Source organism: Corvus moneduloides, chromosome 5 (assembly GCF_009650955.1).
Source record: "Corvus moneduloides isolate bCorMon1 chromosome 5, bCorMon1.pri, whole genome shotgun sequence".
NCBI classification, from domain to species: domain Eukaryota; kingdom Metazoa; phylum Chordata; class Aves; order Passeriformes; family Corvidae; genus Corvus; species Corvus moneduloides.
In genome coordinates, this window is record NC_045480.1 from 7,775,077 (window position 1) to 7,910,577 (window position 135,501).

A 135,501-nucleotide genomic window follows, 5' to 3' on the forward strand; every position below is an offset into this window, starting at 1 on the left:
CGAGTACACTTTGCCACTCTTCACCAGGTTTGTGCTCTCAGGAATTCACATTTCCTATCTTGTCTCCCAGGACAGAGACAGCACCTATTTCCTGCTGAGGGGTCCCTGCTGGACCTTGGGGAAATGAATTGCAAAGCCCCAGTTTAATTCTACATGTATCAGCACAGTGTCTGATTCTCTCATGTGCAGTGGTAGACTTGTAATTCCCTCTGCAGCATTCACTAGTGAGGGAAGCAAAGCACAGGGATGCTACAATGCTGTTTTCCCAAAGAGGACTGTGATTCCAGAGTGGTCTAAAAAGGTACACTGAAAGAAAGAAAAAAAAATTAGCAAGGCTGCTTTTAAAAATCTAGCAGTTTGCCTAGGGTTATGGAATGAGTTGGGATTGCAAGAGTGAAACCTTGCCTTTCCTCATTTGCTATGTCTGAGAACTGTCTCTGTTCTAATTTATTATTATTGTATTGCATTATTGTGTAATTTTATTGCATTAAAAATCATGTGAATAGCACCATGGTGCTCTGCAAACAGAGAGCAACACAGAGCCACTGCTCCAAGGAGCCTTGTTAAACTGCTTCCAGATTTGACTCGAGAGACCTACACTCTATTACCTTATGCAGAAAACATCTACATTGTTTTATTGTTGTTTATTTACTGATCACCGAGGGTAAGCACTGTGCTGGGAGAACTTGCACAGTCTGGACAGTTCTATCAAACTTGAGCTCTTCTGCAATAGGATGTGCTCATGTGGCCTCTTCCTCCTTCCCTCTGTTGTGGTACCCTAGCTCAGCCCAACCCCACAGCCTCTCTTCCTCTCCAAAAGGAGCTGACAAGACTCAGTTTCCCCCCAGGCCTTGGAGGGGTGTTTAGACCCTGTAGACCATCTCTGCCTGTAGACCACCCTTCTCCTGCCCATGTTGGTCACACTGAGAAGCCCCAGGTACCTTGGAGCAGCCCTGGGGTCGGTCTCAATGCCACCTTCCCCCCACAAGAGCGTCTGTCTCTTCAGAGTCTGTGTAGCACCCACACACCAGACCAGCATTAGGACGAGCTTCAACAGCTGCTGGCTGCCACAGCAGCTCAAAGCAGCCAGGGTGCTGCCGTGCTGGTGTCCGCAATGACGCTGGACACACCCAAATGAGCCGGGCTTGGGTCTGGAGACAGGGAAGGCTTCGGGCAAGAGGGAGCCCAGCACACCCTGCTCATGCTGCCCCGACCCCAGGCACCAGATGGGAAAAGGCTCAGTCCACAGGGTGTTATTTCTTTCCTTTCAATGGAGAAGACCCTCTCATGGGATGAAATGTGCTCCTAGTAGGGAGGGGAGGGAAGGAAATGCCCCACCATCCCTTCTCAGCGCGCAATCTGCTTTTGTGCTCTCGATCCCTGGGCAGATCCCAGCATCCCAGCGCTGGTTACACACAAGGTGCTGCCCTGAGAAAAAGCTCACACAATTACCAGCCATCCATCCCGCCGGCTGAGGGGACTCTGAAAGGTCCGTGGCGGCGGTGCCTCAGCTCCGGCGGGAGGTCAGGGGCAGCAGGAGGGCAGCGGGAGGGCAGGCTTTGTGCACCGGCCACCGCTGCCCGCTGCAGACCCCGGCCATTCACACGGGGCCCGACTATGGGCCCCTTGAAGTTAATGAAAAGACTCTCCGGGATGTCAGGGGGTTTGGGCTGAGCCTTCGGTGTGCGAAATTAGATCCACGTCCTCTTTAACTCAGCAGCGCTGTGAGCTCCAGGAGCACCCAGAGACGCCCAGGCTGAGCGCTCTCGGATAGGTGCAGGAAGCATCTTCCCATGGCAGCTGTTAAAGAACCTCAGGTTTTTTTCCCTTTTTTTTTAGCCGAGAAAAATAATTAACCTTCACCTCAGGTCCCAACTCGCATAACCACAGATGAGATTCTACTAATAATTTGCTTGCTTAAGTGACTCATAATAAACACTGTGAGTTTGCTTTTGCTTTGAGAGCAGCTGATCTTTGGAACAAACCACCCACAGGCGCAAAATCATGTCACCCATTTGCTGGTTTAACCCCCTGAGTGCTCACACATCTGCAGGCCCGGCTAAACTGCTGCTTGCAGGAAAGCCTGGAGCCTGGCAAATTTTGTCATCGAATGTAAAATAATATCCAGGGAGGATAAGATCTTTTATTTACCTGTTTCAGACTGGGATGCCTTTGCTGAGGTCAGTGGCCCCCACATATGGATCCAGGGATGAGGGTGGAGAGAGAGACTTCCTGCCCCATCCAAAACTGCTGACCAGCTATTTATTTGCATTTTCTGAGGTGGCATATTTTCCATATGACAAGTTCTCCTGAGGATCCTTTTCCATTAATTATAGATGAGCATGCTCAGCCTTGATTCCCCCTCAGGGCAGCCTGAATCTTAGCAGGGCTGATAGGGGGCTTGGAAGGCACCAAGGCTCACTGTGACCTCACGCTGAGCACAGGATCCTAATGGGACACCACAGAACTCATGGGCTAATGCTAGTCTCAGGAGGATACATTGCTGCTGTAAATAAAAAGAGGCAGAGTCTGTTTTCATAGAGCTAACCTCTTTTGCCTCCAAAGCACAGGATGGGGTGCCCACCCTCACTGCCTGCACAGAGAGCCCTGGCTTTGAGGTACACAGACCATGTTTAGGAGGAGCCCAGTGGAAATATCATGACCCCTTGTGCAATGCAGAGATGACAAGTACGCACTGGCCTGGGTGTGCAGCTGCTTGTGCCAACAGCGAAACACCCTCCCATCTGCACACTGTGACCTGGGCACACCTGGTGTCACGGCCGTGGTGCAGGAGGGACTGTGCCCTGTTCTGCAGGTGGAGATAACTGAGTCTGAACCAACAGAAGGGCTTCCCCAAGGTCATAAAGAAAGCCCTGCCAGAGCATGCCCTGTAATGTAATTTAAACATCAAAACCCAGTTCGTGGAGCAGCAATTGCTCCTATGCTGTGCACATGTTCCTTTGCCCTCTGCTTGGCGCTCGATGCAAGGAAGGTTTGCAAGAGAAGCAAATTGGCCTCAGGCTGCTGAACAGCAGTTTTTCGTGGAGCTCTCAGACTAATACATCTTTTGGAAGAGAATTTTATTTCTCTTCATCCCCAGCTTATGATTTCAGCTAAGCAAAAACCTGCTTGACCTAATTTCTCCACCTTGAGATCAAAGGTCGTGTTTACCAGGATTATTTCAGTCTTCATTGTAGGCACAGCTGGTAAACAACATGGAGATTTTACAGTATTTAACTTTCTGATAGATTTATGGAGGCTCCCTGCTTGACTTCCTTTGCTTCTTTCAAAGCTATTGCACTCACCCTTCAGATGATACCATGCACTGTGTACCTTCAGGCCCAAAACCCAAGCTGAGCAAGAGAAAAGAGCAGTGTGTCAGCAATTATTCACCCTCCCTCCCCAAAGCCTGCCTCAAACCTCCACTCTGGATCATCTGTCTCCCAAAGAGTGCTCATGTTAGGTCAGGAACAGCCCAGCCGTGCTCAGGTGCAGCGATGGGCATTGCCAGGCTGCCAGCTGCAACCAAAGCAGAGGCAAGGCCTACCACCTTCCCTGGGCTGGAAGCTGCATAACCTCCACAAGCCAGTGTGAAAAAGCTCTTCCTCCATAGGGAAAATGTTGAGGGCTGGGGCTGGCTCACCAGCCCTCACTGCCTTTTGGCTTCAATCTGAGGGGAAAAGAAAAGAAACAAAAAAAAGAGGTCTGCTGGTCCAGCAGTTGCCTGAAGAGTTTTGCACCCTTGGGAGCCATAGCATGCTGCTGGGAGAACACAGGAATGTATCTCCATCCAACACTTGTCCTTCTTGCAGTGCAGTGGTGGTTGGAAGGGCTCAGGCTGGATTTTCCAAGTTGCAAAGCCTCCCACTCTTTGGATTTGAGAGACAATTTCTTCTGTCCCGCAGTTAAACAGCTCCAGTAGTGACAGCAGAGAGCAACTGTCCAGATCCAGAACTCCAGGCCTGCATGTGCCTGGTAACACCTGGTGGCAGAAGGAGCAGAGGATGTCCCTGTGGGCACCAGGTGTGCTCTGGAGTTGCTTAGCAGAGGACAGGGACCATCCAGCTTCCCAGATAAGGATGCTTTCCCCATCCTTCCCCAAATAAAACTCTGGCTTCTGCAGCACCTTCCTCAAAGCAGTGTTTGCATCACCAGTTACTCAGCGAGGGCAGTTTGGGAGCTTCTGCTTTTGCCAGAGCATTCATGCCAGCAAAGAGATTATTCAAATCCTCTGCTGAGGAGTCATCTGGGGGAAACCTGTGCTACGTGCAGTTATTGCCTCTGTATCGCAGAATTGATCCTCAAGCAAAGTCAGTGACTCACAAGGAAATATTATTGCACCTACCAAACAATGGCCTAAATATATAGTATTCAGTATATTTTATCTTCTTTCCATCAGCATCCACAGGGTAACGTATCTTATTCAAACACCATGAAGTCATACTTCCCTGGTACAACCATTTTCAATTATTTATTGAACAATGGAGGTTGGAATGGACTGAGTCCTGCTATGGTCAATCCTTTCTTCTTTTTCTGGTTGGGTCAGCAAAAGGTGGTTTAGATGTATAGAGGCAACAACTTGTTAGTTACTGCTTTGGAACGGGTTTGGACCAGGCTCCCAAAAAAAGGGCATTGCTCCCTCTTCAGAGGTACCACCCTCACTAAAAGCAGTCAATGCAAGGCTTTACTTGCCCTCTTGCCCTGGGGAAAAGATGCAGGCCTGTAGTTTTTTATATGTTTTAAGTCTGAGCTGTTTTATTTCATTTATATCATGAGGTAGTCAAAGAATATGCAGAAAAGCTCTGGAAATATCAGCCTGTCTGCTTGAGTTTTCCAGGAACCTCAAAGCAAGCTCTAACCAGAGCATAAAGCAAAGCCCAAACCCACCTGTGAGTCTCTTAACTCTAGACTTCCTAAAAGTGCCACAGCAAATAAGCTGGGTAAGAAGTTACTCTGCACTACCTGAGACAATCTTGTCACCCTCCCATGCCTTCATGCATCCCCCAGCAGCCGCGGAATAGCTGCTCTGGCAGCTCAGGTGGTAGATATTTGCAAGGACCAGATCTCCAGCTTCAGAGAGAAAGCTTAAATGAGACATGAAAAAATGTTTGTCTTTTTTAAAAAAAAAAAAATCCCCTCAGAAAATTCTGGCCACTGATTAAAAAAAACAGGCTTTTTTATTAGAAAATTCTGAAGCTTTCTGAACAGCATAGCAGTCAAAAAGCATTGCCATTACTACAAGATAGGAGGAAAGCCTTTTAAAGCAAAAATATTTATTAGTGTGAGTTAAATTCTTGGCTTTCAATAATCTACTGATTGCAATGGTACCACACGAGATGGGGCCTATTTGCTTCAGGGGACTGCCCCGGCTTTTACATGGAAATGGTGTAAATGAAGTTAAGCTGTAATTTGTGGATAATTGAGTGATCAGTGACAAATGTCCCTGTGACACACAACAAGCTGTCACGGAAAAAGTATGCTGCTACAGCAACATGTCACATGTGGTCTTAAACTGATTATTCTAAATCATCCAGTGTCTCTGCTCAGTGTTTGCTTAAATAAAAAAAAATCCCCCAATTTGACCTTTACAAAGTTTAATTTAAAATAAAAAAATAAATAAAGGACATCCAGAGATAAGTCAGAGAAGATTTTTCTGCCAATTTTTCTAGCCAGGCTGGTGAATGGACCACTAACACGGGTAAAGTGAGATGCTCGCCCTCTTTGCTTGCAGAAATGTCATGCAAACAAACATTTTCAGGCCAAAAACCCAGAGGTGTAAAATAATAACCTGGTGTGGAGAGCTGGTTTCGCAGCTCCAATTTGCACAGATAGGCTGAGGGTAGCCTATAATCACAAACCTGAGCCTCCCCAAATATGCTCTTTCTGGAACATTGTTCCACAGAAAATTAATTGCATTCCAGCTCCAGGGAGCATTAGCACTTCTCTGAATTCAGGGCCAGCCTAAGGAGCAGCCGTGCCCTAGGCAAAGAATCCAGCCCCCTCCTGGCCTTTGCCCCTTCCTCTGCAGGACTGAAAAGGAAAAATTATAATAAATCACAGCCTTTAGAGACACCTACTAAACACTGACTGGAATATAAATGTATAAATAAAATAGGAACTGAACACACTCATTTCAGCCCTTGATTGTGGCTTTTCTTCCCTTCTCACTTTCATTGCTTCTTCCTTTTCTTTCACCTTTGTTTCACACATTCTCCTCTCCCTACCCCCTCCCCCTCGCCTCCCTCAGTTTTTCCCCTCCTTTGTTGTCTTTTACTTTCTAGCCCCTTTCCAAGACTGTCCTTTCTCACCCTTTCTGTTCATCATACCCTATTGGTAGTTAGATCTCTTTCCTTCTTCCTCAGCACTTTTTTTTGACTCTTTTCTCTTCCTCAAGAATGTCCTGAAGATAAGAAAACAGCCCTCTGCAGAACAATCTGTATCTCCCAGAGATTTCATCCTTATCATTATTTTCCTTACAAAGAGCAGTTCCCATTTAAGATACCTTATAAGTTTTCTCAGGGCTGGCATTTAGGTATAAAAGAATCCAGAATCATTGGTTTCCTTTGGAAAGTTTGGCATATATGTGGTGCTTTCTTTAGATAATATGTTACTTAGGAGCAAACCTGTTACCCTTGCACAAGATTTCTGTGTCTGTGGAAGGTTCAACCATGCAGGTAGTTAAAAACTGATCTGTCTTGGTAAAGGGGCTTAGATCTGGCCAATTTACACACTGTTATTCTTACAAGTTTGAGTTACTGTGAGTCATGTAGAGTGCAAGGAGTAAAAAAACTAATTCATGATCCTACCAGCTTCTCTATTCACAAGTTTTATCACATTAACCATCTAAATCTCTCTAACATGATATAACACCCCCACTGGGGATGACTTATGTCGATATAAAGTTGCTTATGCTGCTCCAGTTACTCTGTCAGGGGAAGGGAAGGAAATACGTACAGAAGGTCCCTTTATGTTGAGGTGCTTGATTCTGCCTGAGCAGCTGCAGCTATGAAAAGTATCACACTGCTGGTCAGTGGAGCTCTGGCAGTACAGAAACTATCTGTAACAACCTGCATATAGTGAAGAAAAACTATTTTTGTGAATGAACAGTTCTGCAGCAGAGAAGCTGTGTGGTTTTTCTGGGATCCTGTGGTATCCTGTTGACATCTGAAGCATTTTATCTTTAACATCACCTTTCCAAGGGATCTCTGTTACAACACCTTTCCAAGGGAAGCATTTTTCTTACTGTGTTTCCCATGAACTCCCTCCTCCCCAGTATATCCTTTTCTCATCTGCTGACTCCAGCTTGCTCCATATGTCCTCAGGATTTGTGTTGTAGAGGCACTGCTGGAAATGAAGAGGCAATTTCTACTGCAGTTGGTGTTTGGGTTAGCCCATCTCAGCTGGGCTGCCATGCTCAGCTCCTGCATCCCTGTCTGTGTTGAGAGGGGTCTCCATGGAGGGGTATATGGAGTTCTGGGAAGTGTGACATTGGTGTTTCCCCTTGCTCTATAACCAGATACACAAAACACTGACATTGTTGATTTTTCTGCACCAACTCTCCCTCAAACTTCCCAGGATGATGACTTGGACATGGGGAAGTATGATCCTGTAGCTGTAAATTCCACAGCTGTGTGTACCATAGCTGTGACCCTCAAATGCTGGCTCAGGGGTCTGGCCAGTGTCCACCAGGGCTCCTTCCAGCCCATGGAGAGCCCACAGTGGTGAGTACTGATGCATGGCCACACTTCATCCCAACAGGCAATAAGGCAAGTGTGGGCACTCCTGGTCATGGAAGCTGAGAAACATTCCAGGAGCTGCTGTGGGAATATATCAGAGGTCTCAAAAAGAGAAATAAAGGCTTCAGACTTAAATATTGATCAAGGTTTGCCCTGGTAGTATGAGGCATGATAAGCATCTGAGCTCAATGTCATGGAGCTCAGTGCAAACTGATCCTGCCAGGAATGGGGCTGTGACTGAGCTTCAGACATATTTCTGCACCTTCTGTTAGCTGTGGTCAGCTGCACTTGAAGAACTGATGGAGATCCATTCCCTCATTTACTAATTTTTATGGATGGTGTATCAGATGTATGTTCCTGACAGGTTGCAGGCACATGGACAAAGATCCAGCGTGATATGCTGTGCCTCTCTAACTCCCAGCATGACTGACCATACATCCCTGCTTCCTTAAACTGCTCCACAGAACCTTTTCTCTGGCTCCAAATGAACTTCTTGAGGGTGGTGGTGGTGGTGCACCTCCAAAAATTTGCCACAGATTAGTAGTGCGTTCAGACAAACCAGTGCAACACCACCTGGCCCATACACATACTGGATGTCTCAGATGTATCAGGGATAAAAAGTATGATCTTATCAACTTCACAGCATCACAAAGTTGGAAGGGATTTCTAAAGGTCATCCAATCCAACTCTCCTGGCATGAGCAGGGACATCTTCATCTCAGTTAGTTTCATCTTCCAGGGTTGCCCTGCTGTCTCTGATCCCTGTTCCATTCAAGTCAACTGGACATTTTGCTATCACTCTCAATGAGCAGAGCTGAGAGTGCTCTTCTCACCAGAGTTAAATCCAAATACAGCATTGCTATTGAAAACAGGGAGACTTGTTTAAAGTATTGAAAGCATCTTAATTCCTGATCTCTGTTCCTCAAATGGAATTTAATGTTCTGAGAAAATGTGCATATTTTCTCACCAGAAGAATAAACTTAATTGATCCTTTCATTTTTAACTCTCTGCCCGGTGGCAATCGGTCACCTCTTTGCAATAATAGCTGCAAAGAAAATAATCTTTGCTGGATCAGATGAAAAGGTGGAGAAAAAGTCACAGAATTAACTGGCAGAGCAATCTGGTTGTTGCCCTAACATATGGAAATAATAAGTGCCAGCCAGATAGAGCCTGAACACTGAGCTTTCATTTTGTTATTCTAAGCACAAAAATAAATATTTTTATGACTACATGTAAAGAGTAAAAGCAAATAGAGTTAATATGTAAAAATATACATTTTGCTTCATTATGTGTAATGATACATATTGATTTCATTACAATATTTTTGTTAAGATCAGTTTGCCTGGGAATAGTGGTCTATTCCTAAAGCACAGCCTGCCTTTTTCAACCCATCTTTCTGAGGTGTCGTGCTAGTATAAAATGAAAGGGAAATATTAACTAGGCTGTATTATAAAGAGTTATACACTGGTTTGGGGGGGAGGGGGGAAAGGCATTTGGAAAAATGTGAACTAAAAACATTTTTATTTTTGTAGTTGAACGTGTCTGTCTGATTTTCAGTCATGGACTGCTATGGGCATGAAAGAAGAAATAGAGAGGGAAATGGCAGCAGTGCTCCAACTGTGAAACGTTCCAAGCAGTAACACACCAGGCTGCTTTGTGGCATCTCTGCAGCCCCTGTAAGATGAGGGCAAGGGCACTGCTACAAACCTGGAGCTCAGACCCAGCAGAAACTTGGAGCCAGGACAACCACAGAAAAGTACAACATTTTGCAGCACTGCCCAGGCACAAGCAGAAGTGGAGTCACTCTTCCCCAGCATTGGCATTGTAGGGATTCTGCCAGTCCGGCCCAGCACCTCCACTCACCCAAACACTGGGTGTCCTACCCTTGCCCTGTGTATCTCTTGTGATGCCTGAGGACCACAAAGATCTGAATTTTGGCAAACAGGTGCCTTCTGGAGCCCAGCACTGGAGGATGATCTCACATGCAGCTGTGTCATTGGGAGTCCCATTTTATGTCATCTCTGCCCACCTACCCTCTGAGTTAATCCAGCTTATCACTGCCCCATCCCAGTCTGTGAGGCTGACAGCTGAGCAGCTGACAGGCTCCAAATGTCCAACCACATTTCATACACGGGGGGGAAGCTGTGAAAAAAACAGTCACAATCCCTTAGCATAAGGACATGGAATTTTACAGGCATCGTGGCGGGTAACTGCTGTTTGCTTTTATTATTCATGGCCTGGTTTAGCCCAAGAGAGAAAGTGACATTTATGTGTATCTTGGGGGAATTCATACAATAAAAAGATAGAAAACAGCAAAGCCCAAAACCAGGCAGCCTTCTCACCCTTCCTCAAGGTGCAAAGACTGCAGTACCTGCAGTGGTTTTGCTGACACTGAAGCTGAACTCAGCTCCTTCTGCATCCACTTTCTGAGAGCTTTATTTCTCACTCCAGAAAAAGAAAACCCCCCTTGACCAACTCCAAGTTTCTTTGGCCCCATGCTCGTATAACAGACCATCTGTCTGTTTGAACTTCTATGGGCAAATGGTCCCGCCAGTGTCATATCCCTCTATTGATTTTGGTCTGGGTGATGACACAGAGGTTAAAGATCAGCCTATATGTACATTATGCGGACTCTGAGGAATGCTGACATGAGGTGCTTGCAGCAGCAAGAAAGTCAAATCAGAGAGCACATTCAGAACGTTAAACAGCAAATCTTGGCTTTGCAAACATTAGTGCTGGCTGTATATGGGAAACTTAAGCTTTTATATCCAGCAAGTCTATTCTATCAAGTATCACTTAGGCGTGGGCTGATTTACCACACTTCTGTACAAGTGATTTAGCAGATATGGATTCTTTTTAAGAAATGTGCTTATTTGTTTAAAAGCCTGTTATCATGTTGTGGATTTGGACTGAAGTGAACTTTTTTTTTTAATCTAGTGAGTGGGTGAGTTTGGTGAATTTTTTAAAAATCTAATGAGTAGGTGTATGTATTGCAAAATATTTCTGAAAGTGGGCAAAAAAAATGGTTACAGCAGATTTCGGTGTTCCAAACTCTGGATAAATGAAGTGATATGTCAGCATTTGTTTTCTTAAGGGAGCAAATAAATTGTGCCTCCTAAAAGGGTAAAACAACATGTAGCTTTCCATTTGTTACAGTCATACAGCCAGTGAAAAATCTCTCCATAAGCAATGGACGTCCCTGAAAAAAAGTGTGATATTCCCAGAGAAGGTTGAAGTGCTTAAATGGAGAGCCAGAATGGGAATGGGTTGACTCTGAGACGGGAGGAATTAGGGTTGACCCAAAGAAGAGAAACTCAGAGCTGTAGTGCTGGGCCCATGAGGTTGGGAAGAAATTAAATACTGATTTCATTGCAGCTTTAGTTGCATCTTAGATTTTTTTTCCAGAGTTCTATCAGAATGCCTTGAATCTGCCAAATTGGTTGAAAATCATGAACGGGGCAGTCTACTCCATGTGTTTTTGTCTCAACTAGAATTCCACTTGCATTGCACTGATTTTAATTCCAATTTGAGAGTAAACTAAGCACAACCAAGCATCTAAAGAATTTCCAAAATGGCTCATTCAAACATGATTTTAAGAATGGGTAAGGATGTGAATGGGTAAGGATGTGATATGGTTATTTTGGGAAAAGGATACTCTCTGAAGAGCTGATGACCTCAAGGAGACTTTGTTTATCAGTTGGATGCCAGAATGTGCAACTTTGGCCTTCATTTTTTTGGTGATTGTTGGTGGAATTGGATTTTAATTCAACAGGTGAGGACAGCTGCTTACTAAATGCATTGTCAAAAAGTACTTTTTTTGAATTTACCCCTGAGAACACAGCAGAAGCTTTCTGACTACCCCTATTGCTAAGGAGAGGTCGCATAAAAGGACCAAGAAGAGGACAGTGGCATTACAGATCTCTGCTGGGTTCCACCACCCTTCCTTCTGCCTAAAAGGTACTCTTTTTTTTGTTTTAGTTTTCCTTTGTTTGGAAGTTCTGTGGCTTTTTGCTCTTTCTTGCCTTCCTTTTGCAGTTTCTTCCTGACCTCTCTGCTGTGACTAGCTCTTCTCTGGGCCACATGCAAATACTCCATATTCTCATGCCCTGGCTCGTTTCATGATGATGTTTCATGTTGTTCTCAAAGGTCTGCCCTGGAGTCAAGTCATTGTGCAAGATGCAGGTTTTGCTTAAGAGCAGGCTAAAGACAAACAACAGAAAATACCTTCTGAGAAAGACGAAGAACCTCAGCTATTTTTAATTTCATCACCTTCAAACGACATCACGTCCAAATGTCTGCTTGAAATAATGAGACTGAATCAACACAGAATTTTGGCTCTTCTTTCTTATTCCACTCTAGTTTTATATCTCCTTTCAAACAGTCTTATACCATGTCTCCCCACAAAGATACCTCTTTTGGAATCATTCAGCTCCATGGCCTCGTGCCATGCTTTGTTTGCTCTGTATTATACTACTCTTGTGCAAACTTTCTTTGGTGCAGGGATGTGCAGGGATTTTCTGGGCTTTGGCAAAGCTCTGTTTCTGCACGGCTTCCATGATTGGGAAGCTCTGTAAATAAATAGTCATGAACACCTTTGCAAATTGTGAGATGGATAATGTCCTCCTATGCATTTGATGTAAGGGCCCCAGTTCTTTGCCAGAGACTTAGGGATTGGACTTGATGAACTTAAAGGTCTTTTCCAGCCTAAATGAGTCTATGACTCTATGACAACTGAAGTTAGTGGAGATGCATCCATTAACATCACTTAAAGATTGGTGGTTTAGTTACTAAGTCTTCTCTTGGGTGGTCAGAAGGTGGCCAGCTAAAGGCAATTTCCCTTGGTGTGTGTTTTTCTAAAGTTGCCTAATAAACCATATAGTTTATTGGTTTCTATGAGTCTTGTTTGAGGAGGCTTTAAGTCCAGTACCCTTGAGTTTTGCTGGTGCACACACACGTTTTTGACAAGGAAGATGGTGTCCAGCAGACCCTATTCTCAACTGGAATGAAATCACTGAAGCCTAGTAAATGTGGGAATGCTTTTACATCAGCTGAGTCATCGTCCCACAGTTGTAGAAGAGGGATGCATCAATGGACAAGATGGGCTATGTGGAAGCCAACAGCAAATCTCCTAATGGTTTCCTCAGAGCCAAGACTTCACCCAAATGGGTGTATGACCTCCTTCTAGGGCCACATGTACCCTGCAGCATTTAGCAGATTAATGAAACCCCATCCCCGGGCTGCCATAAAACACATCTGTGGTCACGCATGCAGCTCTTGGGACAGGCTTTATCTCCTCTCATTGTTTGCTCTGTGTGTTTTAACATAGAGCCTCAGGATACAGCTTGGCTGTGGTACAGCATTTTGAATAAAGCCATCCCCTAAGCCAACCACAGCTAAGACACTGTAATTCTCATAGAGACACCATGTACTTTTTATGCTCCTTAGCTCAACTGTAGTCACAAATCCCTGTTTGTACTGGCAGATCCTGTGAAAATAAGCTTTAGGAGCTACTTGAAAAAACTGTACCTCTGTGATGTTTAGCTGCGTTGCCTGGTCTTGCCTGCCTGCTAAGAGTAGCCCTACATACCTTGCCTAAAACAACCCCACAAACCGTTCAGAACTTGCAATTCACATTATGTAGCATTCTGTGGAGGCTGTAATTAAAATCAAAAAGACATCAACCTATTAAAAACCAGTTCTGCAATGATTTTCTGAGTACAACCTGCCTATATACCAGTAGCTGGTCATTCTTGCCAGTTGCACATCTCTTTTAGCACATGACATTAGAATCATGGAATGGTTTAGGTTGGAAGGGACCTTCAAGATTATCTCATTCCAGCCCCCCTGCCATGGGCAGGGACACCTTCCACTAGACCAGGTTACTCAGAGTCCCATCCAGCCTGGCCTTGAACACCTCCATGGATGAGGAGTCCACAACCTCTCTGGGCAATAACATTACTAACCACCATGTAAAAAAGAGCTCTTTAAAGCTGCTTGCTGAGACTCACAATGGGGCTAAACACAATTCAACCTGCATTAAATTTCAGTAAAATTGATTGTTTTCATGAAAGCCCCAAACCCTGAGCTAGGACGCTCCAAGCTACTTCAAAGACATGATCTCTGCCCAAAGGAGCTTTCAACCAGACAGAAGCCCTGGAGGTGGGGCATTGGGGCAGCAGGGAGACAAAGGGCAGCTGAACAGCATCAAGAGCTCCCAACAGTACAGGACAGGTCTTTATGCATGCGGTTCTTGTAGCTCACTGAATAGATTTATAGTCCTGCTTGGGTAATTTATTGTTGGCTAATTAGATATAAGATTAATTAAGTAGCTTGCTGGCCCTTAATTACAAATTTGGTACCTTAATTTATTGTAATTTCTTCTAAATAATGACTATGCTCAAATAATGCTGATTTATATTATGGTAGGATGCAAATACAATGAGCCCGACTCTGTGTTGTGCAAAAGCCTCTTTCACACTGCTCCCAGGGCATAACAAGGTCTTAAAGTGAGCACAAACATAATTCCTGCCCTCCAAGGCGCCTGTATAGTACCAGTGAGCCGTGATTCACCATGAGTCAGCAGCAAGCCACTGTAAAGGCCATGACTTGCACAGCTGCTGAGAAATTGGGATCAAAGGAGCCGGTCTTGGACTCCCATGAGCCTGCCCTTAGACAGGGGAGCCCCGAGGGCAGGCAGTTGGTGTTTGTGTAGCACAACCAATTTGAGCAAGTGGGGGTTGCTCCAGCCTTCATTATTGACCTGATTTTGCCTGCCAGCTCCCTCTCCCAGTTATTGCTCTGTTTCGTGTTGCCCTCTGCAAGCCTGGAACAGAGCAACCAGAGTGTAAACCAAAGCTGGGGCAGGGGCTCAGAAAAAAGGATATGAAACGTTGGCGGGAGTAGGATGGCTCTGGACAGGGGGAGGGTTGGATGCTGAAGTGTGCAGGAGGGGTGGCAGCCTGGACCAAGGTGAAGAAAGGGCATCTGAAACACCTGACCCACAACTCCCGGGGGGCATCCTGACAGCAGTTTGGGGTAAAACATTGTTGGTTGCAGCTGCAGCAATCAGGGTTGAAGTAAAAGACTTTGCTTATGGGTGTGTTGATTTTCTTCCACTCTTCTCTTTCCTCTGCTTAAAACTAGATCCCTAATGAAAGGAGGAATCAGTAAAAAATCTCTGTACTCTGTTGAAAATGCCACTTTGCATGAAAACTCTTGATTCATTCAAAAATGAGTAATATGTCTTGAGTATTGTGCAGTGCCCAATTTGAAAAGCACTTCCCCGTATGATTTTAAAAAGCTTAAAAGTGTTCCCAGTTCCACTTTATTTGCTCAGTTACATCCTGAAGAAGTGAAAAGCACCAAGTTCACTTTCCCAGATGGTACATAAATTAAGCTGCTGACCAGTCTCCCAGCAGCCCCTTCATGGATTTAACTTTCTCAGTGCAACAGCATGCGGTGATTACAGCAACTCTAACAAAAAATCTCAGTCATTACTCTACAACAGGTCCTATAAGTCTTGCAGCCTGCTCTACCATTTCTCACGAGATTTGTATTTTTTCTTCCAAAATACCTTTTACCCTTGGCCCTGGAGAGGTGAAGGAAGTGTGCAAACATCATCACCTACAGATCTGGAAATCTGGTTCAGGTATTTTTTATTTCTTTTCACCTGTTAAGCTCACCACTCAGAAGCAAAGAACTATGGGTGAGTCATCTGAATCCTTGCCCATAATCTTGGCCACAGAAGGAATGACAAAAATCATCATTTTGATTCCTTGGTCTCTGAAATACTCACCCACTGTGTTATTGACGGGTGTGTTTGGACCTAGCCTGTGCACATCCATAACTACCTAATAAGAGGGATTCAGCAGAGATTGTCTCCACTAGACACCCTGCAGAACCCTTTCCCTCTGCTTGACAATGCCTTGGAAGTGAGTTTGGGTCTGAATTTATGACACAGATTAATACCCATATATCAGGCCCAGTGAAAGCAATGCTGCATAAGGATATGATCTAACCCTGGAGTTCCCTGTTTGGATTAATATTTATGGCACCTGTAACCCCAGCTTAAGCTTTGGGCTCTGGGACAGGAATCATGTTTTCCAGAAGCACAGCAGAGCCACATAAATGTCAGAGGGATGAAGATAAGGCTTTAGCAATGTCCCTGGTGCTGGGATGCAAGTTTTTGTACTGGAGTAGAGCAGGGAGCACCCACTGCCAGGTTTGGTCTGGGGAAAGAGCCGTTCCCTGCAGCCCCAGCCACAAGAGCAGGAGCCACAACAAGGTGAGAGGCTGTTAATTCCAACAGGACTACCTTCAGAAAGGATCCTGCTGAGAAATCTGTCTCTAAAATTATCTTGACCCTCTGCCATACGCACACACACACTTTTTAAAGGGATAAGAAATGCATCTTCTCTTTATCCATCCCCTTGTGAAATATAAACAATTCTTGATGGATTTTCAGCTTATGCTAGTAACTGACAGCCTGCTAGCTGCTGGCATGATTACTTACAGTCTGGCAAGCATGAGATGACTGCAATGCCTGCAATGTGCAACCCTTGAAACATGGTATTTTTCAATGTTGCTGAGGATCAGATCTTCAGATCTGCTCAATTCTTATCTAAGCAGCAAAACAGCTGGCCAGAGAGCCAGCAAGCTCTGTTTTGAGACTGATCTCTGCTGAAAACTTGAACGGGTGTATTAAAAGGGACAGATCTCCTCTGAAATGTTAGTCTAAGCTGTGAGTGCTGAGCACTTGGAAACCAAGCCCTGAATGTGCACTTGTGCGAGCTGGGATTTTCTATATGAACAGTTAAGCAGACCCTGCCTATGTCCCATTCCAGGGAGTTGGATGCCTTGATGGGATTCTTTCTGAGTGAGAGTCTAGATCACAAATAGATGGAGCACTGGCTAGGCACAGCAAATAAAATTCCTTATTTGCTCACATAAAAGCTGCATTCAAAAAGTAGGGCACCACCATTGCATACATCTGCTCTCAGCCAGCTAGCAAGCTGGAGCTCACCTCCATGCCAGACAGAACTTGGAAACTTGCTCAATATTAAAGCAAATCCTGTCTAGACCAGTAAAAAGCTTTTCTGGGTATAAAGGCACCCATTAGCACCAACCATGTGGGGAATAGCCCTACTTCGAGGAACTTTTTGCAAAGGTGATTTGAGCGTTCAGGTGCCCGCTCTGAGCATTCTGCCCACCCATCTGGCAGAGATGAGGCTGCATCAAACCTTTGCTGAGACAGCAGATATCTCTGTGAGACCACGCAGCACAAATTCACCAGTGACACAGGGAAGAATGAGAGAATAGGACTTCTCTATCAAACATGTGCTGAAGGTTGGGAGTTGGCTGTATGTAGCCATGTACATCACATCTGCCACTGGAAGATGCCAGGCAGGCAAGAGGACCACTGCCTTGAGACATGCAATGAGTTCTTGCCCTTACAAAGGCGAGGTGATGTGCTCTCCTAGCAGCTGGACACTGAAGTGATGACCAGGCTTTCTGTCACCACCACCTCTGGGAATAGTTTGTTTCATTATTTAGGAAAGAAATACACACAAAATATATTCTCAGGGGGCAAAAAAACCAAAACAGGCCACATATATTTATGTCATGAAGCAGAGCAGACCTTCTGCTCCCACCTGGCCTACAAAAGGTTACAGGCTCGAAACCAGCTTAGCACCTGAGTTTATAACAAAGTGAAGCTTTCAAAGAAAATCATGAGCAGCTGCAGCAAGAGAAAATGAGAGTGGTGTCTGTGGGGGGAAAAAAATGTTTTGTTCTGTCTGATGAGAAAAGGTGGGAAAGGGAACTTGTCCTTAGAATGTGTGTAACTCGAATTGAAAAGAGGAACGAAATTCAAGATCAAGGACAGCAACTGGCATTTTTGCTTTGACCCAGAGGTGTCTGTTCTTAAGGTCTGTCTGTTACAGAAGAAAACCTTCTGGAGGCAGAGCTGGCAAAGTCTGCAAGTACCAGAAATGTGCTGGAGAGGCTGGTCCATGACAGGTGGTCCTTGAGCTGCTCTGAAAACATTGTTAAAGAAATATAGCTCTCTCAGAGGACACCATAAGTGCAGCACTTCCATAATCATCCCATGCAAAGCCCCAGCTGCCCCTTGCCTGTGCCATCTCACTCATGAGCAAAATAACTTATTTTCTCTGTGTTCTGTGTTTTGGGGTGCTTATTTGCTGGCACATTGTGTCTGTTATCTATAGGAACAAACGTGAGTTGCAATACTTTTTAAAATGATTTGTGAGTGACCTGAACCCTTTCTGTGTGCCCACATCATCTCCACACACCGAGAGTCCTTTGGGCACCATGGTAGAAGCACACCACAGGTGCCCTGTTGTGCCAGCCCTGAAAGAAAGGAAAAGAAACACTGGACAGTTTAGGAGCAGTTAATAAATGGGAGAATTTTCTTTCCTACACTGCTGGTTGGCACTTGATGTACAGCCCGAGGCACGGGTGCTTTGACTCCACTGTCAGAGGATCCAGCTCAGCACTGGTGCTGTGACCACGCATCAGGGCAGGCTCTGGCCCAAGTTGGAATTTGGGTATGAGTACAAGCCACTTAAGGCTGGCTGGGAGCACATGGCTCTTTGGTAAGGACTCAGTGCCATGGTTCCATGCCAAGCCCTGATGATGCAATTCTCTCCTAGCCCTCAGTCTTTTTGTAATCATAAGTGATTTTTGTATTGGAAACTTTCAAAACAGTTGCCTAGTTCAGTCAACATTACAAAACTCCAATAACTACTGAAATCACAGGATCCTGGAGACTGAGGGAAGAACAAACCACTGTGAAATTTCCCTGTATCTCTCACATGCAACCTGTTCCAGAAAAGGAGACGTCACAAGTCTGTTTCTTCTAATTTTAAATATATTTTAACTTTTCCTGATATCTGCCCAAAAGGCCTAGGGAGAAATTACTATGTCCCATTACAACTCTCTGGTGCTCCAGATAAAATTGGTTTTTCTTACTAAGCAGGACAAACAAAAGCAGGTTTGTGCTCATGCAGGGAGCAAGCAAATGTGAGTCCCTTCAGTATCTATCTGCAAGATACTTGCACTCTATTCCCATGTTCCCAGAGAGTCATGTCCATGGACTGTGCCATGCTTTACAAAAGGCAGTTGTTTTCTGCTCTTTCCTTCCCATGTTTTCTGAAATTGGGCATTGCCATTTCTTAGCAGCATGATTTATGAACAAAGTACGTGAACCTGGGTAATGGCCTTTTTTATATTCTTTTCTCTTTGAGTTGAGTGCTTTTTATCAGATATATGTGACATCCCAACATCACTTTGTCTAGCAAACTGTCAATTTGCAGCAATTGAGAACACCTTTCTACCCTGTAACTCATAACAGTTCAACCGACGTGTGCTGCAGAATTTCATCCTGTTTGCAAAAACTGCGTTTGCATCCCATAATCTCAATCTCTCCAGTTACAAATGTAATTTTCAACAAAAGAATTCCTGCAAACACCTCCACTTGCCTTCCAGGACTACTGAGCCATGGCTGAGAAGCCAATCACTGGATTGTTCCCATCTAAGAGCAGTTTAACACAGCAGTGCCTGAGTCCTCTCCACAGCTTCCAAAACACGTAAAGTTGTAAAAAAATGGTGCATGAAACATTTGGCTGTAATGTTGCCAGGGAGTATTTTTGCAGGGCCTCTGTGAGTCCATCTTTGTTTGTGGTTTCTTAAATTCAACATGACCCTAAAAACTGGAGGGCAACTTGACACCTCTGAAATATTGCAAAATGCCAGCGAGATCTGGGTATGCCAGAGCCCAGGAACTCTGTGAGTAATGGCTGTCAAGCTCTGACCATTGTTCTCAGAGAAGTATTGTCCTTCGTTTGTGGGGGTTTTTTTAAGTGTAATGATCAAAATTGTTTTGGCATCACTTGCTGCTCAGGCTGCCAGGCCCATGCACAGAAACATTGCTGGCACAAGCCAGGAAAACAGTGTGAATTTTTTGAGCCTGGGAGAAATCTCCTTCCCATAGGAGAGAAATAGAGAAGCTTTTATTGTCTTGGCATTCAAAATACACCTGGGCTGAGAGGTCAGGGAAGAAGGAATAAGTACCTCTGAGCTTAGCTCAACAGGGTTTGCAAAAGAGAACATCTGTGACAGGGATGTGGCATTTGGGGACATGGTTTAGTGGTGAACATGGTGGTGCTGGGTTAATGGTTGGACCCAATGATCTTAGAGGTCTTCCGCAACCTTAGTGATTCCTTTATTCTGTGAATGCATCCTCAGGACCAAACTTCCCACACGTAATTTAAGGGTCAATGCACACTGTTTCCTGAGCCTAGCTTGCCCATCTAAAACTGGAGCCAGAGATCTGCCTTTTCCCTGCTGTCTCTTGGAAAAACTAGGAGCAGCCAGATTAATATGAAGCTGCAGTGGCTGCCAAAAATGTGGAGTATTGTTATTTAAACCTTAATTCAGTTACAATCCTCATCACCTCCTCAAACACCTGTCTTCCTCTATGTGTGTCTGCACCCATAAGTGTGTCCATGCCAATAAGGCTTGAAGCCAAACAGACCCTGGTGGTTTTTGTGGCTAGATTGTCTCCTAGAAGCCATAAGCAGGCCGATGCAATTAGATGTCAGCACCCACTGCCTTAACGTGTAGGAGCTGTGCTTCACACCTTTACAGAAAATTTGCACCCAATTTGCATTCTGACCCCTTGCAGTCCTGTTATCTAAGGGTGTCTTTTTCTCATGATAAATGTGTAAGTAACTGCATGCTGAGGAGGCTGGTTGTACCGGCAGCTTGGTGGGGCTTTGGGCTATGCTTATCAGATTTTTTTGTGTCTTTTTCAACGGAAAGACATAAAAAGTGAAACATGAGCTGATGTGACTGGTTTTATATGCTGTGAAGCAGGGGCCTTGAACAGTTTAATATTTACCACCATCAATCAGTCCTTTCTCCCCAGCTGAGGATACATTTGGACTCGACTGAAACTGCTGTTTTTGCCAAATCAAAAAAAATCAAACCCAACGAACAGAAAATATTTTATCCTGTTTCCCGAGACCTGTTAGCTGGTAAATACATTTTATTCTAAAATGCATTTTCCTTTGTTAGCAGCACAAACTATTCTGCATAGAAGAGTTTGCAGAAAAGACACAATGAGTATTTTTGTATGTGATGGACCCTTAAGTCATGAAGAAATATCATGCACATCACTGGATTTTAACTGGAGGGTTTAAAATATTCTTAAAGAAATGCAAGTCTTTTGACTGGTGTTACTTGCTTTATCAGCCCAGCGAACTCAGTGGGTTAGTAACATCCAGGTTGTAGGCTGGATCCTCATAAGGGCCATTCATTTAAGAGTTGGACTCGATGATTTTTGTGGGTCCCTTCTAACTTCCATATTCTATGAAATCTATGTATGTCTGTGTGACCAGAAACATTAAGGTTCTAAAGCCTGAAGAAAAGGAGGAAAATCATGGATGCAGGTAAGAACAGTGTCTCTGCAGTGGTGTAACCTGGCCCGGGACTGCGCGGTGCCTGCGCCCGGGCAGAGCCCCAGCTCCGGATCGGACCCGCAGAGCAGACCCGGTCCGGGGATCGTGTGACCCGGTCTGACCCGATCGGTAGCTGTGACAGACGCAAAAAGAGCAGCGCAGCAACGCCCCCTTCCCCGTTCGCCACGCCCCGATATGAGAAGTGAAGAAAGCAGTAACCAAAAAGATGCCATTCCAGCAGAAGAAGCTACGAAAACAACTGCTATGTGAGAACTCAGCCAGTACCGATCCCCAAAGACAACAACCAGCTGCATCATCAATTTTGATTTAATTATTTTGCATTTTGATTTAATTATTTTGCATTATTTTACCATTTTTCTATTGTATAAAAATGAAACCCTTCCCTTTTCATTTTAAATTGAAAAGGGTGAGATGTGGTGGCCTGTTCAACCCCTAGCCTTGGCCACTCCCTCGGTTTCTCCCTATTTCCTCCTGTACCCCAACCCCACCCAGGGACCGGCCCTGGGCCCCTGACAAAACCACCCCACACCCAGACCACGCTGTCTCTCTACCTCTGAACTTTGTGGGGACAGGATGTGATTAAAGCCATCTCAAACCCTCATGAGAGACCCTTCTCCACCTCCTTTGGCACCCACTGCATTGTAACGCTGCTGGCTGCCGGAGCCAGGTCGCAGGGCTGTCCGAAATGGACTCCGGGATGCGGCTGATCACACGGCCCTAGGAAACCCTCGCTGAGCTCTCCGGGAGCAGCAGCCTGCTAGGCAGAGTCCAGTGGTTACAACACTGCAGTTATATTTTCCAACAACATTTGTTATCTCACATAAGAGAAATGCCTCATTTTTTCCCAAAAAAACCACACTGGACTTCAAACAGGAAAAAGTTGCTTTATACAATGGGGTTAGGCGGCAAAATGAAATTGAATCATTTCCAAGTGTGACCAGTTAGAAACAGAATACACCATGTGGCATACATCAGCAACATGGGGGTTTGTTGTACTGTGAAGTTTTTATTGCTGTGGGTTTTGGTTGTCTGCATGACACAAGAAATGACAGAAAGACAGAAGCTCCATAGGCTCTGACCAGCAAGAACCATTCAGACTTCGTAGCCACGCTCAGAGCCGCAGACCAAGAACAAAAATGAACGTGTGGGAAGAAGAGCGTTTCTCAACACAAAAAAACAACAACAACCAAAAAAGCACAATTTGGAAAGGTTTCAGAAGTCTTACAATGGAAAGAGTGTATTCTATGTAACTGCTTAACTTTCCCATCGAGCTATTATTGCTTACTTCAGTAGTCAGTTTTATGCACAAAAAGGCCATTCCTGCTCTCCAGAGATCCTTGCCAAAATATATGCGATGAGATAAATGGGGTGGAAAAGCCTCGTTTTATGGAGTGTTGAGGCAGCGGGAGAGACTGAAACCTAGATCAGAGAACTTATTTGTGTGACTAAATATCCTTCTAGAAATAGGCTTTAAAGATTTGGCTGCTCTTGCACAGAGATCTGCAGATTCTCCATCCACAAGAAGAAAGTGGAAGTCTCCTGGTATTCCCTGTCTTTGCAAAGCATCTCTGTTTTGGACATCCTTCTACGTCTTGCAACAGCTTCAAGTCATCACCTCCTTGCAACCTATGAAATCTGCTGTCTAAGCAATCTGGGGAAGTATATTCTCCTAATTGTTCCTAATTAGGGGATTGATGAGGAAGGTCAAGCCACAAAGGAAATTCTGCAACTCCTTGCTCATATCTCCCACCTCATGTTGTCCACAGCCTTGTTCCTGGTCGTGTGCTCTCATATCATCTGAAGCAGCATTAATTAATTAATAAGTAGTCTTTATGTCTAAGATCAGTTAGATGGTACAGACAAAGCTTTTCCTTTGCAACTCTCCCTAGCTCCTGAGAAGAGCATCTCTTGCCCTTCTCAGAGAACATCTTTTTTAAATTAAGTTTTTTATTGAGCTGTTCAGAAAAACCAGAATTACAGAGCTTCAAAAATACGATTAGCATAATGTAACAGTAACATCACTAATGAGGGCTGGCACGCATTCACCCAACGGAGCATGACTTCACAGAGCACAATAGCAGCTTCTTTCTGCAAAACCAAAAAGACCCAACCCAGGCAGCCATCGCCTTTGTGTTGCACAAGCTGAGAACTGCCTCCACATCCTGGTCTCTGCTCCACACAGGGATGCTAGAGCTCTTGCAAATGTATTAATAGCCTGCAAACAACCTGACACACCATCAAAGGGAAGTAGTAGAGAACAAATTTTAGACATGACAGTGAAGTAAATGACTTTAAAATGTAACCACTCCCTCTGGCTGTTTCAAAAGCTGATGAAGAACTGTGCCCAAAATCCAGCCAACAGACCACAGAATGAGTGCAGATTTCATGTGATATAGGAGGGTTACATCAGGCATAGCTCAAGTGACATGTATTCATAAGCATAGCAAATTTCTGCCAGAAGGTAGGGATTGCCAGTCAAAAAAAACTGTAAACGGTGCCACGTGCTCACTTGCAGACCTGCCTTAATGAAGTGGATTAATTTAGCCATGAAGACCACCATATTTCATGTGGACAAGCTCCAGTATTGTTGGCTGGAAATCCTCTCATTATTTGTTTTCCAACATTGTTTAGGGGTTTCTTTGAGATGGTAAGTGTTTTACAACTAGAGTACCATCATATGTATAATGCCTCAATGCATGTTCTCCAACATTTTAAGGGGTTTCCTTGTGAGAAATCCTGCTTCTGATACAGATATTTCTGCACGGAGAACCAGAACTGTGAATTTTTACACAGAGTATTACAGCACAAGAACATAAGCCCCTATTCAGATCTTGTGTTTAGCTTGGAGTACTCGCACTCAACCAACATTTGACCGTGTGGGCTGAAGAAGGTTAGAGAGTTTCCTACCCAAGCAGTGCTGTGTAACTGTTCATGCAGGGATATTCAATAGGAGATCAGATTTATGCAAGCTCTGCACACATTTTAGTACAGATCTTGTAGTCAGCAAACTTTCCAAACTGACCTCTGCAATTCCCCCTGCTTAACTTTATCCCATTCTTCCAGAGTTTTCCTGGGGCATCAAGAATATTGTTTATCCTGAGTGAATCCACTGAAAGCTTACCAGTGTGTCTTTAGCTGGAATTTGGCAACGAAATATGTGAGTTTTTTCTTAACTTCTCCTTACATACAGTACCGTGCCTGTGCTTCCGTCACAGAGCTGTTGGTCACATCAGTGCTGCCTGATGATGACAGCCTGACTAGTGCTGGCCACTAAACATTGTATTGGTCCATCAGCTTCATTGGACAAATAAACCATAGCACTAAGTGCCATGTCCAGTTGTTTCTTGAATGCTTCCACTCCACCACTTCCTTGGGCAGCCCATTCCAACGCTTAACAGCACCTTCAGTGAAGAAATTCTTCCTGATGTCCAGCCTGAATCTCCCCTGGCACAGCTTGAGGCTGTTTCCTCTTGTCCTGTCACCGCCCCCCACCTGGCTACAACCTTCTTTCAGGTAATTGTAGGAAGAGATAAGGTCTTCCCTGAGCCTCTTTTTCTTCAGAGTAAACAACCCCATTTAACACTGGAAAAGGCAAACTGTGCTCTTAGTTCCTCCCAGCCTGGGTTAATATTTTGTGAGACTGGCTTCTGCCACAAAATTTTGGTTGCCACCAATCTTTGTTTAAAATGAGTCCAACTAGATTATTGGGAGCTCAGAAATAAATTCTGTGAGGACCAGACTCAGAATTACAGTCCTCAGCCTTTGCAGGGTCACAAACTCCTGCTGGGAGAAAGTATGACAAGGACTATTACAGAAAATAGCATAAAAATTGCCTGATACCTCCCTGGTTTTCCTTATGACTAAGGTCAGACTATTATCCAACCTGCTGGAACTGCTGAGCTGATAGCTGTTGATGCCTTTCACATGTTTTGGCTGCATAGCTTTCACTGGCTCATCTTTTGAGGTTCACTCAGTGTTGCACCCACAACAACTGATTGAGAGATTGTGCAAGCATTGTGAAAGCTGCTCTGGAGCAGGATACGTGCTCACCGTGCTAAAGTGAAAAAGTGCAGGGGTTGGAAGTTGCAAACAGAGCTGTGTATACAAAATTCATTTTCTGGCTACTCCCTTGAACTGAGAACAGCTAATCTTAACAAAACAAAAGCAGACAGGCAAGAGACATGGTCCAGAAAGGCACAGTCAACCTGACTTATCAAACAACCATGTTTACCTTTTGACACTGTTTTATTCCATTAACAATTACTGATCTAAGACAGTTTTGCTAGAGTATTGGAAATCTTTACAGCTCCAGGGGAAAAAGTGTATTCTCTTAACAGTTTTGTTAGCTCAACAATTTATTCTTTATTTATATTGGCTTTGTTGTGAGAGAAGAAAGTGAAAAAGAATGTAGAAAGTGGGCAGTTTCATAATACAAGTATATTTATCAAGTGGAGGAGGCTTAGGAAAAACTGTAATGCGAAACACTGCAAAAACACAATTAGGAACATAAGTATGAAATTATGCAGTCTAACCTGATTTCAACCTTTTCTTGCCTGGTATGAAGGTAAAGATTTTTAATGGCATTTCCAAAAAAATAAATACCTACTTTTATGGTCTAAAACTCAACCAGGAAACTGCACCAGCAATTGGCATCATTGCTAGGAGGAAGTCATAGAGTGCAGGAGACATGATGGCTCAACACTTTTATAGCTGCTGAAATGCACCTGAGATCAGCAGAGTCTCCAAAAGGGTGCTGGGATTAAATTTATCTGAGGAGGAAGAAGAAGGGGAAGGGCAAGGATGAAGATATTTTACAGATATTTCTATAGTCCAATCACCAGTCTCTGGATTTGGTACCATCATTAGTGCCCTGAAGAACTGGTAGGCTCAGAGCAAAGCTGATATCTCTGTCCCATTCTCATCTCAGAGCCATGATGTCTCAGTATATATAATTTTTACATCAGTCTTATATTTATTTCTGCTTGGTGTGCTAAAGCAGCCCAACTGGCCTCACCTTAAGAAAGAGATGGGTAACACGTATCCAGAGGCTTCTCTACAGGGGGAAGTTGCACAGGGTGACAAACCTCCCTTATGAGCACACTTCCCTTCTCTCTCAAAAAACATTCCTTTTCTTCCAGCTTGGCTCAAGCCAAGATGAAAAATGTTCTGTTGCACTGGAACAAACATTTGTGGACAGCTGTTTGACACCAACAATTGCGTGGTGAGGCTGTTGCAGAGAGGAGAAGCCCAGGTGTCCCTCAGAGGGATGTCAGGCAGCCCATGACAGGGGAGGACACACAGCCTGTGTCTTCCAGATCCTCTGAGGCTCCTCCCTGGACCCTTCTGGCCTCTCTCTCATTTCTCTGCACAGATGTGGAAACGTTTGCACAGAGCATCGAGGGACCTGGATCTTCCTAGCTAACAAAGCTTGCTTGATCTCCTCTCTAATAGGAAATATAAGTCATCCTAAGCATTTGGCTTGGTTTGAACTCAGTCTGGCTTTTCCCCTCCTTTCTCAGAAAAATCCTCCTTGTCTAAATGTGTACAGAGTTGCAGATGGTCATTCACAAGCTTTGCATGCTTGGGAAAGAAATAATGGGTTGCACCTATGATGGTAAAAGGTTTTATTGCTTGAAAAGCTCCACAGTTGTGTAAATGGGAAGTGGAGGATAAGAGAAGCCCTCAGTGGTTTCCTGTCCAGAGTCCAGCTCCTTTCCAGAGAACAGATGTAGTAATGAGAAAATTATGGAAAGGTCTTGCCTGGGTCATTTCTTGGGTTTACCTGACATGGGGTAGTTCCTGGGATTCCCTCAAATGACCCTTTCCTTTTCCTGGTCCCTGTCAGGGATCACAAACTGGAACATCCCACCTGGAATGCTGGTGGTGGTGATGGGTTGTGCACAGCCCTAACACTAACCCTAACCCTTCAGACACTGCTACTTGCTGGCTGAGCCAGGACATTGCCCACACCTGTAAAATGGATGAAGTAAGGACCACGTTTTCCACACACAGCCTTAGATGAGCCATCTAGAGACATTGATCAGGCAGGAATTTGCACGCACAAACTGGACAAGTGTATGTTTGGCCATCTGATTTGACTATCCCTAGGTGTGTTTTCTACGTGCATGTGGGAAAATGCAGGTTTTCCCTGTTTCAGAGGTTGGTCTGAAAAAAAGAAAACCTACTTTTTTTAGAATCTAGCAGAAAATCTTTTAATTTAAAGAGGTGCTGAGAAAGATTGCAACAGAATATCTCCTAGCTGACTCAGTCTAGAGGGGAGAACAAATCAAGATACTGTTTTCCCCTGTTCCTTTTTCTTTTTCATGAGAGACACCTCTCTGGCAGCAGGATATAAAATATCCTATGTGGCAGACAAAGAATTCTGTTTCACCTCTAAGTTTCTTACCCAGTTGTTTTCAATGGGAGAGTTTGTTTTTCCTGTATGATTGGAATAATTACCCTGATGAGGCAAAGAACTGGGACAGATGTTCTCCCTAACTAATAATAAAAAGTGTCCTTCAGCTTTTTCTTGTTGTGAAATCCACTACTGTCCCATGATATCCCACAATGGGATGCAGGTAGTGAATATTTTAGGAAGTGGAGTGTTGTTGCTGATATTCCTTCTTATTTCAGGAGAGGACAGGACAAAGTGTGCAGTGATAAATTAAACTGTATGCTCACTCTCTCCAAGGAGGAGAACAACTATTTAAAAAGCTCCTAATTGTTTCAGGTTACCTACCCTTTACAAGAGAGAATTATTATAGTTTCGATATTTCACCATGAAATGGTGCTGCCAGCTGTCAACAGCTCAGGGAACAGTTAATTATATTTTTGTACAGCTGTTCATAAAACTGTAAAAAGCTGTTCTCCTCCTCCTCCTAAAAAGAAAAAAATTAAATTCTTGGCACCAGTCCTTTGGGGAGAATAGTTAACAAGTGTCCAAAATACTTGCAACTGGAGAGCCAATTCCTTATCTTCCTTTCGTGAAGTAAAAATGTATTTCCTCTGGTGTATGGAACCGTATAAGAAACTCCCTGGTTAAAATAAAACTGGAGCGGGCTGGAAAATAATCTTGTGTCAAAGTATTCACAGGCTTGAAAACAAGAAGGATTTGGCCACGTTGCTGCTCTCTGTGAACCCGTCAGTGTCCATCATGCTCTTCCTTAAGTGGGCAGTCAGTGCCATGGTCCACTCACCTTGCAGGTGCTCAGAACATCTGGGACTGTCAGCTGGAAACAGCACTGAAATGGACATGGCAGGATCCACATCCTGCAGGCTTCCCCAGAAATTGGACCTTTGCCTGCCGTGGGCTCCAGGGCAGTGTTGGTGCTAAACGAACATGGAGAGAGACTTTTCCAGTAGCCTGATGTCTTCTGCAAGATCTACTAGAACAAAGCCCATGCTGAGGTTAGTTAAGCAGTTGGTGACAGCACATGGCTGCAAGGGAGGATGGCAAGAGCACTGGAAAATGCAGCCCAGAGACATGAGTAAGTGCTTGGCAAGATGCAGTGTGCTGCTCTATACCTCGAGAGAGGAGTCAGACACTGCTGCTAGAGACTCCTCGAGCATCCCCCTGCCCAGCACCCTTGCATGTAATAAGAGGCACAAACACATTGGCTAAAATCTGCTCCCTTGATAGCTTGATTGAAAAGCTTAATAATAATAATAATAATAATAATAATAACTTAGCTCCTGAACATCTCTTTTGCAGATAACTCTATACTAGAGCTGAGTTAGCCAAGTAATGAGCCATGCCCTGCTCTCCACTGTACTTCAGCATTTTCAGAATATAAAGAAGCAGAGATGGTGAGAAATGGAGCAAGCAATATGAAAATGGAAAATAAGGCAGAAAATTGCAATTTAACTTCATCAGTGCAATTGTATGGAATTGAAAAGCAATTTCAGCAACCCCAAGACATGTTAACAGCCTTAGAGAGTCCAGACATAAAAGCAAGATATTTTCCAAACTTCAAATGGATCCAAAGTTTCCTAGCAGGAGGGAATTGTTTCAGCATGTAGCTTTCTAATGAGATGTTGGAAAAGCTTAGTGGTGGAGTAGATCCCACCCTAACTTACACTGAAGAAACTTCACTTTAAAGTACAAAAATAACTCTGGGTGGAGATGGCCTAACCAGAGGACAGAGTTTAGCCCAGCATCTTTAAAGTTCATGCACCTACATGGTCAGAAACTCTCCTGCCCTGAACGGGAAATGGTGGGTAAAATTCCTCAGAACTGGAGTCAATTAAGGTTAATTTAGTTCAGTCTTTCTTGCAATAAATGGATGTAAATGAGGCATCCCCAGTGGAGACAGATTTACAGCAGGCAAAACAGCTATAAAATTAAGAAAAACAGGAAAACTAAGCCAGTCTCTGATAAGAAGGTGTGAGCTAATTATGAGCTTCCAGCTAGCACATGAAAGTAACACATTTAACCCCGACAGATAGTAAATGTCTAATCTGGCAATTTATGGTGATTGACAGGTGAGCCTTGCTGTGTGAAGAAGAAAAGAGACATGATGTAGGGGTTCTTTGCATTAGTCTGTGTGTTACACAGGACAAGGTTCAGACACAGCTCAGCTATGCAAACTGATGTAATTTAATCCTGTTTCTTATCAAACTTTCCCTAGTGGCTCCTTCTATCCCATCACAAGGTTTCTCTCCCACTTATGAGCCAGTTGCTTGATCCACTTAATCTTCCTCATTTTCCAAGTTCAGGCTTTGCTGAGCCTCCTTAGGCTTGGATTGTGGAGACACAATTCAGATGGGATGGAAGAGAGGAAACTAAAAAAGAAATCATATAGCTACTGAAAATCACATGGCCTGAGGTGTTCTCTTCTCCATCTCTCTGAGAAATCCTGGGTTTGCAGCTTACATTGGCTTTCAATAGGAAGATGAATGTCATCAGTGGCATTTAGTCCAAGGACACGTTTCACACTTGAGGGGCACCAACAAAGTTAGTAGAACATAAGGGCCAGCAAAGGTCCATGTGGCCCTGCAGCCACATGGGACAGACATAAAGAGAAAGAAGTGGGAGAGAGATAAGCCTATAGTGATGTCTGCTTTCTCTCCCAGGTCCTAGTCTCTGTTTAGGATGGCTTGATATTTTCTTGCTTCTTACATGTCCATAGTTGTCACTTACTCAGACTTGGGTGCACTAGTTGTTTCCCCAAACCACAATCCCTTTTTTGTCCACAGCATTTAGATTACAAGGGAATGGCCTCTGAGCCCATCTGTTCTTGCCAAATAGTCAGTGATGGGAATGTATTATGCAGAGAGAAGAGGACAAACCTGCCCAGCTCTGATCATCTGCAAACACTTAAAAGTTATTCTGGTAGCGTCTGAATCAAATGAGACAGGTCCATTATCAGTTTTATAGTAAGAGTCCCAAGGGCAGAGAGAGGTTGACATTTTGCAAAGGAGAACAGCAACATTTCAACAGCCACTGAGGAGGTGTGTTTCCTACAGAGGTCTCAGATATCCTAGAAACTGCATGAGCATGCACAGCATTGTCTGGGTTCATCTCTGGTCTTACCTCAAGGTTCAGACATAGTGGGAACAGATTTTGTGAGCTTTGAATCACACACCGAGCAGGATCAAAGATGGGGGAGGTTGCAAGGAGCTGTGAGTAAGGATGCAAGGAGCTGTGGGCCAGGGCTAGAACGACACTGGGTGAGATGCAGAAGGCTCTGTAGATAATCCCCTGAATCATCTGGCATTGCCTTCTCCTCCAGATGGCTGTACCCACAGTATGGAGAGCTGGTTTCCCGGCTACATTGGGACATGAGGAAGGAAAGAGCCCTCCCAGAGGAATACAGGACAGTGGATGGAGGAGAGGGTCCAGGTACACTGGATACCAGAAGAGATGCTGAGCCTTCAACTGCATAAGCTTGACAACTTCCCTACAAACAGCTTGAGATCCTCCAAGCAAGGAATTGGCTCAGGTGTGAGCACATGGTGTCCACAGGCAAAGGAAATGGGCACATTTGGGTTGCATTAGTTGGGATATGATCCAGTATGGGCAGTAACGCAGCACGCAGTACCTGAGTGTGTGCCAAAGGCTGCGGATGACACCCAGAGTGGAGAGATGTCTAACTCTTCCACCTGGTAGCAATAAGCTTTAGTCTGGGCAAGGGGAACATCATCATTTCTCCACGGTGAAGTTTTGTTATTTTGACTTTTATTCTTTTTGTGTGCCTGTTGTTACAATAGGAAGCCAAATAAATGTCCTCGACCCAGGAGTCCCTTTGGACAGGCGAGCGCTTCTGAGGGAGTTTGCATTGCCTCCCTTGGCAGCTGGCAAACTGGAGCCACCCAGATACCAAAGAACTTCCAAAATTGTCTACAGCCCCACCTGACTGCAGGCACAGAGGATCTGCAGACCAGTGCCATACAGTCTGAGGAAACCACAGAGCAGTGTTTAAAGCTGTATCCTACCACCATTTGTCACCTCTCAGCCCTGTGTGGGACAGGACTAATTTTGTGAACAGCAGGGGTGGATGGTGATAGCCTGTGGGACTGGCTTGAGCCCAACAGAAAGTGCAAAAGCATGTTTGGCTCCACAGCTTCGCTACACACCAGTGAAGGGCCCTTCTGAGACTGTAAAAGCAGCCACCATTCCTGGTGTACATTGATGCAGGTCCCTCTTGTGCTGCCACTGGAAGTCTCAGCAGAGACTGGGGAATTTATTAAAAATGGTGAGTAATTATGCAGAGCAGTTCACATACCCACCACACCGTGTCTGTACAGACTGTGACCTTTCTGGAAGTTTCTGCAGCACACCCTTCAGCAGCTTATTACAAACATAACAGGTACCCAGAGACCTGCACCAGGGAGCACTTGCTGATTGCATGGAGAGCTCCTAAACAGCTCTCTGACAATGAGCATTTAAAGAGCAGTTTCCTTTCCGTCCTTCACTTTCCTTGCCTAATTTATGGGTGTGAGGTCATTTTGATTATTAACCTGAGTCCTTTTCTTTCTATGGGCAAGTGCTTCCACCCTCATGCTGCACATTTGCGCGTCGCCTCTCTGAACATTTTATTACTTGATTTTCCTGTTTGATTTCCCAGGGTACTTCAGTTCCTGTTCTGAGATACAGCATGTTCCAAGAGTTGGTTAAAGACTCGCAGATCTCCAAATCTTCAGGGATAGATTCTTTTCCTCCTTCTCAGTAGCTGACAGATGGTTATTCTTTAAGAAATAAAATCTAAATTGTATGAGTCTGCTCCACTGCAGAAGCAAGTTCTTAATAAGCGTCTTGCTGTGATGAAAGGAAATAGAGGAAAAAGCAACATCTCCAAAGTAGGGGTATTTAGAATTAAAAATAGACTCTGTGTGTCCATTTCATAGAATTGCACAGCAAAATTTCACATCTGAAGGGGACTTAAGTGGCACAGAGGCCTGGTTTTGACTCTCTCCAAAGGGATGAGTCACATCCATAGCAAACTTTGATGAGTGGCAGCTGGCTTCTGAACCAGTGCCATTTGATGTGCCAAATCCTCCATGTGTGAATGTACATCAAGAGAAAAATGAATCTTCACCCAACCAGGCTGACACAGCCACAGTTAGACCTGGTAGGGCTGTGGAAATGGTCACCCAACAGATCTGACAGAAGCATCAAGGCTGAGCTGAGTTTATGAGACAGAAGCTGACTCAGAGCAAGCATGAAGGGCTCCCCATCTGTGTCTGACCTGCGAACTCATGCCATTCTCTGGTTCCTCTTCATTAACACCCTTATCACTCTCACATGGCTTTATAAAACTTTAAAAACTCACTATGGTCTTTGTCTTAAAAATCCCATCCTGGAAACCTCTTGATTCCCTTCTGCGCATTATGTGGCTGCTCTGGCTCTGCTTAGTCTCAGTTCTGATCAGGTTACTATTGGTGTGGACCAATTCCTACACCAAGGTCTGGACTGATTTCTCTGGCATCATCAGGGTTAACATGGTTGTGCACAGACAGCTCAGCCCAGTCCTTTCCATCATAAAACCATGGGGTTTAGCAAATACGGTGAGTGCTGGCCCTCGATCAGCATTGCTGCAGTACCATGGACTGGACTGGCCCAGCAGCTGATTGTGCTCCTCACCAGACAGTTTTTACCTGTTCCTGAAATGCTGACCCAACCAGTTATCTAAAACATTTGCAGATTTTTCTCCTTCTCAGTCCTAAGGTAAAGTAAGAAATACCGTTGAGGGAAATGCAAGCACTCATCTTTCTGTGAAGAGGCCATCACTCAGGTTGTCACCATTAGCAAGATAATCCCGTGGGAGAGACCTTTGGTGCTCTGGCACTTGAGAACTGCTTAAAAGTGTCATTATTAGCTCTTCATTAGCTGAAGAAATCACAGAAATCCCCTGGCAGCCCATGAGATTTAATCGCCATATCAGCTGATTAAGAAAATAACTGCCTAAAACCAGTCTGATATTAATCTTCGATTATACCTTAATTATTCATAACCAGTAATTCAGACCACTTAGAAGAAACAATTGCATCTTGGATACAGAGAACAGAAGTGGGAAAAATAATCCACTAATCTCTGCTGCCGTTCTGCCCAATTTCCTGATTTTCAGGACATCTTCCAGAAGGTTCTCCAGCCTCTGCAAACCCAAACAATGAGCTTAATATCAGCCCCAGGAGGAGCAAAGGGGTCCAAAGCTGTGCCCACTGGAAAGTCCTGAAGGAGCTGTTTGTACGAGCTATTGCCCTGCTCTGAAAGTTAAAAACTACAGCAAGAAAATCTCACTCTTTGAGGCAGTAGCTTTGCTCCTCTACCCACCAGTCTCTGAGCACCTTTTAAATCACCTTTAATATGATCTATCTTCACAACTCCCCTGCAAGATAAGGGCACACCATCATCCTTGTTTTACAGATGGAAAGCCAAGGCACAGACTGAACACTGTTGCCTAACCGCTTTTCTTTTATTAGTGAGCTTCCCTCTGGCAGTGCCTGGTTATGTCTTACTCAGCATTCAGCCCTTTGAACAGCTGCTCTGGCATGAAAGTTTATGAAGGCTGTCGAGCTGCCACAGAATGAGCAGACCAGGAGGTTTGGCTGGTTTCATCACTAGGGTTCTTGCTGTACTAATGTAGGTGAAAATCAAGACCCTGAACATGCAGGAACTGTACATTCATCTGAAACTAGAACATTCAAAACTGGAACATTCAAAGCTAAATGTTGGTTCACTATATCCATAAGCAGCCATAATTCATGTTGGAGAGAACAGGTTGTACACCTCAGGGAGGTAATTTTATTTCAGACTCCAACTTCTCTAATTAGTCATAGAAAGCATTATTTTGGTTGTGCACCCTCTGTTCCCCAGACAGGGAACTTCTTGCTGCAGTTCCATACTTTCTGAAAATGTGTACATTTTCAGAGTGCACTGAAAACCTGCTTGCCGTGTTGTGGCACATAACTTTGACATCACTGAGAAAATAACCTCTTCTGTTTACATTCCTATGATGTGGCTTTGTATTCCTGTGAAGCCAGTGCTCTCTAGCCGCACTCTCCTGATTCTTGAGCTTAGTTATTTCTTGTGCAACTCGTGTCAAACTTTGATCCAAGCAACTGTGCCAGACCTATGGTCACATACTACACCCATCTAAACAGTCCAGTTAGCTCCTGACATGCTTTATTCCAGCCATGTACACAACCCACTGGGCCAGCCTTCTGACTGAAGGGCGAAGGGTGACTGAAGAAGAACCACCTAAAATTCAACTTTGATTGGAACAAAAGCAGTATTTTCATCCCTCCTGCACAGCCACAAGCTGGCTGTTGCTTTCCAGATGGAAATGCCTTCCTTTGTGTGGATAGCTGTCCCTGCCTTGCAGCAATGGTGGTGGTGTGGGGTCCACGAGGTGGTGTGAAGGTCCGTGTTGCCTTTGCACCACACGTGCTAAAATCTGAGGAGCCACTGAGAATCACGTGGTAGATGGTCCATGCCCATGTGACAGACCATCAAATCTTTTCCTGTTGCTCATTTTTTCTTTCTTTCTTTTCTCTTCCTTCTTATCTGCTGGCACACAACACCTGCTAGGAAATGTTGGCCTGGAGCCAGCAGGAAGAGGGAGCAGCTGAAAGTTGCTTGGCTGACTTTCTCTTTGGAGAGCTCTCGGCAAGTTTTGCACGGACAATGAACAAAGTGCTGTTTCTTGCTTTCAAAAGGCAAAGAAGAGTGGGTGGGATAGCAGGGCTCTGCAGTACACATTTCCCCACAATCCCAACTTTATGGAAAGGTAAAAGAGATCAGTCTTGAGTTCTTTTAATATGGGACAGAAAGCCAAAATTCAGTCATCAAACAGCACGGCAGGTGCTAAGAGCCACCCAGACTGCCAGTGTCTTCTGTACTACAAACAAGTAAACTCTTTGATTTCAAGCTCTGGCTATTTTGCTCAGATACCCCTTGTTTACCAAGTGCTGAATGGCACTCAGCATTTACAGATGTAAAGCCCCTAACTGGGAAGGTCATTAAAATTGGCGGGAAGATTGGGTAAAATCTGAGAAAATCCACAGGGGAGCCCAGCTAATTAATTATGGTTTTGTAATGCACCTAAAAGAACAATGACCAGAGTTCTGAGCTGTTTGAAGGGGCTGTTTAAAAGCAAATTAAAGCAGAATATCTACTGTAAATGCACAATTGAGCTGCATGCTAAACAGAGAGGCAAACTTGTTTACCCTGCTTCTGAGCCCTCTTGAGCAGGGTAGGTTTGAACATTTGAACACAAATGTCACTGGGTTAGGAGAGGCTGTGAGAGACAAAGCAGGCAAGGGAGGAGCAAAAACATCCAGTGGGAAAAAAAAGTAGTGAAATACTGCAGCAAAGAATGAAAAACAAATAGAGGCAAAAAAGGGAAAACCAAAATAGTTGAGATGGAACTGAGTCCACTCATGACTCTCTACAAAATTTGTAGGTCTGTCCCTGGAAAATCATTTGTGAGGTGAAATTGTTATGTCTTTGAGGAGCGGCTGCTGGAACTCTCTGCTGGGCAGGCTGGAGTTCCCATTCAGAGGTGGATTGGTGAAACCAGAGCAAGTGTTGGTGATCTGTGCCCCACGAGCAGCCCCTGCCATGCCAGATGTGCATCTGCCACCTGGGAACCATGTGCCTGGAGTCCAGTGAGGGCTTAGCAATGACCCACCTAGGATTTGGGGGAAATGGCTAGACTGTGGTGAGCAACAAACCATCAGAGGGTTTCCAGCCACCACTATACCCAGTCCTCTTTCAGGCTGAACCATCCCAATGGAGGAAGTATCTGCCTCCCATCTGCTCCCTCCTGTCTGATGGGGCATATTTTTTCCATAAGGCAAAGATTTTGCCTTGACTCAAAAAGCTGCATTTTGGAGTGGACCACAACCCCTGGGCTCCCCATGGCTGAAAGCTTTATTCCTGCAGTGAATGTGGCTTTTTCTTTTGAGAGCACAACCAGTTATGCTTGGCAAGTCCAGTTGTTTCAGGAGGGAAAAAAATATAGCTCTTTCTGCTGACAATCTCACTGTAATTTGGCCCAGCCTGCTCAAATAATAATAATAAACTCTCCAAAAGGTTACGGTACATGGTGCAAGACGGGTGTAGCTGGCTCTTGGAAAGCACTTGTGTGTAAGAATGTGTGGTACCTGCTCTTTCTAAACTGCTCAGTGGACAGGGAGCAGTGGCCCTGGAGGACTTCAAAGATGTCAGAGGCTGTGTGTGCATTCCTGTGCAGGGCTCAGATGACATCAAGTGAAGAGAGAAACCATTATGTAACTTGGAAGATTGTATTAAACAATAACTTAAATACACACAAAGAAAAAAGAGAAAAAGGTATCCCAGCCAACTGCTTCAGCGTGAAAGATGAGATTTGTAGGATTAGTGAGGTCTCTTATCTGCCAAATCTTGCTGAGCATTACACCATGTGATGGAGTTGAGTTAACCCTGTGTGTTATTATGACTCAGCTTAGGGGAGAGGTAGGGCAGGGCAAGGCAAACTTTACTATCAGCATCTCTTGGAAATTGAGCTATATTTACAACACCAGGCCTGATAAATGTCTGTTGTTTTTGACTAACACCAAACATTGCAATACACAGCTTACCAGAAAGGGACTGGACTGGCAGCTAGATTGTTTAATTAAGATCAAATTACCAGAGGGCTAGATCTGGTTCTCAAGATGTAACACAGAGATTATTAGCAAGAAATGAGTTTCAATATAAAAATAGCAGCTGCCACCAGGTACAACACGTAGCAGCTGGCAGGAGAAGCACAGCATTTGCAACACTGAGCTTTGCCAGCTACTGCCTGTCACCAGCCTGGCATTTCTCTGTGCTTGCCCAGGGGGCAGCCAGGCAGGGCAAAGGACCAGAGACCAGGAATAGATGCTGTCCCCAGCTCCCACAAGGGCAAGGTGTTTTTCCCCCTGTTCTCATATCAAAGGGGCCAGCCTTGGAAATGGGTGGCCCTTGTGCCTCTGCCCCAAGCGGTCAGACCAGCCCTGTCTCCAGATGGGAATTGTCATGGCGAGACGGAAAGTCAGTTCATCCCTCCCAGTAAAGGGTCAGTTGAGCAAACTGATCCCATGCTGCACATCCCCTCTCAGGAGAGGGGCTACAGAAGCTAGGCTCTGATTTAGGGAACCCTAGGAGTCCCTCCAGGCTTGTCATGAGTGGCTTTTATGCACCAACAGCAACAGATACCAGTTACAAGCACAGGAATGAGTAAAGTCCAGTGCCTTGGAGCTTTGCAACATTTTTATATTTTTTTTTGTGAAGGTGTGTGCCCTCATTGCCAAAGCCCCATCCTCTTTTGGACACGCTGAAAGGTTAAGTGGCCTTCCTCTCAGACAGCAGGACTTCCAGCATGCCTCTCTCACTTGGCAGCCCATATCCCTCAGTTTTGTTTACTTTTGCAATGTATTTCTTTCTGTTGAATGTGAATAAATTTGACCAATGGATGGGGAAGCTATGAGGGAGGGTCAGACAGAGAGGGAGACACGACTATGGGGTTTGTTTGAGCTTCATTTTCACAAGGAACCAGACTAAGATCCACCCACTAATGAAATATGCCATGCTCCTGCTTATCTGGTGACACACTGGAGTGTCTCTCCGCTTCCTGGTGCATTAAACTTCATTTAATACAAAATCTGCCTATGACCTGGTGTCATCTCAGCGGTTCTTTCTCTGAGATCACTGCACATAAAGCATTTCAAAAGTGGAATTTAAACCTAGGGTCCCAGATCTAAGGACCCAAACTTTGCCTGGTTGTACCCTAGTTGTACAAGTAAGCATCCCTGCAGCTCCAACCAAAGCCAACAGGAGCCGCAGTATATTAGGCACGTTGGGTTATGGCAGTATTTTTTAATGAACTGTTGGTGCTTTTGAGACTTGAGTTTCTTCATCATAGCTCAGTGCTCAGGAGAGAGGGAAGAAAGAGAAGTGTGTTGGTCTAAGGCTAAAACAACTAATTTATGTACTTACACTGTGACTTAAGAAAGTTCTGCTCTAAGTGAGTTTATTAAGTGGAGTCAGGATGTCTGACAGCTAGCAGAGCCTCTGCAAATAAGACAAGGCTGTTGGTAGTAAAAAGTAGGAATCCGGTTAAAAAATAGCTCCTCCAGTTACAAGACTACTTGAAATATTGTACTCTGGAAATGTTTGTGTTTTAAGCTGTTTTAGCGTACAGTATAAGCCATTGACTTGTTGGGGTTTTTTATTGGTTTTGTTGTTAAACCTATGAGGGGAAATGTTTTTCTCCATTCACTGGACAGCAGCCATGAATTAGTAATGACCGACAATGTTTCAGAACTACGTGTGTATTTAATCTGCATTGAAAGACATGTTTATCTTCTTTCTGGGGGCTAAAGGAAGTTTTAATATTGGTGCTGGTAGTGAAGTGCAAACTGCTGTGGCAGGCAGGTGAAGATCTCCCACACGTGAATGCTCTGCATTCCAGCACGGGGTACCAGCTCAGCCCACACCACTGACAGGCAGTTTTGTTCTCCATCAGCCTTCGTGACATTGGCTCACCACCCAAATTAACCTCATCCTGTTAATTCCCTATCTCAGCCCAATCCTGTTGTATCCCTTTTTTCTTTCTGTTTTGAAGATGAAAATGCACCTCCACACCAGTGGGCCAACACCAAGCTCTCATGCAGGCAGTGAGGAGGTCTCAGCTGCTGGAGGAAATCACTAACACTTTGAGCTTGTGCTCAGTGCTTCCTGAGCAGCATCCTAGACCTGTGTTATCTGAGAATACAGGTACTTATTTCAGTGATTGCTTTATGAAGTTATTGTAGCTAAGTCTGCAATGATTATATTGGATCATCTATGGAGGCAATTTCCTCTGTCCAGGGGAAACAGAAGTAGAGGAGGAGGATCATATAAAGTGCTAAACTGACATTTGAGAGACCTTGGTTTAATTTCTTCCACAGACTTCCTTGGACAAACTGCAAAGTCTCCCACTTCTACCATTTCCAAAATGAATGCAGAAATTTCATCAAATTTGCCTTCTGGAGCAGCAAGCAAAATGTGAAAAAAGCTAAGATGGTGGTGCTACATAAGTACCTCTCAGAGAGATCCCGATGGATGTGCACAAAGAGCTTAAATTTGTGATCTTCACCTGCTTTATACGAATGTAGGTTGGGAGGAGCTCTGCTGATGCAGAAGGAGAGTGAGAGAGAGGTGGGCTCCCACGACTCGCAGTGGTAAGGCCCCTCAATGAGGTCTCCTGATTCTTGAAGCCTGCTTGAAGCAGCAGATTCTTTTCCCTGATTCCCCACTGTTCAATTACTCCAGCCACTTTTCCTGGTGATCAGGCAAGTAGAAATATTCAACTCAGCCCATGCACTGCTATTTCTTCTGCCCTAACTCTGCCATCACTACATTTGGAGTCTCTAGGGAGGGCAGCAATAGCAGTGGCATCTTCACAGCTGCTCTACAAGCTTTATCTGTGCAAAATGTACTATTCAAAATGAATGACTTCAATGAAAAAATGGGGAAAAAATAGCAAAAAATTTCAAAAAATCTTTTGGGCTTTAAAAGTTTAAGGAAATTATCACTTTTTTTGGCTACATAAGCTTCACAGTACTTCTCTGTTTGGGTGGAACAGGATAATCCCCAAAAGCCACACCTAAGTAATTCCAGTATTTCTGCTAATGTGTATACACTTTACTTCTGTAACCTGAACTAGCATGTTCCCAGCTAGCTCAGGTATTTCTGCATGGCACTTCATGGAATAAATACATCCCAGTTGCCCTTAGGCCAATGTCCTGTCTTATGACTGTCATTTACACCAACTGAAAGCATTTCCTTTTCCTTCCACCTCAAGTTTTGCTCTGATCCTGCTGGAGTTGATATGCTGGATGATGGAGGGATAGAGCAAAGGATAAGGGGACTGTGTAAGAAGAGAGGTTTAAATGAAGCTTCCAAAATCCCATGGAAATATATGAAAGTAACATACAGGGGCATATATATGTACTGAAGAGGGATTAGGATGCTTGAGGGAGTGCTTGAAGTTAGCTTAGTCATGAAGGTGATCCAGAGAAATCTAGAATGGTACAACAAGGAAATGCAAGAAAATTTGAAATGTCCAAGGATGCAGCCTCTGGTCATATTATCAAAAGAAGCATTTAAAGGGAAAACAAAGTGAATTTCATGGCACCTTGCAATTTCTGACTAGTATAGTGGATTTGAATTAATTTCTTCAACTGGAAGTGCGGTATTGAGGAAATCATGGTCTTGTCCTATGTTTTTATGAAAACTAACAAGCACCAGAGGTGTGAACAGGATTATATTGAGTCACACATCTCTATCATATTTAATAAAATCCTGGACATGGTAAGATATCAAGCCATAAGTCTTTCTTTTCCCTAAAGTGGCTCAACTGACTTCACCTGCGATCTCTTGGAGGAACCTTTCTGGTCTCTCTCTGAGACCAGAAGAGGAAAAAGTGTGTCCAGTCCTTTCTGAGGGTGAAAAGAACTACATCATGCATATGTCAGTGACAGGTAAGATTGAACTAGGGCCTTCTTGTGGCCTTCAGCAGCTCTGATGCCAGAGCACATCCCTGCCCTTCCTGAGAATTATATCAATTGAAACTCCCCAGTACTGCCCAGTGGACATACTGATTCATGTTGACCCCTCAGGGTTAGTGCATTTGGGGATTGGGAGGTTGCTCTTTCACAGATGTGTGCACACAGACTCTGACTCAGTGGACCCAGGTATGACACAGCCACTCCAACAGCTGCATTTCTCCTTTCACGATGTTCGGACTCCAGAGTGCCTCCTTGGTCTGGGTGAGCAGGGCATGGTGTAGAGTGGTTTCCAGCCCATGCCATGCCATTGGGCCGTTCAGAACAAACAAACATGGCCTCTGGGGGTCTTTGTGGACAACCTAGCACCAGTCTCAAGCTCTCGGATCTTAGTGTGGAGATGTGCTGTGATCTGTCCTAGGAGAAATGACCTTCAGATAGTATTAAGTGAATGATGGCTTGCACCATAAAAACCACCACAAATATTTTATTACAGCCTGGTAAAAAGGACAAGTTTTTGCTTGTTTAAAAAGCTGGGATTTTACCGAGCTGAAAACTGAAATACACCTCAGATGAGGACAGTGCTTCACAGTTCCCACAAGCTGTTGTTACACTGCATGTACCTGTGTAAACTGCATTACCAAGCTATTTTTTATTCCTTCGTCTTTCCATTTCCAAGCTTTCTCTTTAGTGCACTAATGGTGAGGCAAACATTTACAATGAACAATATGCTCTTCTCTTAAAAAGATTTTGGCTTCCTGTTTGGATTGATTAGTACATGGATGTCTTTGGGGCACCAAATGACAAAATAGAGGTGCTTGTCCATGCTGCCAAAAGGTCCAGTTCATCTCTAACAAAACTCCAGGGAAAAATAACCAAAACAAGCGACAGTCCAACAATGGACTTGTAACACGGCTGGGTTTGACTCAGACCTTCAGTGTTCAGTGTTAGTCTCTCAGAAAGCTAACATTGATTCAGAGTATCTATTGCAGAGCCAAAAGCTAAACCACATGGTGGGGAGGGCAAAGGGAGAGGTGGAGGCAATTTGCAAATGGAAGACTGTGTGTATTATTCAGGCTTTAACATTGCTTGCATTCATGGAGCAATGCCCTTCAGTTTGGGAAAGCATCACAAGCACAGCTCCTGTTTGGCTGGATGAATGAAAGGCATCTTACAGAATCTGTATGTGAGACCATTAGCCTGACGTCCCAGGCACTGCAAAAGCTCCACTGATAAACCACATCTCTTGAAGGAGACTGGTGTCCTTACATCACTGACACAGGCAAAACCCTCAGATTTGTGCCAATAGGACCTTGTCTACTGTCTGCTCTCCTTGCCAGCATTTTCCACTGTTGCCACCCAGGGGACACAAATACAGGGAAAAAGAATAAAACAAATGATTTTGTCTCATCATTTAAAAGGTAATTTCATAAGTTTAGGTGTGGGTTCTGGAATTAGTGCACTGGCAGAAACAGAATCCCAGTCATTACATTCCAGTTCTCATCAGTAGCTCTTTGACTGTTTCGACAATGGAGGGCTGTACTGTGGACCCTCATTTTCTGTGAGGGTTTATTCTAAGGCATGGAGGAGAAAGGCAACTCAGTCTTGGCTGTGGAACAGTTCAAGAGGAGAGACAAGATCAAAACCAGGTCTCTAGATTCATAGCCTTGTCAATGGACAACAGGGCCTCTCGAGGTTGTTTTATGCATCTGCAAATGGAACAAAATTAGTTAACAGTGTGTTAAAGACTCCTCTGACCATCTGTAACCTGGTTGAACCAAACTCCTGTATTATTCTGAAGAAAAAAACCTGGCAGGTCTTCAACATCACGAAACCCTGAATAGTCACGGGCTGTGACCACTCAGTTAGTCGTCATCAAACTGACTGATATTGGTTCACTGGTGGAGAAGTAGCCATTTTCAGACAAAATATTTGAGCTACCAGCTTCAACTCCTCCAAACATTTAAATACAGAAACAGTTCATGATCTTGTATTTTATTGCTTTGTGGGGTTACTTGTGTGTCTAAAAGTCTCTTCCTGAAGCATTTTGGATCAGTAACCCTTTGAAACACAGACTTGCCAAATCCATCTTTGGATAAACCTCATCACTCTTAGAGCAGTTGTGTGGGTGTATTTGGAAGCAGTCCTAAGCAAATCCCAGATGAATTGCATAATTCTTGTGTAAAATAAAAATATATGGGGTGGGAAGAGTTTGTGGCATTAAAGAGAGCAGGGGGAAGAGTGAATGAGAGAAAGCACGTTAAACATAAATACGATGTGATCCTACGTCAAGCAAGAGGCTAAACAAAATGCCGTGCATGAAAAAAAGAAAACTGTTTCTTTAATAGCAAAACAGGCTTGAAAGATCAGGCTTCCTCACCCTTACAAGATAATTGGTTGTTGTATGTTGGAAGGGATGTCAGGAGATCTCTAGTTCAACCTTCTGAGAAAACCACGCCCACATATGAGGTGCTTTGTTCTACTCTCCCCTTCTTGCATCTTTACAATTAATGTCCTGAAATGACACTCCTTAGGGACTTTTCTTGTCCTTCTCAAAACCAAGATGAAGCAAAATATGAAACTCTTCTTTTGGCTCACTCTGTTCAAAAACTCAGTCATATCCAGTTGGTGTATCATCAGTGTAATCCCAGTGAGGTGCTTGCTCTCATGGGACACCTGTTGGAGAACATTGGTCTGAATGGTCTTCTAGGTCTTCTGCATTTGGGGTGGCTTTGGCCTCAGAGGCTCCTCCCTGAATTAGCCAGACAAGCTGAGAACAGGAGACCAAGTGACACTTGACACTTTTCTTCCTCACCCATCCTGATAACAGAAATCACAGTTTGGAATCAAAATACCAGGGAAGTTCATGTCTCCCCCGTGCCTGATTGCCTCGACTGTTCCCGTGGCTTAAATACACATCAACACACTTTGAGAAACCCAAGACAGGGAGGAAAGCATGCAGGTTCCAGCTGGGCTAAGGGACATTAACAGATGTATGGTACAAATTATTTCTTAGCACCCTTGCTGTGATTGCTATTTCTGTCCAAGATTTCTAGGCCGGTATGAAGGGATAATTATTCACATAACCATGAGGATTCTGCGCTGAATACGCCAGGACTGTAGTGCCTCTGTGTCCCAAACACATGCCTGTTTGATGATCTAAGCAGCGGCTGGGTTAGTCAAACTGCAACTTTGAAAATATTCACACACACCCTCATGCTCCCAAAAATTTTTTTTCAAAAGTGCTTGGATGGTATTTTTACATCCTTAAAAAGATGTGATATTCAGGAGCAACGTGGCTTCTTCTGAAAATTGGGATAGTAGGGCAAAAAAATCTCTGGGATTACGCACCAAGCTCTGTGAAACTCCTGATGCTGCAGGAAAGCTTCTAAGGTCCATGAAGTATTTGAGTGGCATTTGACCAAAAGCCTCAAACACAGAAGAGCAATGTGTGAGACATTAACACACTTTGTAAGAGGAGGTTTTTCAGCTAGGGTGGGAGTACTAGGGCTCTCAGAAAAATGAACATTTGGGAAAAACTTACATTATAAAAATGACTGGTTCTGGAAAGCCTGCCTTATATCAAAAAAGGCCAGAATTTTAGAGTTACTTGTAGCTTCTGTTGCTACTGCAGTCCTATATGATTTTTGATAAGTCCACGAAAGGTGCCTAATTCCCATTAGTTTTAGTATAAATTAGATACCTAAGAAGCACCTATTTTCACCTTTTAAGAGCTTAAATACCTTTAACAGCCTAGAACTTCAAAATTAGGCTGGACAGGCTGTGAACTGAGTTGTGGGTATCCAGCTGTTATTCTACTACCATACCAAAACGCAATACCAATCTTCATTCTGCAGAAGACTGAAGTCTGAAAAAAACAACACAACAACAGTAACCAACAAAAAAACCCCAACAAACCACCCATAAAAGGAAGATAATAAAGTATCATCAGCTCTTGGAAAGCATTATATTTAAAATTGCAAAATTAGGTACCTGTCAAAAAAAACTTCTTAGTGCAGAGTTCCTGCTAAGAAACAAGTAAGGTTTTTCCACCCTGGAAAACACAAACTGTTCATCAACATATTATCAAAAAGTCAACAGGAGATAATGATATTTATGCAATTTAATGTCAGTCAGTTAATGTTCCTGCCCTAAACAGAACGATTATTTTCATGTTATGCTTGTTGTTAGATAATAACTGTGTTGACAGATGTCTAGAAATAAGGCAGTGCTCAGGTGGTTTCCAGGCAGAGCAATTCTGAGCTATCAATAGAGCATTTCTCATGGAGGTACTAAATTTAACAATTAATTCACATTATTCTACATGGTATTGTTCCAGTAGTTTGGGGGGTTTTCCTTAGTGTTGTTGTTGCAAGTAATTAAGGTTTCTCTGATACTTTTTAGAGAACAATAACAGGAAGTTCAGAGAAATTACTCTTAATTATGTACAACACAGCATAATTCCTGTCCCACTTTGATTAGAGTCTCTAAGAGCCCCAAGCCATCCAGGCTGGCCACTTGAACGTGGGCATGGCTTCTTTATACACAGTCAAACATGGTGGCAGTTCTACCACCCAAATTTTGACGCTTAACACCCAGCACTGAGGGTCCACAGTGCTACTGCTTTCATTGGATGGACCCAATGGAGTCCAAATCCACCGTCACAAAAGGACCTCACAACATTTAACTTCTTCGTTCCCCACCTCAGCAGTAAAATGGAACAATAGTGAAATGGAAGTGCATGTATTTTTTCCATATATTGTACTCTTATTATTATATGCAGTATCCCTTAAGAGGGTAGGAACCTTTTTTTCCTTGTAAAAAGGGAGGGAACTCAGTACCACTCACCTTTCAGCAGAATGCTTCTCTTCATCAGTGCTCATATTTATACATTTTCATGTAATTAGACTGAGAAATTAATATCTCATGGGTCAAAACTTCCAAACCACAGCACTCAAACTGGAACAGCTCATCACTGCTTATTTCTTGTTCTAATGATTCCCCAGTTATCCAGGGGAGGATTACGCTACCCTTTAATAAAAGCTGTGAAGTCATTCCCCCAAGTTTGACCACATTCTTTTTCTGTAAAAGGAAATGGAAGAAGCGTGAGAATTTGAATGTGAAAAGACCAACAGATTTACATTTCTAGGCTTCTACTTCAGGTTCCTCCTTTGATGTTGACTTCTCTTCTGAAAGCTGAAAGGACTGGTTTGTCTTTAGTCTCTGGTACAGTTTTGCTTAAATTAGAGGTGATTTATTTGGGGGATTTTGATGTGGCTTGTTTCCTATGACCAGCACTGAGTCCTCCAAATTCATCTTCTTTAGATATTTCACTCAAATTTAAAGGTCTTTCTGTTTAAAAGGGAGAAATTAGAGAGATGGAAGAGGAGTAAAGTTTTACATAGTGGACCTAACATCATTATTTTTCTTCCCTGATCTCCATTCCTTTACAAAATGGTGTTTGCTTCTCATTCTTCTGTCAAGACTGTTTCTCATTCCTGTCACACATTCCTTAATTTCACGTAAATACCAGGAAAAATACTCACTCAGGCAAGTATTGAAACCATTGGAAAAGTTACCTCAGTAAGGTTGAGAGTAGTTGGTCCTCCACTAGTGACTCAAAGGAAAGGAAAAAAGTCACCAAGAAATAAAAACACCCTGTGTTCTTACTTATTAAAGAGGGGACAGGAGGTTCAGGAAGGTTTAGGTAGGGCTTGGGGGTATTATTTTTAGAAGAAAACCGTAAGTTTGGTATTGCTGTCAGCATGAGCACATGAAGTTTCAATTTGTGGTTTCTCTTTATGCAGTACATTTTGTAATTGGAATTTAAAACAAAATATACATCTCTCTGTCTGACTGTGTATACAACAATTTGTCATTTCTTGGCGGGAATTTGAAACTATTTTTGGTGTTCAGAAATAATCTTCTGTCCCTTTCCTTCACCTCCCTTCCCCCATCCCACTAACAAATTACTCTTTAATCAACCTCTAAAGATTTTTAAAACTTTTCTAACTCTTGAAGTAAGGAAAATAGTGACAGGAAATTAATAATTATTGAGGAATGGGGCTATATTTTCATTTCCTGGCCCCTTCGGAGTTAAACGCTGAGTTAGAGCTATTTGTCAAAAAGTTGAACAGAACAGTTACCTGTAGATTCATTTTAATGAACTCCATTCAAGAACAATGCTCTCTGAAAATACATATATCATTATGAGAATAGCAAATCCTCCTAAAGCCAGAGCACTTGTGCTTTATACCAGCGCTTGAGTAAGAATAAAATCCCTCCCAAGGAAGAGGTCTGGCAGTGCAGTTGGTGTGTCGCCCTTCAAAGCCACAGGTTTTGTTAGCCAGGACATCAACGTGGAGCCCTTTGACCATCCATAAAATGCACCATGTGCTGAGCCCCAGGCATGGGAGGGCCATCTGGTGTCTGACCTGGCTTACCTAATGGTGGCACTGTGACCCCTAGCAATGGCACAGAGACCCCTAACCAAAGTGTTGTGACCCCTTCAAGCATTTCAAGCTGACCACCATCATTCCCAAATGAACTTCTCACCTCAGCTTACAGCAGCTGTTGTTTCCAAGCTCCAAACAGGATAAAGGTGGACACAACCTACCAGGCCACCCTCCCCTCTCCACCTCTCTCAATAATCACCAAAGGGCCTGAACTAAATCATCTTTCTGTTCCACCTTTGGAGTTGGCTCTTCTCGGATCCTGATCCTGATGCCTTCTGCTGAGCCCAGGTGTCTGAGAAGACACAAAAGGCAGTACTGGGTCAGGGCAATGATCTTCCTTACACACTATGCTACTAATGGTTAAGAATGGCTGCCTAGGGAAGCATACAAAGACAAAATAAAAATATCATTGTGTCCTCCTGCAAAATTCCTCGAGCTCTACGGCTTAGTGGATCATGGATTTCCTAAGCCACTGGCTGCTGCTCTTGCAGTTAGTACTTGGTTGGTTTTCCCTCTATGATCTATTTGGTCTGGTCACTTTTTGATGCTTTGTAGACTTTTATCCTCCCCAACATCCTGTGGTAAAGAGATCCACAGTTTAGTTCAGTGTTGTATGAGGAAACGCCTCTTCTTCTTGGTTTCAAACCAGCCACCATTTAGTTTCATGGTTGACTTTCATGAATCTTGTACTAGAAAATAAGCAAACTGTCATTTCCTAATTGCTTTCTCTACATCTCTCTCAATTTCATATATCAGAGGTGATTATTCCGCCTTTGTACGGGTGCCATACACTGAGAGCTTCTTTATGCATTTTCTAGGTCTGCATTGGGCAATACAAGGTTCTTAGATAGCTGCAATTAACATTTTTATTAGACTTAGCTCTGTAGCTAGAAATACCAAACTAGATTTTGGGTAAGACCACTCCTTTGATGCTTTTTTGGTTTAGATCTGGAGAGAGTTTTTGTGCTTGATTGTATGTTTTGTTTTTGTTTTTATTATACTACCTGGTCTAATAAGAGATGTCCATTTACAGGTCTCGTTTGTCTACATCCACTTGCAACTACAGTAGAAGTTTTACCACATAGAGCTGAAGAGTCTTGACTGGTGCACACTACTGGAGATGTGTTCATGCCATAGATTTACAAAGCAGCATAAGAATTTTTTCTTTTTTGTTCTCCTCTCCAAGTAACTCTTAAATTCAAACAGAGGAGATTTTTTTTGTCTACTACAGAACATCAAGTTGCTTTTTATAGAACTGTCTGCCATCCTTCCAAGGTCTCTTTCCTAAAGGGTAATGGCTAAAAGCATATCTGAAAAGCCTGTCCTTATGCATATTAATTGAGAGGGCTTTTTTCCTTAGGTGTCTCACCTCGGATTTATCAATGCTGAATTCCATCTGGCATTTTTTCATCAGTATTGTGAAGCTGATTTATTGCTTCATAGTGAACTTTCATTTTTACCCTGAGCAGTCCTCTCTAGGCTGGTGAGCAAGTTCTGTGTTTGCACAAGACATGGGGCTCATTTATATATACAAACATGTATATATTGCACAGCTCAAACACAAACAGACGTTACTTGGAAAGACCCCAGCAAGCATTCAGGAACTGACCATTATTTCCTACTTATTGCTTCCTCTCTTTTACCCAGATATGCACATTAAGGTCTTACCTATCTCACAGCAGGTTCTCTAACAGGGTTTGCTGAAGGGCTTTGTTGATTATGTTTAAGAAATCCAGTTAGACTTTGTCAACCGATTCTCCCTTGTCTATGTGCTCACTGAATCCTTTAAAGACCACAGTGGGTTTCTCTGTCTGTCACGGGAGCTGTTTGGATTATTCCCACATAAATTAATAAATGTTATCTTCTCATGTGTCATGATCTTATTCCTTGTTATAAGCTCTACCAACTTGCTATCAACCCAAATTTATGTGTTTCTACTTGAAGAATTTTATTAAAAGGCAGGTTTAATGAGAGGTCACACTCTACAGCCAGAAGATCCATTATTTCCAACTTGCTTTTCTTTAGAACCCATTTAATGAACAATATGTGATGCTGACAATCTGTTTCTTCTGATATTTCATCTTTGTCCTTGGAGTTGAGGCAGACAAAGTCTACATTAAGGCCTCATGATGAATAAATATGGAAAATAAAAACTCATTTCTCTTTTATGTTGTTGCCTTTTCTCGCTGCTACTTTCACAACTTCACTGTCGACTGATCTGCAAAATCTTTGCAAGGCATTCATTATATAGTTAGGTAATTTAATATTGTTCCATTTTTATGCCTTTTTTTAAGGTGATTCCAAACATATTTTTAGATTTGTCTTTTTGAATCTGCATATTTCATAGAATCATGGAATCACAGAATAGTTTGGTTTGGAAGGGGCCTTAAAGATCACCTAGTTCCACCCTCCTGCCTTGAGCAGGGACATCTTCCACTACAGCAGGTTGCTTAAAGCCCCATCCAACCTGGCCTTGAACACTTCCAGGGATGGGGCATCCACAACTTCTCTGGGCAATTTCTTCTAGTGTCTCATGACCCTCTATATTTAATCTGCTGAAAATTGTTCACCTCTTTTTTCTCAGCTGAACACATCTTTGCCTTTTTCAGGAATACTTCTTCTTTCTTCTAACAGCCTCTCTTACTCTGTTGCTTAGCTCTCCCATAGTTTGTTTCTTTGGTCTCTATATACTGTATTTTGATAGATAGTATGCATTTGATCTGAGCTGTCAGTAAGAAAGAATCCTCACAATTCTTTCATCTTCAAATAGTCTTTTTTGCTAGCTGGTGCTTCATGCCTCTAAGGAACTGGAACAAGCATGTCCCTCACCAGTTGTCTCCCAGCCAATGCAGCTTTTCTAATTCTTTTCTTAACTTGTCAATCTATCTTTACATTTTTGTTGCTTTTACTTGAGTTCCTTCAGTTACTCATCTACCTGCAAGGACTTGAATTGCTGATGAATCTTATGTTGACATTTATCTCTGCTTCTGACAAGTCCTCTAAAATCCAGGTAAGGTCTCAGCAGGTTTGAATAGAAATCTATGCAGAGATGTCAATCTCAGAACAGGATTCCTCAGGCCCACACACTGCTGTCTGTGCCTCCAGAGAGTACCACAAGACCACATCACCATATAAATAAATAAACAGAATATCTGAATACATTCTTTTTCTAAATGCCATGTAGAGAGATGTTCAGACACGGGCAACATGGCCCAAGGTTGGAGCAGTGGAGCAAGAGTCAGCAGTATTTGGGGCTGAAAAAAATTATTTCATTTTTTTCTGTTTTTTCTGGGTCCCATCACCTGTATCTCTCCACTCAATAAATGTTCAGCAGTATCTTCAACAGGAAGGATTAACAGCCTGATGGGCACTTGATACACAGATTATCTAGGTTTAATACTTTGATCTGAATTAGGCATATTGAAGGGCTGGCTCTCTGTCATTTCAAGTGAGGTCTTTGCTTTTGTGTCATTGGCAGTGCTGCAATGTGATCAGGAGGCAGGGACTGGTCTTGCCATTCAGTCAGTACACCTGGAGAAAAGTGTACCTGGACCTTACACTGAAAATTTAAAATCTCACAAACCTGCATTTTCAAATGAAGAAAAAAAAGTTCCTATCAAAAGCACCCTGGCCAGAAATCTGGATGTCAAATGACTTGGGAACGGACACATTTCTCGGGAGCTGTGAAGACATGACATAAGGTTTTTCATCCCAGTTTATTCTCAGTGTCAGTGAACCTTGTAGCTTTAAAATGGGACAATTCAAAGACTACTACTGGCATCTCATGGGATAATAAATCCCAGCCATGTGATGAAATTCACCCTGCAATGTTCACAAACATAGGTCAACAGGAGGCTAAATGGATGCATAGAGTTTGGCAAGTGAGATGGAAACTCTGAAGATTACTGATGGGCTAACATCCTAATATCAAGAAATTACTCTTTTGAGTATCCATGGAAAGTATACAGCAAAATCCTGGAAAATAAACTTTAATGTGAAGCAGCCATCTGTCCAAAATCTGGATTTATATTTCAGCTGAGTTTTATTAAGTGCTTTAGGAGCACAAGCTCTGATGTGAAAATTTAGGTTCTTCAACAAGGTGTTGGCTCTGTTGAGTGAAGATATTCAGATCTATTGGGTTGGAAGAGGCAATAGGAGCCATGAGACATAAAATAATGGCCACTAGGAGACAATAAGTTTCAGAAAAGATTGGAAATACATATGTGAACATTTGCTTTTCACATTCTTGGCTAAAATTTCATGTTTATTCCATATTAGCACAGATGTTAATCAACCTACACATTTCTAAAACAAATTTTGTTTCACACAACTGGTAGAAATGGACTGTACATTTTATTATTTAATAAAACCTTTCTAAAGCTATCATCTGTACCAGAAACAGAGCATCGTTTATGTTTAGAATAAGGTGAGTCCAGAAGTCCTTTCTCAAAAAAAGGGGATGAGGGAAGTTAATTTACAGATCTCCAATTTCCATTACTAGTTCTGAGATTTTAGAAAAACTTACAGAGTATTTGGGAGTGCCAAAAATGAATTCTTAATTTTTAAATATTTTGTGAATGCCATTGCCTCACAATTTGAATCATGTAACATGTATGGATTACCTCCATGCTAGGGAAATAGAATTCCATGTCTGTTCATGAATTAAAATATTTCTCCTCCATGATACCTCTTCAGTGTCAGAGCCAATTTTGAAAATCATTCCTTTATAACAAGATTCCTTGGCAGAAAGAGTGGTGTCACCTGATATTTCTACCAGAGAAAGGATCCAATTAGCAGTGGTCTGCAGGAAAAAAGTTAAAAACCAACACTGATCATGCATTAGAAATGTGCACACGTATTTGCAAACATCACTGGGAACAAAATCAGCACTTCTGCATGTTAGGGACCAGACTGGAGGTGGAAGGGCTCTCATCTGCAAAGGAGAGCCGAAGGTATGGCACCTGCCCTCACACTGCCAGACATTTCATTCCCTTTCTAATACTTCTCTGTTTTGTGCATCTCAGATTGGTTCTTAAAACCCATGTCTTAATAACAATGCATCCACCTGCTTTTTCTATGGATATGAAAAAATTGGTTAGCATATATTTTATACTTTGATCCAAAAGATACTTTGACCTAAGATCTACCAGTTTCAACTTCTAAACACCTGAGCTGGCAAGATGAGTTAATTCAGAAGTGATATGGCAGCAACAGTTTATAGGCTGAGGGAGTGGGGGAGAATCTTCATATCCAATACAACCCAGATATTGCTCCGTGCTGTGCCAGTCCTGATTTTACAACATTGCTTCCGTCATAAACATGCCTGTTAATCCTTGTTGGATCACTTTGCTTTAGTGCTCATTTAAAATGAATACAGCTCTGTAGCATTTGAGAAAACACAGTGACAAAGCAAAAACCATAAAATTAAGCATAACTGAAGTGTTTCTTAAAACAAAACTGATGCCAATCTGGCACACGTGTTTTATTCAGTTCTAGTGCTGGAATAGTTCCCTTCAGCAGAAAACAAAAATACAACAAAAAACTACAACAACAACAACAACAAACCCAAATAAAGAAGCAAACAAAAAAACCAACCCAACCAACCAACCAAAAAAAAAGTCTGAACCTCAGGAAGGAAAAGAATTCAGTCCAGACTAAGGGTATTTCTGACAGTACCAGAAGAAAAACTCTACATGAAGGAAGCAAGAACTTTAAGAAACAAGAACTTTAATGTTATTTCCATGGAGTTTCAGGGCTGTCACTTGCTATGATGAAACATTATTATGCCAACTTTTTCAGTCTTCTGTGCCTGAAGTCAAGCCTTGCCATAGGAGCCCGTGCTCCCAACACCTCCAAGAACCAGAACTGCTTTTGTGTAGGAACCAAAATCCAGACTTCTAGGTGTCAGCATACCTGTGTGTAAATGAAAGCACATGTTTGTAGCGCTGTTGGTTTCCTTGTTAGGAGGAAACTTATTGTTAATACCAGAGGGTCAAACTGTATGAAGTGAATTTGTGCAGGAATTCACCAAAACCACATCAGCTCTCTGACAGGAAGGACCTAAAGAAAGGAATTAGTAGGATCGGATGTGGTGCTTTCTGACAGACAGCCAAAACTACAGGGTCAAAATAAGAAGCCAGTGAAAAAATAGATTTATGCTTAAAATGAAATGTGCACAATTCCCCTTTTTATTGCCGTGCTCTGGTTTAAAGAACCATCGCAGGAAAGTTGATACATACAAAAGCCCTAGGCTCAAAAAGCCACCCATTTCACCACAACTTAGTCCTCATTCAAGAGGGCTGCAGAGAAAGCATTTCTAGTGGTATTTTCCCCACTTTCTTCCCCAAAGGGACAGGGATCTGCATAAATTTTCACAGGGATGTACATCCTAGGCTGCTTTGGAGCACCATGCAGCTGCGCCATCACAGGCAATCACCACAGCCAAGGCCCACTGCACGTTTCCCTCTTCTTTACCCGATCCACCACCTTCCCCAGGGTTTTTAAGGACAGGGTGATATTCTTCAGCCTGGAAGGGGGATGTTCCTATTGCCTAAGGTGGACTGTCAGAAGTGCACAGGATCCCTTTTCCTGTGAGTACAAGGCTTTGCTCATGAAAATCACATAACCACAGTGATAAGTACCTGCGTCCTGAGGCAGGGGAGCAAATGTCTTGCAAGAAACAAGAAAGAACCCACACTTCAAACTTCAGCCTGAAAGTGCTGACCTGTGCTGAAAACAACCTCAGCAGATTGCATGGGGAGGTTCATTGTTCTGTCACAGCCTCTCATGGCCTTAACTATGCACTGGCAAATATTCAGGTGGTGAGTAAGCTCCTCATTCCAATCTGTCCCTTATTGCCTGGTTGGGAACAGTGCCTTGGAGTGAAGCCCCTTGTTCCATGTGCCTCATGTTTAACCTGATCCTGTCTTTCCAGGTCAGGCATCTCCAGAAGTGAATATCCTACAAATGGAAAATATTTATCCTTTAAGATATTATCCTCCAGGTGAAGGATGATTCAGAAGAGTTTCCAGCTCTGTGCTTAAGAACTGCTTTATCAGGTCCAACAATTTTCTACACTTGTTTTCATCAGCATATTTTAGACATGCTTAGTGAGCTGTCAGCACCAAAACATCGTTCCTTGTTCAGTTCTGCCCACCATGATTGCTTGAAGGCACCAGGTAGGGGGACCACTGTTCACGTCTCTTCAGGGGCCAACTCATTGGACCAGAAGTTGATCCACATGAGGACAGGGAGCTGAACAAGGCATCTGTAAGTGCACCTGTGTTATCCGAAGGGACAGCCTGTTTCTATCTACCCACAATGGAATTTTCATCACTTTCCTTTTCATACCAGCTGTGGGAAGCAGCAAAGTGGTTTGTTTACTCCACATGGGTCAGCTTTACCAGGTAAGAAGTTGTTACTAGGACTTGTAAACTCTGTGGTGGCACTGGGAGTAATTAACACCATCTTCCCTTATGCTGCCTGCCCACACCTGGGATGTACTCTGCATGTCCCTTGGGGCAACCTGCAAAGCCTCTGCTCTGCTCTTTCACCCAAAAGGTCACTGCTCCTTGCCCGTGAACCAGAGCAGGAGGGAAATAAAAGGGCACAAATTGCTGCTGAAATGGGGCACACAGACATGTGGGTACAGTGCTCCTGAGGTAACTGCTGAGGTGCTGTGGCTTTGGCAAGATGTCAAAGTGCACAGCTGGCTAATATAGACCTCTCTTTTCTCCAGAGCCACCTCAGAACCAGCTATTGATTCTTCAGGCAGTAATATTCATCTGGCATCTCATTCATTCCAAGTTAATTGCTTAAATGGGTGGAAAAGGAAATTCGTGAAACGAAATGTGCTGCTGCATCAGGCATAAAGGAAACTTCGTCCCTATTAAGCTGAAAATGCTTCCCAAAGACAACACATAGGCTTTACTGTGCTGAGGCACTTAAGTTCAATTCTTCAGTGGGGCCACTGTTTAAAGAGAGCATTTCTAACTCAGTCACAGCAAGCTTCTGTGCTTCAACTTCCCAGTCACTCAGTTTACTCTTCAGGATGGTTTCCACTACAGCTTAAAAATATGACCTTGGAAAGAATCACTAAATAAGTAAATACTTGAGTCTACCAGGGGTTTCTTCCTAGATCCTAACCCTGGCACAGGTTGAAGCCTTGTATCCTTGTCCTATCTGCTACAGAGACTTCTGTTGGTATTGAGTGCCATATTGTTTAGAGAAATAACACATTTTCATTAAGGAAGGAGAAAACATTCCAAATAAGCTGCTGGTCAAACACACATTTTTATGCATGTCAGCAGCTTGAGAAGAATAAGGAGAAGGGAGCAGTTTCATTTTAAGTGATTCACTGAAGAAAATTTCCAGTTTACATTACCATGAATTTCTCCTGCAGAGTGCTTCTCATTTTCAGGATGCAATTTTGTGCTTCCTTCCCACAGCAGATTTTTTTCACAATCTATGTAGCAGTGCTCCTTTTAGAATTGGCTGTTTCACCTCTCTAAATAAAGATATTTAGTACCTGCATTAATTCCTTGCACTGGCCATTACTAACATTAAAAAATGCCTTTATGCAGGGATATTGCCACTGCAGCTATTAATTGAATTATTGAAAGTAGCTGGTATCTTTTAAAGCAGCTCTTTTAATGTTTCTATAAATTATTTGTTTTTATTTATGACCTCCACTGTATTGGCTCACAGTTAGGTAGGTATGTCTGGAGAAGTTTCTTTTCCCTGAATTAAAGCCTGATGAAGGTCGGAGGGGTGTTCAAGGGATTGGCCCAGATGCCATCTCGGGGTCTGCTGCCATTAGCTTTCCTATGCCTGTGAGCAATTTTCTCCAGGAAAAAAACCAAAAAAACAACAAACCAGTCAAAGGAGACTTTAATACTCTGTGTAGTGTTTTTTCTTCCTCAGCTCTGGTACTGCCATGTGACGAGCTGTTCTCTCCTTACACCTCAGCTACCAATAGTGTCAAGGAGCCAATGCAACCAGTGATTGCCAAAAAGAGACCTATTCCTATGCTCTCATGGTCCTCGAGGCTCTCCAGCTCAGTGGCAGTAGGGTAAGCCAGGCATTGCCAACTCCTGTGGGTTCCTAATCCAGAGACCCTGTTCCCAGGTCTTGGTTCAGGGACCTGGTATGGTCTAAGAGTGCATGACTTTGTTGGAGAACATCTCCTCCAACTGTAAGGGCCTGTTCAGTTTAAGTTTTCTCCAAAGGAAACTAAAAAAGACTATTTTTTTCATTTTTTTTTCCCCTGAAGAAAATGCCATATTGTTGTGTTTGCAGTTTTGCTTAAGGGGTGAGGTGCAAACTACTGTGCAGTCAAATTCTGTGGGATACGGTTGAGCAGTCAGTTCAAGAGTTAAAATTACAGGCAGTCAGAGAAAGATCAGTGAGAAAAAAAGGAGGAACAGCAAAGAACTAAAGGGAACTGTCAGAGATTGAAGTGGAGCAAGGCAAATCTGGAAGAATGGTGCTGAGAAATCAGGAGTTTTTTGAAAGTGGCAGAACAAGTTTTGTGCAGTTTGGTGCAAGTCTGCAGCTGTGAATCCACTGGCCTTCCTTCAGGCATCAGCAAAACAGGCAATAACTCTTTAAACTCAGTATTCTCTCACAGTCCGCCTAAAGGAACATTTTAGCTGCTTTGCTGGTACTGAAACACTTCACTTTACTGCTCTGGAAGGAGATAGTTGCTATGAGGTAGGTAATGACAGGAGACCGCAATATTTGGTGCGCAAGCAATGAGAACACCATTGCCTTGCTGGATTACTGACTTCACCAACACTGAGGAAACAACAATTTAACCTGGATCTCTGCACTTTAAGCCCCTCCTTTTTCTATCAGGCATGTGCAGAAACAGCAAATCATTCCCTCCCTCTCCATGTCAGCAGCTTTCTTATTTCTGGAAAGCCTCTCCCATCCACTTCAGTGGATTTTCAGTACTGCTTCCAAGATTTGGCCCCTCAGGAATGCTGCTTTACTTTCTGCACAGCAAAACAAAGTTAAAAGTTTCTGTAAGAGTCTCTTGTAATGAAAATAAGAAGGGTGACAAAAAATTGATCATTAATACTCACTCCCACTCACATACCATACCTGTTCATCCTTTTGGCTCTTGTTTTACACTTGTTACTACAGTGCGTAGTTTAGAAGTAACTTCACCCTTGTTCTTTTTATGGACACTGTTTTTAAACATAGGAGATTTCAGCAAAACAGCCGCACACACCACACACATACACCACACCCCAAACACTAAGCAGGTACTTCTGTAGGACAACAAATTTCATCTAGGGGAAGTGGAAATGATTTACAAGAGAGAGGCACTTGTAAGAAAAAGGCCCTAAGAAGAAAGGCTTTAAAGCTGCACCTTTGAACATAAAAACCACTTTGTCTCTCAATCGAAACTGATGCCCAGAGGACGTGTCATACATTCTGTACAGCATCAGCATTTCTACTGACGTAGAAATTCAAGGCAGCCACTCTCTGTCTAGTCCTGCTGTCTGTCATTCCTGCTCTAGGGTAGACTGGCTGAGTGAAAAACGAGCCTTGCCTGACACAGTTCAATGCCACAATGGCATCAGGCTCTGCCCAGAACCGTAAGATTTAATGCAGTATTTCACAATATCAGATGATTTTTTAGTGAAGCTTGTAAAAGAGAAAGGCTGATGAATATTTACTCAGAAGCTTGTTCATGATTTGGCTGAGGATACACTTCCAAAAACCTGTCACTGGTGCTCTGCATTCTTGTTCATCAATGCACAGAGTGTTGTGGATGGTTATCGAGTAACCTCCGTTTCAGAGGAAGGGTGTGCAAGTTCAACAAAACATTGGTGTCCAAAGGAGCCTGCGGTGAAGGAGACCTCTAAAGAGCTATTAATCGAGCTAAAAAGAAAACCTTGTGAGAACACTTTAGCTTTCATAATTTTTCTGCCCTGGGGACATGTGTAAAGAGGGAGCTGAAAGATAAAGAAACATACTCATATTTGCCTGTTTGTTTGCCTTGGTATCAGTTATCTGGTACTTGATAAATGCAGAAATTGTATTCACTCGACTGCTAGGATGATGAAATTTTACTTTCTTCATCTGCTATGGTTCTGGCAAGACATAAAGAATAACAAAAACCAAGTTATTAGGAAACTCAATGGCTGAACCCTGGAATTTCAGAGCTGTGCTCAGGTTTAACTGACCTCTCTCAATGAGAAAAGCACTCACTGCCTTCATATTTCAGGCTGAGGGCAGGTACCAAATTCCTGAATAAATGTGCAAACCTTCCCAAAGTCTTGAGTTTGCTCTACTGAGGCTTTCATCTGCCTTCCAGAGAGATTAGAAATGGTACTAGATCAAACAGTTTCTGGAATCCAGGACAAAGTGGGAGCCTCACAAATCACTCCAGTCCAGGTTTAGTTCCAGAAATAAAGGAAGAGTACTGCAAAGCACTCAGTTATTCTACTATTTTTTCCTCTAGGAGAAAAGTAGTCATTCATATATCTGGACAAACTTGCCTTGCTTCATTTCCAACCTAAATGAACACTTTGCTCTCAGTTCAGCTTCAGTACACAACAGTGAAAATGAGAAAAGAGTCCAACAACACGTTAATAGATTCCAGAAATTCTGTACAATGTCAATAAAGAAGTCACTGAGCTATTTCAAAAACTGTGAAGTATTTGCAAGATATCATGAAGGGAAATAAATTGTTCCTCTTATGGCTCATAAAAGAAGCCCTATGAAATGTAGAAAGGATTCCAATTATTATCTTATCAGAAAGAAAAGAATAATTAATTTTTATTTAAGCTAAATTGTAGCAATTTATTAGAAAGATTGTTTCACTTGTAACCAAATAACTTGATTTGTAATATGTCATTTCCACTGAGTACAAAATTTCAGGCAAACAGAAAATCCTCTTTTGCTAACTGGTCTCATGGTCTTTTGTATAAATATTCCACAAATACTCATGGTTCTGCAAGCCCTAAGTGAAATCCATTTTCTCAGAAAAGGTAATGAAAAAGTCTAAGAAAATTAGTGAAACTCTAATAGGTCTAATAAGAAGCATCTAATTAATAGTAAGTCAAAAGTCACTTTTGGATTAGATCTATGCAAAAACTTTTTCCTGCATGCTAAAGGAGGAGTTGAGGTGTCCAAAGTCACCTCTAGCACAGGCAGCAGACAACTGGCAGGAATCTGAATTTTAGACAAATGTTCCTCCAGGGACACCTGGACAGCGCATAAGACCTACTTTCCTCTGGTGGAGTTGAGTCTCTGGTGGTTTTGCTCTTCAGCTGTAGAATGGAGATATCTACTGTATTTTCCTTCCTCACCAGAATATTGTGAGACTGACTCAGAATAAAACTTTCAACAGTGGGCTCTGAGGAGTGGGAGGGTTGTCTGACATGTTACTTTGCATTGCAGCATCGGGAATGGTATCCACTTGATTGTCTGATAACTACAGGGATTGATTTCTATGTAGATGCTAAGAAAAGAATTTGAGAATGTCAGATTTCTGCTTCCCATTACCTTGTATCTTTTCTCACAGGCTGCGTTTTTGGGTTAACAGAATGCGATTAGTTATCACTAACCATGGATATCACTATTTATTCAGCTTGTCAAGATAGATTTTTTTTTATTGCCTAGAAGGGAGTGCCTGCTATTTCCATTTTCCTGAGAAAAATGGGAGTTAAGACATATGTCTGGAAGCAGCCTATAGTGATGACAAATGAGATCACAGACCTCAGACCACACCAGAGATTTCAAAGAGAATTTAAACACCTTAAACATTATGGTAGGCTTGGCCCCACCATCCTACCAAGGTCATTTTAGGCAGGTTCAGGTAACTGAATTTAGTTCTCCAGAATCTGAGTGCTGCTGCCGTGGTGGCACCTTCCTTTATCGCTTTGTTTTATCTTTGCCAAGCAAGACTGAATGCCAAGCACCTGATGAGGGCTGGCAATTAATGTTTAAGAGGACATTAACTACAGAGCCCAAAATGTAGAATCTCTTGTTGTGTTGGTTCATCCATACACTTAATTTGGTTTTCATTGCTACCCACCTCAGCTTAAGACCCTGTGCTATGTGAGTGATAGAAAGACACAAACATCTTTCCAAGTGTGATTTCTAGGGAATAAACTCCTGAATTAACAACTTGGTCTTAAAGAAGAATCTGGTAAAGGAAAACACGGTTATTCTGAAAAACACCACTGTTTATTATGTCCCTGGAGATCATTATCATTCCAGAATGGCTGCAGACCTCACAACCACTGGAGAACATAGGAAACCTTGTGTTTTATCATGAAATGTTTTCTTTTTAAAAATTAATTTTAAAATAATAATAAAAAAGGCCTCCACTGAATTCCTATACATTCAAAGGCAAAATGTAAACACTCCCCTAGAGAACAGTCTACTGGACAACTGCAGAAGAGGAGAAAATTAAATTCAGGTGAATATATAATAAAAAACAACTCCTTTCATGTAGCTGCATTGTTGTAATTCATGTGGGCATCTCTAACCTCTTGCTGAATTCTTAATGATGACAAAACTAATTTGTGGCAGTGGGGTTAATGTTGAAATATCACACTTCAGCACAGCATTTTTTCATTCTCTAAACTTTCATTCTCTTCCTCACTTTTCTGAAAGACTTTTCCATGTCACTTTTCTGAAAGACTTTTCCACCTCTGCTCTCTCAGCTTACAACTAGACATATTGTGGGGGTTTCTAAGATTTTTTTCCCAGCTCTTATTTTTTGGTGGTGGTGGGGTTTGGGGGTTTTTTTGGCTGGTTTTTTTTTTTGGGGGGTGGGCTGGTTTTGGTTTGTTTTGGTTTTTTTTGAAGGGAAAAACCTGTCATTAGAGAACTATTAAAGGTTTCCTTTTGTCTCTGGGACTGTTTCTGCATTGAAATCTCTTGGACTAGGACTGACTACACCATGCTGCTCAAAGCCTTTTTCCTTTGTGTAGGCAGTGACTCTAATCAGTGCCATTTCTGATTTAGGGAATTCATCCTCTGACTTTGTTAGAAATTGATAAGCTCATTTGTTAAATAGCCTCAAAAATAAGGTTTGTGTTGCCCTGAAAAAAATATCTTCCTGGTCTTGGTATAAGTCTAAAACCAATCAATTTTTTATCCTTCTTTATCTAAGTACCTCAGAATCCAGTGTAGCTATTCTCTTGTGTGCAGAGAGGTTGTAAATGTATTTTTGATTCCACTTGTAGGTGAACAACCAGCACAGAGCAAAGAGGGGATTTGCCCAGGGCCATACAGACATTTTGTGGAGAGCAGGGACTTGAACCAGCTTTCCCACATTCCTTCTCTGGTTCAGTAAGAGACCAAGGCGATTTCAGTCAGTAGACATCACAGGGTTCTTCGCCCGACCTGGTCTCACATTTCCCAGCGCAGCAGTACAATATTTTCTGCAAGATCACTTCACTTTCCTAGTGTTCTCATTTACCTGCTTTCCTATGTGCATGCTGACTATTTCCCTCAGAAAATGTTGGCTGGGCAGGAAAAATAGTGATTTTACCATTAATCAAAAATCTCCAGATTTAAAAGTAGCATTGTCAGACTGGCACTTCTGATGGTAGAGTCATAGGCAAGTGGCCTTTCTGCAAATCTGATATGTTTCTTCCTCACCAAGTTGCTGGTACATATATAAATCCTTTTTTTTTTAAATCTAGAGTTTCCTCTTTAGAAATCTCTAAGAGCTGCTCTGTCCTTTTCAAGGCTATGGAATGATGAGTTACTTTTCACCATCTCTGAAATATCTCCACTGGGAAAATCCAGAAGTTCCTTTCATCTTGTAATACTTTGGTGTAAGCAATATTCTAAATTGCAGAGACTATGCTTGCTTTAAAATGCTACCAATTTCTACAGTGAAGCCCAGTGTTTCTCAAACTTAATAGGAAGATTAGAGGAAAAAAAATTAGATGATTCATTAATTCTGTATCTTCACAGCACTGGTAAATTCTAAAACACTGCTCAGGAGAGAAGAAAAATGCTTTGAGGGATTCTAGGGACCTTCCTCATGTCTGTATATGCAAAACACATCACAGTAAAAGTAATTTGATTTATCTTCACATCACTGCTAGTGATAATTTCAATCTGAGATTAACACCTGTATGTCAGCAGAGATTGTGGGCATATATTTGAGGGAGAGGACAATAACACTGTACAGCTCTTTATTAATTATCTGATAAAAGAGTGCTGGTGAAAAAAATACATGTTACACTGTCCTGACATTCAATGCCCTTTAGTGTATGAGCAGTTTTGCTAAGTCTTCTTGGTTCAGTATTTTTAGAACTGTTTAGTATGTTTAGAACTGTTCTTGGTATTTTCCTACTTAAATCTCATATGTATCATAGTTCACAAGATCCCTCTTGCTCAGCCCCCCATAATGGCAGAATCTTTAAGGGCACTGAATCAGAACTGGCATCTATATCCCTTATAAGAAATAATACTCAGGAGAAAGATTTCTGAGGTGATCACGCAGGAATAGCAGAAATTAGATTGACTGCTGCTGGAAAACCGCAGCATTCCCTCAATAAAATATAATGACAGGTAGTGTTCATCCTATGAGCGAGATGTTTTATACCAGCACATCTGTCTTTCTGGGAAATAGTGAATTATCAGTCAGTTCAACACTCATGCAATCACCAGATGTATCCCCCAAACAGGCACTGTGTGGCCAGTGCCAGTGTGAGGTCTGCAGTTCCTCTGCCCCGCCGAGCCTCATCCAGAAGCTGGTGGATGCTGTCACCTCATTGATGCATCAAACATGTGGAGCCTCGCTTGTGTCTCCAACCACAGGCGACTTCGTGTCTCTGTGCCTCTGAGAAATGATGTGCCAGAGTGCCGAGCTCCTTTGGAAACAGAGCTGTGACTTCCCAGGGTGAAGCATCCAGAGAGAGTTAAGGAAGGTTTCTGGGCAGCAGCCAAGCTAATTCCTGCTCTCATTTCCACCAAAATAAACCCGAAACTGTGTGACAGAAGCAGAGAAGCACATCAGCACCTCAAACCCAGTATGACTGAGATCCCTCTGCATCCACACACAGCAGCACCTTCCTTGTGGACATGGGCATGCACTGCCTGGGACACATTTGGCCCAGGGCTTGTGGAGTTTGTCCTCAATCCCCCTCTAGACGAGCTCTCCTTGCAATTCCAAAAACGTAGTTCAGTAGCACAGCACAGCTTGGCTGATGACGAGAGGACACAGAGCAACTTTGGAAACACAAACTGGCACGGGGAGAGAGTCTTTTTGGCTTCGAAAGGACAGTGCACACGTTCAGAGCCAGAATGTGTAAAGACTTTTGTTCACAAACAGAAATGCCTTGTGCTGACAGGCTCCGAACAAGGCTGGCACTCTTGTGAACGCAATATGAAAGTTGCCTTGTACTGGGATTAGCCGAGTGAACAGTTAGCAGCAAATAATTGACTCCAAAAATTTAGAAGGATAGTACTCCAATATTAAAAAAAATAAACAAAAGCAACTGTGAAAGCGCTGCTGTTTTGACTTCGTTCTCTCTCTAAAATCAGCAAATGCTTCAGGAGAATACACTTCAGCCCAAGGGTGGCTCATGGTCTGTCTGTTACAAATATTCACTCTTCAAGGTGTGGCACTCAGTCTGTATAGGGCGACCCACATCCGTGACTGTTGTCTGTTTGCATCTCTGGAGCAACAATCTGCTCCTTGCAGCAGAAGGACTCTTTTCCTCCACCTCACCCAAGGCTATCCAGAGTTAGTAAGGTCAGGTCTCTGTGCCAAGTCACAAAGGGATTCTCAGCTAAATTTTTCTTGCTCTGTCACAGGTGCATCATAATGTCAGAGACACAAGCTTTTCTGACAAAATTGTTAACTTCATGATAGAGGGTTCTTCACTAATGAGCAAGAAAATGGAGTGTCCACATGGACACTCTCTCCTGGTCTCAGCTGTCCCATGTGGGGCAGGATTGACTTCCCTTGGACAAGGTGCTGTTCCCCTAAACTAGATGTGGAGCATAAATAGGCCAAGCAACTCTCTTACATGCCTTCAAGGCTGCTGTGGAGGAAAGAGGCTGAAGTCAGATTGTGCTGAAATTTCTGTTTCTGATCAAAGTCCCATATTTTACAGGCCACCTTTTTTTAAAATTTCTCCTCAAATTAATTTCAGATCAGTTTCAAAAAAAGAACTGCTCAAATGTCACTTTTCTCTGTGAACATTCATGTGTTCCAGCTTCTCCAAAGCAAGTATTCTCCAAAGAGGTCACAAGCACAGACATAATAAAATCCCAAGATTATTTCCAGCACTTTCCCCTCACTTCAGGCAGATGTGACGCTTGGTTCTGCACTACTGCTGTTAATTTCACTGCACTGGTTTAGTTCCTATACCCTATTGTGTTAATTACCTGGAATGGAGCTAATTATTACTGGATAAGTTAATTTATGTAACTTGACTAACACTGAGAACAGAAGAAGAGTGAGCCAAACCTAAAAATCACTGGATTCAAATTATGAGATTTAAATTTAAAAAAAGATCATTAGATCTTTTTCTTTGTCACACTTTTCCTCAGTTTCAAGCTTTCTGCATTGATGAGAAACTTTTTGCTGTCTCAAAGATCAGTGCCTTGTTCCCTTGCAGGGCTCATGCTGGGAAAGCACCAGCATCTGCAAAAGCCCCAGTGCAATGTGGGGACCTGGGAGGGCTGTCCTGGGCAAGAAAGAAGCAAAGCGGTGCTCAGAGGGGGACCTCAGTGCCAAGGAAAGCAGAATGTGCATGTAATCCAAGTCCATTTGAGAGCAGTTTGGGACTAACAAACACCTTTGAGTGGTGCCCCTTGCATGGCTCAAGCCCTCTGTGCGCTGCCATCAGCTGTCTGGGACTGAGGATTTAGGGGTTTGTTGTTGTATTTCTATCATACCTGTCACTAGACTGTGGGTCCTAGAATCACAGAATCACAGGATCATAGAAGGGTTTGTGTTTGAAGGGATCTTTAAAGATCATCTTGTTCCAACCCCTCTGCCATGGGTGGGGACACCTTCCACTAGAGCAGGTTGCTCAGAGCCCCATCCAACATGGCCTTGGACACTTCCAGCAATGGGGCATCCACAGCTTCTCTGGGCAGCCTGTTCCAATGCCTCAGCACCTTCACAGTAAAGAATTTCTTCCTAATATCTAACCTGAATTTCTCACTTTTAATTTGTATCCATTGCTCCTTGTCCTATCTCTACAGTTCCTGAAGAAGAGTCCCTCTCTGGCTTCCCTCTGGGCCCTGTTCAGATACTGGAAGGTTCCTATGAGGTCTCCACACAACCTTCTCTTCTCCAGGCCGAACAGCTTCCACTTTCTCAGCCTGTCTGCACACCTCATGCCCTGTCCCACCAGGCTGTGACCACTGAGGAACCCCACGGTGGATGAGTGGAAGCAGTTCTGTGGGAATTTCAATACCAATGGCAAGCCTGTGATATCCAGGCCTGAGCCGAGGTGAGGAAGCTTCAGGTCTTTTAAAAGACACTTTTACCTGCTCTCCTCTCTGCCACAAAATGTGAAGTAGCATCTGTCCCCCCACTTAGAGGACATGCCTCCAAATGGGCCTTTTTTTCCCTTTTCACACTTATAACCCTTTTTTCTTCATTTCTTTACTCAGTCACTATCTCAACTGCATGAGGGACTCTGTGCAAAACCATCTGAGAGTGAATGGGAAGGACCCTTCCACTGAATATGTGGTTAGGGCTCACAGGCACAAGCATTTTCCAGCAGCACTGAAAGGATTAATTGAAATCTTGAGCCAGAGCAGTAATTAATTTACCAAACAGTGAAACGCTATTCAGCCCTCACTTCTCAACTGCTACTGATGCAATCAAGGCCAAACGGAGCCAAGATATAAAATTACTGCTGCAGTCCAGCATTTTAAAAGCAATTAAAAGTGAGAGGTGCCCATGATTACTGTGTAAGAAAGAGGGTTTTCATTAAACAAATGGGTGTAATGCTTGCTCTAAAACCCTACAGCTTCCGAGCAAAACAAAACATACAGGACTGGACTCACTTCTGACTTTCCAGAATGAATCTATTCACTTGAGTAGAGTTACTCCTGATTTATTCGGTGAGATCAGAATCACACCTGCACAATGAAAGACGTTAGAGGTGCTTTTTCTTTGCTTCACATTACTTTCCTGTAAGTGTATTTTTGTCTCTTCCTATTTGCAGTTCAAATATAGGGAAAACAATAAAAGTCCCAAAGAACAAACTCAACTGGGCTGGGGAGCAGGAAGTGAAAATATTCCAGTCTTCATGTTTATTCTTGCCATAGAAATAAATAGGGCTTGGTTCAGTGCACAATTCTGTCACAGCATGTTGTGCTTGCTTCTCCTTAGGCTGGTGAAGCTTCACTGACTGCTGTGAAATCACCTCTACAGTGAGCAAAGAGAAACTGGCTGCTGCTCAGAGGGGACAGCAGTTATCTCCTTCCAGTTTTACAAACTGGAACTGCTGAGTGATCTGCTCTCTCAGACCTGCACTCAGTGATCCTTACCCTTATGCTAACAGTGAAGAGCCCTGCACTTTTACCACTATGAATCTTCCTCCTCAAATCAGTGAGGCAAAGCACATTTCCCCCATCTGCATTGCATGCTCTTATTTGCCAACCATCTCCATACATTTTTGTTCCTCAATACACTTGGAACTTCCAAAAAAACTTCAACCACCTTTGCTGAAATTTTCTGTGTTTCATTTCTGACCAAAGGTGAGCTTGGATTTTTTGAAAAGCCAGAGGAAAATTCCATTGGCTGCTTGTGAACTGAAATGAAGTGCCAAAACAAAGAAACACTTCCCCCCATTTGAGACAGCTTCTAGCCACATCTCATTAGGGTGTGAAACACCAACCATCCAACATAAGGGAGCTGCACACAAACCTCATTAAGGTCTCACCCCACCATTCAACAGGCAATAGAGCTACACCTGGATTTGCACAAGCAATGGCAGCTTGGAAACCATATGATCCAGAAGATTTTCCAGTGTATCCAACCCAAACCCTGCAGAAACCTGCAGCATCCTTCCATTCATCTGATAACAACTCAGCTGGACCTGAACATCAACAGTAACATGGTAAAATGTAGGCCTTCTGCCTGGGTATTGTCTGTTTTGTTGCTAGTTGGATACCTATCACCCCAAAAGGCTCCCTGCATACCCCTCTGCCTTATATCCACCTTTCGCCACCGAAGTAAACATTTTTCCTAACAATTGTCCTGGTTTTAGCCTGAATTGCCAAAAATTACTCTCTGACTCTGAACAGAAGACATGGCCAGTAATTTTCTACTTTCATGGCCAACACAGAACTAGCTAGTCTCCTTCCAGAAGAACCAAACCCTGGAATAAAAAGGTCTTTGTAGACTTTTGTAGGAGGAGGAGTGGGGACTATTCCATCATTGAAGGGATCTTGGAAGTTTTGTCTTTTTTTGTTCTGAATAAAAATGAAATTGCAGAGATCTCCTTGATCTAATAATGGAAATCCCTCCTGAATGCAATTGCCTGCATACCTTTGCTTTGGAAAGTGCAAAGCAGGCCAACATTTCCTCCTATTTAATTTTCATTTTTCTTTCATTCAGTCCCTTTTTTGTTTCTTTCTGCCCATTGTGATCTTATCCCTAAGCTGTTGAGGTTTTTTCATGCTTCCTCTCTGTGCTAGTACCATCTGACTCACTGGGTACAGAGTAGAGTTGTTCAGCCCTCAGAAGGAGCTCTCTGGGGTAGGACTGGAACATGTTAGGGAAGTTTATTATGGCCTCTGTCTTGGCTGACAAACTGGGATTGAAGTAGGTGCCTCCAGAGCTAAAAGCCCAGGTTGTTGCAGGCTGGGATTCAGAGCCAGGCTGTGGAGCTGGGAGCCGTAACAGCTCCGATCCTCTGCGGATTAGCACAGAGGGGGACTTGTGAATGGTCCATGCGATATCTGTTCAGGAGGTAAACAGAGGATTTCAGTCTCCTGGGCTGTCAAACCAACTCCTTTGACAAGCTCTAAATTCACTTAAAGCCATGTAATTTGAACATGCTGTGGGGTCCAAGTCTGCTTCACCCTTGATACTGTGTAAATGGGCCCATTAAGATTTAGCCAAGTTTTGTGTGGTTTGTTCGTAAACAGTCACCGTGACGCCTACTTCGGGGAGATAAGCCCTCCTCTGCCGGAGCACAATAGGGGCTGCTCACAGGATGAGAATTCAAGGCTTTAAAATCATCAGAGGGGAAAAAAAGAGCAAAAAAAGAACTGTGCTCAAAAAATCTCATTAAACTTCAGCAACTTGCCATCCCAGATAAAGACTGTGTATTCTGAGCTATGACTTCATGAGCACTTGAATCATAAACACAGCCTTGTAGGGCTTTTCTAGATCAGACAAAAAATTTTACCACAGGAGAGAACTTTGCACACAATTCCTCATCTAGGAGTGAAACGCTTTCTTCTTTCTAAGATTAAGAAATTTAAACATCATATAGATACCTCTAAGTGCCAGGACGTTTCAGGAGAAGAAAATTGCATGCAGAAAAACATCATATTGCACTTACATTTGATTTGAGGTTTTGGGGGTTTTTTTTGTGAAGTCATTGCAGTATCAATGCAGCCTCAGCTCTTAGATTGTTCTCACAGTTCTTCTCTGAGCCAGCATCAAATACAACTTTGCAATCATATGAACCAGATGCAGTCTTCCATAACACTATGAGTCTCAAACAGGATAATTTGGCAAATCTGTTCCAAACTTCAACAAGAAGCACAAGCTGAACACCGCTGCCTAAATATTTCCAGAAAAAAAAAAATCTGCCTTTTTGATTGGAACCATATCAACTTGTTCAAACGCAGCATCTATGATTACCTTAACAATAGCAGAATTTTTAAGATTCTCCAGTGGCATCTCTGGGTAGGAACCCAAATTATTGCCACAGGTAGGAAAAATCAGGTAAGGAGAAAGAAACAGGAAGCTAAGTAGCCCACAGATGCTGATTGAAGCCACAGGGAATATGTGGTTGCAAAGGACCAGTATTTATCTGATTTGTTGTTTTAAAACATCTTAAAAGAGAGCATGGTTAAAAAAAATAACTTGTGGAGAAATTGGAGAGATAAGAATTCACTGTTTGTCATGCTTGTTGTCCCCAGTGGGACAGAGTAGGACATCATGAGAACACGCACACCACTGGACAGGGTTAGAGCACTCCTGAGGGTACTGGAGGCAGACAAACCACAGGGCACCAAGCCTCCTAGGAGGTTCACAAACCATGCTCTTCTACACCTACAGCCCTTGGTTAGAGCCAAGTCCTGGCAATCTGGGCATGGCTATCTGAGAGCACAGGCAGCCAAAGCAAGGTCTTCTTAGCAGACTTGACTCCTTGTCCAAAGAGAGCTGGCCAGATTGTGTTATGGCTACCAGCTATCACTGGCAATATTTGCTTTATCAGTTTTGTGCCTTAGTCTTCTCTATGACATGTAAGTTTGCAGTGGTGGGTTAACCCTCTTTTCTCTCATATTATCCTTTGAAGGGCTGTGCTTGCAGAAGGCCCAGTGCAGAGTAGTTTGGATGTTGATATACCCCCACCCTGAAGGCCAATTGAAAGGCTTCCACTGACTGCTGCAGGGCAAATCCCCCACTGTCTTTTTAAGAAGAAAGCCTATAAAAACAACTGGGAAGCAGCCCTGAGCCCCTGGAGCTGGAGTCAGTCTCACTTCTCAGGACTCCTAAAGCCACACCCCACTTTTCTGGTCCACACTTCACTCCCTGAACCTCTGCAGCTTTCCAAGTCCCTCATCACTCTTTTCCTGCAGGTTTTCTGAGTGCACACAAACGTCCTGGATCACTCCCCAGTGTTTTGGCTCGGTAGTATCTCTTTGCATTGTGAGCTAGATGAGATGAATGCCTTCATAACAGCTGGAAAGGAGGAAACATCACCCTGGAAAGCCAGCAGCCATCTCAGCACCCAAGCTGCTGGTTGTCAAGGTGTGTCTTGGCTCCACTCAGGCACATTTGCTGGCCTTCCTCAGCCCCTTGGTGTTGCTTTAATGTTTTGCTATATACCTGATGCTCTGTCCCTTGCCTAAGATTCCCCCTCTTCACTGTCTCAGATTTTCAGCCCTCCATGTGGAAAGGACTAGTCCTCTTACACGGTGAGACTTCAGGGAAAGTGAATGAACAGAAGAGAGCACTTAGAGCCCAGACGTTGAAAGGCTTCTTACACAAAACACAAAAGAGCTTTTCTTCTCATCAGTGTTTTCAAGAGACAAAAGAAAACACATTTTCTGAAGTGTTCCTTGGAGATACTTTGTTTTGAAGTGGTTAAAGAATTTCGAATGTGAGATAAGGGGGAGACACTGGCATGGAGTGAGGATAACAGCTTGTTCCTCCAAGGGCTAGGATTAAATTGCAGGGAATGCTGGCAGTCAGCCCAAGCTCAGCTTCCCTGGCCCCAACACTTGCTTGAAAAGGTAGAACTTGAAACATGTGCTTTGCACTCTCTTCTTATCATCACCCTCCCTGCTTCAGCCATTGTTCATGTGCTCTGGCACTCACAAAGCCTGCATCTAGGTTTTGCTCAAGACAGCGTCGATAAGCCAGATGATGAATGTGGAAAACTCCTCCCTGAGAGGGTTTGATTGGGGCTGCATTTGAAGTTGCTGGCAAAGGACTCTTCTGTTGTTTTTTGTTGGTCTATGCCCAGCATCAGAACAGTCCCATTCTGCAGAAGGCTGCACAATGTGGAGCAGAGATGCTCCACTTACAGGTGACTCATTATCAGGTTGACAGGGCTTATTCCTGGATTATATCAGCTCTTGTTTTGACATGATGAAACTCAAGATCTCTTCCATGTGCAGTTCCCACTCTCTCTCCTTACCTGCTTCTGCTTTTTTTTTCAGCAGCAGAGACTTGCTTGCAGACATTTCAAGCTTAACATTATTCAAGTCAGAAACTGTGCAAATCACTCGTGAAGTTCTCCCTGCTCAGTTTGCAGGCACTGCTGACAGATACAAGATGTTTCACCTATCTAACCCTCAACACACATGTTCTCACAGCAGATGGGAGAGTGGGGATTTTCATGTACTCAAAGGCAGCGTGGAGTGGCAGATTGGTCAGGTCCATGAATCAGAAAATACTGCGAGGCCCTTTTTGTGTGCTATCAGAGAGTGTCAAGACCTGTGTTTGCCTACATCCATTTATCATGGCTTGGTATGTTCAAAAATGTTGTTGCTCTTCATTAACTCTTTCATCTGTAAAAAGCCAGAATCTTCATGCTGTCTTTGCAGCATGAATTAACCCTGGGTCTCCAGGGTTAATTGATTAATGAAGTGGAGCTGCTGGTATCTGTGGAAGAGGGGGCATCTTGATTTAATGTAGATACCACAATGATGGTCACTGGAGGCCTGATGTAAACACACAGGAGGCTGGTATGCAAGAAGAAAGATAGAACTCTAAGAGTCCTATGTGCTAAATAGCAATACCCTTTTAAAATAAGGGAGGAGGTGGGAGCTGATGGAAATGAGGGCAGGAAGTACACAGTGACTTTTCTGAGATCATACAAGGCAGCAGTGGGACATCTAAGAGCCAGGATCCAGCCATGTGTCCTAGCCACAAATAAATCAATTTGCAATTTTAGGTAGATATGTCTTGTTAAGTATGTGAGCTATGTGTCTATCCCTGGCTTACTCATTGTGTCCTGGTGAGAAATGAAGAACAGTCCCATCCCTAGCTGGGCAGAAGGCAGGGACACCCCCTGAGCCATAAAGCTCCCTGCTGGCTCCTAAACCCAGCCCCTGTGAGCAGGTAAGCTTTGTGCTGCTCCCTATATCAGTCTCCAAGAGCAATTTTGGCATGTCCTAGCATGGTTGCGTTGCAGGTGATTCTATGTTCATTGCTCCTGTGCCCAATCATAACAGGTCCCAGATCTAACACAGCTAAGCACAAACATTATTACTGCAAGGGTTAGGACTCCCCTGGGGATCAAAGACAGTCAGAAAGCCCACTTCCCAGTTAGAGAACGAAAACATACTGGCACTGTACTGGGGGAAAAAATGTCCCGTCAAAATCAGAAGTGTCAGTTTGAACCTTGATCTTCTTGTGACTTGGAAGGACACTGCTGTGTGGTTTGTGTTGGGTCAGTTTCATTTGTTTTAGGATTTTTGGAGACAAAATACAGATTTTAGCCTATGTATCCTAAGTACAGTTGTATCATAGAGTTTGGCCTGTGTTGTCTCTAACATATTGTATACATGCAGCTTTATTTAAGTAACAGCTGGGATATATGAATATATGTCATCTATCAAAGATTGGAGAGTGAAACGCATGAGCTGGTGCATTTTTGTATAACTTGCTGTCATCACATTCATGTAAAAAGAATAAAGCCTCAAAGAAAAAACTTGTTGCTCCATCTGACCATGGAAATCTTCTTCCTTTAACCTTATGGCCTGCATGGTTGAGTAACTGTATGGAAAAGTTTAAGTGGATAGTACAGAGATCAAAAGAGCTCCATCCAGTATAAATTATTGGAGTCTCTTGCGCTTCAAAAAAAAACCAGAGTCAGGTTCTGTTTGTGTTCCTGTGGATTGTTGTTGTTTTAACCTGTTAGTATTTGTTTCTTTAACTTCTTATTTTGATGCTGACTGTGCCCATCAGCCAAAGCCTAAAAATAAATCATAAAAACAGGGACTGTAAGCTCTGTGGAGCTAGGATGCTTCGTGCTTCTCTCTTGGAGTGGCAGGGAACTGTTCAAGAACATAAATAAAAGTTAGTGATTTGGGGCCGTTTCATGGACTGTCAAACCTTAAGGGACCAAAGACCCTAGGGAAAATGTTGTGTCTCTATTAGGACTTCGTAGAAGGTATCAGATTTGCACTTCCCCGGGTAACACAGGTGATATGGGTGTGATACGGGTGTGATACAGGGGATGGGAGAGCCTGTGGAGGTCAGAGCACACCTTTGTGGGGTGGATGAAATTCCACCTAAATCGAGACAGTGTCTGAAATGCATTGTTTTGCTAAAATCACTTCTCAATGAAAGCTCCAGATCCACATACTGGCTACAGCTCATTTTAGCCCCTCTCAGACAGCAAAGGCAACTGGACTTTGAAACACTGAACCTAGGCTTGGATAGCCTTTGTTCTTCATGCCACATTAATAGAGTCAGTGAGGCATAAAGGAAAGACATGAAAATTGTATTTATCTTCTGCATATCTGACCTACAGATCTACAGACTGTCTTCCCCCATCCTCAGAATACAGAAGCTGACATTTTAAAGAAGACCCAAAGCTGATCTAATCCAGTATCTTGACTCTGACAGTAGCCAGTGGCAAATACTTGAGATAACTGCATTAAATCATGACTGCAGGAAAATTTTAAATAATCTCTCTCAGAATACTCGTTCTGCATTGAAATAGTTAAGGAATTACTTCATCTCTTAAGCAGGGGTACTACACCTCCAAATGTATGTGCCATGCTGTTAGGACGTGTAACTTATACCCAGGTATCTTCATTATTGCTAGGAATATACCTTTTCGAAAATGTCTCAGCCTCTCCCTGCAGCAGTGAGTGCTTATGCCTTCACCTACCAGGAGATGGTGTTTCCTTTCATTTAGATGCCAGTTTTCCTGAAAGCCATGGTGCTTTTGCATTGGGAGTTTGGAGAAACACCTTAGGATGCCTCCCAGAAGCTTATTTCTATCACATTTTCTGGTATTTATCTCCTTTCTCATTTGATACAACCACTGCTTACCTGGGCCCCTCCAGCCTGAGGAGCTGTGTCCTTGGGACCATTCCTCCCAGCAGCAAAGGCTCATACACATCTCAGCCAACTTCAGGCATCTCAGGAAGCCAACCTGAGGAGATATCTCCAGAGGACAACTGAGATGTCATGGTCATGACCCTGAAAGTGCCGCTCTTCCTCTGGAGGGAAAGCTGAGATTCCCAGTGCCAAATGTCTTGAGTCAGGGGCAATCAGGGCATCTCCATCACGAGTTTGCTTACAACCACTCCTACCTACTATCCACCTGCCTCTTCTGGTCCTTACCTTGACTTAGTGAAAGCACCATGCCTAACCACACTTTGAGAGTAGGAATCTTTCAGAAGGTGGCAGGACTTACAAACATGCAGTAAACCAGTTACAGATTGCATTCAGATTTGGCTTTAAAGTGCTCAACAAGTAATAGCAGCTGAGGTTTGTGTTCACAGCCTTCTCGTGTCCTGAATTTCAGCAAGTGCCAGATCATGTCTTTCCCTTTCCAAGCTGCAGGGTGGAAGGAGAGCTGTCCTGCTGTTCCCCATTAACACCACCACTGTTCTGCTCCTCACACTCAGACTTTCTCACAGAAATCCAACTCCTTACATGAGCTGTAGGTGGGTTTCTAAGATCTAAATTTCCCTGGAAGTCTTTTTATTACTCATAAACAACATTTCCCACGGGCTTATCTGTAACTCAGTCTCTGAAAAGACTTGACATGGATGCCACGTATCTCCACAGGCTTACTCCTGCCCTGAGCTTGATTCTATTAATCTGCTACAAATAACATCATTTCACTTGTATGCATGGCTGTTCAGCCAAAACCTTAATCTGAACTCTGTGTGCTGGTTCTGAAGAGCTTCCCACTCCATTTCAGCACATTGATTTAAATGTCTTTTGTGGAAAACACTGTTAAACCCATATGGACCGATTTTGCCATCACCAGCACTGTTCCAGTTATCCTACTGTGAAATGCTGTCAGACCAGGAAACCTGTGTTTTACTGTCCCTCTGTCTACAGCAACTGACAGCACTGCACAGGCAATAGTCCCATGGTTCATGTTTAACTTAATCTGTGGCTGTCAAAATTACTGGATACTATCAAAAGACAGGAAGAAAAGAATGGAAAAACTTACTTCCACAGGGCTGTGGTCAACTGAGTGCTGAAACTGGCACAGCTGACATTAGGAAGAGTCAGTGAGGCAGCATACAAGTAGGAACTAAGAAAAATGAGGCTGAGCTGTGAGGATAACCCAGGTCTGCTAAGTGTCCTGCAGCCCAGGCTGGGAGATAAAGTTCCTCACAGCCTTAGGAGAGAATCAGATGAGCTGCTCTCCCCTCCCAATGCAAATGATGCCATGGGCAGGGGGGGTGATCTGTATATCTGGTTTTGCCACTTTTTGCAGCTAATGTGAGACTTTTGGTAGATGAACGCATTTTGGGAAAGAACCACTCTGGTTTCTAGATGAGGTGTTGCAGGCCTTAACTTTGCTGGAGAAAGCGAGGTCCATAGGGTGAAATACTTCGAGACAAGGGCCATACAAATCCATGTGTGTATGGCTATTTATCATCCTCTGCACCCACACAGACCTCGGTGTGCTGTGTGCAGCTCTGTACCTGTACCCACCCCCAAAAGGTGCTTCCTCACAGCTTTTCATGTTCCAGTGAAATGTCTGGGCAAATAGTGAGCGATTATTTCCTTCAATTGTTGTTGCCATCCTCCACCACCCTCAAAATTATTCATTCTAAAGGAAATTTAAAAAAGCTTTTGTTTGAGAATTCCCTCCCTCTAATTGAGTGCATTGTACAGAGATCAAAGCACTGCTTTCAGTGGGTCTTGGTAGGCAGGAGTTTTTCTGAACAGACTCCAAGCTTTTGGGATAGAATGGGTCAAAATGACCTTTGCTTTTTCCCCTCCCACATTCATAATTAGTGACTGTTAATTTACATTAGCTGGCATGGCCTAATCTAGGTCGATTATTCTTACAGCCTTGTTGTTTTCACACAGAGGGGAAGAGTAAACAGTGCTCCTACATTGCACATATTTGAATCTTGGAGAGAGGATCTAGAAAGGAGAATATCCCACTCAAAGTCTTTTTTATGGATACATCTCACCTCTATCAGGTTTCCACTTACGGAACCAAAGTAGAGGGAAGCAGAGGAAAGACTGAACCCACAGCAAGCTACTATCAAAGAGACCCAGATCCCACATGTGGGTGAGTTTCCTAATCCAGGACTCTCATAGGTTGGCAAATCAGATAACAGCTCATTTTATAGCCCTGAACATGACAGAAATATTCATCACAATGAGGAACGGGGACTGTTAAAGACCTAAAAAAACCAAATAAATAAACAAAAGAATTTTATACATCATGCCTGGGGAAAACCTCCTCCCACACACAAGTGTCAGATGCTAGTCTTGGCTTGACTGCTGCCTGAAATGCTAAAGCACTAAAAAGGGGAAGGAGATGGGCACTTCAGCATGGTTTCAAAGCTGTAGCTCATGGGTTTTGGAAGGAGACATTCATCACCTGCAGGAAGTCCTGCATTTAGAAGGGCCAATGGGTTATCAGAGGAAAGCAGTGGTGGAATGGCTCCAGAGAGAAATATTTAGTGGAAAAAGGCAAAATAGAAGAGCAGAGAAAGATAATGTGAGGATTTACTCATAAACAGGCACATTTCACTGCTGCCAAATCAGCAATCTTCCTAATGAGGGTTTAGAGAGCCTCTTGCCAAATAACTAATATTACAGTGTGTAAAAAAGCTCAGGTTTTCTAAATGCATGACTCTCCAGTCAAAACCAGCTGAATGCTTTCTCATTTAATACTCAGTAAAATGTTTTATTTAAATGTCTCATAATGCTTCCAGTGTTTCTAGTGTACTGAAATGCAATATGTATATTTTACAGCACTTTGCAGGTTTATTCAAGCTACCAAATATATCATATTGTCCAATGCAGCTATATTTTGGACCATTTTGAGGAGAGATATAAGTCCAAAACAGTATTCATGTTGCAGTAGCTTCCCAGTCTCAGACAATTTTTTTTCCTAATTTTCAAAGTCTGCAACAATCCATCTGGAATTTTACATCCATGATCTTTTGGAAGAAAGGGTTTTTCTTTCTGGAAAGTTTGAAGTAGAAGTGGACAAAGCATCTTTGAGACCTGGAGGTTCAACAAATGAGGTGTTTTCATTCTTGGAATAGTTGCCCAGTTTGTGCTTATTTTGGCTCATCTGATTGTACATGGCTGGAGCTACAGACAACCAGGGAGGATCAATGCTTTTCACCAGCTTTTAGTATGTTGTTTAGGGACAAGGACTGGAGGCCTGGCCCAACAGATGGAATTTTAAAAATGGGCCAACACGCTTGAGTTTAAAGCTGAAAATCTTAACATGAAGGATCAAGTCCAAGAGGCACATTACATTTGCCTAAATGAATGGGGCTCTTCATATATGGTACTGTGGGGTGATTTGAGAAGGAGGAGGACTGTCAAATTCACATTAAATGCAACACAATTTTTCCAGTGGTTTCCTTAACCCTTTCTCCGTGGCAGAACTGCCTCCAGTGGCTGCAGGGGATGTCCTGCTGGGCTGCAGCTCCTCCCTTGGTGCCAGCTCCCTTTCCCAGCAGTGCAGTTGAAGTCCTGACTCCACTGCTGATCCTACAACCCACAACCTACCTTCGTTTTCCTTGACTTTATACCTAATTTCTTCACTTTATGACTCACTAGGGTCAAATCACTTTGGATGTTTGCCACAATTGGAAGTCCATTTCCTCCCAGCTATCCTTTGACTCTTCCAGCATTACATATTTGCAAAGATGTGACTAGGCTGAGGAAGTCCCTGAAGCACAAATTGTTGAATCTTGTTTACACTTACCCTTTTCCTATGCCCTTTCTTAGGCACCAGCTACTGGCCAAGGCTTAGAAATAGGATAGTGGGCTACCAGGGTATTTGTAAAATCATTCCTATGATTTTATATGGAAAATGTTCTATGTTCTTGAGCTTTTAAATGCATTATTTATGCTATGTTATAATAAATGTAAATCTGTGTGAGTGATGAGGCTGTATTACTTTCAGGAAAAAGGATGTTTCTTCTTTTAGGTGGAGCACTGATACGTGTGTGTTTATAAACTGTCCTTTCTGTCTTATCCACAAAGGAAGTGAATTTAGGGCTGTCAACTCAGCAGAAGGTGTGACTGCAGCCGTGGTAGCTCAGTCCAGGAAGAATGTTCACAGCAGCACTGGCAAATGGTGGTGCTGGATTTACCAATGGCACTGTCAGTGAAGTTCATGGTCCCAGGACAGTTGTCACCAAAGTTCTTGCTGTGGGGTCTTTGCTGCTACTGTCATTTACTCCAACCACTTACCCTCTGATTGCACATTCTGCTGGAAATTTAAACCTGGCTTTAAAGACTGTTGCCTTTCCAAGCATGATGCCCAGTGTGAGTCCATGAGGATATCCAAATGGCCAAAGCTGTTCTACACTTCTACACACAACTTGATTTCTCTAGTGTAACCTTAATTCAACCCACAGAGAGATGAAAGCTCTGCTGGAACCACATGGCTTCACTTCCAAAGAACTGCATCAGTCAGCCCTGAATTTTGAAAAGTCCTACACCTTTTGCAATGCCAAGGTGTATTGGAGGAGTCACCGAGGCTGACCCAACCCCTCACACTTCCTTGCCCCACTTTGCCATTACAGGACTTGACAAAAGGTGTCTGTGTCACATCACCCAAAATATTAAAGACCAGCATGGAATGACACATCAAACACCCCTCCAGCCAATAGATTACCAACATGTAATCATGTGAGACATAATGACAGCAAAAGAAAACAAACATATTGTGTTTTCTAGTGATAAATACACTTATGCAGCTACAGTAATAATTTTTGTCTGATCTCGACCACTCTGCTTCAGTAAATGTCATGCAAAGCACCTCCTAGAAAGAGTTCAGGACACTGAAGAGTTTGGAAATTGCCTAGGATAAATAACATAGAAAACAGCTTTCCCTCTAAATTAAAAGCCAAGCTGATGGAGGAGTACAAGAGGAATTTCCAAATGTGACAATCGATGATTACAAGCTTGCCTGTGTTCAGTTGTACACATATAATTGCCAGTGAAATAGCATACTGCTTGTGAGGAAAAAATCTTTCCAGGTCCTGGATGTGAGGGTAGATGAGAGAGGAGCAGCAGCATCAAGGCTTGTGCCACTTGATCTGCAGCCTTCTAGGCAATGTCATTATTCTTTTCAAGTTACTGCATAAGCTGCCTGGATAAAGAAGTTGTTTCTCTGCAGTGTGAGGGTGCTCTGTCTCTGGAAAGTCTCAGTCACTTGGAAAGAGAAGTGGCAAACGCTGGCAGTGCTAGCATAGTCATTTTTCCATCACCATGCTGAAAGTTGTTTTCTGCCTCCAATCCCTTCAATACAAATAATTTGATTTGGGAAAAAAATGTGGGTACGCAAAGAAAACCATTGAACAGAATGGGAAGAAAACGTGTATAGTGATCTTTTTCTTGGGTGCTGTCATAACTTGTGTATTTTTAGGGTTAACAGGTTGCCCACTTAATATTAGAAAAATCATAGATAAACACTGTTTACAAAATCCTGAGATCATCTTAAAAAGTCATGAGATGCTTGAGACATGAGCAACAAACTTTTACTGCTTCCAATTCTAAACATTAAAGCATCATGGCCCATATTCTCAGCCTCCTCTGTGCAACTGTTGCTTTGTATTTTTTGTTTTTATTAAAAGGTGAATTCTTGTGTAGTTTCCCATAGGAAAACATTCATAAAAATTCACAGAGGCTAGTGATTTTGGTTCAGTCAGATGCTTACCCAGATATACACAGACAGATATGTCATGGTCTTACTGGAGGTCTCACGATGTTCTGTGGTTTTGCTGAAGGTCCATCAGCTGGCATAAAGAGATGAGTAGGAAAATTCAGCTTTCAGTTAGGAAAGAAAGGGACAGCTAGGCTTTTACATTACAGGGAAATGTAAAATCGTATGTGTGAGGCTGAGGCTCAGATGTTGATTTAGATATTAAAGGCTTGATTTTAGAATGAGATGTCAACATTTCTGAGCGAGTCCCTTGGATCTAAAGGCCTGGCTCAGGTGTTAGGCCATGGGATTGGAATTCTAGTGGTACTCCAAAATGCTGAGCTGATCTGGGGAAAAACTGAAGTTAGTTGCAGAGGAAGGACACTAGTTTTACATGTGCCTCTGTTACAGGAGCTCTTTATATGCAGACCAGTCTGTGCATGTTTTAAAAAACCTGTATATTAACAGCAGCAAGTTCTGGGAGCATTGAGAATGCTCTAATGATGTAATTCAATGATGGTCCCAGTTTTCAAACCTGGGATGCAACAGCTGCAATCAAGGACTATGCAGCCTGGATTCTTGTCAAGCCACAGTGAAATATGAATGATAAAGCTGCCATGTAAACAGCAGCACATTATAACATCACATTTTACACCTTTGAGCCTTGCTGTTTGGAAGGTTATGGTAGGAAACCAAGTTCTGGTGCTTTCACAGAATTCAGAGACACATGATTGCACAACTACTGGCAGGATGCAAAGTGATACCAAGTGCTGTGGTTCAGGATATGCTTCCCAATATCCATGAGCGACCTGGGGACAGTCAGAGCAATGCCTTTGCTTGGCACCTCTGCAGAGAAGAAACAGGCACCACCTCACCTACAAACAAAAGCTGGGAAATTATGTCTTCTGTGGCAGTCACAGAGAGAGATCCATCAGTCTCTATGCAGCATGTATGTCATAGAATCATAGAATGGTTTGTGTTGGAAGGGACCTTAAAGATCATCTTGTTCCAACACCCCTGCCATGGGCAGGGACATTTCCACTAGACCAGTTTGCTCAAAGCCCCAGCTTGGCCTTGAATACTGCCAGGGATGGGGCACCCACAATTTCTCTAGGCAACCTCTTCCAGAATCTCACCACCCTCATAGGAAAGAATTTCATCCTAACATCTAATCTAAATCAAGTCTCTTTCAGCTGTTGTCCCTTGTTATGTGGGTATGCAGTCCAACACCAAAACAAAAGCCCAGCATCAGGCTCCTGATGCAACAAATTCAGCTCATGTTCTCTGAAAGCTGTGGGTCACAGTGGATGAGTCTGGCTATGGAGGGTCAGACCTTGCTCAGCTCAGCCTGCAAGGACCTCAAGGAAACTATCAGTTAACTTAGGTGTCAAACAGGTGAATGATGGGCAGCTCCTCCACAGGGCAGAGACATGAGGCCATGGCGCTTGATACAGCTACAAACAGTACATCAACATTAATTTCAGCTGCAGAGGTGCTGGGTCTTGTACTGTGTTTGAGCTGGTACATGAGCACATTCCTCCCAGTGGCTGCAGAGCCTCTCCAAACACAGGCTGGATCTTCCTGCACAGCCAGCAGCAAGGCCAGCTCCTGCTGCTGAGGAGGAATGCAGTCTACAGCCCTGGGATGGAGCAGCCTGAATCCATTTTCCCAGAGCTTGCTTCGGGGATGTTTTTGTTTATCCAGCTCAACCATTTGTATTTGCTGCTTTGCTATTTCACCTCATAAGTGTTTGCTAAGCAATTCTTCCCGACTGCAAGCAGTGGCAGGGTGCAGCTTTCCACGAGACATTGCTGGGACTTTTCTCCAGCTCCATGGAGTGAGTCACTTCAGCACTCTCTCCTCCCTCTTCTCTTGCTCGCTGTGTACAGAGACATTGTGAGACAAAGTTCTCCTATAAACTGCCAGGCTAGTGCTGACACTTCTTGCACACAACTGACAGGACTGAGTTTATTAAAATAAATCTCAACAATGAAGAACTCAGGATAATGTTAAACTCAAAAAGATCCATTTCCTCAGCTGGGGAGGTCTTTTGGAAATCACTATCCGTGGGGATTTCACCCTGGTTTCCTCCTGTTGAGACAAATCGCTTTTATTATGATCAAAACATGCCTTCCTGAAAGAAGTTTGATTGAATTAAGAATTTGGAAAAAGATTTGAAAATGTCTTCCCCTCCATATTTTTATGCTTCCCCTCCATATTTTGTGCTCTGGGTTAATTGGCCTTGCTGTTTTAATTGTTTTAACTGCTTTTCCATGCTTTATCTCTGTGAATTTGACTGCCCTGAAATTCCAGGCCGAGCTTCTTCTTCCTGGTTGTTATAGTGCTGCTCTCTGGCTGAATTTGAAAAGCTCTTGTACTGCCCGGTATCTCTGGAATGTACGTGGACACTGCATCCAGTCAATTCCCCAATCCTCCTTTTATTGTCCTATTTATCTGTGGGACAGGAGGGAAATCAGGCATATGGTGGCAGCCCCGGGGAAGTCACAGGTAGCTGGGGCTGTGTCCAGCTCTGAAGGGATTACCTCACACCTCCCAAGTATCCACTTATGGCTTTTTATATGCAGTCCAGGAGAACCATTCTGCTGAGGGCTCCTTTCTTCACTGAGAACTCACCCCTGCCCCAGGAAAAATGTAGGAGATAATATGGGGAAATTAAGTGACATGATGGCACAGCCACTCAGCAATGGGAGTGAGGACATTGAGCCCAGCCCAGTAACAAGAGCACTCTACCAGGAACCCAGGTTTCTTTGTTTTCATTATTTCATTCCCCTTTATGCAGCCATCCAATCACCTTCCTTTGCACTGGCATCTTTAGCCTCAAGGTCTGCAGGTTCTGGTCCTTTCTCTCTGACTCCTGGACTGCAGTTTCCTGGGAGAAGGATCACAGTCTCACTGTGTCTACACGGCACCAGAGGCATCCCCTGTGCAATGAGGCAAAATTGTGTCCCAAGTGTGAAAGGTGCTACTTGTTGGTGCACATGAGCCTTGAGTCCCCCTCCAGTCCACTGCTCTTCACAGAGTCCACTTCCTGACTTGTCCAGCAATTCTGTGTTGAAGGGCCCATGCCTCAGTGTTCCCAACCCCTGAAAGCATTTCAGTGAGGTTATCAGTGCTGTTATGAAGGCACACACTCTCCTCATGGAGTGGGACCAGAGGTCTGGTGCAGAGGTGCTCTAACTGGTGGTACTCAGATATGAATTGATTGGTCCCTTAGATTTTATAAGGATAGGAACAGCCCTTGTCTTTTTTTTTTTTTTTAAAGGCATTTTTAGTAGCAAATGCAGAGAGCTTTCATTTTGCAGCCTATCAGCAACTGAATTTCACACCCTTTCTCTCTGAAACGGACCTAGGATTTCTTCCCTCAATTTTTCCTGCCTCAAAATCCAGGTTGGTTTGTTGAAATAAGAAGTAAACATAATGACTTTAATGGGATGAGCTTGCAGGGCTGTTGGCTGACTGAGGCCACCCAGCTAGAGTTCAGTGTGAGACAGTCTGCACCTTATAAGGCCAAGAGATGAAGGCATTTAAAACAAAAAAATAAAGGATCTGAACATGTTATTTAAATCATGGTGACAGCAATTTTTTTAATTCTTTTTTTCTCCTTCTGGTTCATGACAAAACCTGATATATGCAAGTGAATATAATGTCTAACATTTGTTAAATCCAGACTGAAGGCCAGCCAGATAGCTCTGAAAACAAACTGTGAATATTTTAAATGGAGTGAGATATACATGACGGAGTAAATAAAGGGCACATACCACATAAGAAAAATTGGACAAAGTTCAAATGCTATCCATCTTGGAGAAAGGCTTTTGAGCAGAGCAGTGCAGCTTGGGAACACTTGCATGTGCATTAGGGTCCATTACTGGGGTCTGGCTTTTGGGGGCAAGGGGAGCCAAATCATTAAAAAGAAAAAGGAAAAAAAAATTGCCAGCCCAGGTATTGCATGCTCTTAGGTAACTCTGAAGAGTTAGAAAAAGAGAATAGGGGTTGCATTAGGCAATAGGTGGAAGTGGTCCAACATGTCAAGAGTTCAGTGCTACTTCTAGGACTTAAGTGCTAATAAAATAAGCTTCTAAACTGCTGAAGGCACATGTCCAGCCCCAAATGCTTTCCAGTTCCTTAGCAGTTATTATTTTTTCTGCCTGATATAGCATTTTTAACTCTACTTCTCCAAGCCCAGAGATACTCCCAAATTTGGCTCGTTTTGTCTTTCTTTGGATGCTTTTTCAGTTGACACCACTTCTCCAAGGGGAAATTGAAACCCTTGAAGGGAAATTCCTGCTATGCATAATGCCACTTTTCCAATGTTTAAAAATTTGTTTCACTCTACTTGTGGATTTGGTGGGAATCACAATTTTGAAAAAAGATGACATACACAATACATACAGATTTTAAAAATTTATATTATTTACCAATGTATCAGTGTTTTGCTCTGTGCAGGCAATAGGTCCAACCCTATGGCTGGAGAGAAGTTGCTCAAAAAAAAAATTTGAGAAAAAAAATTATTTTTAGGAATGTTGGGACTGGACTTTGGAGCTGACAAGTGGTAACTTGTGGTTAATGGTACATGATAATAAATAAGTGGTAGCTCAACATCCAGGTACCACCAATGGAAATTTTTAAGCTCTCAACAGAGTTGGAACAGGCTGTCTGGGGAGGTTTGCAAGGCAGTTTATTCTGGTGAGAACTGGAGATGTACTTGCGGGGCAGCAAAACAAAACTCTACCCATGATCTCCTGCTCCTGAGCCATCCTCGCAGCCCCTTCCCCAAAACCCGGTGCATCAGTCTTCCCCCTCAGCCAAAATCTGACAGCTCTTGGCAGCCCAGCTCGGCGTGGCTGTTGGTTTTAATCACATTGCTTAATTTCTGTTTTCACTCCATGCTCATGTGTCTGTTGCCCATGAACTCTGCATTTTAATAGCAGCATGTCAAAAGAGCTGCTCAGACACACTGTGGTGTATGAGCAGGGAATGCTCGTTTGTCATCTCCCACAATATCGGGCATCTCGGGCCTGTTTGGATATCTCCACGGGACCTGTTTGCCAGGGTGGAAGGCGACAATATTTTTCCAAAGACTCTTCTCTCAATCAAATGACAGGGGTCTTTGTGCTACCTCATGGGAGTCCCTCTCACCCCACACTGCCCCTGGAATAAAAAAGCAGAGAAGCACACTGTTTAAATATGCATATAAAGCTCTGCTGCACAATAGAGTAACTGCTGTCAGCTTTCTATTTAGTGTGAGGAAAAAACAGTAGAGATTTTTAATTGATAATTCAGAAAGACACTCCATTGAATGGTGTTAATAATTACGTCTGCCTATTCTGAGCTCTTCATCTACGCAGGGGTAATAGAGCCTTGTCCCTCAGGGACCGGAGCCCAGCTGAGAAGGCGGGACACCAAGCAAAGGAGTTGTAATTTGTATTTTGTCAACAAAAGCTGCTTAATCCTCCAGAAAGGCATCCTTCAGAGAGGCAAGCCTTTGTCCTAGGGTTTTCAGAGTGGAGGGGGAGGATGGAGAGGGAGGGAGAGAGGGAGAAAAGGGAATTACTGGCCACATGTAATTTATGGTTGAAAAGGTTCATTTATAGCTATCCCACTGTTGTATGCTTAGCCTGAGACCCTACTAGCTTCTCATTCTCTCATCAAGTTTGCCTTTTGTGGCTATACGAATGGTAATGATTTGAGGAGAGGTTGGTCATGGTTGTTAAGAGTCATCTAGCATGATCAGAACTGAAGTCTCAAATTGATATTCATGTCTAAATATATGTCGGCAGCATGAAATTTGGGGGTCCCTGCAATAATCATCTAAGAGCAGGCAGCTATGGTGCAGTGCTATGCATGTATGTATTTATTAGCCTCCTCTCCGTCAGTTTTTTAGGTTTCAGATGACACAAAGCGTTCTTAGCATCTGGCAGAAATTATTAACTGTATATGAGGAATAAATAGATAATAAAAAGATCAGAATTGGAGATGAAGCCCTCTGAGCTCCGGTGATCTGAACATAGTATCTAGTTTTGCTTCCAGGTCAGATCCAAGCCAGAAGACAGATGTTTTAGTTGTGCAGTTTGGATACAGTGAGAAGCCCAGAAACACGAAGCAAGAAGCCCTGTAAGTGCAGCAGCTGCTTGACATCTATGCCACATGAGGCTGGCATCTCACGGGAACAGACCCCAGAGCAGCATCACCCTGTTCTCCCATCTGACTTCCAGCCTGGACAGTCTGTGCAGGTTCCCAGCCCATGAGACAGAGTGTTGAACGCCTTCATGGCAGATACTTCAGCAGGCTGGCCACAGGTAACATCAGAGCTGATGTACTCACCCTGAACCTTTGCAAGGTGCGATTCTCCATGCTTGGAGTCAGCCTCGTGCCCAGAACAGTGAGAATCCTCCACCCCAGGAGTCTTAGTCTGAAAGGTGCAAAATAGTCAAGTAATTACCAGGAGTGATCTGCAAAAAAAAACTGGGCTGAAGCCAACAAAATTTCTGCCATCCTCAGGCTCAAGTCCTTTGGTGTAGCACCACTTCGAAAAAGCTCTTTAGGTGCACTTTGATACATGTGGATCATCACCTATCCACCAATGGGTGTCTGGCCAGGCACCTTTTCTCCAGTGAGCTCCTCCCGGCTTCGAGGCAGAGAAATAGCTATGGGATGAAGGCTGAGAGAGGAAGAAGAAGGATGTCCTGGGGTACAGGGCAAAAAAGATGTTAGCAGCAAGGGAGGGCCATATCAGCATGGGGCAGTTGCAAAGCACAGCCTGGACAACAAAGTGTTTACTGCCCTCCCTTCTCCAGGGGTTCAGAACAGGACGTATAGAGCTGAGGCTTAATGATTGTTCAGGCAACTCGTTGTTGGAAATGCAGTGCCAAACTGCACATCTGAACACACCCAGATCTGAGGACACATGAAATCCAAATTTGCACCTTGATTTGCATTTTGTCATGGAGCCCCAGGTCTGTGACTAACCCAAAAGCCTCATTTCAATGTATATCAATTCACTCTGTGAAAATCAGTTATTTGAAAATGGTCTGGCACAGGTATCAGCCAGGCTCCAGAACTGAATCTGAGCTTGACATTTTTGATCCATCCTTATATATTTTCCTTCCTTCCAGCTTCCTCCTTTCTTTCTTTTTCTTCTCTCCCATCCTGCCCACCTTCTCTCAATCTTTCTAAATGAAATTGCACACCCTGTCCCATTTCTAGATGATGGCCTTGTCATAGAAACTCCAATTTCAAGTTCAAGTGTAGTTTGAGGATTTCCATTCTCTAAAAGAATTTAATTTTAAAGGATGAGTGGAAGCAGCAAGGGCATTTCTGGGACAGAAAGAAAAGGCACTTTACAAACCCGATCAATAACTGTTCCTGCAGCAGACTAATCATTAATTTATTCATATGGCATGTTATCAGTGCATCCCCCAACAGGAAACTCACAAACCAGAAGTTATTCTCCTCTGTACAGTACATATCATGGATGACTTCTTCACTCAAAGGCATTGTTCAGGAGATCGATGGGGCTAAGCAACTGTCACGCCATGATTATTGCACGACCTTCAGTGAACCCCTCACCCTCAAAACCTCAGTGAGGTTTACCTGGCTTGCAGACCTGGAACACCAGTGCTTCTTTACATCCTGACAGCTACCCGGTCTGCAAGCATGTTAGAGTACTTTTTCATCTCACTTTTTAGTAAATCAGAAGCTGAAGGCTATTGTCACATATATTCTGTCTAGCTTTCTCTCAAGTTTCACTGCAGATTTGGTCTTCATAAATGCAAACAGGGACAAATAATAACATGCACATATGGACAGGGCAAAAATGGTTCCTGGAGACAATCCACTGAATGCAATTACTAATGTAAAATCATTACCCAGGTAATGAATTTGTCCCTTCTGCATTACCCCCGCTAATATGTGCAGTAAATGCCTCTGAGTAAATGTCTCTCAGCAAATGTCTCCTAGCGATGGGTTGTCATTTACTTGTAACTGTGTTTTAACACAGCAGTTTCCTTGCCCATGCATCTCTAAACACCTTTGATCTTGCATTTGGACCATTAGGAACAGGTTATTATCTGGTTACTAATGCTGGGGCTGTGTGATTTCTCCATGGCATTACCTGAGTTAACAACTGAATCATAGGAAAAAGGGCTCTGTGCATCACAGAACCAGGTCAGACACCTCAGCCACTTTTGGGTGGCTGAAGTACAAGTGGCAATGGCTTGTGGGACAGTGCTGGCTCCTGGCACAGCATTGACTGATATTGATGTGTGCCTGTGTTGATACGCTGCAGCCACATGATCGAGGGTTGCTTGCCTATTTAGAAGCGTCACGCTCGCTTTACTTCCCTTTAGTAACTATTTGCATTACCTCTCTTGGCCTTTATTATTACTGAAGGGGGACCAGTAATTGCAAGAAAGATTTGGACAGGTACCTGAGAAACCAGAAAAATGGGATAGGAACAATGTCTTGAGGGAAATGTATTGTTATTACAGAGTCAGTGACTTGGTCAGCTCAGAGGAGCTGCTGAGAATGGGATCAAGATCTCCTCCCAGTTACTTCCCTCTGTATCCCCATGTCTCCATGGAATACGAGAGGTTTTTCTGGTCTGTAAATAAAACCAGAACAGAGACTTTTTTTTTTTTTTCCTCTCATCATTCACACGATGAACATTAGATCACTTAAAAGCCCATTAACTAAAATCTTTTTGCTGAGGCAGGAACCAAATCAGCTTGACCAAAACACGCTGCTCTGTGCCTGTGTTTGTGAGAGGATGACTCCAAATAACACTTGGGGTTTATTCACAAAACAAAAACAGTGTGTTTTTGCTGAGCCAAAATCTGTTTAAGGATTTCATATGCAGCAGACCAGCTTCAGCCAAAGAGACCGTGCCAGACTGCTGAATTCACTCAAACTTTTCCGTTTGTCTAAATCAAAAGGAAAAAAAAAGGCACTTTCAGCAAGGGAATTAAATAGTTGCACTAATTTACCCCTTCCCCATGTTCCTTGGGCAGTGTGTCAAAGGGAAGTCCTTGTCCATATTTTCAATGGGGAAGGTGGAAGAAAGAAAGAGATAAATTAAATTTATCCTTTCATAAGTTACCAAATGCTGTCAGCTCATTGCTAGCAACTGAGGTGGTCTCTTTCCAGATTTACAGGATCTTGTTCTGTATAATTTTTCTGGGCTTTGCTATATTTCAGGCAAGAAAACGCATAATGTCATCAAGAAAAAAGTTTTCAGGTTATTTAGCTTGTCAGTTCTCCTATCTGCTTCCTATATAAACCAGAAAAAAACATTTCACTGCTACCGCACATTTCATTATTTGTTCTTATCTTGCTGGATGAATTTTTCTCACTGTTTATTTCCATTCAATGAGAAATTATTTACGCCAGAAGCAATATTTTCCCAGCAAACTGCCAGCATTGTTACAATTTTCCATCTTTTTTTTCTCCTTCCACCCTCACTTTTTACAAAGTATTTGCATTGACAGATGAAGGTGGGATAGCAGGGTTCTCCCAGGGCTCTGGATTCAGTCCTGGCTCTCAGGACATGCCATCCCTGCCAGAAATTGCCTAAGTACCATCCAAGCTCAGCCCAGCCCTCTCTCCCTCACTGCTGCTGGAAGTCTGTTTCAGAGCAACACTGCTCAGGTGGCTAAAAAGCATCTTCTAATTTCCTGGCTATGTTTATTAGTGACCTGTTTATAGCCATTTGTTCTTGTGCCAACTCTGCCTTTTGCTTCAATAGCTCTTTTCCCTCCTCTGTATTTACATCCCTGCTGTATTTATAGACAGCAGTCATGTTCCCTTCATTTTGCTGGGCTTAACAAGCCAATCTCTTTTAGTCCTGTCTCATAAAACAGGCTTTCCAGGCCCTGATTATCCTCCATCCTAGTTGCTTTTCTCTGCACCTGTTCATGTTTGAATTCATCTTTCCTGATAAAGTTTAAAATCACTGTTTAAAATCACTGAAATATCCCACTGTCTGAAGGACCAGATTTGATTATTTTTCCAGCCAGAAGCACTGTAATAAAGCTCAGCATTATTTTATGAGGGCTATGAACCATAGCTATGTATTTTCTTAGGCTCAGGTATTATCTAATTATTACTTGAGGACTACACTACTTAATAAAGCTCCTTTTCTGACTACTCAAGAGACACGTGGCTGTGATTGGCATGAAGCAGATGCTTGCTTTGCCTGCGACATCGCTCCATTCACTGCTGGGGGAGAATCTATTTATTTAACTTTACCAGTTAACCTTTATTTTTTAAGGTTTGCAATATCATCCATCAAATTGGGAGGATTGCTTTTCACAGGTGCAAATGAGTCATCACATGTTTGCCAGCTTGGAAAACATTTAGAAAATTAGGGGCTAGAACTTTAGGGGGAAAAAAAAAAGGAAAGGGACAAGAAACTACAGTCAGTCTCACAGCCCTTGCTGGGTTGTGGCTGTCCTGCAAGAAGCAGAGATGGGTTTTCTTCCATCACAGGTTTTGTGCTGGTCTCTGAGATCCTTGTCAGCAAACGTCAGTGGGTCTAAAGCTGAGCCCATCCCGTAATGAAACAGTTATCCCAGCCTTAAAGGCAGGATTAACTACCCGAAGTGGAGGGGAGAGCCCCTCTGCACTTTTTAACACCTCATGAAGAGATCTGGCTGCCAACAAAAGGAAAATCCTAATGTGTAAAAAATGCATAATAATAAGGACTTTGGCTGAGTGGAATTCCATCACGGATCAGATGAAATTGCCTTGTGCAACTTGCTGAGGGCTCCATGCTATGCTAAACGACCTTTGTACCATGTAAAATGGGCACTGCAGCAGGATGCGGGGAGGACCAGGGGCTGGGCTGCTCTTTTATTTTCCCCCCTATGGAGTTCAAGCTTGTCAAGAATACAACAAAAACGAGAGGGAGAAAGAGGGGGAAGAAACGTCCCATTGAATTTTTCATGAATGATTTTTGTCAGAGGAGAAGGAACATCTGTGTTTACGAAGGGTCCGAGGAGGGGGCTCAGCAAAAGCAGGATGCCACTGCCTGGTCCTGGGTGCCCAAGGACATGTACAACGCCCCATTCCAGTGGTAAAATCCAACCTGTGCTGCAATATTTTAAGGCTACAGCTGAAAAGGATCCTGCCTTTGCCCTCAGTGTTGCATGCCTGAGACTGCCTGCTTTGCCCTTGTGAAGCAGGAGTGATTCCCAGAGGATTTGGGTCTGAGGTTCAATGGGCCCGGATGCTCAGCACCCTAAAAATCAATCCCTTAATGACTCAAAATGATGAAAAACCCATGACTGCCCCATTTGTTGATGTGTCTGAGAAGGGCTGTTGGGTCCATGTCCCTGTCCACATGGGACTGATCGTCACCTGAGGCCATCCATGGGTGCCTCCAGAAACCATGAGGAGCTTTTCTTTCTTCTTTTTTTGCTGGAGTTTCCTTACCTCCCTCAGAGGCACCTGGGGCTGACAAGAGCTGAAAAGATGAAGCAGGGAAGGACAGAGGGACTGATCCCCACAGAGGTGTTTAACACTGTCTTGGATCACACACTCAGAGCTACATTTGGCACCACATTTGAGACCAGGAGTCAGCCTCTCTCAGCTCAGACTGGCAGGAGCTGTGGGGCTCTTTCCTTTTGTTTGAAGTAGGGGACTGTGAGCCTTTCTGTAGAGTCAAGGGGGGATTTTACTTCATAATTTCTCTCCTATGTCATGATCAAAGATGTTCTTGATCAATCCTCCACCAACAGCACAGCTCTGAGTCTCTGACTGGAAGTCTGCCATTTATTACTGCAGGGCAATGTTTTTTTATGCCATGGAGGTGGACATGTGGAAGAGCTGTTCAGTGTGACTTTGGGACTGGACACATGTGGCAAAGTTGCTTGTGGTGAAGGAAGACTGAGCTCAGTGTCATCATGTCTGCTGTCAGTTCTGCCTCCATTCTGTTCACTCCACTAAGGACAGGAACTGATGTGCTGGGAGCTGTACAAACACAATGCAAACTCTCGCACCTGCTACTAGCTTAGGATGCTCCCTTAATAAAAGAAAAAATAAATAGACACCCAAAACTGATGAAAGGGATCCAAAGTATCTCAACAACTGTGTTGTACGTCTGCAGAAGCAGGATATGAACGTCTGTTGTAATGCACTCTGTGGCTTTGTGTTCAATCTGGCTATGCATCAGGTGTCAAACTTCCCAAGAGCTCACCATTCAAACCACAGCCAGATTTCAATCAAGCATTTTTCACCAGAGCTCACCAGGTCAGCAGCCACCCTAAAAGTTTGCCCAGGAGGCTGATGAAGGGTTCTGAAAGAAACAAGCTGATTGCAGGTGCAGAGCACCCGAAAATCAGCCCTTGAGTTGTTGTCAAGACTTGTATTTCTAATACCTTCTGCTCCCAAATAATCCTGCACTGCCCCACAAGTTCACACCCATGTACCCCGAAGGGGAAACAAGCCTGAACAGGCAGAGATGAGTATCTGCTCCATGGCATTGGATACCTAAAGTGCTCCAGTCTCCTGAGGGTTATCCATGCTGCCTTGCAGCTCCTCAAAGAAAGATTCCCCAAGAAAAGATACAAAACTCCCAGAGCACACAGTATTCCTGAAGGTCAGATGGCACAAGGAGAACACAGCCAGAGAGGAGCTGGAGTCCTGGGTTCTTTTTCTACCCACTCCAGTACCATTTTACATGACTCAGAACTGTTTATTCACTCTACCTCCAAATCTCTTTTTACTTATCTATGGAATTCATACCCACCTGCCAGAAATTTTTCATGAATTAATTTGGTCTGGGAATGTTGGAAGAGCTGTTACTGAAATACAAAGGGGATTTTTTTAATATTATTATTTTTATTAAATCTTGTTCCTCCCCCAGTCCTCCCTCCACCCACTGCCCATGGCCGGAAGGTAACTTTGCACCTTCTGAGAGCATTACAGAGCAAGTTCTTCCACAAATCTCCCTGGAACTTTCCTCCCCATGGGCTGGTATCATCAGTCAGAGACCTGATCCATCTGGAGATAACAGGAGTAATTTATCCTTTGTGGCAGCTCATCTTCTTGCCCAGACATCCTCAGTGCTGAAGCAGGGTGAAATCTTTCCCTTGGAGGACAAGAAGGAGAAATTGCCCTTGATAGCTCTTTTTCTGGCAGTAGAAGCAACATTTGACTCTGGTGACATCCAATGCCCCTTCCCTGGCTGAGACAGCCACAGAACACACACAGAAAGCACACTTGTTGCAATTCCAGCTTTTCCTCCCATGCTACCTCCCCTTGGATGGGTTTTGCTCTTTAGGCAGAGTTGGATCTCTGGGCAAGGGCTCAGGGGGATGGAGGCTCCCTCTGCCCCGTCAGCGCTGCTCGTATGTCATGTGAGAGCACCAGGGCTGCTGAGCAAGGTTCCTCCAACCCCAGTCGTGGACAGCAGCTCTCACACCTCTGAGGAAGGACCTTTCCCCAGAGACATTACTGGACAGAGTCCTGTTACGTGGCTTTTGGTCAGCACACTGTAAGCACTGCTCTGTGCCCCACAGTGCAGTTAGGAGTGCTCTGCCAGCCCCACGACTCCACAGTCATGGCACATTTACCTACACAGAGTGTGCTGAGCAAATCTCCACGGTGCTTTCCCCCAGCACCAACCAGTCCCCTCACAGCAACCTCTTTCTTCTTCAGTTCAAAGTGCTCTGGCACTTCATCTGGAAAATTCTTTAAATCTACATTACCTCTGCCTTATTTAATCTTTTCGGGAGCGCTGACATCCAGTGCATGAAAAAAGAGATTTTAAGCTGAAAAGAAAGCAGCCCCTGGTCACTTCTTGGAGCAAAGTTACAAACGGAATTGGAAACTGGAAGGTGAAAAGAATATGTTACCTTTTAAGTGTCACGTTTTTCTCTGCAAAAATGCCCTTTAACTGAGCTGTCACAGAAGGCATGGGAATAGCATCAAGCCATGGCCTTAGATCTTGCTCTGTGTTTTGCTCCTAAACAGGTGCCTTTGGTGCTGGCTTTGTTTTTGCAGAAATGGGGGCCACCAGGCACTTACTTGGAATTTGTAAATCTCTTAGACTTGGGAAGCACTGAGAGTCCTCATTGCTTACACCACTTCATAGCACAAACCAAATCCATCCTCAGCATCAGCAGCACAGAGACAGACCAGGGCACTGCAAATATCAGAAAGAAAAGCAAACAGGAATTTGTAGGCAGCACCAATGTAGCTGAACACCATAAATCCCAATCTGTCACACCTGGAAGCTGCAAACCACAATGCCACTTGGAGCTTACCTGGGCTTAAGCTGAGGCGTTGCAGACTGTGTGTCTGAGGGGAAGGATGTGCAGCAACACACTTATTGCACAAACATTTCCTCCATGCTGCAGGACACAGGGCAGACAGCACTTCCATGATCCTGGCTGAATCCCTATCGACAGGACTATTTTAGGACACAGTCAGGTAAGGACACAGCCCAGAGCACATCACCTCTCCAGGAGGCACAGCTGCCTCCAGCTAATTACAGGTCAAAACATATCCAAGGTCACCATAACCCCAAAGTGCCTTCCTGCATGAAAACATCTATTTACCTAGGATGGAAATAACATCAGCTGGCCCATGCCACATCCCAGCAGGACTGTTCTTACACTTCTCCTGGTGGATGTAGGATTTGCAGGTGCCCATGACAGAGAGGAGATGGGCGAAGGTGCTGGGACAGGATGGGGAGATGCACGGTTCACTGTGCAGGTCAAAAGCAGATGGAGGGAGAAGAAAGGCTGAAGCAGCCCTCCAGGGCTGTTTTTTCCTGGGCATCTCACAAATACCATCATCTTCAACATCCTTGCTGCAACTGCACCCGCATCTTCACCAGCAATGTCTGACTAGGTTCACACCCTTGGGGCCCAGTCCCTCCTACACGGTGGCTGTCTCTTGGACCGCTTGCACCAGCCACCCCTGTCCCCCTGGTTCTGAGTTTAGCTCTAAAACACTTTTGTGTCTGATCCCTTTTCCTTTTTTACCTCTAGGACACTCACCTGAGCTGGGATCCATCAATTTTGACAGAACTTCAGCAGGAATTTTTCCCAATTAAGAAAAAGAAAGCCACAGTTTCCCTACAGAAGAGATAATCTCTGTTGTTTGTGAGCAAACAGGCTGTAGGACACAAATAAGAGCGGTGTAACAGAATAAAATACAACTTACACATCAGACAGGCTGACAAATGTTGATTAAAATGTCTCCTTTCACAATCAAATGGCAAATATAAAGGCATATTTTCTTATCTGTTAAGGAGCTGTCATAGCAGCTTAGGCCAGAAACGCTTTGATATTGTACAATATCCAGTGATGTGAGTGCCCTTTGCAGAAACAAGCACGAGTCTTTTACTGCAGGAGATCTTGTCTCAGTCTTCTCCTCTGACAGTTTGATTTAAGACAGCTCAATTCAGTTGTTTATGCAAAGGCATCCAGTCTTCAGGGTCCAGTCTTCAGGGTCCTTCTGGCCCCCAGAGGACACAAATGGCCTCAACCCTTCTGTTTGATGTGTTGGCCTTCTTCAGGAGTTTGACAAACTCCCAGTCTTGTCCAGAGCAGCAGATAACCATTTCAAGGTGGTCAGATGGAGCTCTTAGTCCTCTGTGCATCAAGCTGCAGTTTGCAAAGCTTGAAATGACTTTCCCTCCTTGTCTTTTAAAACAGCCTGGGAGATCTGGGGATGGGATCTACAGCAGGGCCCTTTCTTAAGCAGGCATCACCACATCCTTCTGTCATACACATACCAAAAGCAACCTAGAGGAGACCTCTTTCCCAGAGCACTGATTAGAGGTTTATTGGTCTCCCTTGGGATGCTGGAGAACTCCCTGTGTGTGTACCTCCTCTGCATGCTCTGAGTCCACCAAGTATCAAAACAAAATACAAACTATAAGGAACAATTTGGTTTTTATTTATACAACAAAGCGGTAGGCATGCAAGGCAGAGGCAAAGGAAGCTCCATCTCTGGCTGCTGAAGAACTCCCCCTGAGCATCAGGTACAGCCTCAGCTCAGCAAGGCTTCGTTTACATCCAGCAGCTCCAGGGAAAGCTCTGGTTAGTGGAAGGAAAGAGGGGGAAGCAGGGTTTGCACCGGAGTGCTGTGGCTCACGCCCTACAAGCTTGAGCATTACAGGTGGTGGATGTACGGACAAAAGCCTGGGAGAATATCCCGCTCCTGAACAGATGCAGAGAGCCAGGAGCTGGAAATGTCTGTCTGCTCCCAAAGCAGTGGGGAGCTGCAGCTGCAGGCAGTGCCGCGAGGGAGGGCTGGTGCCAGCAGCTCCATCAGAGCAGCTCCAGGACAAGCTCCGGTGCAGACAGCTCTGACTCACCAGATCTCCCAGATTTGTCCTGGAGCAGGAGAAAAGGGTGAGCCCACACCACCCCACAACGATGATTGTGTTCCTCCACAGCAGCAGCTGTGCAGGGATGTGAGCCAGAGGAGATGGAAATACTGCTCACTTCTTGCCCTGCTTTCCATCCTATCCCTTGAACAGACAGGACAAACAGAAGAAGTCCTGCTTAATTCTCGACCTACAGACCAGGACACTGAAGGATGGGCTGGGAGGCAGCAGACAAAGACCAAGAGACTGATGGCACAGGAAAAAGAGGCAAAGCAGGGAACTGAACACAGATCCTTTGGGGCAATTGGCCCACCTGGCGGGGTCTCCTCTCTAAGGGAAAGCACTCCAGTTAAACACCTATTTCTCCAGTGTTTATCCACGCCTGAGTTTGCCAGTGCTTCTCATCATTGCCAGGGCCCCCCTCTCCCAAAGCACCCCAAATGTGCAATTCATACCTGGAGCTGCCTGAGGGAGGACGGGCTTGGCTCTGATGCTGAGCAGACAGGTGAGCGCTGATGGTACTGCAGCTCCTCCAGGGGAATGATTACCTGATTTATCTCCAGCCAAATCCTCCCTGATGTAAATTGTAGAAGCTCACTTGGCAGGAAGCCCCATCCCCTTATATAAGCTGAAATATTGCCCTTTGAGATTTATCCATTACTGCCAGACTGCTGAGCCGTCTGTCTTCAGCAAGGGCCTCAGAAGAGGAGAGGATGGTTGTGTTCATACCAGTTTTGTCTGTGCAAGGTAAGTGTTATTGCGCATTTTCCCCTGCAGCAGAGAGCCCAATGTCACCTGGACAGAGATTCCTCCTCTCTGTTGTGCTGAGACACTGGCTCAAATAGTAAGAATTCAATTTGATGCTGTAAATATCTTTCACATTTAAATGCTTGATCTTGAGTGACCTCTCCAGTCATTTGTGCCCCAGTTTGCTGGAGGGATCTGCTCCCCATCCCCACACTCCCACAGCAATTGGACCGGTTGTGTTTGGAGAGCAACGTGTTTAAACACTCTGAGGGCTGACAGGCCCAGGGAAGGAAGGCAGCTATTCCCTCTGCAAAGCTCTGATAAGGCCAAGGGTCTGGCTGATAGACCTGGAGGGGCTGATGGGGTCTGCTGCGTTTTGAAGTGCTCATTACACAACTGCAGATTGCAGAGGAGAGCAAACCTGGTGCCCAAAGTGTAAATCCAGAGATAGGGACAGGTAGCCAGAATTACACTGGCTGAGACATGGCTTCCCTCATTTAATGTCACTTAAGATGCCACTTGAACATAAAACCACTTCCTTGCACTGAGGTTTAATAGCTGCCCTGTGGCTATTATCATTCCTGAATCCACTGTTGAGCACTGACATCAGAGGAGCTGGTGCAGAGAGGTTTTTGGGCAGAGCTGGGTCAGGTCTTCCCAATTTGGTGACAATTCACAGCCCTGAGTAGGAGCATCCACTGAAAGCTATTGTCCTGGCAAGGGCACCTCTTCCCTTTCTATCTTCCATGTCCCAATCTCATTCAGAAAGATATATTTCAGCTCATCCTGCCCAGCCCACTGCTTTGAGCTCAGGTCCTCTCTGCCATTCCCACAGCACTGAGCCAAACCACTGCTTCTCCAAGGGGAAGCCAGCTTGGATGCAATTTTCCCTGGTTGTAAGGGCAGCCGGGAAATGAATTGCTGGCTCTCACTGCACAAATTGCTGTGCCCCTTTGTGGTGCATGCTCTATTTGACTCTTATGACAGACCCCTTTGCCACCTGGCTGCAGGGAAGAGCCTCATTTGAACCCCCAAAAAAGCAAAACTGGGGTTTGAAGTGTGAGATCCTGGACTAGGTAAACTCCAACTTACAGTAAGACAGCCCCCCCATCCCCTTCAGCATGCTGTCATGTTTCTCAAGGGCTGGGGACCATTGTAAGAGAACAATGCAGCATTTCTATAAAAGAGGAGAGCACAGTTAATAAGTTCACTAACTGAGAAAAACAGCCTTTTAATATCTCTCTTTGTGACTCATAGTGTGAGAGCCAGCTGTTACTACTGGAGAGAAATTCCTTGCTGATTAGTCTTTTAAAGGGCTTCCCAGATAATTAAATAATGATTTCTCTCCCCATTCATTCTAAGTGACAGGAGAGACTGGCAAACCCACTAAGCATGGAAGGGCAGCATGTTTTCCCAAGACTTATAGGAGCTTAGCTATTCTGCAGCTAATCCGGTGCTTAAACCCAGCCGCAGATCCCCGCACCAAGGGACAGCCTGTCCCACCTTCGTGGTGCTCCAGGGCTGACCTGGGTTTGGCTGAAATCCTGAAAATAGGCTTTAGGCCAGGGCTGTGTTTTCAAATATGAAATTATAACAGGAAGGATAGTCTCACCTGGGCAGACAAATTAACTTTTCTTCGCCTCAGCTTCCTGAGAAAGCGGCTTTGCCTGGGGCTTGCACGAGCTCAGCAGTGGTGAAGGTGAATTAATCCTTCTCTGTCCTCCCTGGACTGTGCTCAGAGCCACCACTAGACAGAATGAGTGACCAATACAGAGGCCATTTGGGGGGATTTCTGGGATAATCTGGCCTTCAGCACATCCACTGTGCTTCCAAGTCACAGCATGAATCACAGTGATTTGCTCAGGCAGGAATTTCAGGCATGAAATCGTGTGGCCTCTCTGGGTACAGCTCCATTGGTCTGATGGAGTTATTCTGGATTTCCACCAAAGCATAAAAGGTGAAGGACAACCCATGTGTTCTCCAGGTGAAACCAGGGGTAATCAGGTATATCCAGTTAGTGCAGGATTGGGAAGCAGACATGTCTACACTTGAATAACTGAATTCTCACTTATTTTCACGTTTGGCTTTTAGAGAGGGTCCTTACCTCATACCTTACTAAATCAGTGGGAAATTTCAGGGTTCAATAACCTCTGGGAAAAATTACAGTCAAAAACTAGGGTCACCACCAACAGAAAAAAAGACGTAGCACATATTTCACCAAAGAACAAGACTGGTTAGTAGCTTCAGTTGTGCTGAAACATTTTTTCCCGTGAGCAGATGCTTTTATTTAATTGAAAACCAATGCAAAATATCATCTGAGACAGAAAAACATTGACCAACCTTATAAATATGTGAAAATGAGCTTGCAAGTTTTGCCCATTCCTAATTGAGAATCTGTTCTCGTGGTTAATTGAGAATCTGTTTAGGGGCAAGACAGGGGTGGGATAGATAGGAGGGAGAAAATATTTAAGAAGCAAGTGTTCTATCAGTAACATACTGTAACGAGAATTTAGCAAAAAAAATTATTAATTTCATTTTTTTAACTGAGATCCATCTGGCCATCTTGGCAAGGAGAAAAAATGCAGCATTAGCGAAAGAGATTTTTGAAGAAGTTGTTCCAACCTAAGTGCAACCCACAAGGGATGTTTAGGTGCTTGGAAATATTACAGATTTGTAATGTCCCTACAACACCAGTTGTTAACCATTGGATTGTCAGGTAAACTGAGGCAGAAAGAGGTTAAGTAATAGTACTGTGTGACAAACCATGTCAGAGGTTGAAGTGCTTCCTCCTGTCTTTGCTCCAAGCCTCAAGGAAACATCACCCAACCACAGTGAAACCCCGAGATGGAGTGAACTCTCTGACGACAGGCGATTTTGGATGAACTGCTTCCCGACTCGCAGTCATGAAGGCAATGGGCACTGCAAAACTTTCTGTGGAAGCCCGGCTGGGGGAGGATTCTCCTATGGAAAACTTGCATTTAAATGGCATTGAGCACTTAGCCTGACAAAAAGCAGGAAACTCAAAGCAAAGGGTGACACTGTCTTTAACTTACATTTTTATGCCTTTTATTCCTTTCTTCCCCACAGCACAAATCAAGGACAGGGGGTTAAATTGATTCCATCATGAACTCCCTGTGTTCAGTGATCTTCCACCAGAAATGTTTGGTGGCCCGTATCATCAGACTAAGCAACTTTTCCTGCGAGTAGGAAATTTAGGCATGATTTTCTGATTCACAGTGCAGAAGACCTCCATAGCCACCCTTGTTCAAGGGGAACGAGTGCTCCCAGCAGCCTGGGTCCCAATCCCTTGACCCTGGAGGGAAGGTTTGTGAGACAGAGGTGCTGGGAGACAGGAAGAAATGAGGATGCTTTGTAAACTGATAATGTTCCCTTTGATCTGAAAAGAGTGAAGGAAGACAGAACCTCTTTTAGATAAGCCATGGAAAGAGAGCAGTCCAGCCATGAGGGCTGAGCTTCAGCAGAGGCTGGAAGAAAGATGGACCTCTTGCTAAAAGATAAATGCTTTAAAACCCCAAAGCTGAGCTTCCTGAGCAAGTGATAACTTCTTTATTATCATCTTTAATTCAACAAATTATGGTTTTCACATCTGTTGAAGCCATTAAAAAAATTCTAAAAACCCTCAGCAAAACTAGCCTGAATTCAGGGAGTCCTAAGCATTGAGAAGTCCAAACTTATGGTCAAAATGCTACCACTCCCCATTCCTTTTTATTAGCTGAGTTCTTAGGAAAAAAACTACCTTTAAAGCATTACTACATAATTTGCCACTTGAAAGGTCCCCGTTGATCTGTCTCGTTATTCTGCTCCTCTGCAAAGGCAGACACTGACCACCTTCCCTGATGGATCAGGAGGAAACCAAATCCTGCTGGCAGGCTTGCTGGACAGCAGAACCAGCAGTGGGTGCAATGACCAACATCTGGGAATTAAGGCTGGCTCTCTGCTGTTTGCAGATGTCCCCGTGCCCTTAGAGTCCTCTGGGGACAGACTTACAAAACAGGTTGAGTTGAGCCATTGTTTTACTCCTAAAATGAGACAGCTGGTTTTCCCCCGTGGCTTTAAACAGATACAAGAGCCTCTTCTTCAGGGAGTTGTGCCAGGGCAGGTGTTGAGGTGTGGAAATGGAGCAAAAGAAGAGGTCATAAAGGTAATCATGTCCAGGATCTTAGGGACAAATTCAGGGACTTTCAGAGACAGAGGGTGGGGTTGCAATACCTCTTCATTCCCCACACTCATGAGGAAAATCTGAGGTCTTCACCCAGGCTGTTATCAGACAACACACTGAATAACACATCAGAAAATCTCTGCTATGCTGTGAAATGTGCACTGTGATGAAGACTCCACCACTGTGGCAGGTACAGGGGACATTCATTACCTTGAGCACTCAGTGACACTGGGTGATGCAGCAAGGTCTCCCAGTTGTGCTGCTCCTGTGCATTGAAAAGTGGATTTTTCCAGCAGAAATCAGCTCACTGGAGAAGGACGGATTTGGCAATAGCAGTATTGCTGCCACAAGTGCAACACAAAGGGACGGCGTAGCACAGTTTTCCCAGCACAGGCACTGAAAGAGGTCTTCATATCAGCAGGAGAGACCCTCAAAAGAACTTGCATTGCTTTTTTCAAGAGAGTCTCCAGGTGAATAATTATCCTAGGTTGAATCTTGGCCTTCCCAATCTCAACAGTCACTTTTGAACTGCACCAGGAAGGGAGCTGTGGTTCCACAGTGAAGATGTTCATGTTTTCAGAGGGAGCTGCACATCCAGATAACTCTCCTGTTTACCCACCAAACACTGCCCTGGCATTGTGGCTGGCACTAGAAGACTGATTTTTAATGCCTTCAACTGCTGGTAGCAAGTCCCTGGCAATCTCAGCTGGTAACTTATTGATAAAGCAATGAAACCCTGGATGCAAGGAGCAGCATCTGCTTCAGCCTGGGGATCTGGGGAGGGTTGAGGTTCGATCTTGTCTTTTTTTAACTACTAGGAAAACATGATAATCAAATCTCTCTGCCACTTTTAATTAGCAAGGGGGAAAAGCAGTACAAGGAATAATTAGCAGGGGCAACTTTCCTTTAATATGAGGCCACAGCCAGCCACCCCAGGCGATCGAAACACATCGGATTGTGCAGGGGCATTCAAAGTCAGCTACAAAAGCAGAGGAACTCCCCTACATCCTAACGTTACTGCCCTCCTTATATTGCACTATAAAACCGGGGTGTCAAAAAGGCTAGAGATTTTACACTTAGTGATGACTATAAACATAGTCATTAGACTAATTATGTTGGTGTTTTTACCACCTTTATTCTACTAATTGGTCTAAAAGCCAAACAGGGACATCATTACTTTACACAAACAAGCAATTATTGGGCCATAAACACACCCTGGTTTGTGTTCCCTGGGTGAGGAGGGAGCTCCTAATGCTCTCTCTGTGGTGTCTGCCACAATAACAGGCATTACTGATGCACTTGACTTCAGCTCTGCTTACAAAGAGGCCTCAAAGCTGCTGATACACAGGAGAAACTGAATGTTTGTTACCTCCCTACAAACAGATTAAGGAAAATGGCATAACTCCAGGTTCAGCCCATGCATCGCTCTTTGTGCCAGCATAGCTCGACTTCATTTTTCGTTGGGCTTTGTTGTGTATTTGCTCTTCTAGGAAGGGACAGCTCAATGGATGTAGCCAGAATAATTTGTTTATGAGACACCCACGAGAAATGTTTTATTTCCAAGAAATCTGGTCTCCTTGCAGGCTAGTGGGTGAAACATTACCCACGGCTTTCCAAGACTTGTCATTGCCTAGAGCTCTGCAAAATGCATCTGCTTTGCCTGAAAGGGCAGCATCTTCCCAGGTTACACTCCCTGGCAGTCCTTCACCAGTTATTGCTCTCCCACTTTGGCTGTTTCACTAAATGCTTCCAAAGAACAGTGACTGCCCTTCATTCCTCCTTGCATTCCTGGGAAGGCCATATCTGCTGGCTGCAGTGTTTTGCTTGAAGGCCCTGTGCACTTCATGCATGTAAGCACAGGCTGCGTTTGAAATTGCACTTATTGCAGAGCAAACATTTGCACGTGGTTAGAAGAGCTGGATTACGTGTCACCTGGCAGCCAGGGCTCAGAGACCTGGGCTCTTCATCACCCACAGCAAAGATTTCAATACCATAATCCCTCACAGAAACCCTAACACACCTACTTCCAGTGACTGTGTGCGCAAGGGGTGCTTAGAAAATGTATGGGGGGAAAAAAAAAACCCAAAAGAGAAATCCACCTCAATATTAGCACACTAGCAATATAAAAATGATCTAATATGATTATCATGGTCTAAAACTTTATTTTTTTTTACCATACAGATAGCTGGTCTTCAAATGAGATTATAAACTGAAGTTATCTTTGTGTAGAACAAAAGTTGACCATTCTTTGTCTTTAAGAGGCCACAGTGATTTTCTCTAAGCACTGAGATATCAAGAAAAGATTAGGGCATTTGGAAGAGGGAGGTTTATCGCAGGCGAAGCAGGGAATGACCTTGCACCATCCAAAATTCCTTCCTCAGTGTCCCCCGGGTGTGATAGTCCTCAACACTGTTTCAAATGTGTTTCAACAAATTGAAAGGCAGCGTTGTCATGATCCATTAAATAATACATGTGTTTCCTACAAGGGAGATCTACTTTTAAATGTTTTTTGAAACAGGCTGTGTGGTTAGTCCGAGCTCTGCCGCCGGAAACCTCTGCGTTTTGCCTAAATAAAGTGCTCGGGACTGAGGATTTTTTAGGCTGCTGAAGGGCTTCGAAATCCTTGTGTCCTTACCATGTCACTGTTTTTTTAAGCCCTTCCCCTGAAGACTTCATCAAGTATTCTCACTTCAAAACTGATGACACAATATGGTCCCTTAGAATTAAATTACATATGAAGAAAAAGTCAAATGCTCAGTGTTTCACAAATGTTTTCTGCGGCACGTCTCTGGCTGCTGTATTTACTTGAGCACGTCAGATTTTTGACTCTACAGTTTCTTAAACAAGCCAAGTTTTTGTTTTATTTTCTGTTCCATAAATCCATTTAAATTGGGCTATAATGGTTAATTTTAAGCTCTCTCTCAAATGTTTCTAAGGGACTTCTGTAATATCCAACAGAGCTGGCTCCTCTCCTTTGGAAATAAGAAACTGCAGCTTCAGTGAGAAACACTATCTGAACAATGTCTTCTTTAAACAGCCCCCAGAAGCACTGCATTTCCAACTCTAAGGGGAATTTGCATGTGTTTCAGCATCAAAGGTTGATATGACCCTATCACCTAGGGACTGTCATGTTATCTAAGTGCCCGCATATCAGGAGCACGATAACATTGTGTGGTTCACAGCTGTTGCAGAAACGACATATTTTCTGAATTAACCTAGGCTCGGATTTATATAAACTATGCCTGATAACATCTGCCCAGGACTCTCCTTTGAAAATGAGCAGAAATCCTGCCCGAGCGCGCTCCCTTCTGCAGCCGGGAGCAGACAAAAAGCCAAATCAAACCCCCTCTCCCTGGAAAAGCCACGCTTGGATTCGTGACGCTCACCCCAAGAAACGGTGGAAAAAGTGTTTAGCGGAGAAGGTAGAACAATGAAGATGTCAAGTGGCTTCTCGGGAGCGAGCCTCTGTGTCTTGTCATGCTTGGACATGAACGGGGAAAAAAATGTCTTTATTATCAAGCGCGGTAACCCCGCAGCGCGCCGCCGGCTTGATCCTATAACTTTCCCATTAGAAGAGGGCGCCCGCAATCCTAATGAGGCACAATAAGTAGATTATGGGAGTCCTTTTGTTTTGCTAAACAGCCGCTTTTTCTGGCGGGGGTGTCACAAAGGTGTGCGGGGCCCCGGTGCGGGGCCGCGGCCGGGACGGGCCGTGTCGGGTCGGGCCGCGCAGAAGAATCGGCGGAGCCGCGGGAGCGAACCCGCGGAGCCGCGGGGGGCGAGCCGGGATGGGGCTCATCAGTACCGAGGCTCTGCCCATTGTATCTGGGCTATAAAGCTGTCAGAGCAGCCCGATTGAATGTTCCCTCACTCCTACCCTGGCGCTTCCTCCCCTCTCAGCAGAGAGCTAAGCCCCGGGATCTTTTGTTTTCATGAGAAACCACTGGCATCTCACATTCATAAGGACTTTTAAAGCTCTGCTATGAAAAATAGCTCTGTCTTAAAAATACAGGGGACTTTCTTGTTGTTGTTGGGTTTCTTTTAATTGCGTGCAAACCAGCCAGTGAATCCGTGCAGTCCCCTGAGAAGTTATTTTTACAGAGAGATCGGTGGTTATTTAGGTTGCAGAGGAGAGCACAGCTTTTCACAGGCTTCAATCTTTCCACCTTGCATATTCATTTCGATGACTAGAGCAGGAGACTGCTCCAGGGGAAAAATAGCAGGGGTGGATTCCTGTCTCTGTGAAGGGACTGGATCTGTTGGAAAGATAAGAGGGAATAGCAAGTGGGCCCACAGCTCCTGTAATGGGTTACTTAGCTATGCTCCTGTAACCATTCCCTTGCTGGATGGATGTGGAATAGATATTAGAAGTGTGGAAAAGGTGATAGGAATGATCAAACCAGCTTGTAGGCTGAGGTGCAGAGGGCAAAATTGCATTCTCATTTTTCTGTTGGTTTTAATTAGGCCACCCAGCCTTTGAGAATTGAGGTTGAGGAATTGCAGGTCAGATGAGGACCCTGTAGCGTGGCTGCTGATGTGAAAGGAGAAAGACTGCACAGACAAGCACGAAGTTTCATCACAGCCTGCTCAGATGTTGGTTGGTTGCTTGTCATCACTCTGGTTGAACTGCAGATATATGGAGGAGAGCCTCTCCTACTCTGCTTTGGTCTCTCCATGTGACTCTGACAACAGACAGAGAAAAAGTATAAATCTTGTGAAAACAAGTAAAAGTAGTTGGGGTTTGAGATTCCTGGGAAGCTCTGTTTTTTGTTATAAAAATACTCTTGGTGCACCTTCAAGGGGGCAAATTCGCCCTGGTGTCCTGACCTACCTGCCCATAGGGACATGGGCCGTGCACATGTCTCCAAATCCTCATTTCGCCAGCAAAGCACATGAGTGCCTGCACACAAAGCCTGGGCAAAGATCTTCTCAAACTAGAAGCAAACTTTCATGCATTCAACTCTTCTGATGAATCTGGAAATATTTGCTGAGGAGTTTCCCTGCCAGTCCTTGGTCTGGAACTGCATCTTAAATATTTCAGTGGATACTCCTGTGGAATTTCATTGAAAATCTGATGTTTGTAATCCTCCAGAAGCATTGCAAGTGTTTCTACTGAACTGAGACAGCAAGAGGGAGAGAAGGGCATTCCATTTGTCACTGCAGGCTCCTTCTCGAGTACGATTAATCCTCACTATTTTAATGCTGGCATTAACCCATCATGAATTGAGATCCCACTATGTGGACCAATATGCTAGGGCAGATGGATGTCAGAAAGCCATTTCTTTCCCCAGAAGGGCTCACTCAAGGCACCAACAGCCAAACATGAAGCCATGCAACCAGCTGTGTCACTCCAAGAGTAGATATTTTTGTATCTCATAATCCAGGAAAGAAGACTCAGTTAATTGGTTGTATCAGTCAGCACTTGAATCAGTTGCTGGGATCATCTCAGCTGAAATAAAGTACAGCATAAATGTGATTAAACTGATTAAAGTTGTACCAAAAATACCACTGATTAAAGCTGCACCAAAACTAACACAGGGAAGGATTTTTGATGTCAGATATTTTGAACTTCCCCTGTATTAGAAAAACAAAACTAAACAAACAAACGTAAAAAACCCCAAAGCAATAATTTCAAACCTGATCCAAGCAGCTGGTAATGTTTTTACCAACACTGACACACGCTACAGGTGTGTTATTGGGACCTAGCAGTCTTGGTTTGTACCCAAGCAGTAACAATTGACTGAAGAAGCTCTTCTAGAGGCATCATATCCTTAGACTGTATCAGTGTATGTTGAAGGACTTTCCCAAATAATTTTCTCTTTGATCTCCCAAATGCCCCTTAGGTTTTACTTTTCTTCTTCCCCATCACTGCCTACTCCTTGCTCTGCACTGTCAAAGGGCTCTGAGAACTGCCTCCTTCCAGTGCTTGGATGAGGACTCTTCTCACAACCATGGCAAAGCCTCTGCATCCTTGAAAACACATTGCAGAGCATCACAGTACATGCTCTGCTGCATTTTTAAAACAACTCTTTCCATGGCATCCAAAAAAAACCAGCACAGCCTGACTTCTGAGGAAACTGGGAAGAACTCTGCAACCCTGGGCTGCAGGATAGGTTGGAGTAGGGTGCCCAAAACCGCCAACAATACCAAAGGCAGCTACATTACCCCACTCTAAGGTCTGCCCATCCTTCACAACCCCCTCCTGAGAGTCCACCCTGGACCCCCAGGGGACAGCAACAGTTGGTGGGAAGCAGCTGGGGATGCTGCAGCACCCGAATCTTCCAACACACAAAACAGAGCCTCAGGCTACCCAGTCCTGGGTTTCTCCATGGCGCATCTAGGGTTGTGCTTAGATAAAAGATATTGTTGAGAACAAGTCTTGCTTTACAACCGTTTTTATTCTTGTCAGTTGGGTGGGCCATTGGAAAAGGGACTGTTAGAAAACAAATCTGAATCTGTATTGTTGGCCAAGGCAGAAAATGATTGTCCAAAATAAAGCACAAAACTTGTTAGTAAGTAAAGCACACTATTGGATTCAATGGCAACAGGAGTGGGCAAAACCTGCTCCAGGCGCTCTGAATACAGCCCTTATGAACTAGACCCTTTCAGAAATGTTATTTTATTTCTTCACACCCCCCTCCTCCCCCCCCCCCCCCTCCGTTTTTTTTAAGGGTTTGGTTTTATTTTTAGCAGCAATCCTGGGATTTTTCCTTTTTCTGGTATTTTCCTGTAAATAATAATTGGTTCTTTTGTGGCAGCATTTCCACATTTGCAGTGGTGTGTAGGGCTTTCTTGGAGGTGGCAAGAAAAAAGGGAGTGATTCGTTTCAATAGGTTATTGTTGAGTGAATGCAAATATCTGCAGCCACTGGAGCAAATAGGAGCAGGGGATTAGGTGCAGGAAGCTGGCTGAGTGGCATAGGCCATCTGTCCCGGGCCTGAGAAAAGAGGAATCTCGTTTGCAGTGTATGTTAATTAGTTAGCTGATTGGCTCAGCTGTCACCTTTGCAGAGTGAAAGCGCATGGGCACAATTAAATTCATGTCCATCTATGTTTATCAAAGCACATGTTTTTAGACAGCTTTGGTTTTTAGGTGTAATTTTGTCTTCTCAGGGACCAAGAGGATTCTTTGCTATTGTGCCCACAAATGGAGGGGACAAAAAAAGGAAGAAAGAAAAAAGAAAGAAGAAGAAAGAAAATACCTTAATTAAAACATGATCAGGATTGTTTGCTGAAGCGTCTCTGGCTGCATTCTTTAATGCACTTGAAATTGCCCATTTGCATCAATAGGCGTTAGCTGAATTTATTTCCATTCAAATGTATTCCCTTGATGTTTCTACAGAAGGTGGTAGGTTTGGAAATACATGTATGGCAAGTTTGGGCTCCTACGGTGCCCCATTCAAACACAATGTCAATATCCTACACTTAAAAGGGACCCGTTAGTTAAACGCTGCCTGGTTTGGGGTGGGTTTTGTTTTTGTTGTCATTACATTGACATCTCCAAGGCAGCATCCCCAGTAACTTTCCTTGGGAAGAAGTTGTCTGCTTGCAAGCCCCAGGGAGTTATTTCCCATGGTGTCATTTCAATTATTTTTGATTTATTTGTTTACTGTCTTCCAGTCCTTGTCAATGCACAATGGGCCATGCCTCCCCCTCCACGGGCACACAGGGCCCAGCCTGCGGGGTTTCGGAGCACTGTGGAGTGCCGGAGGAGCCACGGAACATCTGCCCGACCACTCGTGCTCTTCAGGGGCTTGTGCAGAGCGGGCAGGCGAGGGCACAGGGCAGGGCACGGGCGAGGCATCCTCCCTGGCCGGGGACACTGGCATTGACCTTCACACAGAGGCATGAAAAAGCTGCAGAGGCTCTCAGTTCCAGGATGGAGGAGCAGTCAGGGAGATACTCTCCTGAGGCTGCTTTGCAGCAATGGAAGATTTCTTCCTCGCTGGTCTCAGAGGAGGAATCTGTCACTCATCCCACTTGCTTAGACAAGTCCTGGGGAGCCTCAAAATGCTCCCACCCAGTGCCATTAGACAGTGTTCACAGCCTCAGTTCTCTAGAGAAAAACCCAACCCCTCTCCTTCCTATTCTCTGGCAGGGCCTGGCCATGGTTTCTCAGGCTACAGAATCAGGCAAGGGCCATTTCCTTATGCCCCGGGGAGATGCTGTGCCCCTTGTTTGCCTGTGTCTGCCTGCAAGGACTCCCCACAAACCAACACTGGATTCACAAGGCAGGGAGGGAAAATAAAATGCCAAGAACTCCCTTTATTGCCAAACCCAAGAGCAAATGCATTCAAAGCTCCAATGGCCAGAAACAGAGGGAGAAATGTTTATATCCAAAAATGGCAGCTCCTACTTGTGAGCTATGTGAGAGGAATACACATCTCTATGCCAAGGACTTACATACTGCTCAGGAGTGAGGAGGAGCAGGGGCATGAGGGTATCAGCATGGTGATTGGGCTGTTTCCCAGCTGATGGGCCAATTTATAACCCAGCATGTTTGAATGTTTACCTCTGCAGAGATAAGACACCTCCTGTGTGCACACAATATGATAGAACATGTAGCAAAATCCATACATAATACCTTCTTTTTCTGTTAGGTAATGTTCGCACCCTTTACCTGCTGAGTGCTTCCTTCCTTCCTTCCTTCCTTCCTTCCTTCCTTCCTTCCTTCCAAATTCCTTCCGAATTCCTTCCAAATTCCTTCCTTCCTTCTGAATTCCTTCCGAATTCCGAATTCCTTCCTTCTTTCCGAATTCCTTCCTTCCTTCCTTCCTTCCTTCCTTCCTTCCTTCCTTCCGAATTCCTTCCTTCCGAATTCCTTCCTTCCTTCCTTCCGAATTCCTTCCGAATTCCTTCCGAATTCCTTCCTTCCTTCCGAATTCCTTCCTTCCTTCCTTCCTTCCGAATTCCTTCCGAATTCCTTCCTTCCGAATTCCTTCTGAATTCCGAATTCCTTCCTTCCTTCCGAATTCCTTCCGAATTCCTTCCTACCTTCCTTCCTTCTCCTCCTTTCTCCTCTTTTTTTTGCCATGGGGCACAATCCTCAAGCCATCTGGCACGTTCTTGGAAAGGTGAAAGCTGGGTTGGGTACAACCACTCACAGGGATGCTAAATCTGTGAGAAGACAGACAACCAGGAGAAACAAGCAATGTCACCAACATGGCCTTTACTGGGTGTCAGGCTGTTTGGGAAGATTGTTCAGCCCTTAGAGTGAATTGATCCCGCAGCACATTTAGCCATACTGCTCTTCTATGTGATTTATGGGTCCTGGCCAACTCTAATTCCTCATACCTTTCATTGGCACCACCTCCTTACAGGTTGTGTGTGTAAATGTGAGTCTTCTTCCTTTTTAAGACAAAGCACTATATCAGCTATATTTATAGAGGATCAGCAGATGGCCAGCAAGCTGGGAAAAAAATTGTATTTGTCAGCCTTATAAATCTGAAAGGGGAGTTTCAGCAAAATCCCACAGCACTTGACGCAATTAATTTTTGGAATGGGATTTTGTCTCTGAAAAATTATCCCCTGCCTTCAGTGCACAGAGGGTACAAGGAGTTATGTGTGCCATAGCAGCAGCATCCAAATGCTCCTGGGGTGTCCTTAGAGTCTAAGGGAGGAACAGTGCTGCTGTACCAACGAAACAGAGGGAAGAAAAACTGGGCTGCTCATGTGCTGAGGATCCCACAGCAGAGGGGAACTGAATTTGGGTTCAGGGTGAGACAAGAGACATGGGATGAGCACAGCCCTTCCCATTCACCAGGTACTCGAGGTACATCTGTGCTGACTCTAAGGTATTTCACTCACAGACTGTTCTGCACATTAGTGAACATGCCATATCTTTGCAGGGATTTTGGGGAAGCCTTGAAGGAGCCCCAGAGTGAGAATAAAGAGAAAAGCTGGAGAGGCTCATGGAAGCAGAGACAACCTGTGTCTTTCCCATCCGTGAGGGAAAGGCAGAAGTCCTGCAGGAGTGAGCAGATGTGCTCCCAGCATGATCCCAGAAATGGCACTACTAATGCAAGACAAGTTGCCCCTTTTTTCTTTAACTGCTTTGTTAAATGTATCCAGAGAGAGATGCCATGGCACTGGCAGTGTTTCATCTCACATCGTACTTAACCTATAACCAGTTTACTCCCTCTCACTACTGGAGACACAGGGTGTTACTCAACTGGGCTTAAAAATGCATGTAATGTATTAGTGAAAGTTGCCAAAAATCCTAATTGAGATGGTTAAAACTGCATTAGCATCAGCTGATCAGAGCAATCCCTGGGAGTTCCCCTCAGTAACACAGCAGGTGTGAAAATATAACTTGTTCCTCTACAGGAGGGTTTAGGATGCATTAGCTGAAATGCTCTTAAAATACACTTTTCCTTCTAATTAAAACCAGTTTTCTGCATCATGTTACTTTGGAGTCACAGCTTTTAGAGGCACAAGATTGCTTTATGGAGGTTTTTAACATATCTCAGAGCAGGAGATGATGAATCTGCTCAGGCATCGGAGGTGTGGGAGCACCGCTGTGCCAGGAGATGCACTGAGCACCTGCTGGTCCTTCCTCACAACTCCCTTTCCACTGAGGAGGAAGAGCAAGTGTATGTACAAAACAAAAAGCCAGTCCTCCATGGTCATTACTCTTGATTACGCTACTACTTGACTCAGGACTACCACAAAATTATCCTGATTTGCCACTGTCTTAAGCAGACGTTTAAACCAGCACAAATTGAGTGCTAAGTGGGTGTAAATCAATACCAACTCCTGAGCAGAGATTTCTGGCAAGGCAGAGGTTTACATTCCGTTTCTGTAGCAGCAAAGGATACCATATGCAACAGCAGAAAATCAGCTCCTCCCTCCCTAATTTTACCTGCAAGACCTCTGAGGTGGTGAGCAGCCCCCACTTGTCAGACCACTCCCGGCAGTGAATCTCATACACACCCACAATTTCCCTTGGAAACACTTCCTACTTCACTTTTTCAGTCCTTGGTCCTCAAAAATTCCAACAGCAAGTGATAGCTCAGCATCTTTGAGGCTGTTTGTCTTCCACAGAGATTGACAATGCTCCATGTTTCATTTAAGAGCCGTCTCACAACAGACAGAGTTTTCCTCTGAAAAAATAAATAGATCTCCAAACCCCATCCCTTGGAGAAAAACCCTCCCCCAAACCCAGCAAGAATCAAAGCTGAAGTATCCAGGAACGTTTATTCCTTAAAAAGGACAAGTAAAGTTATTTTGGAAGACAACTGCCAGAAGTACTGTAAGAACACTGGTATCCAAAGCTGTCATAATATTTGACCCTCAGAAAATAGGGCTGTTCATCCCTTGGGTAAACTGGGATAATATTAAATGGGGAGAGGAGAGAAAACACTTGTTTTCTTTTGGAAGAGAGATGCAGAGCTGCAGCAGCACTCCTCAGCCAAGCATGCAGGCAATGGGGAGATCAAAAGTTGAGCTCCAAGGCAGGAGCCTTTCATCTGCAGCTCTGCCAGTGCTTAGAGAGGAAAGTCCTAGAGTTTCACTGGGAGTGATGAAAACATTTCTTAGGACCTTGCTTGAAAGCATGGCTGTCTGCAGAATGGCTTTATATTTAGGTTTGATGTTGATTTTCTTTCTTTCTTCCCAGTTTCTAGGACTTAAATATACATGTTGGGCCAAATGCAGAAGTGGAGAAACTTCATGCAAAGGAGGTGGAGGTGGGATGTAGGATCTGCTCCATTGACTGTGGGTTTCAATCCCAGCCCCTTCAAGCTGATGTGTAGGTAGGGTGGTTATTTCCCCCAGGAAGTCTTGGCTTTAATCTGCTCCCTCCATTGCAGGTCTCCTGCTGTCTCCAGGAAAGCAGACGGGGAGGGAGGTGACCAGACTGTGGCTGCCACAGAAAGCATCAGATATGCAACTATTCAGTGAATTCTTGCAAATGATGGTTCTGTTCTCAGAAATCAGGATTACTCAGCATACGCTTCACAAACAAGAGGGGATAAATCCACAGGATAATTTATTCACAATGAATAATTCAACCAGCAGAAGTGACTACTCCAAAGATCGGGTCAAAAGTTGAGTACTTGAATAAATGAATTGCCCTTTCACAAATATAAAAAGCAGAAATCTCAATATTTATCATTTTCAGACACACAAATATTCCAGAACAACATTTTCTAATGAAGTGGGGAGGGGTGTTAATAATAAATTCTATTGATAACAGGAGTTAGAAAAGCAAATAATAACTGACTGGAATATGTTTATATATGAAAAGTGACTTTTCAAACAAACTATCAACAGTGGGCTGCATTATAAGACTATTAGGAAATAGAAACTCTGCAAATAACTTGCCTACCCTGGCAACTGCTGAACTTACTGCCAGTAAATAAGCATTACCCTGGAGCACAAACCAAGCTGTCACAAGCTCAGAGACATATGGCAAAGGCACAAGCAGTGAGGCTCGAGATCCACAGCTGGGACCAGATGTGCAGCCGACCACGGTGAAAAATGGGAACCATTGGAGTCCTCTCCCACTGTCACACCTCTAGAGGAGTCTCATCCCCTCCCTGGCTGGGTGTGAGATGAGTTTTGCAGTCACTGCTGCCCAAGCACTCTCCAGCCTGGGAAGTGTCCCTGCATGGCAGGGCAGCCAGAGACACCCCACCTTCAAGCCAACTAGCACGGCCAGCACAGCCTTTGCAGCACAGCCAGCCACTTTGAGGCTGATTCTGCTTGGGACAAACCATGAGAAGTGTTCAGTTTGTACCTCATCTTTTGTCTCTGTGGTGAGATGTCCATGGAGGCTCACCGCGCTTTCTTGGAAAGATGCTGTCCACAGCTCCTGCAGAGCTGGAGTCTGTCCAGACAGAGAGACAGGCAGAGAGAGTCTGTCCCCATTGTCCCACCTGCTGTGCCTTTGGGTAAACCTGCCCTTTTCCAGTAACCATAGCAACAGATCAATCTAGAGATAGGAGCTGATATGAGCTCATCAACTCCTTTCACCCAAATTACTGCTGGTCATACTTGCTCATGGCTGACCTAATCCATGGCAGGAATTCCTCAGCCCTGGGGTGTCCTCTGCCACCTTGCTGGCAGCAGTAACTGAACTTCAGCCAAACTAAGGGGAATTTGACTCTGTGTGGTTTGGACTGATGAAAATTCAGGTGCAAGTCCTGTGGGTTGGCTTACTCCAGTCTTGAGGCCATGCCTTGAGCTCACATTTGGAATCATCATGGCACCAGCTAGAGGATTAAATTCAATTTGGTTTTATATTGTGCATAGCTGTAGTGAGCAGAGATCCATCTCTGGCACATGGGGGAGCAGGAAAATTGCTTGAGACATGAACAATTCCCCAAAAAGTGGGGGAGGAGCTTGGTGAGAGGCAGAGGCACAGCTAACAGGGGTTGGAGCTGGGGCACTGCTTTCCTTCTGCAATGGAGGTGCAGACTAAAAGCATCCAAAATATTGCCTTCCTATGAGGTCCTTTGCCTGCCTCGAAGAGCAGACATCTCCAGCTACCCCTGAAAACCAGCTTGGTGTTACTGAACTACAAAGAGCTGTGAAACACAGCCCAGATGGTTTGACAATGCAGCCAGTGTTTATGGCCTGGAGCAGGACAGAGACAAGGAGCCTGGGAGGGCTGGTGTGCTGAGCTTCACTTTGCTCTGCCATGAAGCCCATCTTTCTGGGAAGACCCATGGGCCACACACATCTTGGTGGCCAAAGCAGAACTCTCACCCACTGCTTCTGAGTCCCCATCCTCTCGCTGCAACCAGAGCACAGCCTCTCACCCACCTGCAGACCCAGATTGCAAGAAAGGTGTCTTGACTAGATTTTTCAAAAAATTGTTTTATTTCTGGAGAAAAAAGGAAAAGGCCATTTTCAGTTTGGCTACAGGAATAACAAACACAGCGGTACAAGAGCTGAGAGCCTTGATTTGTGGTTGCTTTTCTACAGTTTCATCTCAACAAGGATTCTGGGCCCAGGAGAGGCAAATAGTGCTCCTACCCTATAAAAGGGGTACAGGGGGCAAGAATGCAGCCCAGTAATTATAAAAATGGTCTGGAGTCAGAAGGACTCTAATGCAAGCAATTAAAAGGAAAATTAACCATAAGAAAAGTTTTCTTTCGGTTTTATAGCTAAACCCACAAATAGAAGAAATACTGTACAGCTGAACTCCAACAAACAAGCATGCCTGATTTTAATGAGCAAAATGAAGGGCTTGTTTTATGGGATATGTAATATAATAGTCCCATGGTAAGGGAGCCTATTTCTCCACTGCTCTGCACTGCATGCAGTTATTCCAAGTGGTGCGAAGTGGATGTAAAATGTTACTCAAACCCAAATGTCTTCCTTTTGTCCTCCTTTAGTCCTCTCCTACACCCTCTGAATGCACATGTGCACCACTGTGCTGCATGTGGATCAGCAGATTAAAGGGAAAGGACTAGTGCTGTGGTTAGGAAAGGAGGGGAAGGGAAGGCAGCAGGTTCTGGACTCACCCCCTTGCCACGAAGTTCCTGTATGATCCTGGTTGAGACCCCTAATTTTGGCAGAAGTTGTGATGGCAGAGCTCTGGCAGAGGTCCAAATGACTGGTGAAGGGGAGAGGCAGGGGACTGAAGATCGTGAAGCACCAATGCCATGGCTGAGCCATGAATCTTCCCACCTGATGTTCCTTAAGTGCTTCTGTGGAACTCTAACTCTGCTCTCAGGGACAAAATACCACTCCTCATGTGCCTACAGCCATCAGGGCACCCAAGTACCCCTACAACAGGGGTGCACCAGAGTTTGCAGCTGAATTTTGCTGTTATTGTGGCAAAAAGTACTGTGGTCTCTGAATATAGAGACAATAAGCAAAAGGCTAGCAGCAGCAAGGATGCAGCCCCAAAAATTCCCTGGGGAAGTTGCAGGCAGCTGGGCTCTCCCTCCATGCCAGCAAGGACCATGGATGTCCATGTGTGTGAGGGGCACCATCACACATAACACAAGCTCATTCCTCCCCACCACACTCCTCCTTGCATTCACTGAGTTCTCTCACAGCAGAGTTAAAAAACCCTAACTATGCTTATACCCCCCACCACTGCCACCACCCTTTGTCTCACAAACTAATCTATGCTTACTTGCCCAAACACCCTAAAATAAAAAGGCAACTTAGTGTTTGTAAATGCAAAAGAAAATATATGACTTGTTTGCCAGGGTCTTAAGGGAAATAGTCTTAAGGCTATATAGCAAAAATTATTTCCAGTTGACTCCTTCCACACCATCAGTTTCAAAGAACCAATTTTTTGGCTACTTTGTTGCTTTATTCAAAGAAAAAAAAAGCTTCTTTTTTTTTTACATTATTCTCACACTCATATGTCATGCCATTCCTCTTGTGGGCAAGAACAGAGCAGGGGCAATACCAGCACAGAGAAAAAGAAACGTCTGAACAGCAGCTGGATGGGAGTGAAAGCAGTAATCTTCAAAGATGGCTTTTGTCTCTCGTAGCCCATATGATATGGGACAGTGACCTCACCGAGGGTCATGCTCCTGCTCCTTCTCTTCCTCCTGCTTTTTTCTGTCAGTTTTGGGTGTCGCTGGTAGAGGCTGCCCTGTTTAGACACACAAAACCCAGGGTTGCATGTCTCAGGGCACAACACATGGTGAAGCTCGCTGTGAAGCTCAGAGCATCCTGGACTGCACTTTCCAAGGTGGTGACATCCCAGGGCCTTTTACCCAAAGAGGCATTTGGCTGCCCAGAGGGGCCAAGCAGCCAGGATCAGCTCCAGGCAGACAGCACTGCAGGCCTTGGGTGCCACGAGGGTTGTGGAAATGGCTTAAACACAATGACCACAGGCAGTTTGGATGGCAATCTGGTCTAGTGGAAGGTGGCAGGGGGTGGGAACAAGATGATGTTTAAGGTCCCTTACAACCCAAGCCATGCTACGATTCTGTGATCACAAGCCAGCTGGAGCTGCTGCTCCTCAGCAATTTCTCAGGGATACCAGCAATCTCTGGAGTACAATCTCAGGATACTCCAGCAATCTCTGGAGTAACCAACTGCACCAACTGCATCACCTCCACCTCTGGGGAGTGCCTTACTTTGAGCTAGTAAAAAAGTCACCACTTCCACCAGGTTTGCTGGAGGTTGGACTACTGAAGAGGGGGCTGAGGAGGCAACACCAATTTGGCACTCACATCCCCCAGAGTGAGAAAAAAACTCTCCGTAGTGGTTGCAGTGGAGGTTTTACTGCACTTGTCCCGGGCCAATGCAAAGTCCATTTCAGAGGTACCCAGGAGCTCTTCCCTCCCCATCCATACCACAGCAGCATCCAGAGCTGATTCTGACAGGTACTGCAGGGCATTTCTTATTTGTTTTAATCTGGGTTGGTTTTTTTTCTTTTCAATAACAGCAAGTAAACCAGAAATTAAAGATTTTGGAAGATTAATCTGCTTGCAAATTCAGGGTGATCTGAGCTAATAGTTTCAGCCAGAGGGGGGAAATAAAAAAAAAAGGAAACAAAGAGAAAGGAGTGGGAGGAGAATTCTGAAAAAATTTCAAAACACATTGTTTCAAAATCTTCTAAACAAAACGGGTTGGGGTTTTTCTGAAATACAAAAGTGTTTCGTTTCGACATTTTCCCATTTGGGTCTCAAAACAGCCTTTTTGTTTTACAAACTAATATAAATCAAAAGAAAACAAAGTTGAATGAAAAGGTTAATAAATGCAATAAAACATTTGGGGTTTGGACAGAAGAAAATATTTGGTCTTGACCCTACAGGAATCTTTTCCTTTTTTTTTCCTCAGTTTGCCAAGAAAATGCAAATAATTTGTTTTGGTTTGACCTGAAGCACTTTATTTATCATTCTTGGAACATGAAACGCCATTGTTTACCTAGATCAACTGATCAGCTCCCTGGCACCCTTTTCTTGGGGGAATTAAGGAGATCAAGAGGATTAAGAGAGACCATATTGAGCTGCTGCCAGGAGGGTTGATGTGGGGTCTGGGCTTTTTGATCCCAGGAGGGGTAGTTAGGTGCTGTGGTACCCACAGTGCCCTCAGGACAAGAAGCAAATGTGGGGAGAAGTGAGATTTTTTATTAGACCAAAATAAAGATTAATAAAAGATATTATCTACACTCACAAGACTTACCTTGCCTGGAAGATGAGGCACAGTCACTGCTAAAGCACAGCTCTGACCCAAAGGACACCATAACATCCTGACAGAGTAGATTTTAGGGGCTTTGGAAAGAAAATCAGGAGGGACAAGTTTCACAACTTGCGCTCTGAGAAGAAGGGCAGCAAATCCTGTCCCTATCCACACACTTGAGAGACGTCAGACACAGGAACGATGTGGAGGCTCCCAAAACAGGGCCGGCCCCAGGCTGAGCTCCTCACTGTGCCATGCCAGGGGCTCCTGCATAACATGTGATTGATTTTGGTTGCGTAATGCTGAGCTGTAAGACCTCATCAGCTGCTACTCATTACACAGGCACAGCCCTTCTTGAATAGAAACCATAGCAGAAAATAGATCTGGGGATGTAAAACCTGACATCTTGAATTCATAAACGGAGCGACAGCATTCTTGTTTAGAGTCTGAGGGTGGCCTGTTCTGAACTCGCCTTTTTTTATACCAGATGAGTCTAACCTCAGAGCCAGGATGACTCCAGCTCGTATCATTAGCCTAAGGCAAAGAAAAGACTATGACTCAAGTCTCAGTGCTAGAGTCTCTACAAAGTGCTCAAGCAGGGGACACGGAGCCTGATCCTGCCATCTCACAGACCCATCGACTCTCTTGACAATCTCCTCAGTCCCAGCAACAGCAGGGACAAAGGGTGCCACTCAGGTTGCAGTCAGACTGTCTTCTCACACATGATATCCTAATCAGGGAAGTGTCCCAGAAACCCCCAGCTACTAGAAAGAGGCAGAAAATAAACCAAGAAATCACTCTCCTCCCTACCCCACTACCAAATCAGTTTCACTTCCGAAAGCGGGAAGACCCAGAGCTGTGTCAAAGAGAGGGACAAGATCAACTATTCTCATTAAGAAGTGGAGGGGCTGGGGGAAGGACTCATCGACCTCTCAAGGTCTTCTACAACATTATTTTTTTCACAGTTTCACATACTTGTTTCATTAAGACATAGGTTCGGGGAGATTGGATCTTTATGCCAGATCAGTATGAGCCCAGGGAGGACATGTAACCTCTTCCTGCTGTTCCAAACCCAGGATAATATGTATTGACAGATCCCCAGTGCTGACTTTGGCTGGAATAGAGTTAATCTTCTTCATAGAAGCTGGTATGGGGCTGTGTTTTGGATTTGTGCTGGAAGCAGTGTTGATAACCCAGGGATGTTTTGCTGTTGCTGAGCAGGACTTAGACAGAGCCAAGGCCTTTTCTGCTCCTCACCCCACCCCACCCACGAGGAGGCTGGGGGTGCACAAGGAGTTGGGAGGGGACACAGCTGGGGCAGCTGACCCCAGAAGACCCAAGGATATTCCATACCATATATATGGCACCATGCTCAGTACATGGGGCAGGGGGAAGAAGGAGGAAGGGGGGGATGTTCGGAGTGGTGGCGTTTGTCTTCCCGAGTCATGGTGACGTGGGATGGAGCCCGGCTGTCCTGGGGATGGCTGAACACCCTCCTTGGGAAGTGGTGAATTAATTCCTTGTTCTGCTTTGCTTGTGTGTGGGGCTTTTGCTTTACCCATTAAACTGCCTTTATCTCAACCCTTGAATCGTCCTTCTGACTCTCTCCCTCACCCCACGGAGAGGTGAGTGAGCAGCTCTGCAGGGCTGAGTTGCTGGCTGGGGTTAAACCATGACATCCATTCACATTAGTGAGGTACCTAGTGGTGCTGGAGACATGAATAATCCATCTGGCCAGCAGGTATGAACACCAGCAGGAGTAACCTTAGAAAGTATTAATGTGTCTCAAATACACCCTATCACTGGCCCTAACCTGTCCATATCCTATCTTCTTCAGTGCATCCACTAATAACTGTGAGATCCTCTCCTGCAGCTCCTTTTGCAGCTCCTCAAGCTCTCTCCACACCATGGATCACCCTTTTGCAGATTATTTTCAAGATGTTTGGCAGTGCAAGCCCCTTTCTCACCTACCTAGTGTAGGAAAGAAATCAAATACAAGATAAAAATACACCCTGTGCAGCAGCCTGGCTTAAGCATGCTGTCACCAGGCCCTGTCTATTTATTCTTCGTCAGCTCTTTCTGCTTGCTCCATCTTTCCTCACATATTTCAAATCGGCATCTAATTCAAGTATTATGTCCATTTATTTTCTTAATACTCTTATTCCCCTGAACCGTGTTTTTATGGTGGGTAGCAGTCATTGCAAGCACAGTGCTGAAATAAGGCACTTATTGGCTGCAGCTCCAGGGATTTTAACCGGATATCTGCCTTTGTTTAAATTAAGTAAATCAGGATGTTTCCCAAACACCATAAGGACAGAAGTTTAGACTTCTACTGAATCAGCTTTTTGACCTAAAGCCAGCAATGTTTCAGTCAAGGACATTCCTTGAATGAATCTGAGGAGCCTGAAAATCCCCTTCCACCAGGTCCCAGGAGCTCTGTGACTCCCCCTGTGGGGGACACCAGTCCTGATCCCTTTGGAGGGGATGCCTACCGTATAAAGTGACTGCCTGTAGCCACTCAAAATTGCATGAGATACATCCCACTCTTCAAATGCATTTTTGGATAAAAGTCTGTAGTTTATATACTTAGAGACATACTGACCCATGCTCCCCAATGAAAACAAACCTGCAGCCAGTGATGGGGTACAGCTTTAGACACTTCTATAGACAGAGCTTCAACAGAGCCATGGGCTGATACCTTCAGTTTTATCAGGTGAGGAGTTTCCAAAGTGCTCAAAACTAGACATGATGGTGACATCAAAGTAAACCAGAGATTTCAGCACTATTTCTTACACTGATTAACTTTCTAGAAGCCCAGAAGTACACAACTTCCACAAGCAACAAATGGCAGATGGACATATCTTCCAAGCAGATCCACAGCCTCTGAGGACTGGAGAGTCCCAAAAGCCAAGTCTTCAAGGCATCTGTGCATCCTCAGACTTGCATTTTTATTTCCTTCTGAAGAAGCAAACCATGGTGGCCCAGATGTAGCACAGAGGGATCCAAATGAACAGGAAAGTATCAGTATTTCACCAAAGAAAACTGACTGCTGCAAATATTGATTGCTGGGTGAAGAGGGAGGGTGAGTAATTCCTATCAGAAATTGGTTCAATTATTGGAAATGCTGACAAAAGCAAAATGCACAATAAACTGTGGCTGTTCCCAGCCAAAGGCTCAAACAGTTTTGCTGTCCTTCAGCCACAGGCCCCAGCAAAACAACACAGAAACTGCTGATGAAATTAATCATTAATTCTCTTAATTAAACAACTGAGAAAAAGCTTTGTAATCAAATATCTACCTTCCTTTTGTCAAGAACAGCTAACACTTTTGCAACACAGGGTTTGGAGAACAATCACTCAAGGTCAGTTTTAGATTGAATTGACTCCCATTTGAGGCTTTGAGGTGCTTGGCTCAGTTGTTTCCACGTGAGCTTCACTCACAAACCATTACTGGGCTTTACTCTTCCAGCCTCTTCCCCTAAAGTCAGCTGATCTATTTAAGGAAAGAGTCACTTCTCTCTAGGAATGATGTTAGCAAAATATGACCAGCAGTCCTGACTGTGGCATGTCTACAGAGGTCACTGGCTTTGAAGGACTTGTTAAACACGCTTTATTTGTCTCAGCTAATGCCATTGTGGTGATTCACCCCGTTTCTCTATGCCAGCAAAACGAAGGAGCATTACTAAAGTTTTATATCAAGGTGCAGAGTGCATCATTAAAAGCCTTCACACAGGCAACAGATGTCACACAAGGTTATTTTTCTTCACTTCTACTCCTTGGCATCGCCCAGGACTTCGTCAGGAGAAAAAGCACACATAGATGCAACACAGGCCTCATGTGGCTCAGCAGCAGTGCCCTACATTGCTCAGATTTTACTAGCAGCACTGTTTTTAGATGAGAGCCATACTCACATATAAACATACCTCAAAATGTTGTCCAGATCAGCAAAAAAAGGAAGTTAAATAATTAGCTATTTAAAAATGAAAACTTAATGAGAAGTCAGGTAATGCCTAACTCAATGCGATATTAGAAAGCAAAGGAAGTTAAGTGAGGCAATTTACATATCTTGGCAGCAATGTGCAGCGCAGTAGGAATGTCTGGAAGGAAATCACATCCACAGTCAGCACAGCAGTGTTAACCAAGATTTGAGCCTCAAAAATCTACAGCTTAAATTGCCATCACTCAGGCTCCAGTTCATAAGTTATTCCCATGTTAACAAATGGGTAGAAAACCAGGAAAAAACACTCTGAAGGTCCAGAGAGCCAGCCAAAGGACTTTGGATGCAAACTCCTTGGGAATAATGAAGTATCTGACTAAAGCTTATTTCAGACAGAGCAGAAGTTGATCAAAGGCTCTGCTAGAGAAGAGATAACCTGTGGACATACCTTAAAGCAGCTTTAAACATTTAATCAGCAGCAGTCTAAGCCAACAGCACAGTGGAGTGACTACCCACACACTTACCTCTTCTTTGGCTGGGTTTTGCCACTACTTTGAACCTGGCTTCTGCTAAAGTTATATGGTTTGGATTAATCTGTTTAATGCTTCAGCCACAACAGTGATGGCAGAACGGACTCTCAGAGTTCATCAGATCTGAGACTCCAGCACTACCCAGTAAGGGAGAGGCACACAGCAGAGATGTGCTGAAAATGAAAGCAGAATGTCTGCAGAGGCTGTCTTGCCACCAGGCAGCTGGAAGGAAACACAGATGGGGATGGCTGCAACACACTCCTCAAAGAAGGAGATGTGCAACGGGCAGCTCAAGTCAGACAGGATGACCAAGAAATTGCCTTATGTACCCAATGGTGAGAGAAGCATCCAAATTCAGTTTCTTCACTCTTGTAAGTGGGCAGCAGAAGCTGAAGACAAAATGAAGTAATTCATTTTAAAGCTTGTTTCCACTACTGTCCTTCAGTGCCCTCAGTGCTAAAACTAAGTGACTGAAGCTCAGCTGGGTAAACACAAACCAACCCAAAATCCACTCTGCTTCTTGAAAACATCACTACTAGCTGCTTATTTGCAACTAGTTTGAGAGTTTAAAACCAACTGGACCCCCAAGGATATATCTGCATGGACACAATCCTGCTCTCATGTGCTAGAGCAACCTCCCTGGTCTTGCTCACCATATCTCTCGAGGTGGACCTGGCTGCCCAGGAACAGAGCTGGGAGCAAAGGTCTTCCCCAGCACTGCTCTGCATCCTGGCCCTTGAGCAAATGCTCTTCCAAGGGTAAATGCTGCTGCTGCTGCCATATCTTTCTTTCACCTCTTTAATCTTATCAGTCTGCCTAAACCTGGTCTAACAGGCCATCCAAGGGACAGCGATTGCCTCAGGGGTGGACATGCAACCAGAGAGAGCCTGCCAAATATGCAGATGGTTGTTATCTGCAACAGCATTGCTGTGCAACAGGCTGAGCCGGACTCTCCGGCCATCTCCTAAGGAAGACTAGAGCATGTCCCAAGAGCATAGTGTTCCCATCCTTCAGCCTTTTGAATTCAGCCTCAGCAGAGGCTGCCTTTGATCAGATCATCACCAAACCCTCCCCAGATTAAATTCCACCAAGGGGATCCTCAGCTGTGGTAAATCAGCACAGCTCCCCCAGGGTGGATGGAGGGATGGCGTAACCCCTGTGCCTGAGGATCCATCCAGCCCTCTTTCATCCAGATTGAGCATCAGTGATAAAAGCAGCTAGTTTCAAATGCCTTTGTCTGCCTTTTGGAAGAATGCAGATTGTGAAACGGGAATTTGCAATGCTAACAAAATCCTAAGGAAGGGCCTCAGAGAAAAATAACTGCAAACAAACATGACCAAACCCTCTCCTGTTTAGAAGATTCACAGCATCCCAAGGAGGTCAGAGCAGGGAGTCAGAGACCAACAGTGTCTGAGCCCTCGTTTCCACTTCATGAGGTAGATCTGTGGGCAAAGGACAGCTGATGTTGCAGAGGGACTTGCTAGCTGCTTTGCAAGTCCCTGAAGAATCACACACCCGTGATGGAGCAGTGCACCATAGAGGTTTGATGCCTGCCCTGTTTTCTCCTCACATCTGCATTTACTCTGGACACAATCCTCACCTTTCTGCTAAGCTCTGGTATTCCCTTGGCACAACCGCACTGCCAAGGTATAGCATTGCATTGGTCAGTGGAAACACTCCCTGTGAAGAACATGCAAGCAGAGACCCTCACTCCATCCACCCACCCACTCAGCTTCTTGCCTTTTTCTGGCACCTTCACTCATTTCTGAGAAGCTCACCCTCAGCTCCACTCCTCTGTCTGCAAAGCCTTTCATCTGGAATTAAAAATAGAGCTGCAGGCAATTTCTAGACTCACTGTATGGAGAGGCGAGACGTGAAAACTAACTTTGCACCAATTCTGGCCCGAATTCCCTGGAGCCCACTTCTTGCATTTTCTGCCCCACTGAAAAGGCCATACTCACAGCTTTGAGGAAGAGAAGGGTTACCTTTCATCACCTTTGCACCTTTCCTCAGGCCTTCCCTGTACGGTTATAACATCCTTGGGAAATAAAAATTATAATACAGGTGGGAAACAGAGAAAAGAGCAAGTACTAAAGCAAGTACCCCAAAAGTCATACCAGGTGGCTTGAGCAAGACATGATCTCTCCTGCCACTTCTGGATCTGCAGAACTCAGCGTGGATCTCCCACAGCTTTTACCCCAGATCCACTCTCAGAACAGTTCTCAAGACACCCCTGAGATCCTCACTGCCATGGAACAGGCAATGCCCTCCAGCATTTTTTCCCCCACAAATAACTTCTAACTTGAATTTGCCAGTGGTGACCTGCAGTGTTAGAGCACAGCCAGTTCCCAAGATACAGAAGCTTTATATAAAGATTAGTTTGCAGGTGTGAAAATGGCACAATATTTTAATTCCTTTTCACGTGGGGTCATTGCAAACACACACATGAAGCTGAGGCATTTTCAATGAAGGCAGAGAAAAAGACTGAGTGCAACAGAATAAAAGAAGCCAGAATAAGGACAAGTGGTTATTGCACGCAACAACCAAAGGAAAAACAACATTTTTCAGTCTTTCTCCCTCCAGTACCTCTGACAAGGAAAAAGCTGAAGTCCAAATCTTTCTCTTTTTTTTCCCCAAACAAGCATCACAGTCTCTTGGCATAATGAATTTCACCCTGAAAACTTTGCTGACACCAGTTAAATTCACAGATCCTTAGAAGCTTTCCAGCATCATCCACCAAAAAAAACCCCAAACACTTGTGACATTAAAAGTGCTGCAAGAGACTGATTTGGAGAATTCTCTTTGTTCACTCTCAGCCCTGAGCATACAGTTGGCATTTCAACATCCACCAGCAGCTAGAGACCAGCCAGAGGTGGAAGTGCCCCAGCTCTGCTCAACAGACACTGGCCACCACCGAGGCTCCCTGGGTGCAAACAAGGAGGCAGTCCTTTCTCAGAGAACACAAAAAAGCCTTCAACCACCTGCACAACACACAGCATGACACCAGCGTGACATTACTAAAGGACACTGCCTCCTCAGTTCAGTGCAGGTTGGAGAGCAAAGCCAGACAGCTGGAAGAAGAGAAAGGGAAAAGCAAGGAATTCAGATGGCAAATTAGTATTTGTTGCCTTTTAGACTAACGTTGGACTGAAACTGTGGCCCTAAGATGCTGCTTACAACTAGACAAGCCACTGTCAACGTGGCCATGCTGTTTGCTCAGTGAACTCAGGATTTACAGCAGGTGCCCACACAGGTTCTCAGAGCAGGGTGGGCTCAGGGCAGCACCAAGGCAGTTTGCCGCCAGCACGTGGCAGAGCAGGTACACCCAGCTGCAGGGACAGCCCTCTCCAGATGGCAATGATGCTTTTGAATTCCAAGAATCGTAAAGGTTGGAATAGACCACTAAGATCATGAATTCCATTTGTTAACCCAGCACCACCTTGTTCACCAGTAAACCATGTCCCCAGGTGCCACATCCACATGCCTTTTGAACAATTCCAGGGTGGTGGCTCCACCACTTCCTTGGGCAGCCTGTTCCAATGCTTGACAACCCTTTCAGTGAAGAAGTTTTTCCTCATATCCAATCTAAACCTCCACCAGCACAACCTGAGGCTGTTTCCTTTCATCCTATCACTTATTACCTGGAAGAAGAAACTGATCCCCAGCTCTCTGCACCCTCCTATCAGGGGGTTGTAAAGAGCACAATGGTCTCCCCTGAGCCTCCTTTTCACCAGGCTAAACAACCCCAGCTTCCTCAGCTGCTCCTCATAAAATTTGTGCTCCAGACCCTCCCACAGTTCCACTGTCCTTCTCTGGACACACTTCAGCCCTTCAATGTCCTTCTTGCTGTGAGGGGCCCAGAACTGGACACAGGACTCAAGGTGTGGCCTCACCAGCGCCCAGCACACGTGGACATTTCGCTGCCCTAGTCCTGCTGGACACACTATTGTTGATACAAGCCAGGATGCCATTGGCCTTCCTGGCCACCTGGGACCATCCTCAGGTGAAACACCTTTTCCCTCAGGTGAAACACATTTTCCCTCAGGTATATCCTGTGTTTCCACTTGCAGGTAGGTTTTTCTTTGGCTTTCAGCTGGGAGGTTAATTCTGATTAGCCCCAATACCTTTTTTTAAATTGTGTTTATTACCAGTTTGACATGTTACACTAATATTTATTTTTCAAATCATTCCATGAAACACTTTACTGATACAATTGAAATGGATATTAACTTAATGGATATTAACTTAATGTTTGATCTTCTCGGGACCAATATTCACCTGGTTTCTTAAAACTGTCCAAGCCTGCTTACGAAAGGAATATTTTTCAAAGCTGAAGTGAGGTAGAAGCAAATACAGTATATTTCACACATTGTAAGAGAGTGAGAGAACTCAAAGTTAGCATATGAGTCCATTTCCTGCCACCAAACTCCCGAAAGCTCTTTTAATTTCGCTGCACACATTATTCCTCCTACAAAACAATCCATAAGCAGCTGTTTATCAGACTTCAGACCTTCCAGTAATGCTTACAATTTCCTGAAAAGTCAACATTTATTTTTCAAGTGGCTGAGTCAGGCCTCAAGTAATTTATTGGCTGAAATGAAAACATGAAGTGAGGCATTTTGAAAGCTAATGTATAACTCTGGATGATATCCATAGTGCCACAATGTGTTTTAGATACCAGCAGTGATGACCATGATTGTCATCTTTTGTTGTGCTTATTTTTCATTACTGTGTTATGTCATACACTCCTGCGCAGTTGAAATCAGTGCTTTAATTTTAGAATCATCTCACAGCATACTGCAAAAAACATATGAAATACAAGCAGCATACTTCAGTCATCTAACATGTCTCTCCGTCAACCTTATCGTTCTTATCTTTAAAGAAAACTATAATTGGATAATCTTTACTTAATGTAAACTTCTAAAAGCTGAAAGCCATTTCAAGATTACACAGATTAACTGTGGTTACCTGTGAGAACATGCTTCAGCATTTTGATGAATTCAGGGTGGATAAAATCAAGCGTCTCCAGTATTTACAAAACTATTTTGGCAAAGAAGTGACTGAAAATTTTTCACACAGCCTTCAAGAAAAAGTGATAACTTTTCTCTAGTGTCCTTGTCTTTCTTATTACTCCGTGAGCCAGTCAGATGGCTGGAAGCAAATAGTGGTTTTAATTTTCTTTGCAGACAGAGTGCTCTCTGGCTCCCAGGTTAACTTTAGCACTGTCAGCTGCAGAAAGGAATATATTTTCAAAGTTCAGATAATTTGATTTTGGTATCCTTTTTACATGTGCAGATATCCCTTGTTATGAGCTGCACAGCTGTCTGCAGAGAAATCAGCCTGACAGTGATTATCCCCCTTCCACTCTGTAGTAAGATACAAACTATTACAAATATTTTTATACTTCTATGATTCAAGGCATCAACAGCCGCAGAGAAAATATGCCCTTTTCAACCAAGTTCCTACTTGTGTTCTCAATTGAAAGAGTAGTTAATATATTCCTGGCAATATACAACCCTTTTGTCTTACCATGGCAAATGATTAATACTATGCCTAAAATTTGGAGAAGGACACAAATTTGCTGTCACAATCAAGTGGCTTGCATGAGCCAGAGCGGATACTGCAGCCACCTCCTAGCTGTTGTTTCCGAAGTGCCCAGCTTTGTGCGCTTTTCCTCACAGAAAATGAGGATTTGTCTCCAGCACTAGGCTACAGAGATTCCTAGGATCTGCACTGTTTGCTGCTGCCTCCCATGAGCCCACCATGGAGGCCCACAATTTCTGGGTAAACTACATTAAGCCTTTTGGAAATAATTGCTATTATTCTGATTCATTTAAAATCTTTTCTCCCCTCACTGCAACAAGCTCAGAAACTGGTGATTAAGTGGGGTAACTGGATTTTGCCCATTAATATTAGTTCCCAGTTACAGCTGTTGTTACACTCCACATAGGGACATCACTAAATAATTGAAAATCTCTAAATAATATTTGCCTTCAGCCTTGCAGAAAATGTCTGTCCCACCTAACTAGAAAGCCCCCAGATTCCAGACACTATATAGAGACTGAAGCAGACAGTTCACATAAATATATGGCAAAACCCATCCTATTTAGTTACAGAAGAATAAGTAGATAGCAGTTTTCAATCAGTTTCACTGCAGTATGTGGGTCTTCAGGGTGCACTGACTTCTGAATGGTCTACAAAACTTCACAAGAAAAATAAGCCTATTGCCAGTAGGCTTCAATTTAACTGTATGAGGGGCTGAAGCTCTGCTGGTAAGAGATGTGAATGTCTGCAAATGAAACAGATTGAAAACCACTGGCTACTCTGGCTGGTTTTTGGGTGGTTTTTTTTTTTTAAGGAGGACTGGTGCTATGCTGTAGAAATGCTTTCAGAAGGATCTATTTACCTTTCACTAGTACTGAAAACATATTTGAGTGGAGTTTGAAATAAAATTGTGGTCTTTTGGATTTAATGATGATGCACAAATGGGAAATGGTGCTGTATGAAATGAAGGCCACATATCCTGACCTTCAGCAAGGCTCTAGTTTGGAGAAGTGAAACCTTAAGGGACCATGGGACTCCTGCCTTGGACCACATCTGGCACTTCCAGCCAGTGCCCATGGACTCAGTGGAGTCCTGTTTCTCTTTACACCACAGGGAAGCCTTTAAGCCCCTCCATCATCAGAAAACAACAGTAAAGGCTGCTAAAAATGGGTGAAAAATAACCCCCCTTCATCAGCTGAGCATCTAGGATCCCTCCACTATCAGCAGAGAGAGACAAGCACCATTAGAAGAAATGTAAGTTCAAAAAGTCAGGTTTTAGAGGCATGTTGTTCTTATCGACCACAGCTCAGATCAATCAGGTTCCTCATTCAGGTGTTTGCTAACATTACTTGAATTTATGTGAGTTTTTCAGCCTACATGGGCAACAGAGTGTTGCAGAGAGAGGAGATGCTCAGAGAGGGAGGGAAGTTTTTAGAGTCATACAGTTAATGGCAAATCTGGGGGTAAACTTTGGGTCTTCGCCATACATAAAAACCTTTGACCCATCGGTGAATCTTTTACAAGGTGCTCAGGATCAGCAGTACCTGGCATCCAGAGTTTCCAAATGCTTATTAATGATTCATCTGATCCATTGACCTAAAGCAAAATTAGCTGTGAAAAGCCTGGCAAATCCATGCAGGCCTTGCAGGGCTGGTGCATTTGTCCCCCAGCAATTTTCTGGTCATGTTTTAAATGACTCAGGGCTTCCTTTCCGAACAGATAGAGCCAATGTGTTAAAAGTATATGCAAAATAATTGGGGCAAAGGGCAATAGAGGATGGAGCCATCACCATGTTCTGGAAAAATGTATCATGAGCAATTTTTTCATATGAAAGGATAATAAAGAATTTCTATCACAGGAAGAGCTCCCAGCATTGAGTTCACTTCTCTTCTAAGAAGCCTACAGGATATTTGTCCAGTTTAGGAAGAAAGTGCTCTCATTTATTAAAAACATTCATTTGCCCATCTCCCCCAGTGCCACCAGGACCACCACCTGCCCCTGCCCATGGCAGCATCCCAGCTCCTCTGGAAAGGCTGTTTGAACATTGCAAACTGCACTACAACCCAAGCAATCAATTCCCTCCCTATGAAAGAGGCTGCTAGAGCATCTCAGTGTTCCTGGAATGTTTGGAAATACTTGTCAAAACACGACCCTGGTTTCACTGTTAGTTCTATTAACATTCAAACATTTCCCTTGTTGATTAAAGGCATTGGCTCCGTGAAATGTCCTAAAGTCAATGCCTACCTGCCTCCTATCCAATTTCTTATGTAACTGCTGCTTTCCACACCACAAATGTTTTTCCCTTAATGGTGAATGAAATGATTTATGCCACAATTACTACACAGAGGCTTTTCGAGGCTGACAGAGGCCAAACCTCCCTGACCACAGGTTGCATTCTTCATCATGTTTGATCTGGACATCCAGCATGCTGCAGGAGGGGAATCACATTTCTGCGAAAGCACAAGATCCCTGAGGTAGTTATCACTTTATTGTGACAGAGTTGGACATGGTCCCACAAGCCAAGCTGCAGACCAGGAGTTGGTATTTGGGGAGGCATTTCACCTTCCCGGGCTTTGGAATGACTGAGTGTACCACAGGGATAATAACACTTAACTATCCCCTACAGACTTATCTCTGTTTGTAAAGACCCTCAATTGCTTTTCTACTGCAGAGCTGCTGGACATGCACACCAAATCTGGAATACATCTGTCTTTTGCTTCTCATTTCAAAGGCCAGTAAAAGCCGTAGAGTCACCCAATTCTTTAATACATCCTGTATATTTACTATGCTGATACATGTCTGATCCACCCACCCTATCTCTGCAGCAGAATATACCCAGAGCAGAGCTTACACTGTGCTCTTTGGAAAAATAAAACTACCACGGGAATTGCAAGAAGATTGCCATACATATCAGGCTCTAGATGTGGCGGGGCTGGTGTCAGACACAGCACTGTGTCAGCACTGGCTTGAGGGAGCATACAGCCTATATTAAAGCAGAATTAAGCATGACTGAACTGTCCCCATATTCGAGCTTCCTCCCAAATAAGACAATGTTCCACTGAGAAAGAGCTTGCTTAAAGTCATAGCAATAATGACTAATATTGACTAAAACTCTGCTGTCCCTAACAGATGAAAGACCTGAATTTGTATTTATTTTAGGATGTGGCTGCTTGTTCTGAAAATTCCCATGACACTCGCTACTAATTCCTTTCCCTGCCTTGGAGTGGGGCAGAGCAGGGGAAAAGCCCTTGGAGAGAGTAAGGATGTGGCCACTGGGCAATATAGTGGGGTCAGGACCGGGGGAAGAGCCCAGTGTGTGAGAGCTCCAAAGGGTCGCGGAAAAGGGAAGTTTCTGTAACCCCTGCTGCGGGTGAGCAGCCAGGGTGGATGGGCAGCAGCAGACAGCTGGTGCCCTTTGGTGGTCTCTGGCCACATCCAGGACTTCAAGGACAGCTGTTGGACTCCGAGAAGCTCATCTTGGCAGTGTGTGATTTCTCCTGACAGGCAGCAGTCTGCACAGGCTGGCAGGGGATTAAACAGGCTGTGGCTTCATTTCAAATGCCCCTCAAAGTGAGGTGCCCTGCTACCCACAAGTTCAACCCTGCTGCACACACATTTGCCTGAAATACCCTACGTGGCCATGGCATGAAGAGGTCTGGCAGGCAGAAGTGATCTCTGTCTTGTCCTCTCCAGGCTCCAGAGTGTTGCCTTGGTTTCCTCCAAGGACAGGGAACACCCAGCCCGCGGGGGCGGTCAGTGACACCTCTGAGAGCCACTTGTGATCCTGGTGCAGTGCCCTGGCTGAACACACAGCTGCTGTGCTGAGTCAGCATTATTTCAAGGTCTGATTTTTAATCCTTGCTTCTCACACCCTCCACAGGCTTACTCCGAGTTTTTGGGTTTTTTTTTTTTCCTCCCCACTTTCTCCAATCACGTGCTTTGCTCTCCAGGCTGACAAACTATTTTACCTCCCCATATGCAGTTCCCCACATGCAGCTCTTGCAGAAGAGATCCAGCATGCCTCTCCAGTTCACTTGTTCCTTCTTATTTCACTTCAAATAAAACAACTCACCCCTTGGAGAGCCCTCTCTTCTTCATCTTTTCCATGCACTTAGTGGGAAACAAATCCAACAGGATAAGACGGTGTTGCAACCAGCTTGCAGAGGGTGCAGGCACAGAGAGATCCTTCACAAGGTGCTCACAGTGTTTACCCTGACAATCATTTGGATCCTTAATCTTAGCAACAATGACTTTTGAGCTTGAAATTCAATAAACCAGCCTGGAACTGCAGTCCTTAGGGCTGGCTAGCTAATAAAAAGCGGTTTAGCCATTTCAATGCACCTTATTGATATAAATGGGTTCCCGCTCTGGAAAATGTACCCCAGTGCTGGCATCCACTGATGCTATTTAACCCTTTAATGCTAAGGGTGGACAGCTTGGGCTTCTACTCATGCACACTGATACTGATCTCTGAAACAATATTTCAATTCAGTTTCATGTGAGTGTGTAGCACTCAGCTGGGCTGAAGGAATAGCTCACTACAGCATTGTGGGGCCACAAAACTCAGTTTGGCTCACAAGTCAGCTAACAAGACTCAGTTTTGACAAGAAATATTTGGCAATGTTTATTGTGTGTGCCTAACCTGACATGACTCAGCAGCTCATGTGCCCGAGCCTCTGATCAAACTTGCCAGCATATTAAAATTTGAATTAAAGTTTCACCTACCTCATTGCTCAGTAGTGATTCAGAAATTGCTTTCTGCTGGCCAAGGAAGCAACTCCTGCGAGTATTGGATGTATGGGTGCACTGGTCCCTAGTGCAATTTTTGCAAGATCCTTGTTGAGCCCAGTGCTGGTGCCTGAGCCTGCTGCCTGGCATGCTACATCTGACAGCTCAGATGTGCAGGGGAGAGCTTTGCACAGTGCATGACAGGGATTGCAGGGGAAGGGAAGTGATCACGCACTTTCTGACAGCAATGTCACCAAGGGTGACTTATTGGCATGAATAAAGCCCCTCTCCCTTCATACCTCTCCAGAGCCTCAGTCTCAAGGGCTTTGGGACAAGCATCTGACAGCCTGTCCCATCCCCATCTCCTGGACAGACAGGCAGAAGGGACTGCTTAAAGCATTCACACCTGGAGCCAATTTTGCTCCAGTTTTTTTGACAGCAGCCTTCATTTTACTTAATTTGAGACTATCAACAGGTTGCACTTTCACAGAGAGAGATTAGCAGCCTCCCTCTAAGGCAGGGCTTTGGAAAGGTACGAAGGGAGGGAGGGGGTTTAGCCATGCCAGTGCCCCCAGGGCCTGCAAGGCTCCCCAAAAATCGTCCTAGGACAGCCAGCCTCAGTGGCTGAGCCCCCAGTGGGGTCTGAGCAGATGGAGGTGTATGACAGTGACAGGCCACTCACTCAGAAAAGGGCAGGCTCTCACCATCCCTGAGCTGCTGAAAGGGGGTTGATTTTCATCACAGACAGCTTTGGATATTAAGGGGATAAACAAATAAAAAGTTCTGGGAAGGGAATTCTTATAAAGGGTACAAGGAGAACAAACATGTTGGCAGAGAGAGTAACCCTGCATGAAGGGGGGTGCATGCTCCTAGCTTGAGGGGAAAGAAAAACTTTGAGGCTGATATATGGCTTATGGCATAACAGTGCTGAAATAAATGCAACTGTGTTGTGCAGGCTTTACTAGTCTATGTACATGGATTTTTTTTTTTTTTTTTTATAGTAAGAAAGTGGCTGAGACACAGTCCAGAGCTGCAGTTTTTGCTGCACACCACTACATCCCGAGCTCTCTTACAGTGGTCACCACAGTGACAAAGCAGCATCAAAAAATCTGTACTTAATCGGGTCTGTGCTCCTCAACCCCATGTGAGTATTCTGTATGGTTAATAAGTGGGAAACCTAAAAATATCCTGCTCTAGGGAAAACTGCAAACCTTGAAGTCCTTCATATAGAACTATCTCAATACCCATTTGATTTCCTGTTGTAAAGGGCTTCCAAATGTTATAAGCTTTTGGTTTTTTTCCAAATGAAAACCAGTTCAAAACCATTAAAGGGCTGAGCTGACTTGATCCAAGGTGCAGACCTTTACATCTACCAGCAACCTTAAAACTCACCAGGTTTGGATCAGCCGTTTCCATCCTGTTCCTCCAGGAGCAGCATGAGTGTTTGCCTTCACCTGACACAAAAGAACAATCACTGTGGCACTTTTAAAACTCAGCCACAGTGTGAAAAACTACACAGAATTCTCATGGATGTTTTTATTTTATCTGCAGGCTTAGGAAAGCTCCAGTCCTCCTTTGCTGTTCTCCTCTTCAAAAATGGGGGTCATAATAGTAACAATACCAACACTTAGTAGCAGTAGAAACAATGATGTTACAGCAACGATCTTACCCTGGTGTCTTTACTTGAGAGCAGAATTTGTCCCTGCTTTCGCAATTTTGTCTTCAAAATAATGACGCCAACAACTCCTTGTGCAGTGTTATAATTATGCTGTTGTTGTTTTAATTTTTAGTGATTTTCTGGCACCTCCAGCACAGCAGTTACGAGAGCAAACATCGTGCAGCTTGACTTGCTGCCAAGCTTTCTCTGTGACGGAGAAATAAGCACATTTTATTTATATGTCTGCTTTTCCCCCCATTGTTTTCATTTAAACCGACGGTGTCACTGGCGAGGGTCTCTGCTGACATGTAGGATTTCCTCGCCGCAGCCCTGTCTCAATGCTTCCCCACACAATGCCACAGTATTGAGATGTCAGAGTCTCTGTGCCTGATAAAGGTGTCAAGACAGATCCCGGCTGCAGCGACAACAGCGCGAACTCCGAGCCCTCCACGGCGGCCAGGAGCGATCCCCGCTCTTTGCCCCCGCTGCAAGCCAAACCTCCGCACTG

General features: G+C 44.0%; 1 long non-coding RNA gene across 12 annotated transcripts; it reads right to left on the bottom strand.

The window, feature by feature from the left end:
- Positions 1 to 43,545: 43,545 nt before the first annotated feature.
- LOC116444507 lies at positions 43,546 to 97,113 on the bottom strand. Of its 12 annotated transcripts, none has more exons than XR_004240358.1 (9): positions 95,236 to 97,112; positions 94,498 to 94,631; positions 93,140 to 94,376; positions 92,979 to 93,033; positions 86,558 to 86,645; positions 80,231 to 80,309; positions 45,220 to 46,308; positions 44,970 to 45,094; positions 43,546 to 44,046 (listed from the first exon to the last, which is right to left on the bottom strand). It is a non-coding gene; the product is annotated as an uncharacterized LOC116444507 (long non-coding RNA). The 12 variants fall into 12 exon arrangements; XR_004240357.1 differs by having other exon boundaries at positions 94,498 to 94,643; XR_004240354.1 differs by having other exon boundaries at positions 94,498 to 95,313; positions 95,402 to 97,110.
- Between the last annotated feature and the right edge of the window lie 38,388 nt (positions 97,114 to 135,501).